Source organism: Odocoileus virginianus, chromosome 32 (assembly GCF_023699985.2).
Source record: "Odocoileus virginianus isolate 20LAN1187 ecotype Illinois chromosome 32, Ovbor_1.2, whole genome shotgun sequence".
Lineage (NCBI taxonomy): Eukaryota > Metazoa > Chordata > Mammalia > Artiodactyla > Cervidae > Odocoileus > Odocoileus virginianus.
In genome coordinates this window covers 24,712,245-24,856,423 of record NC_069705.1, presented here as the reverse complement: position 1 = coordinate 24,856,423, position 144,179 = coordinate 24,712,245, and the positions used below count along the sequence as shown (strand labels likewise).

The 144,179-nt window shown below is 41.1% G+C and overlaps 2 protein-coding genes, 3 non-coding genes and 1 pseudogene across 5 annotated transcripts; all 6 read left to right on the top strand.

Moving 5' to 3' along the window:
- The first annotated feature begins 62,705 nt into the window (after window positions 1–62,705).
- LOC139032666 (U6 spliceosomal RNA) lies at window positions 62,706–62,811 on the top strand. The gene has a single exon (XR_011485245.1). It is a non-coding gene; the product is annotated as a U6 spliceosomal RNA (small nuclear RNA).
- An 8,401-nt stretch (window positions 62,812–71,212) lies between these two features.
- On the top strand, window positions 71,213–87,070 carry FRG1 (FSHD region gene 1). The gene is made up of 9 exons (XM_070460003.1): window positions 71,213–71,628; window positions 75,625–75,695; window positions 78,973–79,098; window positions 80,306–80,363; window positions 80,693–80,807; window positions 82,423–82,527; window positions 84,822–84,913; window positions 85,614–85,724; window positions 86,966–87,070. The coding sequence occupies exons 1-9, from the start codon at window positions 71,567–71,569 to the stop codon at window positions 87,000–87,002; spliced, it is 777 nt and encodes a 258-aa protein (XP_070316104.1). The 5' UTR covers window positions 71,213–71,566; the 3' UTR covers window positions 87,003–87,070.
- LOC139032686 (small nucleolar RNA U2-19) lies at window positions 81,136–81,215 on the top strand. Its single transcript, XR_011485262.1, has one exon. It is a non-coding gene; the product is annotated as a small nucleolar RNA U2-19 (small nucleolar RNA).
- On the top strand, window positions 81,344–81,416 carry LOC139032685 (small nucleolar RNA U2-30). Its single transcript, XR_011485261.1, has one exon. It is a non-coding gene; the product is annotated as a small nucleolar RNA U2-30 (small nucleolar RNA).
- A 395-nt stretch (window positions 87,071–87,465) lies between the features above and the next one.
- On the top strand, window positions 87,466–103,100 carry LOC110138824 (calcyclin-binding protein pseudogene; annotated as a pseudogene).
- A 3,154-nt stretch (window positions 103,101–106,254) lies between these two features.
- Window positions 106,255–143,956, top strand: ASAH1 (N-acylsphingosine amidohydrolase 1). Its single transcript, XM_020896187.2, has 14 exons — window positions 106,255–106,419; window positions 128,646–128,692; window positions 130,603–130,693; window positions 131,429–131,515; window positions 132,201–132,279; window positions 134,074–134,148; window positions 134,982–135,027; window positions 135,753–135,897; window positions 136,433–136,487; window positions 136,615–136,696; window positions 140,661–140,792; window positions 140,898–141,021; window positions 141,438–141,494; window positions 143,400–143,956. Exons 1-14 carry the CDS (start codon window positions 106,342–106,344, stop codon window positions 143,487–143,489), a joined length of 1,188 nt encoding a protein of 395 aa, XP_020751846.1. The 5' UTR covers window positions 106,255–106,341; the 3' UTR covers window positions 143,490–143,956.
- The last annotated feature ends 223 nt before the right edge of the window (window positions 143,957–144,179 follow it).

The following is a 144,179-nucleotide window of genomic DNA, read 5'->3' as shown; positions in this document are numbered from 1 at the left end:
TCTACTTACTCTACTTAGTCCCATTTAAATACATGTTTTAAGAATAATTCTTTCCTGAAAATGGATCTTTGAATCCATCACCCTTGCACCTTTTAGCTGTCCAAACACCGGTCTTGTGTTTCCCCTAAGTTCTCCTCATCTGCCAGTCACTATAAATTAGCATGTCAGAAACTCACATTTAGACAGCACAATATCACATTCATAACATAGTTTGTACCTGCAATGAAAGAGTTATACTTCAAAGGCAGACATCATTAGCAATTGGTGGAATTTCATTACATGGCTAAAATGACTTTTTGCCAATAAAAGTAAAACATATTAATAATACTTCAGAGCTGGTCTTAACCTCTTATAAAATACAACAGATAAAGCAGACAAGGAGGAAAAGATGCTTCTAATCTGTGTGAAATCTATTCCCACTGTTGAGTAAATCGCTTTTCTTTAGATATATAAGAGTTTTCTCATAAATGCATGACACAGCTTTTGAGTAATTGCTGCCAAATAAATAGCTCTAACTTTCTCCATGTTTTATTAGCGAGGCACAAAACCCTCAGCAAATATCTTCATTTGTAGATGGTAGTTGTTCTCAGCATGAGGCTGTGAGGGTATGGCGTGGTACAAGATCAGAGCTAAATTAATGTGGCAGACATCTGCAGCAACATGAATGGACCTAAAGACTGCCACACCAAGTGAAGTAAGTCAGACAGGGAAGGAGAAGTATCGTATGACATCCCTTATATGTGGGATCTAAAAAGAAATGACACAAGTGAACTTATCTACAAAACAGAAACAGATTCATAGCCTTAGAGAACAAACTTACGGTTGCCAGGGGGAAGGATGGGAGGGATGGATAGTTAAGGAGCTGGGGATCAACATGTACACACAGCTTTATTCTAAATGGATAACTAACAAGGATATATTGTATAGCACAGAGAACTCTGCTCAATGTTATGTGGCAGCCTGGATGAGAGGGAAGTTTGGGGGAGAATGGATACGTGAATATGTATGGCTGAGTCCCTTCAACATTCACCTGAAACTATCACAACACTGTTAATCAGCTATATTCCAATGTAAAATAAACAGTTTAATATCTTTAAAAAAAAGAACTGAATTAATATGTCCAAGACCCTGTGGGCTGGGTCTGGTCTAATGCCAGATGATGCACCAAGGAAAGGAAAAACTCCTATGAAGCAATCTTCTCTTCAGTGAAAGGAATTATCCTCAAGTATCAGCATGCTGGTCACCTACAGCTCAGATGCCCAGAGAAAAATCTGATGTCATTTACTACTTTAAGCAACATCTGCTTGGGTCACCAGACACAACAAACTAACTATAAAAGGTGATTTCAAAATTCCAGAGTTAAGAGGATGATAGTGGGACTGCCCTGGCAGTCCACTGATTAGAACTCTGTGCCTCCCTTGCAGGGGGCCAGTTCCATCCCTGGCCAGGGAACTAAGATCCCCACAAGCCATGCAGCATGACCCCCCCAAAAATTTTTTTTTTAAAAAGAGGTTGATAGCAGCTACAAAAGAGGATTTTCTTATCAAGAGACAAAATGGAAAAAGAGTTGCAGAAAAAATTATATATATATATATACACACACACACACATATATATATATATGTACACACACACATATACAGAGAGATAGTGTTAAGTGTGATTAACATATTCTTAATAATAATTTTCAACAACATAACTGGACATTATGTATGTTGATAGGTACTCTATCTTGTTTATCCCTCATGTGTCTCACTCTTTAAAATAAGTCTGCCTTTGTGTACTAATTTTATTTTTTAAACACTTTCCCCAAGAAGCCCTGAGAGGATATCAGGGCACTGATTATTAACTTCTTCGAATTAGGCCACTAAAATAAATTGCTGTTGGAACTTCCCCATAAAGGATCTAAGCAATTTCAGCAAGAAGGAGAATTTACATGCATACTGAACTTGATTTTTCATTATGTTTTATTATACACTCAAAATAAAAAGACATCTTGGAACAAATTAAAATATATTTGCCTCATGTGGACACTGGGAATTAGATTTAAGATTTAAGAAGAAAATAGTATCTTCTAAAAGGAATATTATAATCATTGAAAAGTACAAGGTGTCATCACTACTGTTAAAAGCCCTTTGTGAGACAAAATGTCCTAACAGACATCAAGAAAGAATTAATTGCCTACTTCTAAGTGATAAGGAAACAATTACATTTGATGATAAGATTAAATGAGGTAACTTAATCATTAATTTGATTAAAAATGCTGGCATCACAGTTTGGGTAATGTATTTTTAGAGGAGGATAATGCACTTTTAATTTCTAAATTAATCTTTACAAAGAACCCAGAGCCTCCTGTGGTGTGCAACTTGGATTTATACTAATGATATAAAGGACAGCTGCCACCAGCCAACTGCCTGCAAATACAGAGAAGGAAAAAGATCTGAGATTATCAGTATGATGTATCCACAGGGTGCAAAATTGATTGATTTTGCTTGAGTTGAGGCAATCTGAATATACCAGCAGGATCCAAAAAATGGCTTAAAATATGGTCTCCCTGAAAAGATCCAGTTTTGCCCGCAAAGTGGAAATGAATTCATCAGGTTTGTGTTGCAATCACCACACAGTGTGAAAACAGAGCGCACACTTAACTTACATCATCATTTCATGGACTTAACTTTTGTGTTTTTGAACCCAGCTTTTATAGCCTCTAACAGACATTTTATATTTTACTTATCACTCCTTATTCTCTAAAAGCAGGGGAGCAAGTTTGTGAAAAGTAGCAAAATTATGAGAATAAGCTGGAAGAGATGTTTTGGATAAAATGCTGATAACATTTGCCAATCGCTCTGGTATGAATTCAACCCTGTACGGGTGCCTTCTCATGGATCACAGAGTAGATGGTGGATGAAGTTGATGGGATATTGATTGCAGCAGGAAAATAGGGGCTATAAAACAAAAGATGATTAACATGAAATCGTTGAGTGAAGCAAAGTCTTAATAGACTGGGAGTTGTTAAATAAAACAGAGAGTGGATAAAAGAACTGAACTCTCAGATCACTTACAACAGAATTCCTTTTTATTATATATTAAAATTCTCCTGTGCACTTTTACTTCCCTGTGTATTATCAATCCATATTCACCCAGTGGAAAACATCTGAAATTAACATGTGGGGAAAAGTAACCAAATCTGAGACACATCATCAATCAGAAAGAAGGCAACTCAGAAAAAAAGCAATGGCAACCAGGGCCTTAAAAACCTATAAATACTGTCAGAAAATAAAGCTTTTCTTGATTTCTTTCTTTTCACTAAGTCCCACTTACGTTTCACTACTTATACCAGGAGCAACTTTTTTTTTAAATAAATATTGCTGCAATGCAGTTTTACAAGTTGGTTTGTTGCTTAAAATATGTACTACTCAATGAACAGATATATTTCTAAAATATCCTTCAAGTAAACTTCCAGAGACAAGTAGTTTTTCTGTCAAAATCACTCTAGGAAAGAAATACACACCCATTTCAGCCATCTCTCCAGATACACACACACACAGAGACACAGACCACCACCACGACCAGGATTCCAGCTAAGATATTATTAACAAAGAAGCTTCCTTTGCCCAGAAAATCAGGCACTTATGAAATATTCGTGGTTTCATTCTATTAAAAAGAGGTTGCTTTTCTGAATCAGAGTCAAAGTGATTAGGGGAATAACTCCAGAACTCAGCGTGTGCAGTCCACCACTGCGGATCACAACCTTGGCTCCCTGCATGCCAGCCTTCAAAAGCAGAAATGCTGATCGCAATTCAGAAAGTCCGTGTCCCTGCTGATGGAAGGACTTTTTCCCCAGAAAACCTCAAGGTCCCTGCAGTACATTTAATGAAAATATTAAAACAAGGTTTACACTGCATCTCTTGCCTGGGTAGAGCTGCAGCTGAACTACTGATAAAAGTAATATAACCTTTGTAAAGCGTCTAATCATTTCCACACTACACAAAATATCAATGACTGAAAACACTACTTGGTGTCAGCAAGATTTGAAGGAAAGCGTAGTTATACAAAACGAGTAGATCTAAGCACTCAGTAGAGTTGCCCCAAGGTTTCTTTTTTTTCATTTGTTTTCCTTTGGCTGATTGATGAGCAAGTGGTGTGAAATAGCAAACTCAAGTTTCAGCCTTTATACGCAAGCCTCTCTGATTTAATTAGGGCTGCTGGATACAGCAAATAAAAATACAGAATGCTAGGTAAATTTGCATTTTGAAAAGCAAGCAATAATATTTTAGTATAAGTACATCCCCTGAAATATTTGATACATATGTAAATTTTCTTAAATTATTCACTGTTTACTTGAAATCCATATTTAACTGGGTTCCCTGTATTTTATCTGGCAACCTTACTTCATATGCCCTTTACAATTTACACTATATTTTAGAACTTACTCCATCATTAAGGAAATAAGAGAGCTATCAGAGATAGAAAAGCTGAAAAAGTCCCAAGTTCTGGCTGAGAAAATGTACATGAAAGCCCTTTATAACTTTATAAAGTGTAATACCAGTAGTTCTCAATGGATTGTGGAAGGGAAGAGAGAAGGAAGAACTGGAATCATTGAGAAATATTTTCCCCCAGATTGAAACCACTGCACTGTATAAATATTGTGTAGTACTTTCCCATTTTTATTTTCATCTTAGAGGCAGTAGTTAATAAGAACAGCTTTGGAGTGAGGCTGACCTACGTTTGAACCACAGCTCTATCACTTACTGGCTGTTTGATTCTGGACCAGATACTAAGCCTCCCAAAGCCTCCTCTTTTTCATATTCAAAATTAAAGCTACGACACCCCCTTGTATGGCAAGGGTAAGCACTGAAAGAGTTACATCCTCGTTTTTAAAGCACTTAGAACATTACCTGACACACAGGAAGCCCTTGCTAATTGAATGTTATTATTTTTATCACTTTGCACAAATTGTTTTTACCATACCCATTAATTAAAGATAAAGGTCCCTGGCAATCACAGTCCCCAAAGATCTTCTGTACTGGGTTATCTACAAACAACAGAGTTTGCTGGGGGAGTGAGAAGAGCCAGCAGTCACTTGTAATCTGCAGAATATCTGGCTCGGCATGAAAACTGAATGTGAAAAAAGTCTGGAGCCTAGGGAAAGTCAAGTTCCTCTCAGAGCTATTTCTCTTTCCTTTACGTTGGCTCTTTCAGAAGTTCTCTGGGCTGAATTCCTTCCCCACTCCAGTGACTGAAGCAAAGAGTCCATCTGGTTTCCACAAACAGTTGCCCCTCAACCCTTCGTGTCCATGGAGGATTGTTTCCAGAGCCCCTTTGGAAACCAAAATCCAAGGATCCTCCAAGTTCCTTACATAAACGGCATAGTATCTGCATTTAATCTATGCACATTGTACCATATACTTTAAATCACCCCGAGATTACTTAGAATACCTAATGCAATATAAACTCCACGTAAATAGCTGTAAATAAAATGTAAATGTTATACAAATAATTGCCAGTGTGCAACAAGTTCAAGTTTTGTTTTTTGGAATTTTGGGGAAGACTTTTTTCAAATATTCTCAGTTCAAGGTTGGTTTGACTCCGCAGTTATGGAACCCATGGACCCTGACTGTCGATTATACAGAGCTTCTTCTATAATTCCATTCTAGAACTTGCTCCCTTTTGCAGAAATAAGTATTTTTTAATTAATATATTAGTATTTGGACTGAGCTGAGTCTTCATTTCTGTGCACAGGCTTTCTCTAGTTGCAGTGAGTAGGGGCTACTCTCTAGGCGTGGTGCCCCGGGCTTCGCACTGCAGGGGCTTGTCTTGTTTCAGAGCACAAGCTCAGAGCATGCGAGCTTCAGTGGATGTGGAGCACAGGCTTAGTTGCCCTGTGGCATGTGGAATCTTCCCAGACCAGGGATTGAACTCACGTCCCCTGCATTGGCAGGTGGATTCTTGGTCACTGAGCCACCAGTGAAAGTGAAAGTCACTCAGTCGTGTCCCACTCTTTGCGACCCCATGGACTATACAGTCCATGGAATTCTCCAGGCCAGAATACTGGAGTGGGTAGCCTTTCCCTTCTCCAGGGGATCTTCCCAACCCAGGGATCGAACCCAGGTCTCCCTCATTGCAGGCAGATTCTTTCCCAGCTGAGCCACAGGGGGGAAGTTGAGAAATAAGTAATTGAATATGACATTCCTGCAGATTCTAAAATGGTTCTCTGAAGTCTGGTTCTGTGGTTAGAAATCAACATTCTTACAGCTGGTCTGTATAACAATGAATATATATAATGAAATATATAATGAATATGAATGAAATAATGAATATATATATATATATATAACAAACATAACAACAGAATTGGCCGGGGCCCGCTGTCCACCACAGTGAAGGAGCTAATAAAGGGAGGAGTCATCACAGGGCTCCCACTCCAGACTCTCTCATCACATACCCTGAAGGCTTACGGTGCATTCTTAGGCTTATTACCTTATTAGAGGAAATAGGATGGCTGCTTACCTGAAAGAAGTGATGGGAAAGCCCAAACTGTGAAATGTGTTCCACTTCAAAGTCTGTGGCTTACCAGCAACAAGGAGTTAGCAGAAGCAATTTATAATACATTTTCAAACTCCCCCTAAATACGGAGTCTCTCTTAGGTATTTCTACCTTTCTAGCATACTTGGAGAAGTGAAGGACTGCTTGTAAAAGTCTTTGCTACCCACAGAGACAGCAGATGCGGGCACTGTTAGAATTGATAGAGACTGCAAATGCCTTGCTCCCTGGTGCCTTGACACCACATGGATATTTTGCACCTGATCGGGTTTTAAACCTTTAAATAGACACCTAGAATTATGCCACTGAAGGTAAGTGCACAGCCTCTTGAGTTTTCTTACAGAAAGAGAAAATGATTTTGTAGGACTCAGGATTCTGTTTTTGCAAAAGCACTCCCATCTGCCAAACTAATTAGCAGAGAACATTCCCATGTGGACCAGATGCACATCCTTTGTTTGCGTCACATTCCTAAGATGTTCTTTCAGACACCAAGCTTTCCCCTGATGCTTAGGCTAAGGAGATAAACAACTAGATGGTAGACAAGTTGTGAGGCTTCCCAGGTGGTACAGTGGTAAAGAACCTGCCTGCTAATGCAGGAGATGCAGGAGACCTAGGTTCGATCCCTGGGTCAGGAAGATCCCCTGGAGAAGGAAAGGCAACCCACTCCAGTAATCTTGCCTGGGAAATCCTATGGACCGAGGAGCCTGGTGGGCTACAATCCATGGGGTCACAAAGAGTTGGACATGACAGAGTGACTGAGCATGCACACACAGACAAGTCACACCACACCTAAATGGTTATGTGTCCTGTCATCTTTCACATTCCTCTTGGAAATGCTGACTCCCCAGACCTTCCTCTGGCCCCACATCCAATAAGGAAAAGGGGGATAACTAGTGGTGATAGCAATTCTTATCCTCTCGATTCTGTCCTCTTGTTTTTTCCTCAAAGCATCCAACAGCCCTGCTTACAACATCACAGTGTCTAGGGGCATAATCCATCACTCCAAAGGACACACAGTAGGAGTAGATAATAGTAAATTTATCAGTTTATTAATTACCCATTTTTAATTTTTTAGATTTTTTTAAATTTTTAACCAGAGGACAATTGCTTTACAACTTGTGTTAGTTTCTGCCTTATATCAACATGACTCAGCCCTAAGTATACATATGTCCCCTCCCTCTTAAACCTCCCTCCCACCTCCCACCCCAATCCACCCTTCTAGGCTGTCGCAGAGCACCAGGCTTGAGCTCACTGTGTTACATAGCAAATTCCAGCTGGCTGTCTCTTTCACATATGGTAATGTGTGTGTTTCAATGTTACTCTTTCAATTCGTCCCTCCCTCCTTCCCCTGCTGTGTCCACAAGCCTGTTCACTATGTCTGCATCCCCACTGCTGCCCTGCAAATAGGTCCATCAGTACCATCTTTCTAGATTTCATATATATTTGGTAATATATGATATTTGTCTTCTTCTTTCTGACTTACTTCACTCTGTATAATAGGCTCTAGATTCATCCACCTCATTAGAACTGACTCAAATGTGTTCCTTTTTTTGCCTGAGTAATATATTCCATTGTATATATGTACCACAACTTCTTTATCCAGTCATCTATCGATGGACATCTATGTTGCTTCCATGTACTAGCTATTATAGATGAGGTATCACCTCATACCAGTCAGAATGGCCATCATCAAAAAATCTACAAACAATAAATGCTGGAGAGGATATGGAAAAAGGGAACCCTCTTGCACTGTTGGTGAGGGTATATTAAATTGACACAACCACTATGAAGAACATTATGGTGATTCCTTTAAAAACTAGGAATAAAGCTACCATATGACCAACAATCCCACTACTGGGCATATACCCTAAGGAAACCGTAATTGAAAAAGATACACGTACCCCAATGTTCACTACAGCATTTTTACTAGTTATTATCCTCAGAAATCAAGATCAAAGCTTTTTAATACAAAAATGATTTCAGAACTCTGAGAAGTCAGTCAACAAATGATGAATTTCTAGTATTTTCCAGGCACAGTCCTAGCAGTCGGTGTAAGCTATAAGCAAGACGATCAGAGTCCCTGCTCATAGTCTAAATGTCTGAATTTTCAGATGTGCAGATGTTTAAGCAAATCAATCATTTTTCACATAACTAAGATTCAAATATTCTTGGTATTTGAGAATATTCTGTTATTTCCTTTTATTTAATGTATCAGGCCTTTTAAATCAATACTGAAATTTAGTAAGAGAACACTTTCTCACCAGATATGAACAGTGAGCCATCCTGGGTGATAGAATCTTTAGATAGGATGGTTCACTAGATATTCTATCACTAGAACATTCTGAGATACTCTAGTGATAGAATATGCCTGAAATTGGCTGTGATAATAATCAGAAGTGACATGAACAATCGTCCCTAACCTCTCTGATAAAAAATACAGGTCTAGTTCTTAAAAGGGTGGGGGGAGGAGGGAGATGGTAAAATCTCTAGGAAGAAGGCACCCACAGAGGACTGCCTTGTTACAGACTTAGGAGTGCTGCAGCACATATTATGGGGTCAGGCTCAAAATAGAAATTGTAGGCATGGCACAGACATCTAACATAGCTAACTATAATCACATGGCTGCCGGGGTCTTTGAGCTCTACATTTGATGGTATTAAAGAAGGAAAATACCCTTCCAAAGATGACACTGTCTGGAAGGTAGATACTTCAGAGCCTCCTCATAGCTGACTCTCTTTAAAAGCAAATGGGGAGTTTACCAACCTTTAGCACTCTAGCTACCTCAAAACAGAGAGCCTGCATCTGAGCTTATCAGTAACGAACAAGCTACATCAGAATACAAAAATGCAGGGAGCTGGATCTCCGCACTTAACCTAGGATGAACAATATGGAACCTGGGACCTCAAATATTACCTGGGATTGTTACCCCCCATTAACAACATTCATTTTGTTTTTCAGAAAATATCTAAGCTCCTAACATGTGCCAGTCTGGGCACAGGGAACACAGTACCCAAGAAGACACAGGTATTCCAGCTCCCTGCCCTACTTGGCACACCAAGAATTACAGGAGGGCCAGAGTGGAGAAGTATGACGAATTATAACTTGGTAGACCCAATCAGTCAGAAAAATATTGTTCAGTATTATTGCTGTTCAGTCACTCAGTCGTGTCTGACTCTTTGAGACCCAGTGGACTGCAGTGTTGAGCCTGCCTTAAATACTAGCTGAATTCCCTGATAGCTCAGTTGGTAAAGAATCTGCCTGCAATCCAGGAGACCCTGGTTCAATTCCTAGGTTGGGAAGATCTGCTGGAGAAGGGATAGGCTACCCAACTCCAGTATTCTTGGGCTTCCCTTGTGGCTCAGCTGGTAAAGAATCTGCCTGCAATGTGGGAGACCTGGGTTCAATCCCTGGGTTGGGACGATCCCCTGAAGAAGAAAAAGGCTACCCACTCCATTATTCTGGCCTGGAGAATTGCATTGGACTGTATAGTCTATGGGGTTGCAAAGAGTCAGACACGACTGAGCGACTTTCACTTTGACTAAACACTAGCACAGTGGGTAGTGGCCAGATTCATCTGTTCATTGCTCACATACCACCGAGTGCCTACTGGGTGCCATGTCCTAGATAACATGATCAGAGGGGCAGCTAGACGGCCTCCCTGGGTGGCCTGAAACAGGTGAGCTTGCAAACCCTCTGCCCAGCCCCAGCGGCAAGAAGCCCTCTCCCAGCGGTTGGGCCCTCTTAGCCACATCCAGTCACATGCCCACCAGCCTCATAGACCCAGCCACCTGCAAATCAGAAAAACAGTGTTCTAACTCAGTCCCCCCAAAACAATCTAAAAGCTGCCTGCATTGGTCTCCAGCATCTACCCCAATCAAATTGCCAAGTAGGCAACACGGACTGCTCTTCTTTATGTTTTCCTTTCTCCAGCAGCCTGCCTGGGTCCAGCTGTCCTCGCTCCTCCTGAGCTGGCTGCCCAGGCCCCTCCCTGCGTGTCTGCAGCCCACGCTCTCGCCTTTTTTTATTTTTTAAGTTCTTTTCCTCACTCAGCTCCTTTCTGTCATCTGTTCCCTCAGAAACCCGGCCACCGTAAGAGCTACTTCCTTTAGAGGAGATTAAAGAATCTTGCTTGGCTTCTCTGGGTCTCAAGGTTGTACCTGTCACACGCATTTCCAGAAAGCACACCTTACACGGAGTTCCATCGGGGTTGCCCGTTTCAGCAGACCGCAGGCAGTGAGAATTTTGTGTGGGAGCTGGAAGAGAAACTGTGTGGGAGGAGGCGTGGGGCTCGCGATCAGGGACGCCCGCTCTGGGAGCAGGCCATGTGGGCCAGCATCTCTGCTCCCTGCGGCCTCGTTTTCCTTATTTATCCCCTCTGGCCTCCGTTTCTCCCATATGATGTGGGAACCGTAACACCGAACTCCGAGGGTTGTGATAAATATTAAATGCGCTGATACACATGAGAAAGTTAAAACAGTGCCTGGTACACAGTGCGAATGCAATAAATGTCAGCTCTCATGTTACTGTCAGCAAGAATGGCGCTGTGATTTGTGGGACCTGGTGCAAAATGAAAATGCAGAATCCTTGTTCAAAAATTATTAAGAGTTTCAGGACCTTGACAGCAGACCTCTAAATCAAGTGCAGGATGCTTCTGAGCACAGGGTCCTAAGCAAGGGTACAGAGCAGATCCTCACTGGGTCAGACCCGACTTAGGTCTAGGTCCAGGGCAAAACCGCCTTCCTGATCCTTGATTGAGAGACTGCTTTGGATGATAATTGTGAAAAATCCCTGTAAACCCATCCTTTATTTGCTTCTGGGAGAGGAGACACAGGCAAGAAAAAATAGCCAGCACATCAAAAATACAAATAAAATATACTAATATAAAAAAAAACCTCAAAGGTTTTGTAAGTGATAATCACTTAAACAACTCAGTGGTGGTGGATCTGGGGCAAAAATAACATCTTCTGATATTTCATTAAAGCTGTTCTTCAGTGACAAAATCTTACAATAAATCCATGTTGTTCACCCTCTATAAGCACTTGCAAACAAAAGTTTTTATTAAATAAAAGGAACATTGGAACAACGAAGTACATTATAAGAAATTTGGATTTCTTCTGAGATTTAAAGTCATTTGTTTTTAAAGCCCTATCCCTTACTGTTTAATTTTGTAGTTTAAATTGCCTGTCACACGGTAAGAAAATAAGAGTCTAGACCCAGAGCTGAGTAGGCCAGTTTTACTTCTACATGCAAATATATTTTTTCAATATCTTTCACCAGTTCATTCTCAACATCTTTTTTTATCACTTGTAATCAATTCTTTGTAATTTACTATACAAATGTTATCAAATGCCTTCCATTTATTTTAAACATCTAAATTCTGATGAAATAAGACTGTATGATCAATGCAAATAGCATTCTTTATCCACTCCCAGGGGAATTCTCTGGTCGCTCAGTTGGTAAAGAATCTGCCTACAGCGCAGGAAGATCGGGAAGATCCCCTGGAGAAGGAAATGGCAACCCACTCCAGTATTCTTGCCTGGAGAATCCCATGGACAGAGGAGCCTGGCGGGGTACTGTCCATGGGGTCGCAACTTAGTGACTAAACCACACCACCGGCTATAAATCATGATATGATAGTATCTATCTGAAGGCCAAATCACCATGACTAGTCCACCTTGTTTAGGACCACATCACAAAATCTTCATAAATCATATTCTCTTTCCCTTTTTCTTCCACTCCACATCTCAGTGAAAACACATTTGTTTTCCAAATGTTTTCATCATTTCCAAAAGTGTTCATTTTCAACCTTAACTTCCTAGCCAATCTATTCATCCATATGCCTTTTTTGGAGGTAGCATTTGTCTGAATGCACTGCATTAGACCCAGAAATTTTTTTAGAGCTCTTCTTATCTGCTATACAACCTTTGAGAAAAGGTTAATATATCCCTATATATCCTTAAGTTCCAAATCTCTCCCTATTCCGGGAGCTTAAAATCATATTAAGGTAACTTCAAATCACTTGAACTATGGCCCTCTGCTCTGCCCCTTAAATGCCTCCTGTTTTAGTTGACAGTGATAGTGTTATATTAATTTGGGGGCCACAGAAATAAAAGTGGCATACTTAAATTTTTTAACATACTTTTCTACAATTTCCAAAACTATGCTTTTAAAAATCTACTTCTGGGAGAAAATTATTTAAAACTTTAATTTTGAAATGAACTCTTCATACAATGAGTTCAGAAATTTCATGTCCTATGGTCTTGGAAAATCCTCTTAGCAAGCTATTTTTCTTAACAGACTATTTTGACTAATAACAGGAGGCACACACACACACACACACTTAACTTCTGGGGCACTATTCTTTTGGGTGAATAAAGAAGTAATAATTAGGAGACGGTTTTTAAATCTTCGCAAGTACACCATCATGTCCTTGATTTGTCCACATAACTTTGAATGGTGGTGACAGAACAGGTTTCTAGGGTCGATTAGAAGTGGGACTGACTTCTTATTTACACATAACTCCCTCATTTCCTTTTCATGCAGTGGTATCACAATGACTGTGAGAGGGTTCACACTCTTGGATTCCAAGTCACAACTGAAAACAAAGTGAACAGTATCCCACACCCATGCAGTGAGAAACACATGACATGGAGCAGTACTGGCCATATGAATAACTGAGCGATGAGGACCCACAAGTCCCCTCGCTTTCCCAAACACACAGCAGGGACCTGAAGAAGAAGAGAAAAGATTGTCTGTGAACTAGAACTGTTGTCTGAAGGAAGGTCCCCCACCACTCTCTGGACTCACTGAGAACAAGGATCATGTCTTACTCACCACAGCTCCTAGGAGTGCTAGGCACATGACTGCATCCCACAATTAAGAAGCAGTTGATTAGCCCATCAACTAATGGGAGCTAGTTGAAATGGGAGCTAGCTGAGAGCAGCGCTGGGTGAAATGAGACCCTGAAGACCAGGGATCTGTTGGCAGGGAAACAAGTGGAAGACAGGCCTACGTGGGAATGGCAGCAGGAGACTGCTGGGGCACGAGAGTGATGCAGATGACACGGGAAAGAGAGGAACCATGCAGTCATTGGGAAAGCACCAAAGCCTGATTTCTCCTGCTTTGCAGTTTTCACCAGAGATCTCCCTAAGCAGACCCAAGGTAATCAAGTTGGAAAAAAGAGACCTGGTTGCTGCCAGCATTACAAACAGCCGCGAAATGTGGAGCATTAAAAGTTCAGAGTCACAGTCATGGGGGTATTGGACCATCATATATGGGGAGTGCCGGTACATTTTCTGGTGGAGAATCTTTTTTCAGTTGAGAATTGACCTGGACCTCTGGACTTTCCACTCCAATCAACAACCCACAGAGCTGCAACAGACTGTCAGAAGATGATTAGAGAGGAGACCAAGCCGAGAGCCTTGTTTGAGGTATTTTCAAGATAAAATGGTAAACTGGTATTTTGTATGATACAATAGGTAAAATCATCCTTCTTAAAAATATTTAATAAAATATGCAATTTTTTTCACGCTGAGCAAAAGAAGCCTGACACAAATGTATGAATATTGTATGATTCTATGTATACAAAGTTCAAGAAGAAGCAAAGTTAACCTATAGTGACAGGAAGTAGATCAGTGGTTGCCTGGGGCTGGGAGACGACTGGGGAAGGGAGGTTGACAAGGGAAGAGAGGGAATTTCTGGGGTGACATAAGTGTTCTACATGCTGGTGATGTCACATGCACTTATCCAACTACATCTAAGCTACCTCTAAAATGTATACTTTTTATTATATATAAATAATATCTCCATTAAGTTGATTAAAAAATAAAAACCTGTCTTTATGCTCCTAGTGTTTGGTTACTTTCTTCAATAACCTTAAGACTTACTTATTGCAACTTCCCTGGTGGCACAGTGGATAAGAATCCATCTGCCAGTGCAGAGGACACGGGTTCAATCCCTGGTCCGGGAAGATTCCACATGTCTCAGAACTACTAAGCCCATGAGCCACAAGTACTGAAGCCTGCATGCTCTAGGGTCTGTGAGCCAGAACTAATGAGCCCGTGTGTCGCAACTACTGAAGTCCACGTGCCTAGACCCTGTGCAACAAGAGAAGCCACCACAAGTCCATGCACCACAACTAGAGAGCAGCCTCAGTTCTCCACAATGAGAGAGAAGCCCGTGCAGCAGTGAAGACCCAGCACAGCCAAAAATAAACAAACAAACAAATAAAACAGTCTGTACATGTCAAAAAACTCTAAAAAATAAAATGGACTTACTGACTGAGGCCAGCCAGAGCAGACTGTTCTTTAATGGAGTAACTGGGGCTGGCCATGGTAGCCGTCCCTTCAGTTGTATTTTCTCAGAATTCCTTGGGCCACACTTATTTGTGATATATTTCGACTTACAGAACTGTGCCCTCCGTAATTTAACTGTCTCAGGGCACAAGTACAGAGAAAACACTCAGGAAACATACATCATTTTAAAGGTGAGTTCACAGCCTGCTCCAAGGGTCAGTGAGCTGGCATTCTGCCAAACCAAGGCAGGTGGAGAATTCTGTCATGTGGGCTTAACAAGCCACATTCTAGAAAGAATTTTGAGAACTGTTATAAAGAAAATCTTGGGTAATCCTAGATATTGCCTAGATATTGTAATTAAGCACAGAATGACAAGTTTACATGAAAGTACACAAGTTTTAGAGAAAGCACACATTTTATGCCATCTTCACTGAGTGTTTCTGCTATCTTGGAATAGAGTACTGAGTTTGAATACTGGACCAACTTAGTTTAAATATCTAAATGGTATCTACTGTAAGCAACCAGTGAAAATACTAATTATACTAATATATGGCATTTCAAATATATTTCAAAATACGACTCTGGTGCATGAAGAGTAGTTGCTCTTTTACTATGATGGCATTAATAATTAACCTGTCAGAATAGCTACATAAGTAAAAATGATTGAAATGGCTTAACTATACTCTGGCCATAATGAAGAAAATTTGAAAAATGGATATTTTTCTCTTTGTATACATCCATCTAATTATAAGCTTTAAAATGTGCTTTAATTCACTCAAAAATACTTATTGCATACTAGTCATGATGCTGGTAGCTAGGGAAACACAGAAGAGTAAAACAAATACAGTTGCTGCCTAATGGAGCATACAGTCTAGCGGGAAAGACAGACATTAAAAAAAAATCATACAAATAATATATGTATTTTAGTCACAATCCATGATAAATGCTAGGAAGCAGGGGTGGGGAGTGCATGAGAAGATGTAACTAACGAACCTAATTCAGATGGGGGGAAAATATTATGGGAGAGGTCTTTGAGGAATGACATTTTACCAGACATAAATGATGAGTAACAGTCATCCAACCAGAACATAGGAAAAGACTTTTCTAGGCAGAGAGATAGGCATATACAAAATCCCTGAGTCAGACAAGAGCTTAACTTATTCAAGGAAACATAAGAGGCCACTGACAGCAGCAGAAGCAACATGAAGTTAGAAAACTAAAGCAGGAAAGATCAAAAAGGCATAACAGAGCATACTGAGGCGCTTTCATTTTACACTAATTATAGGAGGAAGAGTGTTCATTCTGCAGTGCCGGTCAGCTTGCTTCCAGGCTTCACTTCTGAAAACACTTGTTTTCAGCTTTCTCTGGTCTGCTCTATTTGTTTTCACTGGTCCATCTGTTGACCAGTGTGTTCTTTTCCTAGGGTTACTATAACTACCATAGAGTGGGTGACTTAAGACAATAGAAATTTGTTTCTCTCACACGTTTGGAGGCCAGAAGTCTGGACTCAAGTTGATCACATCGTTGGCTCCTACAAAGAGGCTCACAGGGAAGAACTATTGTAAGTCCCTTTCCCAACCCCTGGGGGCTGCCTGCAATCCTTGGCATTCCTTGGCTTGTGGCAACAAAACTCCCAGCACCACAAGGCCTCTCCCTGGGTGTTCATCTGTCTTCAAAATTCTCTTTTACTAAAGACGACAATCCAAGGATTAGGGCCTGCCATAATCCAGTATATGGCTCAGCAGTAAAGAATCTGCCTGCCAATGCAGGAGACAAGGGTTTGATCCCTGGGTTGGGAAGATCCCCTAGAAAATGAAATGGCAATCCACTCCAGTATTCTTGCCTGGAGAATCCCATGGACAGAAGAGCCTGGGGGGCTATGGTCCATGGGAATGCAAAAGATGAACACCACTTAGCGACTAAACAACAACATAATCCAGTATGATCTCATTTTACCTTGATTACATCTGCAAAGGTCCTATTTCCAGATAAGGTCACAGTCACAGACACCAGAAAGGTTCAGCCCACAACAAGGAAGCTACTAGAGCTACTTAACCATGGAAGTGACACAATCATATTTGCATTTTAACATCACATTGCCTATAATGCAGAAAATGGATTGGAAAGAGGCTAAAGCAGAGGGGAAAACCAATTAAAAGGGTATTGTGTGCTCCATGTTTAATAATATTGTAGAATAAATGTTCTAAAAAATTCTCATCATATAGACATAGAGAATACTAAAGAATATTTTTAGATTCTTTTAAATATATTACTGAGCTAGAAATAATAATATAATTAACTTTAAAGGGGGTAGAAATTTTCAAAGGCCAAAAAATGAAATGAGAACTTCAATCCAGAATGGTAAGCTGTCACTGCAGTGAGAGGTGTAATCAGGTATTTGCAACAACCTCTGGGGCTGGAAGCATGAGCTTTGTATGCTTTAGACGAGAAAGTAGGCAAAGCAGTTCACTTATATGCAGAGTACATCATGCGAAATGCTAGGCTGCATGAATTACAAGCTATAATCAAGATGGCCAGGAGAAATATCAACAACCTCAGATATGCAGATGATACCACCCTCATGACAGAAAGGGAAGAGGAACTAAAGAGCCCCTTGATGAAGGTGAAAGAGGAAAGTGAAAAAGTTGGCTTCAAACTCAACATTTAGAAAACTAAGATCATGGCATATGGTCCCATCAGTTCATGGCAAATAGATGGGGAAACAATGGAAATAGTGCCATATTTTATTTTCTTGGGCTTCAAAACCACTGCAGATGGTGAGGTGAGCGCAGCCATGAAATTGAAAGACAATTGTTCCTTGGAAGAAAAGCTATGACCAACCTAGACAGCATATTAAAAAGCAGAAACATTACTTTGCCAACAAAGGTATAGTCAAAGCTATGGTTTTTCCAGTAGTCATGTACGGATATGAGAGTTGGCCCATCAAGAAGGCTGAGTGCCAAAGAACCAATGCTTTCGAACAGTGGTGTTAGAGAAGACTCTTGAGAGTCCCTCGGACTGCAAGATCAAACCAGGCAATACTAAGGGAAATCAACCCTGAATATTCATTGGAAGGACTGATGCTGAAGCTGAAGCTCCAATTCTTTGGCTACCTGATGTGAAGAGCCTGATGCTGAGAAATATTGAGGGCAGGAGGAAAGGGGGGGTGACAGCATTGCTGGCTCAGTTGACATGAATCTGAGCAAATTCTGGGAGACAGCGAAAGACAGGGGAGCCTGGCATGCTGCAGTCCATGGGGTCGCAAAGAGTCAGACATGAGTTACCGACTGAAAAATAACAACAATAAGCTTGATGTAGCATGTATCTAAATCCATAATGGAAAAAACTATAGTTGTATGATGTTTCTGTTCCAGTATTTGATAGTATTTGACTCTATATTATTAACAAGGCTTAATTTGGGGGGATATAAATTATTAAGGTAATATATACATCTATCATGGATATGTATGGCTGAGTCCTCTTTCTGTCCACCTGAAACTATCATATTGTTAATTGGCTATACTCCAACATAAAACTAACAGTTTTTCTTTAATTATTAAGGTAATACAAAATGTAAGCATTTATTTAAAATAAGCATGTGTAGTTTGATCCTGGGTTTATAAAGTTTTATTTTTTGCCTGTCTCTAACCAATTGGCTAGCTGTCCTTGCCCTCTCTGTGTGTATGTGTATGTCGTGTGTAGGTGTGTCTGTGAGTGTATATGTGAAAGAGAGAGAGCAGTGCTGGCGTGGTGTTCATCTAATTTGCTATTACTTTGAAGTCGTAAGATTTTAGGTGATAATATATTCTCATCTTACTGCTGCTGTTCAGTCGCTCAGTCCATCCGACTCTTGCAAACCCATGGACTGTAGCCCACCAGGCTCCTCTGTCCTTGGGATTCTCCAGGCAAGAACAGAGAAGTGGGTTGCGTGCCCTCCTCCAGGGGATCTTTCTGACACAGGGATCAAACTCACATCTCCTGTGTCTCCTGTATTGCAGGCGGATTCTTGACCCAATGAGCCATTGGGGAAGCATCATATATTCTCATCTCAACCTTTCTGTATTGCTTGAAATTTTTTAAATAAGAATGAATCTTAAAATATTTTAAAGGTAATTCATGCTTATTGTAGAACTTTTAGAAAATACTTAAAAGTATGAGAGAAAATTAAGGTACAGTCTTAATTCTACCCACGCGTTAACATTTTGGTGTGTTTCCACAACAATTTATTTGAATAGTCATTTGGAACTTTGCTTTTCTACATAGAAACCATAAAGTGTTTCCTGCGTCATGAACTATCACAGTACATTGGGAGAGGGTTCTATTTGAGTAGATCATTTAATGAAAAGAGATGATGATCTGGACTGGTGTGACAGTAAGTGCAATTAAAACAAATGAGAAAATAGAATTATTTAGAGACAACTAACAGAATAAAGTGATGAATTTGATGTGTGTTTTAAAATAACTTTGGGGAGGAGCCAAGATGGCAGAGGAATAGGACGGTGAGACCAATTTCTCCCCCACAAATTCATCAAAAGAACATTTGAACACTGAGCAAATTTCACAAAACAACTTCTGATCACTAGCAGAGGACATCAGGCGCCCAGAAAAGCAGCCCATTGTCTTCGAAGGGAGGTAGGACAAAATATAAAAGATAAAAAGGGAGTCAAAAGAGCTACGGACGGAGACCCGTCCCGGGAAGGGAGTCTTAATAGAGGAAGTTTCCAATCACCAGGAAACCCTCGCACTGGTGGGACTGGGGGAAGTTTTCGGCAATCTAACTGGGAGGAAAAATTAAACAAGGCCCACAGATTACGTGCCTAAAAGCAACTCCCAGCAGAAAAGTATCCCAGATGCCCGTACCCGCCAGCATAAGTGGGGGCGGAACGGAGAGGAGCGGGCGGCATTGCTTAGGGTAAGGACCGGCCCTAAGACCCTGAGAGCAATCGGAGGGAGCTTTTTTAAACTGTGGGATAGCAAGGGACAAAATTAACCGGCCCAAACACACTGCCGGCGGTTCGCAAAACAAAGGGACTGAGAAACTCCAGAGAAGAGCCGGCCCATCCCCACTGGAGGTAGGAGGCAGGGGGAAGGGGAAAAGGGAAAACTCAGCCCCTGAGAAGCCACCCCCTCCCACTGCAAACAGGCCCCCGGTTCCTATCTAAAGACTTCCTGAGACCCGATTGGCGGCGCGCGCTGGGGCCGTGGAGGGGAAAAGCACGCCGTACCCGGGGAGAGTGCGCCCAAGCCACTGGCTGCCTGGGCCGCTCGACGCGGAGGGAAAAGGCGCGCCGCACCCGGGGAGAGTACGCCCAGCCTCTGGCTGCCTGAGCCGCTCACCGCGGAGGGAAAAGGCGCACCGCAACCGGGGAGAGTACGCCCAAGCCTCTGGGTGCCTGGGCCGCTAGACGAGGAGGGAAAAGGCGCGCCGCACCCGGGGAGAGTACGCCCAAGCCCCTGGCTGCCTGAACCGCTCAGGCCGGGGAAGGCACAAAACGCAGGCACAACTGAATCCGCACTTTTGTGGAGTACCCGAAAACTGGAACCGCACTCAACGCAGGGCCCGCTCCATATAGAGCAGCCGGGAGCCTGAGCAGTGTAGACGGCGAAAGCACTGACACCCGTGAGCGGGGCAAACCCAGTGTGGCCGGAACACGGTGAGCGCTATCCACCCAGAGCGGTATCTGTCTGCAGCGCCCCGCCCTCCCCGTAGCAGGACTGAACTGAACTAGCGAACCTAAATAAGAGCTCACCTCTGCCCGCCTGTGTCAGGGCGGAAATTAGACACCAAAGAGACGGCAAAATAAACAAAGGGAACCGCTTCAGAAAGGACCGGTGCAACAGATTAAAATCCCCGAAGGTAACACCAACTACACCGGAAGGGGCCTATAGATATCGAGAAGTGTAAGCTGGAAAGAGGAGCTATCTGAAATTGAACTGAACCGACACTGACCGCAACAACTCCAGAGAAATTCCTAGATATATATGTATATATTTTTTTAATTTAAAAAAAAATTTTTTTTCTTTCCTTTTTTTTAAATTTTTTATTTTTTCTCTTTTATTTTCTTTTAAAATTCCCTATTACTCCCCCATTACTCCTCAACTTTCATTTTCATATATTTTTACGATTTTTTTAATTAGGGAAAAAAATTTTTTTTTTTTTTTCTTTTTCTTGTTTTTCTCTCCTATTTCCTTTTAAAGTTCTCTAATACTCCTCTATTATTGCTTAATTTTCATTTTCATTTCACTATAACCTTGCCAAAAAAAAGAGAGAGAAACCCTATTTTTAAACCGAACTTCATATACATATCTAAAATTTTTTGTGTGTTTTTGTTTTTGTTTTTAAATAATGTATTTCAAAGAGTCTAACCTCTACACTAGATTTTTAATCTTTGTTTTTCAGTATGTGAAATAAATTTTGGACATTTAAGAATCCAATATTCAGTTCCCATTTCTATTCAGGAGTGTGGTGATTACTCTCCCACTTTTGACTCTCTGTTTTCTACCTCAGAACACCTCTATTTCCTCCTTTCCCCTTCTCTTCCCAATCCAACTCTGTGAATCTTTGTGGGTGTCTGGGCTACAGAGAACACTTTGGGAAGAGATAACTGTGTAGATCTGTCTCTGTCCTCTTGAGTCCCCTTTTTCTCCTCCTGCTCACCTCTATCTCCTTCCTCCCTCTCCTATTCTTCATGTAACTCTGTGAACCTCTCTGGTTGTCTCTCACAGTGGAGAATCTTTTCACCATTAACCTAGAAGTTTTATTATCAGTGCTGTATAGTTGGAGAAGTCTTGAGACTATTGGAAGAATAAAACTGAAATCCAGAGGCAGGAGACTTAAGCCCAAAACCTGAGAAAACCAGAAAACTCCTGACTACACAGAACATTAAGGAATAAGAGACCATCCAAAAGCCTCCATACCTACACCAAAACCAACCACCACCCAAGAGCCAATAAGCTCCAGTACAAGACATACCACGCAAATTCTTTAGCAACGCAGGAACATAGACCTGAGTGTCAACATACAGGCTGCCCAAAGTCACACCTAACACATAGACCCATCGCAAAACTCATTCCTGGACACTCCATTGCACTCCAGAGAGAAGAAATCCAATTCCATGCACCAGAACGCTGACACAAGCTTCCCTAACCAGGAAACCTTGACAAACCAATCGTCCAACCCCACCCACTGGGTGAAACCTCCGCAATAAAAAGGAACCACAGACCACAAGAATACAGAAAGCCCACTCCAGACACAGCAATCTAAACAAGATGAAAAGGCAGAGAAATACCCAACAGGTAAAGGAACATGAAAAAAGCCCACCAAGTAAAACAAAAGAGGAGGAAATAGGGAATCTACCTGAAAAAGAATTTAGAATAATGATAATAAAAATGATCCAAAATCTTGAAAACAAAATGGAGTTACAAATAAATAGCCTGGAGACAAAGATTGAGAAGATGCAAGAAATGTGTAACAAGGACCTAGAAGAAATAAAAAAAAGTCAATTAAAAATTAATAATGAAATAAATGAGATCAAAAACACTCTGGAGGGAACCATGAGTAGAATAACAGAGACAGAAGATAGGATAAATGAGTTAGAAGATAAAATGGTGGAAATAAATGAAGCAGAGAGGAAAAAAGAAAAAAGAATCAAAAGAAATGAGGACAACCTCAGGGACCTCTGGGACAATGTGAAACACCCCAACATTCGAATCATAGGAGTCCCAGAAGAAGAAGACAAAAAGAAAGGCCATGAGAAGTTACTCGAGGAGATAATAGCTGAAAACTTCCCTGAAATGGGGAAGGAAATAGCCACCCAAGTCCAAGAAACCCAGAGAGTCCCAAACAGGATAAACCCAAGGCAAAACACCCCAAGACACATATTAATCAAATTAACAAAGATCAAACACAAAGAACAAATATTAAAAGCAGCAAGGGAGAAACAACAAATAACACACAAAGGGATTCCCATAAGGATAACAGCTGATCTATCAATAGAAACCCTTCAGGCCAGAAGGGAATGGCAGGACATACTTAAAGTAATGAAAGAGAATAACCTACAACCTAGATTACTCTACCCAGCAAGGATCTCATTCAGATATGAAGGAGAACTCAAAAGCTTTACAGACAAGCAAAAGCTGAGAGAATTCAGCACCACCAAACCAGCTCTTCAACAAATACTAAAGGATCTTCTCTAGACAGGAAACACAGAAAGGTGGTATAAACGTGAACCCCAAACAACAAAATAAATGGCAACGGGATCATACCTATCAATAATCACCTTAAATGTAAATGGGTTGAATGCCCCAACCAAAAGACAAAGTCTGGCTGAATGGATAAAAAAGCAAGACCCCTATATATGCTGTCTACAAGAGACCCACCTCAAAGCAAGGGACACATACAGACTAAAAGTGAAGGGCTGGAAAAAAATATTCCACGCAAACAGAGACCAAAAGAAAGCAGGAGTCGCAATACTCATATCAGATAAAATAGACTTTCAAATAAAGGCTGTGGAAAGAGACAAAGATGGACACTACATAATGATCAAAGGATCAATCCAAGAAGAAGATATAACAATTATAAATATATATGCACCCAACATAGCACCGCAATATGTAAGGCAAATGCTAACGAGTATGAAAGAGGAAATTAATAGTAACACAATAATAGTAGGAGACTTTAATACCCCACTCACAACTATGGATAGATCAACTAAACAGAAAATGAACAAGGAAACACAAACTTTAAAGGACACAATGGACCAGCTAGACCTAATTGACATCTATAGGACGTTTCACACCAAAACAATCAACTTCACCTTTTTCTCAAGTGCACATGGAACCTTCTCTAGAATAGATCACATCCTGGGCCATAAATCTAGTCTTGGTAAATTCAAAAAAATTGAAATCATTCCAGTCATCTTTTCTGACCAGAGTGCAGTAAGATTAGATCTCAATTACAGGAAAAAAAATTATTAAAAATTCAAACATATGGAGGCTAAACAACACGCTTCTGAATAACCAACAAATCATAGAAGAAATCAAAAAAGAAATCAAAATATGCATAGAAATGAATGAAAATGAAAACACAACAACCCAAAACCTATGGGACACTGTAAAAGCAGTGCTAAGGGGAAGATTCATAGCATTACAGGCCTACCTCAAGAAACAAGAAAAAAGTCAAATAAATAACCTAACTCTACACCTAAAGCAACTAGAGGAGGAAGAAATGAAGAACCCCAGGGTTAGTAGAAGGAAAGAAATCTTAAAAATTAGGGCAGAAATAAATGCAAAAGAAACTAAAGAGACCATAGCAAAAATCAACAAAGCTAAAAGCTGGTTTTTTGAAAAAATAAACAAAATTGACAAACCACTAGCAAGACTCATTAAGAAACAAAGGGAGAAGAACCAAACTAACAAAATTAGAAATGAAAATGGAGAGATCACAACAGACAACACTGAAATACAAAGGATCATAAGAGACAACTACCAGCAGCTCTATGCCAATAAAATGGACAACTTGGAAGAAATGGACAAGTTCTTAGAGAAGTAAAACTTTCCAAAACTGAACCAGGAAGAAATAGAAGATCTTAACAAACCCATCACAAGCAAGGAAATCGAAACTGTAATCAGAAATCTTCCAGCAAACAAAAGCCCAGGACCAGATGGCTTCACAGCTGAATTCTACCAAAAATTTAGAGAAGAGCTAACACCTATCTTACTCAAACTCTTCCAGAAAATTGCAGAAGAAGGTAAACTTCCAAACTCATTCTATGAGGCCACCATCACCCTAATTCCAAAACCAGACAAAGATGCCACAAAAAAAGAAAACTACAGGCCAATATCACTGATGAACATAGATGCAAAAATCCTTAACAAAATTCTAGCAAACAGAATCCAACAACATATTAAAAAAAATCATACACCATGACCAAGTGGGCTTTATCCCAGGAATGCAAGGATTCTTTAATATCTGCAAATCAATCAATGTAATACACCACACTAACAAATTGAAAGATAAAAACCATATGATTATCTCAATAGATGCAGAAAAAGCCTTTGACAAAATTCAACATCCATTTATGATTAAAACTCTCCAGAAAGCAGGAACAGAAGGAACATACCTCAACATAATAAAAGCTATATATGACAAACCCACAGCAAGCATCACCCTCAATGGTGAAAAATTGAAAGCATTTCCCCTGAAATCAGGAACAAGACAAGGGTGCCCACTCTCACCACTACTATTCAACATAGTTTTGGAAGTGTTGGCCACAGCAATCAGGGCAGAAAAAGAAGTAAAAGGAATCCAGATAGGAAAAAAAGAAGTGAAACTCTCGCTGTTTGCAGATGACATGATCCTCTACACAGAAAACCCTAAAGACTCTACCAGAAAATTACTAGAGCTAATCAACGAATACAGTCAAGTTGCAGGATATAAAATTAACACACAGAAATCTCTTGCATTCCTGTACACTAACAATGAGAAAACAGAAAGAGAAATTAAGGAAACAATACCATTCACCATTGCAACAAAAAGAATAAAATACTTAGGAGTATATCTACCTAAAGAAACAAAAGACCTATACATAGAAAACTATAAAACACTGATGAAAGAAATCAAAGAGGACAAAAACAGATGGAGAAATATACTGTGTTCATGGATTGGAAGAATCAATATTGTCAAAATGGCTATACTACCCAAAGCAATCTATAGATTCAATGCAATCCCTATCAAGCTACCAACGGTATTTTTCACAGAACTAGAACAAATAATTTCACAATTTGTATGGAAATACAAAAAACCTCGAATAGCCAAAGTAACCTTGAGAAAGAAGAATGGAACTGGAGGAATCAACCTGCCTGACTTCAGACTATACTACAAAGCCACAGTCATCAAGACAGTATGGTACTGGCACAAAGACAGAGATATAGATCAATGGAACAGAATAGAAAGCCCAGAGATAAATCCACGAACCTATGGTCACCTTATCTTTGACAAAGGAGGCAAGGATATACAATGGAAAAAAAGACAACCTCTTTAACAAGTGGTGCTGGGAAAACTGGTCAACCACCTGTAAAAGAATGAAACTAGAACACTTTCTAACACCATACACAAAAATAAACTCAAAATGGATTAAAGATCTAAATGTAAGACCAGAAACTATCAAACTCCTAGAGGAGAACATAGGCAAAACACTCTCTGACATAAATCACAGCAGGATCCTCTATGACCCACATCCCAGAATTTTAGAAACAAAAGCAAAAATAAACAAATGGGACCTAATGAAACTTAAAAGCTTTTGCACAACAAAGGAAACTATAAGCAAGGTGAAAAGACAGCCCTCAGATTGGGAGAAAATAATAGCAAACGAAGCAACAGACAAAGGATTAATCTCAAAAATATACAAGCAACTCTGGCAGCTCAATTCCAGAAAAATTAATGACCCAATCAAAAAATGGGCCAAAGAACTAAACAGACATTTCTCCAAGGAAGACATACAGATGGCACAAAAACACACGAAAAGATGCTCAACATCACTCATTATCAGAGAAATGCAAATCAAAACCACAATGAGGTACCATTACACGCCAGTCAGAATGGCTGCTATCCAAAAGTCTACAAGCAATAAATGCTGGAGAGGGTGTGGAGAAAAGGGAACCCTCTTACACTGTTGGTGGGAATGCAAACTAGTACAGCCACTATGGAAAACAGTGTGGAGATTTCTTAAAAAGCTGGAAATAGAACTGCCATATGACCCAGCAATCCCACTTCTGGGCATACACACCGAGGAAACCAGATCTGAAAGAGACACATGCACCCCAATGTTCATCGCAGCACTGTTTATAATAGCCAGGACATGGAAGCAACCTAGATGCCCATCAGCAGACGAATGGATGAGGAAGCTGTGGTACATACACACCATGGAATATTACTCAGCCATTAAAAAGAATTCATTTGAATCAGTTCTAATGAGATGGATGAAACTGGAGCCCATTATACAGAGCGAAGTAAGCCAGAAAGATAAAGACCATTACAGTATACTAACACATATATATGGAATTTAGAAAGATGGTAACGATGACCCTATATGCAAAACAGAAAAAGAGACTCAGATGTATAGAACAGACTTGTGGACTCTGTGGGAGAAGGCGAGGGTGGGATGTTTCAAGAGAACAGCATCGAAACATGTATATTATCTAGGGTGAAACAGATTACCAGCCCAGGTTGGATGCATGAGACAAGTGCTCGGGCCTGGTGCACTGGGAAGACCCAGAGGGATCGGGTAGAGAGGGAGGTGGGAGGGGGGACCAGGATGGGAATACATGTAAATCCATGGCTAATTCACTTCAATGTATGACAAAAACCACTGCAATGTTGTAAAGTAATTAGCCTCCAACTAATAAAAATAAATGGAAAAAAAAAAATAAAATAACTTTCAAGTTACATTGAAATATATTTTGACAAATATAAAGGTCTCACATAATTTGATGATAAATCAAGCAAAGAACACCAGTGCAATAATACCTTCATTGGAAGTACATGGAAATTTCTTACAAAGTCATAATTTGAAATTTAGAATTCATGTGCCAACATATTTATCTAAAAAGTCAAGAGAGTAGGTTTATGGGAATTATCTTTTCTAATGTGCAAAGTCACTCAGTCATGTCCAACTCTTTATGATCCCATGGACTGTAACCCGCCAGGCTCCTCTGTCCACGGGGATTCTCCAGACAAGAATTCTGGAGTGGGTTTCTATGCCCTCCCCTCCAGGGGACCTTCCCAACCCAGGGATCAAACCCAGGTCTCCCACATTGCAGGTAGATTCTTTATTGTCTGAGCCAAATTTTACCCAACAGTATAAATGCATATGCTCCCTTCTGTGGAAAGAAACAAAAGGCTCTAAAATTAAAGAAAAGAAAGTGTCTTGGCACTTAACCAGAGACTTCTATGGCACAATTCTGTCTTCACTACGTAACAGTGAAGTCTATTAAAATCCAAAAATGAAGTTAACTCAACTCCTCATGCTGCTTTAATAACTGTTCTGAGGGTCTTTGCTACATATCTGAAATGTACTACATTTTCAAAGCTAACTGACTGATTTATGAGGAAACACACATGTGTTTTTTGCCTCACAAAAGCAACCAAAAGCACATTTGGATATTATTAAACTGAAAAGATAAAATATTGCACAGGTCTGAGGAATTAATTTTAAAATGTTTCTTTAAGATAAATAGTGCATCAACTATATCTCAAATGTCATCACTTTGAATGACCAACTAAGCAGATTTACAGAAAACTGCATAGCTAAAAAGGAATTATTTTGGTCTGTCTGTCAAAAGCCATTATGTCCAAAGACATGGGTATTATCTCCACTCACCCTGTAAGTAGTGGAACCCCCACTGATAACAAGGGAGATATACTCCATGTCAAGCATAATTCTTCAAAGTATTTTCTCATCTTAAGATTGGCTCAAAAGTGGCCTGTTTCAGGGAGGAATAAAATCCTAGCGGTCACAAGAAGGAACTGTCAGCATTCCATCCTTCAGACTGTAATTCAGCTGTTATATGTCACATGCTGGTCTTATCAGAAATCTGCTTTCTTAGCTTTTCTTTACACATTCCAACCTATCTTCACATACTTTGGGTTTTTTATGATGAAATAAGAACTCTAAACTAGAATCATTGGTTGCTGGTTTATACTTTATTAACCAGGTCTACGGCATGCATTTGACAAGTCGGAGAGAGGCTTCCACACCTAGCCAGCACCCAGCCCAGCCTGCCATGTGGCCCTGGAACAGTCCATCTGTTGATGGGCATCTCTCTACAAGATTGATGAAGCCACTCTGAGGGCTTTCAAATTCTCAACTACGGCCCCTTAGAGCTGCAGAGTTTGGCCACAGAGTTCTGCTTCCTCAGGTACCAAGCTTGGAAGAAGGTGGCAAGCTTTTCTTAGGATAAAGGAGAAACAATACATTGGTGCAACTCGTTGATAACATTTCTCCATATATCAAGGTCACTGGAAATCAAGCTCCAACAGACCCGCATCCCACAGGTTTTTTTAAGGATTCATTCATCCATTCCACAAATATTTACTGAGGGTCCACTACATGCCAAGCACTGTTCAAGCAATCAGGATGGAACATCAAACAAAAGAGACAAAAATCTCCTTCCTTATGGAAACTACATTCCATATTTTGGAAGTTGATCCCTGGGTCGGGAAGATCCCCAGGAGAAGGGATTGATTACCCACTCCAGTATTCTTGCCTGGAGAATTCCATGGTCAGAGAAGCCTTGGGGGGCTACAGACCATGTACTCGCCAAGAGAAAGTGGGACAGGACTGAGCGACTAACACTTTCACTTTCACTTCTACTGCCAAAGGGGAGATTCTCACCTTCCACAGCATCCAGGGGAAAAAACCGCCACACCCTTTACAACAGATAGACCCAAGAGAGAAAATTGGAGCTCCTTATTATAAATAATAGCTAATACCCCAATTAAAAGGCTATAGCAGCTGAAATGCTACATTCCTTCTCCAAAGCTGAATTTCTCTAGTATTTATAACATACAGCTGTAGTTTTCTTAGGGGGGAAAAAAATGTATTTTAGAGGATGAGTGATTTGAACCACTTGAAGCTAAGTGTAAACAATCTGGTACTTATACTTAACTATTTCTATTTCTTAAGAGAAGTTAACTGTGTTTGCTACCTTTGAGGAGGGGGGAAAGAACTATCACAGATGTTGGGAAAGTATTGTATTAGTAATAAAAAAAAAAAAAACCACAGTAACGTGAGGAATCATTCTCAGAAAGACTTTAAATCCTCTCTCACCTTCTAGCACATGGAAGGCCTAGGGATCTTTAAAAATACCTTGGAGGACAATGGATAATATCTCTTAGCACCTTGACTCCCCCAGGAACTCGAGATAAAAGCACAATGCTGGGGCCCCATCTTTCAGCAGTTTCTACTCACAGAACAATTCTTGCTTTCTTATGTAAAGAATAAAGCTTGTGACCACTATGACTGAATTAATCTTGACATTTAATGAGGTATGGGAGTTACAGATGCAAATTTTGAAAGAAACAGTATTTTATTTAATAAAAAATTTGATAAGTATTCATGTTAAGTCCAAAAATAAGATTACTCAACCAAAAAGTAGCAAGGGAGGATCCATTTTTAGTTTTTTCCTAATCATAAGGCTCAACAGGATAATAATAATAGGGAAAATTTTATCATGCAACTGGATCCCACAAAACCTAAGATAAAGGAAAAAAAAATTGAAAAATACAAGTTATTCCAATTCTCCTTTTTCTGGATTCCCCTCTCCTTTTTAACACAACTCGCTGTCTACATTATGTATTCTCACACTCTAAAAGTGAGCCTTCCTATTGTGATATCTGTAACCCAAATATTTCTGTTAGGAATTTTTCTATATATGCATTGTTTTACATTGATATAATGTTTATTTTTAAAGTCTGTGGAACTCAATAGGTCATTAAATTAAAATTTTAGATGACCTACTTGAGATGGCAAATAAGTCATTCTTCCACAGGTAAACAAGCAGATTAAAATCACTTTGCATCCTTCATCAAAGATATCAACATTCAAAAACAAGGCTGACTGGGGGAGCAACATAGATATTCTATAACTTGATCACAGTCCTCAATTTGTGGGCTCAGAGTGGAACCTTTGAGTAACTCACAGGCCCCAACGTAATGAAGGTTTCATTCCTGTTTACACAGAGTCTACAGGTTTCATTCTCAAGCCCAACACTTAACACCTGGAGAATTCCCTGATTTTTTGACCTTGGACTAGAACTGTACTCAACCACAGGGAACACAGTACTGGCTTGGGCACCCTCAGAGGAGAAATAGGGGAGCATTACCTTCCTAGGGGAAAGGACTCACGAAGAGCTTCTCAGCTCGCTCTGGGAACAAGGAATCTTCCCAGACTGTTGACAGCAAGAGCCCTCACAAGTTCTTTACGTCCGCTCATCCTAGGAGGCCACAGGATGCCTTCTGCTCAGTAACAAGGGCTCCTCCCACGCAGCAGCTCTGGCCCACAAGGATGCGCTTTCACACACACCTGCTAAGTACTCTGTGCTGGGTACACGGAATGCAGTAATCACCAACCTCTCAATAAAATTGGTCAATAGTAGCTGGTCTCTCCATGAGTAATTATGTGTGCTGCATCACTTCAGTTGTGTCCGACTCTGAGTGACCCTATAGACTGTAGCCCACCAGGCTCCCCTGTCCATGGGACTCTCTAGGCAGGAAAACTGGAGTGGGGTGCCAATCCCTCTTCCAGGGGACCTTCTTGACCCAGGGATCAAACCCGTGTCTCTTAGGACTCCTCCATTGGCAGGCGGGGTCTTTACCACTAGTGCCACCTGGAAAGCCCATTAAGTATAGGAAGTAAACAAAAAATATGGAATGGGATTGTTTCATGGGGTTGAAAATATACCTAGTACTCTTTTTCTCAATTCCTTCATCATTTGGAATATAGAAAGGTATTCAGAAAATATGTCTTTGTTGGTTGGTCTATATACCCAGAGAATCAAATCATTTTATGCATCAGACTTGCCCACAGAGTCATAAAACTCCGGCTCTATAATAAACATATGTAAATGAGTGTCCTAAAGCTTCCCCCTTTGAGCTCTAAACATTTCTTGCTTTTTTCAGAACCAATAAATAAACCACATAAGAAAAGTAAATGCATTGCTTTATAGTAACTCCTTGTTTTTGACCCAAGAGAATATGATTCAATCTCATCTACCACTTTATTCACCAGACTTAACTTTGTAAATGTTGACTATTTCACTCTCCTCAAAAAGCAAACACTCCTTCCCCTGATGATATCCAAATTAATGTGTCATAAAGTCCAAAAGCATTTTTTTTCCATTTATTTTTATTAGTTGGAGGCTAATTACTTTACATCATTACAGTAGTTTTTTTCATACATTGAAATGAATTAGCCATGGATTTACATGTATTCCCCATCCCGGTCCCCCCTCCCACCTCCCTCTCCACCCGATCCCTCTGGGTCTTCCCAGTGCACCAGGCCCGAGCACTTGTCTCATGCACCCAACCTGGGCTGGTGATCTGTTTCACCCTAGATAATATACATGTTTCGATGCTGTTCTCTTGAAACATCCCACCCTTGCCTTCTCCCAGAGTCCACAAGTCTGTTCTATACATCTGAGTCTCTTTTTCTGTTTTGCATATAGGGTTATCGTTACCATCTTTCTAAATTCCATATATATGTGTTAGTATACTGTAATGGTCTTTATCTTTCTGGCTTACTTCGCTCTGTATAATGGGCTCCAGTTTCATCCATCTCATTAGAACTGATTCAAATGAATTCTTTTTAATGGCTGAGTAATATTCCATTGTGTATATGTACCACAGCTTCCTCATCCATTCGTCTGCTGATGGGCATCTAGGTTGCTTCCATGTCCTGGCTATTATAAACAGTGCTGCGATGAACATTGGGGTGTACGTGTCTCTTTCAGATCTGGTTTCCTTGATGTGTATGCCCAGAAGTGGGATTGCTGGGTCATATGGCAGTTCTATTTCCAGCTTTTTAAGAAATCGCCACACTGTTCTCCATAGTGGCTGTACTAATTTGCATTCCCACCAACAGTGGAAGAGGGTTCCCTTTTCTCCACACCCTCTCCAGCATTTATTGCTTGTAGACTTTTGGATAGCAGCCATCCTGACTGGCGTGTAATGGTACCTCATTGTGGTTTTGATTTGCATTTCTCTGATAATGAGTGATGTTGAGCATCTTTTCATGTGTTTGTTAGCCATCTGTATGTCTTCCTTGGAGAAATGTCTGTTGAGTTCTTTGGCCCATTTTTTGATTGGGTCATTTATTTTTCTGGAGTTGAGCTGGAGGAGTTGCTTGTATATTTTTGAGATTAATCCTTTGTCTGTTGCTTCGTTTGCTATTATTTTTCTCCCAATCTGAGGGCTGTCTTTTCACCTTGCTTATAGTTTCCTTTGTTGTGCAAAAGCCAAAAGCATTTTTAGAAAGTTCAGAGAAAGCTTTGAGTAAGAGAACAGCTGGACTAAATATTTGGTCTCCTGAGGTCATAAACACACAGACTCTCAAATGGCAGACAATGACCTGGAATGGTAAACTTAGTGTTTTTACTACTTATTACTTGATTTTATATGTAGAGATTACATTCTGGATGTGCTGGGAAAGAACTCATCTTTTACAGATTGTGAAACAGTGAATACAGGCTCTGATCGCTAAATAATTGTGTAATTATATTTAACTGAATTTAAATCCTCACATATGAAAATGCATATCACATTATTTACAAATTCCCTGAAAGTGAAACTTCATGTGTTATTTCAAAATTGCTTATATGACTCTGAAACTTCTAAATTTTACCTCCTTTGGAGAAGCTGTTAGATTAAGATATCATCCTTCTTCTAAGCAAATGAGTTAGCTAAAATTTTCAGAAATGGTTTTCCTTTGGAACTATATCCTTACACCCTAATTTTTAAAGGAATTTGCTCTGACTTATTTTTCAGAGGCAAAATCATCATGATATAATACTGAAACCAGACATATTTCACTGCAAGTCTTTTTTTAATCAAAATGTTTATCAAGATAATTATAAAGTCATACATAGTTAAAAGAAATAATACAGAGATCTTCTATATACTTTTCCCAGTTTATTCCAATGGTAACATTTCACAAAACTACAATATAATATCACAACCAGAAAATTGACCTTGTACAATCTAGTAATCTTATTCAGATTTCCTTAGCTGTATTTGTCCTCATTTGTGTGTGAGTGTGTTTATCAGGTTTTGAGTGCGTGCTAAGTTGCTGCAGTCATGTCTGACTCTTTGCAACCCTATGAACTGTAGCCCGCAGGCTCCTTTGTCCATGGGATTCTTCAGGCAAGAAATACTGGAGTGGGTTGCCATGTCTTTCTCCAAGGGATCTTCCTGACCCAGGGATCGAACCCATATCTCTTACATCCCTTGCATGGGCAGGTGGCATCTTTACCACTAGTGCCACCTGGGAAGCCCCCTTATCAGGTTTGGTACAATTTTATTGCCAGAGTAGGTTTCTATATCTATCACCACAGTCAAGGTACTAGACAGTGGCATTGCCACAAAAACCCCTTGTTGATTTAATATTTTTCACTTGGCAGACAGCTGCGCTGTCGTAAATGAAAGCCACCAAAGTCTTGCCTGGTTTCCATGTATTTGGTTTTCACCCAAATGTGACTTTTCATAACAGGTGTCCATTTTCCAAATTCGTTTTTCATAATCTGCTATCTCAGCAGGATCCAGATTACAGCTGCAATTTTTTTATCAAGTCTTATTTTCAGCAGACATACTTGCTGCACATCATTGTCAGAACACAGAGAACAGAAACACTTTTAAGATGGCAGAAGCCATCATAGTCCCAAGACCGATAAACATTAAAGTCCCCAGCAAACTGGATGACCACCGCCCACATGCTCCTTTGCCCTTGGCCCTGCTGCTGTCTCCCTCTATTTCCATAACCTGTGTTATTCTATTCCCATCTTTACTTACTTTTAAGGAGATATTGACAAGTAAAGAAAGTTGTGAAAGAAAGGAAATTTTTCTATTTTGAACTCCTAATATCAGAAGAATTTGAAGTCAAAACCAGCAGTTGATTGAGTGGAAGATTGTTGTTATTGTTGTTAAGTTGCTCAGTTGTATCCAACTCTTTTGTGACCCCATGGACTCTAGCCAGCCAGGCTCTTCTGTTCATGGGATTTCCCAGGCAAGTACTGGAATGGGTTGCCATTTCCTTCTTCAGGTGATCTTTCCAACCCGGGGACTGAACCCACGGCTACTGCATTGGAAGGTGGATTCTTTATCACTGAGCCACCAAGGAAGCCCAGAGTAGAAGATACAGGTAATCAAAAAGAGCAGAAGACAGGAGGATAAAGTGCAGTGTTGTAAGTAGCCCTCCAAGTGATTCCATCTTCATGCAGCCATGAAGATTCTGGCAGGGCAGCAAATCTTAAAATTAAGAACATGTCAAAAACAGAACAGAACCAAACAGGAATGGAAAATATAATTGAAGAACATGAAGACATTCATGTGTTGGAGACTACATCTAAGATTCTCAAGCTGACCGTCGCAGAGGGCTCGGCTCCTCTAGGCAAAGCTGAGTTCAGAGCTGCACTGTTTTCTTTGCACGGAGAGCATTTCTACATTTTCAAGGCCAGGATAGTCGTGTCAGGACAGTCACATGACCTTCTTTATCTCAGATGGTGCCCTTCCTCGAAGCAAAGCCATCTTTGAGTGCTTCAGGATTTCATAATAGACTCTATTCCTGGGATTCATCAAAATTTAAGGTACTTTCTGAAGTCCACTTCAGAGAGAGAACTATTTCCCTGTAGGGAACAGGCTGGCTGGTCCCACCAGAGACTCCCTGAGTTGAACCTCATATAGGGTGCAATCCTCCTCTTAGCTCCTCCTTCTCAGTAATTAAAAATCACCCAGGTGAAGTTTGCCCTCTGACGTAGTCATTCCTAATTGAAGTTGCCACTAATTCTACCCACTCTGGGAGACCCGGGTTCGATCCCTGGGTTGGAAAGATCCCCTGGAGAAGGGAAAGGCTACCCACTCCAGTAATCTGGACTAGAGAATTCCATGGACTGTATAGTCCATGGGGTCACAAAGAGTCAGACATGACTGAGTGACTTTCACTTTCACTTTCACTTTCTTTGTCCCCTCTGCATCTCCTTAATTCTATTCATCAACTAAATGAACATCTACTGAGTACTTAATAGTTGTGCTGTGAAGAGTAATCAGTGAAAAATGTTCAATAGTATTCTTCATATTGCATGGCACTGATACATATTCTTATTACATTTTTAGAATTGTATAGTATAGCCTATGTGCTTTCAACAGCTTTACTAACAATTTCCCATATCTCTTTCTCCACTGGCCTTACAAATTATTTTTATGCTAATTAATACAATTAAATTATTAGTCAATGCTAACTCACCCAAATAAATAAGTATTCTAGGGCTCCCCTGGTGGTCCAGTGGTTAAGAATCCAGCTGTCAATGCAGAGGACACAGGTTCGATCTCTGGTCCAGGAAGATCCCAGAGGCTGCAGGGCAACCAACCTCATGCGTCAGAACTACCAATGCCTGAACTCCCTAGAGCCTGTGCTCTGCAACAAAAGAAACCACCGCACTTGAAAGCCTGCACACCGCAGCTAGAGAGGAGTCCTCACACAGCAACAAAGACCCAGTGCAGCCAAAAGTAAATAAATAAAAAATTTTAAAAATAAGTATTCTACGTTGATTCATCCAACTTTTTTATTCCACTCCAGTTCCATTGGAACTGCTAACAGTTTCAAAATTGAGATGTCTCCATTTTCAATTAGTTTTTAAAAGGGTAGGTTCTCCCCCAATGAATTTCTACAGCACCTTGAACTTCCTGGGTAAGAGCACTGTCCTAAAATGGTCTTTAACCTTGTCAGCTAACCCCAGTATAACATGTCAACAAAGTATCGAATTGTTGTTATTTAGTTGCTCAGTCACATCTGACTCTGCAACCCCACAGACTGTAACCCACCAAGCTACTCTGTCCATGAGATTTCCCAGGCAAGAATACTGGAGTGGGTTGCCATTTCCTTCTCCAGGGGATCTTTCCAATCCAGGGACCCAACCTGCATCTCCTGCATTGCAGGCAGATTCTTTACCACTGAGCCACCTAGGAAGCCCAAAGTAAGGAATGCATGCTACATGCTAAGTTGCTTCAGTCACGTCTGACTCCTTGACCATATGTACTGCGGCCCACCAGGTTCCCCATCCATGGGGATTCCCCAGGCAAGAATACTGCAGTGGGTTGCCATGTCCTCCTTTTCGTCCCTCTTATCCATCACTGCCATCCCAGTGTCAGGGCTAGGTAATCACTTGTTAAATGAAGGACCATAAGTCACTTTTTGTTTGCCCTTTCTGCGTGTTGTCTGGTTCAGACTGCTGACACCAGTATAAGCTGAACACAAAATTACTCCCACCAATCTGTTGGAAAGAAACTCAGCTATGCCTTAACACACTTTGACCCTTTTCAATATCCTTTCCCAGCTGCTGTTTTCTACTCCTTGAAAGCATAACAAATCAAAGGGCTTCTCTTTTTCAGTAAATTCTGAAAAATAATCACCTTACAAATCATGCCAGGTGAATCTCATTAAGCTCTTTTGATGCTGTTAATACTAATTCATAAAAGAAAATGTCCTAAATCCTGACTCTAACAATGACAAAAGTTCAGGGACTCATCTAATTTAACTCACAAAATTGGGCTGCATTTCTTTTGCCATGAGCACAGCAGAAGGGAAATCACCTGACTGAAGGAAAACAAAAGGGAGGGTTAAGTAATGGCATATTAAATTCGTCTGGGGGTGGGGGAAAGTTTTTAATGCTGTAACACAGGGATTTTTTTTTTTTTTTGACCTGACTTTCCCCATCTTTATTAATGACTTTGGGGAGGAGAAGCAAATAGCATCTTAATAACCTCTGCAAGCAAATCACAACATCCATCTGTGCAGTGTTGTTAACATTCAGAGCTGAGAAATGAAACCAAGTAATACAGTCAGATTAGAAATGGAGGCAGGCAATAAAAATAAGATCTAGCCTAGTAAGGTAATATCTCTGTAGGGAATGTTATAAAACACCTTTCTGTAATGGAAGGAAGGTCCTTGTAAAAGTATAATAATAGAAGAGACATAGAACTGTTATAAGAAACTAAAACAGGATTTACTGTGAGTGATGACAGCTTTAAAAAAAAAAACAGGGACTGAGATGTGGGTGGTACTCATACAGGCATCTGAGAAGTGATACGGGAGTTTCGAAAAGGACCTAGTGGATCAGTGTCAATGTTATGCTTAGTTCCTGGGACTTGGTGAGAAAAATACAGAATAATACCGAAAATTTAGGAGATAGAAAATAATATAAATCTGGGATTTCCCTGGTGGTCCAGTGGTTGGGGCTTTACCTTCCAATGCAGGGTATGGGTTCAATCCCTAGGGATGACCTAAGATCCCACACGACTCGTGGCCAAAAAACGAAAACATAAAACTGAAGCAATATTGTAACAAATGCAATACGACTTTAAAAATGGTCCACATCAAAAAAAATCTTTAAAGAAAATAAGAAGAATTAAACACCTTAGTGAATTATTTATGTGAAAAGATTTGAAAGGTCAGATCTGTATGGTTTACCTAAATAATGACTTTGGAGAGATACAACTACCTATAGAAAGCTACAGAAAACATGAAAATAAGGAGGTTAAAACAAAATTGAGGGGAAAAAATTATAATGTCTTACTGGGATGTGGTGATGGTCTTTCAATAGACATCAAGCAAACTCCACCATGGGCCAAATCAAAAGTCTTACATTACATGATTGGGGGATATTTTATGGAACAAAAGAAAACTATATATTCTTTGCTTTTGCATAAATAATTGAGGTCACATTTTCCCCATCCTTCTTGTACTAAACACCTGTGTTACCTAATGTGTATGGAAAATGTGTGGAAAATGCTTAAACCTCCATTCACATTCTTACAATGGAATATTCAACACTCCTGCCTAAATATTTGTCAGTTGGGACCTATTCAAGTGTTGATACCAAGGATGGTGTTGATATTATTACAATAACCTTCCAATAAGCTAGGGGTTTATTCTGTCATATATAGAATTTACTGTACAGAACAAAGGACACCCAGAGTATGGGGTACAGGTGCTATTTTCCAGGTTTTTTTCTTTGAATTCTCTTTTACCCTAACCTTTGGACACAAAGTCACACAATGTACAATATGCCTTACTCTTTAATCATTTGTATGTATTGACAATGTAACTAACATGAATTCCAATGAAACAGGTTCAATCTGTATATTAAAATCTCATTTTGTACCTAATACAAGTTTAGAATCCAGTCCCCACCCTCAAGAAATTTATAGTCTTCTTTTTTTTTCTTTTTTTTTTTAATTTATTTTTATTAGTTGGAGGCGAATTACTTTACAATATTGTAGTGGTTTTTGTCATACATTGACATGAATCAGCCATGGATATAGTCTTCTTAAAAAGAGTGGATATGTATGTAAAATTAACTCACCAATACAAGGTAGAAAACAATCAACTAAATGGAACAGAGACACAGTGAGTCATTAGGAGTAAAGAAACTGAGAGATTTAGGAGTACTAAACTAGCCCAAAGATTGAGGAAAAATATTCAGAAAAGATTTGAGCTCTTTATCGTTTGCTTGTTTGTCTTTTCTACAAATAAATACTCAGCACCTAGCCTATTGAGACAACCTTTAAAATAGTTTAACTGTACCTCTTAAATACATTCATTCAAGTGTGCAATACTTACCTGCATACCTACCATATACCAAGTACTATTTTTAAAACTGGCGATACAGCAAAAAATAAAAACAAAATTAAGTCCTTGATCTCGTGGGGATCACATTAGAGAGAGGGGGAGCTATCAGGAAAGACATTTTTTAAAGTGTATATAAAACATGTCAGGTTGTAAGAAGTGCTACGGAGAAGAATAAAGTAAAATAAGGGACTATAGCCGACTCATTAGAAAAGACCCTGAAGCTGGGAAAAACTGAAGGCAAAAGGAGAAGAGGGCGGCAGAGGATGAGATAGTTGAAAGGCATCACCAATTCAATGGACATGATTTGAGCAACTCTGAGAGATAGTGAAGGAAAGGGAAGCCTGGCGTGCTACAGTCCATGGGGTCACAAAGAGTCAGACATGACTTAGCAATTGAACAGCAACAACAACAAAGGGACTAGAGGATGGTGAAGATACCGTTTTAAATGAAGGAGTCAGAAAAAACTCCTCTGAAGATAGGGTAATATTAAGCAGAGGCTTGGATAAAGAGAGAGAAAGTGAGCTATGGTGATATTTGGCCCTTTTTTATGGGAAAGGAATTTTTTAATTTATTTGGCATGCAGATCTTCGATCTTCACTGCAGCATGCAGGAGCCACAACTCTTAGTTGTGGAATGTGGGATCTAGGTCCCTGACCAGGGATTGAATCCAGGCCCCATGCAATGGGAACAGAGTTTTAGCCACTGGACCACCAGGGAAGTCCCAGAGCCATGGGTGATACTTGGTGGAAGAGTTTTTTGGGCAAAGGGTCCCACAAGTGCAAAGGCCCTAAGGCAGAAGAAGCAATCTGCCTGGCATCTTAGAGGATTACCATGGAAGACTTGATTGGGGACTTGATTGGACTTGAGATCAGGGAAGAGTCAGGGAACGAGATGATCCAAAGCCTTGTTCACTGTGGCAAGTTAGTGACTTTTACTTTGATCTGAAAAATGATTGCAAGTTTTTAAGCATATGAAAATATTATCTGTCAAAAAAATATATTATCTGTCTCAGAGAAACATCCCATGATATCCCTTATTGTGAAATCTAAAAAGAAATGATACAAATGAACTTACTTTCAAAACACAAAGAGACTCACAAACTTAGAAAACAGAACTTATGGTTGCTGCGGGAAAGGAATAGTTAAGGACTTTGGGAAGCTCATGTACATACTGCTATATTTTAAATGGATAATCAACAAAGACTTATTGTATAGCACATGGAACTCTGCTCAATGTTATGTACCAGCCTGGATGGGAGGGGAGTTTGGGGGAGAATGGATGCGTGTACATGTATGGCTAAGTCCCTTCACTTTCACCTGAAACTATCACAACATTGTTAATCAGCTATACCTCAATAAAAAAATGTTTTGGGTATTAAAAATTAAAATAAAATTTAAAGAAAGAAAATATTATCTGTCTCATGTTTCAAAAGGCAGATGAGTGAAGAAATAAAATGCAGGGGACAAGAGTGAATATATGAGAAATGAGTTAAGAGACTGTTTAATGACCCAGGAAAATGATGTACGGAGGAAAGTAGAGTGAACTCAATAGATGTGGTGAGAAAAGTGAGGTTCGAATATAGTTCAACAGTGTTTGCTGGTTGGGGTGTACAAAGTAAAGAGGAGTCAAGGTGAGCTTTTTTGCCCAGCAACGGGTAGCATGGAGTGGCCACTTGCCGAGATGGGGAAGATCAAGGTCAGAGCAGGTATAGGGGCCCAAGGATGTCAGCAAGGGAGCAAGAATCTTCCTGTGCATATGCGGTGTTTGACTTGTCTATGACTCTTACAAGAGGCAAGAATTAGCAGGCAGTTAGAGATATGAGCCTGGAGCTTAGGATGCAGTTGAAAATAGAGATACACATTTGTGTGTCTTCAGCGTGTAGATGATGTTTAATACCACTGGACTTCTTTGGGGATGAGTCTAGATAGAAAGAGGCTAAGGACTGAAACCTGATATACTCTTGGCTTAAAAGATGAAGGTTTCTTTTACATTTTGAACCTACAGAAATGATGATACAATAGTCAAATGCTGAAATGCTGCTCAGTTCATAGTAACACAAAATTCCTATTTATCAGGCCACCAAGTGGCACTGAAAATTCAGAATTCTAGCAGGGATCACAAACAGGAAAGAGAAGTTAAAGTCTAAACTCAGATCAGTGGCCAAAACCCCGCCTTCCTTTCATGTATATGTATGGCTGAGTCCTTTAACTTTTTACCTAAATCTATCACAACATTGTTAATTGGCTACACACCAATACAAAATGTTTTTGGTGTTAAAAAAAATAAATTAAAATAAACAAAACCCTGCCTTCCTTGACCCTCCCATTAGAAAATAACATCAGTAATAACACAAATATTTATTTAAGGATCACAAGGTAAAGTCATAATACACTCAAAGATCCATTTATCTACTGTACCATTATCATGGACCTATAGCAACAAAATAATTTGATTAAAAATACACTTCCATGGAGAAGGAAATGGCAACCACCCAGGATTCCTGCCTGGGAAACCGCAGGGACAGAGGAGCCTGGCAGGCTATGGTCCATGGGGTCCCAAAGGGTCAGACATGATTTGGCAACTAAACAACAACTATATAATATATATGTATAACTTATACACACATATTGTTTTATATATATACTTGTTTTATATATATATGTGTGTGTGTGTGTGTATAACTGAGGCACTTTGCTGCATAGCAGAAATCAATACATTGTAAATCAACTGTTTTTTCAATTAAAAATTATTTCTCCTCTTCTCAAAAATAAATAATACACTGCCACTCTCAAGCCAACAGCAGTTTATAGATACAAGACAAGGAGCCTGGTCTAGGGAGGCTAAAAAATAATTGAGAGAACAAGTAGACATGAAACTTAAAAGGAACATAATCAACCAGAATCAGGCAGATAAGCCAGAGACTGTACAAGTGACAAACAAAGCCAGGTAGAAAGACAAAATCCAGGTGTGTACACATAACAGAAAACACAACAGGTGGGGCGTACAAAGTTCAATAAAACCGTCAGGCACCAGCTAACCCATCAAAGTTTAAACAAGAGGGAGGTGGCCTAGAGGGAGAGGGAAAGGGGTGGAGGTCTGCAACAGAAGACAAGAGGATGCAAAATAGGATGCAAAATCTACTTGATTACTTGGCAGAATCAGATGCTCAGAAAATAACTGAGAGTCAGAACTTGGAAGACTATCTAAACATATTAAAGAGTTGGTGTTTGTGTCAGGGACCCGTGCAAAGTTTCTTAGTGAGGGACTGACAACACTATCACCTCACATCACATTTATGAAGAATATAAGTTGGGGAGGGGCAGGAGGAATCTCTTACAATAAATGAAAAGAGTCTAAACACGCAGCAACCGTGGAAATGGAAATAAAGTGGACGTAAGAGATTTCTAGAAGGCAGAATAAACAGAAACTAGAAGGGAGAATACAGGAGGGGGTGTGGTGTAAGGAGACTTACAACTTCCCAACCTGAACAAGGTGGAAATAATAGAGACTACAGAAGTAAAAGGAATGGTCCCAGGGGTTGGAAGTAGAAGGATAAATTAGGTTCCATTTTTTACAGGAGGAGGAGGAGAAAATTCAAGTAATTCATTTTGATTGTTTAAACCAAGAAAAAAACTGAAGCTAAACATTATAGAAGTGTCAAGAGTGTTTTATGATGTTGAGACACAGAAAGCAGATCCAAGAAAGCAAAACATTTCACATTTCTCTTCTGGTTAAAACAGAAGAAGAAGAATTTTTCTGTTAAGGTTTATGATAACATACTGTTTCAATTAATCAAAGGTAGGCAGGATAAATTTGGCTATAAGTAAAAATACAAAAAAATTAGTTGCCTCTCTGGAAAAGGTAAGTCAGTATTTCCTATGGTCTTAAATCATTCTTCAAAATGATGGAACAATTGTGATCCTATTTATTTTTCTAGCCTTTTCCTTGATAGATTAAAGATTTATACAAAAATATTACTACATCTCAAGGACAATAATACACTTCATTGCTAATCTACACAATGCTAAAAGTATAAATCAAAGGAATTTGAAAACCAGACACAGTGTTTAAAGGGAAAGCATTCCAAAATGCTTCTGCATGCTCTAGAATAATTTCACAATTAAAAGATCTCTGTACTTTCTAAAATCAGCCAATATTTTAATAACATGTATCTCTAATAATAAAAATATTAGAACTTAACAATTTATAAAGCATTTTCATTACCTCCCTACATCTAAGAAAATTCCTATGGCTCAGTATATTCATGCATGTTAGAAAAATAACAGTTTTTGGAAGACAGCATTTATAAGTGCAAATCACAAAGTTTAAATAATTTCTGATCCCTGCTACTGGTTTAAGCCCAGGAATTACAATTGTTTATCATTTGGTCTGTAAATAAATCACAGAAGGCAGACCATCCCCACTGGGAGCCTTGGGTAGCATAAGGCTCCTGGGGCAGAGGCTAAGGGTTATAATTTAGTTCAATCATGCATTTGTTATGAGAGCTCTGACAGGCTTCAGCTCTACGAGTAAGCTTGGCAACACAAAGAAATTCTATGAAAAGTACTGCACACAAAGAATCTATCCTCTCTTCTTATGCCGAGAAACAAAATGTGAGTTTTGTATCTCTAAAGATCCAGTGAAATAGAAATTCCAAACAGGGGCTAAAGTAGGACATGTAACTAACAAAATACCCCTCGTATCTGTTGTACAACAGCCTACTCGTTCTTCCGGACTAACTCAAACAGTGCGGTCTCCATGAAAGCGTCTCTGTTTCTCTTACCAGACGTACTTGCTGACTGCATCCTCTCACCCAAAGCATGAAGTACTTTCTCTGAGGTTACCAGCCTTTAGATGGTAACTGAGTGCCTATGGTCAAGGACTTTGCAGTTCATTCTGTGACTCCCGTTACAGTTGTCCTGCAGCAGGCGCACAGAGCATACTCACCAATGCTGGTTGAACACTTTGAAACCTTGGAACGCTGCACAGTAACTGCAACATGGGTAGTCATTTTTAAAACCATTTTGCAAGCTCTTTCGGTGTCGATCTTTTTAGATGTTTTAATACTTCCAGTGATAGCAGCTCTTGCCCTTCCAAGTTAAATCTTATTTTAATTCAGAAACTGTCAAAAGTCATACAAAATCAGGCTTAAATATATGAACAGTCTCTCTTCTTTCCCCCTTGATGCTAAGGAAAGGCCCTTTCTTTCCAGGCCAACTGCTTCATGAATAACTCTGTTGAATGAACGAACAAGTGAATATGTGAAGAAAGTGAGAGATGAAATTGTATACAGGTTTATTTATTCAGAAATGAGGGATATGACTGCCATACTGCTATCACTAGGCTCTGTCCTTACCTTGGAAACCCCTGGCTTTGACAATGAAGAACAAAGAGCATAGAGCCCCTACCAACCCCAGGTGCACCAAGACTTTTCCATTTGCCTTAAGAAGATGCCCTTGAAGATGAGACATAATGGAGAAACAGAGACCTGATCAGGAGGAAGTTTAATTGCCCATTAATTTGACTAGGACAGAAGAGAGAGCTGAACTTAAAGCCTCCAGAATCTTGACAAGGCAATAACTACCATCCATCTCTAACATCTGCCATGACCTCAGGATTCAAATGCAAGGGCTTCCCTGGCGGTTCAGATGGTAAAGAATCCTCCTGCAATGTGGGAAACCTGGGTTCGATCCCTGGATTGGGAAGATCCCCTGGAGAAGGGAACTGCTACTCACTCCAGTATTCTGGCCTGGAGAATTCCATGGACAGAGGAGCCTGGCAGGCTCCATGCAGTCACAAAGAGTCAGACATGGCCTCAGGCTTTCTAGTATTCGCCACAACCTCAGGTTTCAAATAACTCAGCACTAATAATGCCTTAACCAGAGATGCCAGGGACTGTCCAGGGAGCCTTCAGAGCATCACTTCCCACTCTCCTGACCTGCCTCACTTTCCTTGTAGGACTTGCAGGGCCCTCTAGCGTCACAGATACCATTCCCCAGTGTCCTAACATCCAAGTCTAGCTTCTCATCTTTTAGCAAGCACCAAGCTTGATTGTGTATATAACCTCTCAGAAGTCAACCTCAGAGTAAGCCTGGATGGAAAAATAGGGGCAAGGAAAACAGAAGGAGGGAAAGAAGGCACAGTATTACACACGTGACCACATTTCATCCACATACTGACCCATAAGGTATGTGTTGCTGCAACCAGAAAATGAGGTTCAAAGAGCTTAAATAACTTGCCTAAGACTTCACATGTCTACTGAGACAGAGCCTGGAATCTGAAGTTATGAGACTTCAAAATCCATGTTAGTTCCACTGTATATGACCCTAAAAGGCAGCTTAAATCAGTAAGACTGACTTCATCACACATCTTATCACCAGCTCTGAAGACCAAGCCAACAGCAGAATCTTCAAAATGCTTTATAAGCAATAGTAGCATCCTAGGAATAAGTTGATAAATGTGCACAGTTAGTACCTGTGACTCACTTGAGCTTCTTCTCTAAACATGAAGTCAGAGCAAGGAAAAAGAATCTAAAGAGGAAGGGTTGAGATGGGTGGCAGTGAAGGTCAATAATGCTGAGCCACATACAAGTCAACCCGACAGATAATTTGGGGATTTTTCTTCCTTTTCTCCAGATAAATCCAATAAAGATGTCTGTATCTACTATCTAAATTTGAAAGGTCCCCCTCACCCTTCCCATCTTAAGTGACTTTATAGCGAGCACATAATTCAACTTTAGTTCCTATATCAAAGTTATTTCTTTCAATATTTTTATAGTATCATTCAAAGCAAGTTTTTTTGTGTGTTATCCTTGGCAACCATAAGCAGAATGTCAACAATGCTCAACATATTAGCTCTATTAGAGAGAAACTACCATGAAACTCTAAAGACTTTGCTTATTGGGCAATGAAAAATTCATGCCCTGCTCTGGTGGAGCAAAGTTTTGGCAGTGTTAGTGACACAACGTCAAAGTACAAATGAAGTTTCCAACCTGCTGTTTCAGATAAACGGCTTTCATTTTACTGTTTGCTTGTGTTTAATAAGGTTACCAATCGATTCAAGTTGTACACAATTCCTTGAAGGCAAAGGATGTCATAGCAAGCAGCATCCTCACAACTCACTAATGCTTTTCTAGAAGGAAGGCTCTTGTCATAATACCTGAGAAGGCACTGAAAATACTCTGCTTTTCATCATATATTAACTTTGCTCTGGAAGGAAAGTCAAAGCGCTATTTGCTCAGTCGTGTCTGACTCTTTGTGACCCCATGGACTGTAGCCTCCCAGGTTCCTCTGTCCATGGGATTCTCCAGACAAGAATACTGCAGTGGGTTGCCATTTCCTTCTCCAAGGGATCTTCCCAATCCAGGGATGAAACCCCGGTCTCCTGCATTGCAGGCAGATTCTTTACTATCTGAGCCACCATTCTATTCCCTTGTTCTGGATAAATAAAATGTAACTACCAGAAATGCTCAGTGAGGATTTCATGCTAATCCTTAAGTGTGTTGGTTAATCTGTAAGCAGACCGCAGGAAGATCCATGGTACCGAGTCTCAGACCACAGCAGGACAAGTATGAAAACATCCATTCTTAACTTGGAGCTGAAAATGCTAGTAAGAATTCTATTTTCTCCATAAGTATTGTTACAGTCTCAATGTCTGTGCCCCCTCCACCAAAATTTTTGTGTTCAAAACATAATTCCTGAGACTTCCCTGGTGGCTCAGTGGTAAAGAATCCATCTTATAGCACAGGGAACGCAGGTTCGATCCCGGGTCAGGGAACTAAGATCCCACATGCCTTGGAGCATCTAAGCCTTTGTGCTACAACTAGAGAGTCCATGCATCACATCAAAATAAAATCCCACATGACACAACAAAGATCCCAAATACTGTAACTAAGACCCAACACAGACAAAAAAAAAGAAAAGTCCTAATGCGATGAAACTTTGAGGTGGGGCCTTTCCCAGATGGCTAGGTCATGAAGGTGGAGCCCTCATGAACAGAGTGAGTGCCGTTATGAAAGAGGCCCCAGACAGAACTCTCAGCCCTTCTGCCCCGTGAGGTTATGGTGTCCATCTATGAGGAAGCAGGGCTTCATCAGACACTGAATCTGCCAGCACCATAATTACAGACTTCCTAGCCCCCAGAAATGTGAGAAATAAATACGTGTTGTTTATAAGCCACTCAATTTATGGCAGTTTTGTTCTAGTAGCCTATAGCTTAAACAAATTGGGCTTCCCTGGTTGGCTCAGCGGTGAAAACCCTGCCTACAATGCAGAAGATGCAGGTTTGATCCCTGGGTCTGGAGAAGGAAACGGCAACCCACTCCAGTATTCTTGCCTGGGAAATCCCATGAACAGAGGAGCCTATGGGATTACAGTCCACGGGGTTACAAAAGTGTCGAACACAATTTAGCAACTAATTACAGCAACCACAAAACAGATTAAGATGAGTATCAAGAAAAACATCTCAACATCTTAAAATATAGATCATTGAAAAGCAAATCCTTCTACCCTTCACACTGACAAATTGAAATGTTTGAAGTGAAACTTAGCTCTTATACCATCACCCCACCTTTATCCAGAGTTAACAGAAATGTTTATAGTAGTACTTGAAGTTTGTGGCTTTGATGGATTTAGTTATTGACATCTACACTTGTTGTTTCACACATATCAACCAAAGAAATCTCACATGGAAAAACCATTTCTGAAGGTATATTCTAGATTTCAAATTTCAACTTTCTTATTATTGTGCCCAAGCTAGGAAGCTATACTTACCACACAAAGAAGTTTTTTTCTAAGAGCAAATGCCTCACAGCTCCCCCAACACCTGCCCTCCAAAAACCCACAAATAATTGAGACATTGGTCCTCTTCTCCCTTTAAACTGATAAACAAAAGGTAAAAAATCAGAAAAGGAAATATTAGGCACCCACATACCCAATATCTAACACTATGCAAACAGAGTAGAAAAATTATAGAACAAACAAGGAGGAAAATGTTTTCTTTTTCCTTCAGGGGTTTATAATCTAGAGTCTGAAACTAATACAAAATATTTGAGAATATTCCAGAGAAAGAGCAAGCACAAACATGAGAGAAAAGATGAGAAACCAGAATTTGGGCAAGTATTTCAATGGAGACAAAGCAGTTCTGACTTGGGAGATCTCTGGAGGTACTCAGCTTCCTCTAGAAGGTCAACCACGTGGACTTTTTTCATCACTGGATGAACTACCCCGCACCACCCCCCATCAAGTCACATCAGTTTCTTTACCCAAAGTCTTGTACCTATTTCATTTAAACAAATATATCTGTGTATGTGTATAAAATACTCACTATGAGTTTGGCACTGTTAATAAGCAGTGAAAATGTAGCAATGACATAAAACAAAAATATTTACCCTTGTTCAGATTACATTCGAGTGGGTGAAGGCAGAGCATGAACAAAATAAACATGCAAGATATATAATGTTCTAGCAGGTAATAATGTGTACAAAGGAAAATTAAGCAAGAAAAAGATATAAGGAATTCTGACAGAGAGAAGGTACAAAGTTAAGTAGGATGGACAAGGAAGGCACAGTAGCAGAATAATGATGCCCAAACATATCCATGTCCTCACAGGGCCAAAGGGCTATGCAGACGCAATTAAGGACCATGGGATGGGGAGATCAGCGTGTGTTATCCAGGTGGGCCCAGTGTGATCGCAAGGGTCCTTACAAGGGAAAGAGGCAGGTGGCAGAAACAGAGGCAGGAGGTGTAAGGACAGAGGCTGGAGCGATAAACTGCTGCCTGGAAGGGAGCCATGAGACACAGAACGTGAGCCTCTTCTAGAAGCTGGGAAAGTAAGGAAACAGATCCTTACTGGGAGAGAATGTGTGTTCTTTTAAGCCACTGAATTTGTATTAACTGGCCACAGCAGTAATAAAAAACGAATACAGATGATCTCACTGAGAAGGTGGAAAGGGAAGCCTGGCATGCTGCAGTCCATGCAGTCACGAAGAGTCAAACATGACTGAGTGACTGAAAAACATCAGCAGCCCCGAGCAGGTGACATTTGAGCAAAGGTTTGCAGGAGTTGAGGAACCAGGTCAGCAGGTATCTGAGGAAAGGGTGTTCCAGAAAAAAGGCAAACTGCCGGGACAATGCTCTGATGAGTAAAGGGCCTCTCCACATGGAGAAGCAGAACAGTCCTGGGAGTGGGGCGAACAGGATGAGGCAGGTTAGAGAGCGGGGTGCATCCACTCGTTTAGGGCTTTACTGGCCACTGTAGATGCTTTGGCTTATTCTAAGTGAGACAGGGAGTGTAGGAAGAGCTAGGAATATTCATAGGAATTCTGAGTGTTTACAAGAAGAATAAAAGTGGTGTCCTGGTAAATCATGGTAGGGTGGGGGTGAGGAGAGTCTGGGTTTTGTAGCATTTGCTGATTTCCATGGACAGAGGCACCTGGTGGGCTACAGTCCATGGGATCACAAAGAGTCGGACATGACTGAGAGTGACTAAAGATACATGCATGCATGGTGTAGATACTCCCATCATGGTTGACTTCAAGCTCCCAGGAGTCTAATAACCAACCCACAAAAATTCCTGAATATTTCATTATCAGCCCCAGCAGGCACTGTGATCTTCATTTGCCAGTTCCACACTATATTCCATTTGGAGCAAGTGAGTTAACAGTCAGCTGGTGGAAAAACATACCAGAAAGCCCTCAATAAAAATCAGTCAGAAGACGCCCAAGTTTAATAGATTTGGGATTCTGGAATCTAATTTCTCTTTACCTGATCTACCTTGTATTAAAGGATGAGTTAAAAAGAAGCACTTTTTCTTTCTTATCAGAATGTTCCTATTAAATAAATGGAAGATATATTGAACTATATTCAGTCTTGCCTATTTCTCATTATCCTTGACAGAAACATTATCAGAGACCAGCTACATAAAAAGAGCTATTGGGCTGCTGCTGTTCAGTTGCTCAGTCATGTCCGACTCTTTGAGACCCCATGGACTGCAGCACACCAGGCTTCCCTGTCCTTCACTATCTCCCGGAGTTTGTGCAAACTCATCTCATCCTCTGTCGCCCCCTTCTCCTCATAAAAGATCTATTGGGTAAAAAGTAAATAAATAAATAAGTTTTAATATACATCAGATCCATCAGAGGGGAAAAAGTAGATGAAAGGAAGAAGGCAGGCTTGGCCAAGCCAAAGAACGACACTAGACTTAGCAGGCACCAGGAGAAAAAAGAACTCTGCTGATTGTTTAGTCTAGCTCTGTATTTTTCACTAGAGGAAAGTGAAATGTATATCCAGAAATAAGACCCAAATTCAAGACAGCTTGGATAGACATCATGTCTATATAATGTGCAAGGAAAAACATAATCAGGATGGCACACAGTGACTTTTGCATAAAAGAGAAGAGCACCCACACCCTTTCTCTGGTTGTTAGAAGCCAGTATGGAACTCCTCAAGATTCCTGAACTGGTGCAATTTAATGCAGTTCAGCAGCCTCATTTAAACCATGCTCCTTCACTCAAAGGGGTGGAGGGAGATGATTAGGACTAAGGATGGCTCAGGACTCGGACCCCAGGGAAAGCCACAGGGGGCAACAGGGAGAAACAGAGTAGTAGAAGCCAAGAAAGGATGTGAAGCATTGATTTCCCTCACTGCTCCCAGCCCCTGGGGTGAGGGGCCTCTGGAGTAGCTTCAGGCTCTGTTCATTACTCTTTCCCCATCCCCAGCTTTAGCAAACACAGAAATATTTTTGACTGACAAATACCTGATGACTGGTGAGATTTTAGGGGTCCTCTCATCTCTAGGGAGTCATATGGGTCAATAACCAATAATCTTGGACATTATTGTTGTTGCTCAGTTGCTCAGCTGTGTCCAATTCTTTGCTACCCCATGGACTGTAGCCTGCCAGGCTCCTCTGTCTATGGGATTCTCCGGGCAAGAATACTACAGTGAGTTGCCCTAACCTCCTCCAGAGGATCTTCCTGACCCAAGGATCGAACTCACATCTCCTGCCTTGCAGGCACATTCTTTACTGCTGAGCCACCGAGGAAGCCCATAAATAGCATAAAATTTAACATTTTAACCGCTTGTAATGAACAATTCAGTGGCATTAAGTGCATTCAAATGCTTAGCAACCATCACCACCATCCATCTTCAGAACTTTTCCATCATTCCAAATAGAAACCCTACCCCACTAAACAATAACTTCCCATCCCCACATTTCCCCAGCCCCTGGTAACCTTCTTTATACTTACTGTCTCTATGAATTTACCTATTCTAGACACCTCATGTAAGTGGAATCACAATATTTGTGTTTTGTGTCTGGCTTACTTCACTTAGCATGTTTCCATATCCATGTTGTAGCAAGTATCAGAATTTCATTTGTTTTTATGTCTGAATAATATTCCATTATATGTATACACCACTTTTGTTTATTCATTTATCCATAAATGGACTTTGGGGTTATTTCTACCTTTGGATATTGTGAATAATGCAGTTATGAACATGGATATACACGTCTCTGAGTCCTGCTTTCAGTTATTTTGGATATATACCAATCTATGAATGTGATTGGGCTTCCTTGGTGGCTCAGATGATAAAGAATCTGCCTGCAATGCAGGAGACCCGAGTTCAATCTTTGGGTCAGGAAGATCCCCTGGAGAAGGGAATGGCAACCCACTCCAGTACTCTTGCCTGGAGAATTCCATGGACAGAGGAGCCTGGGAGGCTACAGTCCACGGGGTTGCAAAGAGTCAGACACGACTGAGCAACTAATACAACTACTACTACAAGTGTGATCACCGGCTCATACGATTATTCCGTTTAAATTTTTGAGGAACCAGCATACTGTTTCCCACAGCACCTACACCACTTTACATTCCCACCAGCCATGCATGAGGGTTCTAACTTCGCCTCATCCTCACCAACACTTGTTATTTTCTATTATCTAAGAATAGCCATCCTAACAAGTGTACAATGTGGTTTTTTTAATGCTACTCCTATGATTTTAACGTGTAACCAAGAGTTAAAAAAAAAAAAGCATGCGTGTGAGGCTCAATTTTTCACTTGAGTAAAATGGAATAACTGAATCCCCTCTTAAAGGGTGGATGTGATGAGTAAATGAGTACCCCATAAAAGGCAGGGCTTCCCCTCAGCAGTGAAGAATCCATCTGCAATCCAGAAGCCCCAGGAGACATTGAGCTCAATCCCTGGGTGGGGAAGATCCCCTGGAGGAGGAAATGGCAGTCCACTCCAGTATTCTTGCCTGGAGAATCCCATGGACAGAGAAGCCTGGAGGGCATAGTCTATGGGGTCACAAAGAGTTGGACACGACTGAAGCGACTTAGCAGCCAGCAGCCGCAGCATGGAAGACAATCAACGCATGTTGGTCCCTCTCTCATCCCCTTAGATTTCTACTAAACTTCCTCCCTCAATGTCCAAAAAAGCTCTGCAAAGTTTTAAACTATGTAGATTTGACACAGGGCTGATTATAACTTCTTCTTGCTTTACCTATAGATCATGCAAAAGATGTCAAATGTGTCCTCCATCACCCTTAAATGGCACTACACCTGCACCCCACTTTCCTCTCCAATTGGGCATTCATGAGCTCTATTCTTAAACAAACAAGGAGCAGCTGTAATGCTGAAAGATTGCGTGGGATTGTACTTTAAAATGACAGCTCTGCCAACACTTTTAGTTTGTTGAAAAACTCCAACAAATTGTCTAGTTAAATTAATAAACATTTTGGGACCATAAAATCTTGAAACACTTGGCAATAGAAGCAACAAAATATTTTACAAGTAAAGTATACAACACTATAGAAATGTTTTCAGAAATTCTGGGATGTGGGTCATAGAGGATCCTGCTGTGATTTATGTCGGAGAGTGTTTTGCCTATGTTCTCCTCTAGGAGTTTTATAGTTTCTGGTCTTACATTTAGTCTTTAATCCATTTTGAGTTTATTTTTGTGTATGGTGTTAGAAAGTGTTCTAGTTTCATTCTTTTACAGGTGGTTGACCAGTTTTCCCTGCACCACTTGTTAAAGAGGTTATCTTTTTTCCATTGTATATCCTTGCCTCCTTTGTCGAAGATAAGGTGACCATAGGTTCATGGATTTATCTCTGGGCTTTCTATTCTGTTCCATTGATCTATATTTCTGTCTTTGTGCCAGTACCATACTGTCTTGATGACTGTGGCTTTGTAGTAGAGTCTGAAGTCAGGCAGATTGATTCCTCCAGTTCCATTTTTCTTTCTCAGGATTACTTTGGCTATTCAAGGTTTTTTGTATTTCCATACAAATTGTGAAATTATTTGTTCTAGTTCTGTGAAAAATACTGTTGGTAGTTTGATAGGGATTGCATTGAATCTATAGATTACTTTGGGTAGTATAGCCATTTTGACAATATTGATTCTTCCAATCCATGAACACGGTATATTTCTCCATCTGTTTGTGTCCTCTTTGATTTCTTTCATCAGTGTTTTATAGTTTTCTATGTATAGGTCTTTTGTTTCTTTAGGTAGATATACTCCTAAGTATTTTATTCTTTTTGTTGCAATGGTGAATGGTATTGTTTCCTTAATTTCTCTTTCTGTTTTCTCATTGTTAGTGTATAGGAATGCAAGAGATTTCTGTGTGTTAATTTTATATCCTGCAACTTTACTGTATTCGTTGATTAGCTCTAGTAATTTTCTGGTAGAGTCTTTAGGGTTTTCTATGTAGAGGATCATGTCATCTGCAAACAGAGAGAGTTTCACTTCTTCTTTTCCTATCTGGATTCCTTTTACTTCTTTTTCTGCCCTGATTGCTGTGGCCAAGATTTCCAAAACTATGTTGAATAGAAGTGGTGAGAGTGGGCACCCTTTTCTTGTTCCTGATTTCAGGGGAAATGCTTTCAATTTTTCACCATTGAGGGTGATGCTTGCTGTGGGTTTGTCATATATAGCTTTTATTATGTTGAGGTATGTTCCTTCTATTCCTGTTTTCTGGAGAGTTTTAATCATAAATGGATGTTGAATTTTGTCAAAGGCTTTTTCTGCATCTATTGAGATAATCATATGGTTTTTATCTTTCAATTTGTTAATGTGGTGTATTACATTGATTGATTTGCGGATATTAAAGAATCCTTGCATTCCTGGGATCAAAGCCCACTTGTCTTGATGAATGATTTTTTATGAAGTGTGTTGGATGCTGTTTGTTAAAATTTAGTTAAGGATTTTTGCAACTAATAATTCTATCAATTTGATAGCCGGTATAGTTTTCCTTTAATTTTTGAGGCCACTTTGTTGATATTTAATTAAGCGTGATGGGGGCTAATATGCTCATTAGCAAATTTTACTTTTATTATTAACTAGCCATCTAACAAATGAAATGTGTTTAATGCTATCTATGATTTAATGAGACAGGATTATAAAAAACAAAGCTCGGTGAGCCAATTATTCACGAGTAGTAAATGGAATAATGAATCCTTAAAGTATTATAATGATACCACATAAAAGGCAGCTTCTCAGAAAGTGATAAACAATAATCCTAATGCCAAAACAGGAGACTCATGATAAATCCAGATGTGTGGAACTCTGGGAGAAGGCAGCCACTCCAGTATTTTGGCTGATGAATCCAAAGAGAACGCATGAAGCATGAGTCTATATCTAAGGTTGGAACAGATGAAGCCGCCGCAGCATGGAAGGCAATCAATCCAGTGGCCCTCTCACCCTAAGAAACCCAATGAAAGTGAAGTTCGAGTGATGACGGGTGATTTAATGTGTATGCTTGGACTATCAGTGTAGAAATGTTTTCAGCGGTAAGTTACAATGGTGTTTAATTTTAATTACTGTGTTTTCGTTCGTCTCTCCGTCACAAACCATGGCTTCATTCATTGGTTGAACACTCATTGCATGTCCTTTCTAACGTGCTGGAGATCTGCAATAATGTTATTTTGAGGCTTCTTACAGAATCTACCGAAGGCCCCAGGAACCACAAATCAATCGGTCAGCGATGTAACATCTAAAGTATTTGCAACAAAACACTGAACAATTGACTTTCACCAAAGCTGGCATCCAATCACATTAAAGAAAAGGTGCCTAGCCAGATTTTCTACAATGCACAGCCATGGATCAGTGAAATATTGGAAAACCCAGAGTGATTGTGACTCACTGCTGAGCATTTATCCCGTGGTGTCATAGAGTGACAAATCAACACAAAACAACTACATCAAGAGGTTTCCAGGGTGGACTCAAAACTCTGTTAACACAAAGCTTCTTGCAACTTTCTGTTTGCTCAAATCAATTCATACTATTCACAGATATCACAGGTTCCTCTGTGTAATCCAAAACTTTTTTCTGTGTTGAATTTTTATTTCAATTTCCATTGTGGATTTTTAAAATTAACTTATTTATTTTAATTAGAGGATAATTACTTTACAATCCTGTGATGGTATTTGCTATACATCAACATGAATTGGCCATAGATATACATGTGTCCCCTCCATCCTGAAACCCGCCGCCCACCTCCCTCCTCACTCTATCCTTCCAGGTTGTCACGGAACACCGGCTTTGGGTGCCCTACTTCATGCATCAAATGCACACTGGTTATCTGTTTTACATATGGTAATGTATATGCTTCAGTGCTATTCTCTCAAACCATCCCAGCCTCTCCTTCTCCCACTGAGTCACAACCCAGCAATCCCATTACTGGGCATATACTCCAAGGGAACCAGAAGTTGAATAAGACACTTGTACCCCGATGTTCACTGCAGCACTATTTACAATAGCTAGGACTTGGAAGCAACCCAGATGTCCACTGGCAGATGAATGGATAAGGAAGTTGTAGTACATATACAATGGAATAGTACTCAGCTATGAAAAGGAACACATGTAAGTCAGTTCTAAAGAGGTGGAGGAACCTAGAGTCTATTACACAGAGTGAAGTCAGGAAGAGAAAGACAAATACCTTATATTAACGCATATATATGGAATCTAGAAAGATGGTACCAACAATCCCACGTACAGGGCAGCAGAGGAGACTCAGACATAAATCCGAAACTTTTGAAAGGTCAGACTTAGTTAAAAGTTTAACAGCTTCTGATTGGCAGGCTTCACCTCCCCTGCCTTCCTCCCCCGCGTCTCGCTTCCTTTCCCTTCTGGGCGTCACAGATGCGATGAGTGAATCCACTACTCGGGCGAACTTATACTGGTCATTTGGGAAAGGTCTCTCTAACAACTAACGCTTAGGCTGAGGCCACACTTTCACGTGCACGTGAATCACTGAGGACTTTGGTAAAGTGTGGGTTCTGCTCCATTATGTCTAGGGTGGGGCCTGAGTCCTAACAAGCTTCCAGGATGCCCAGGCTTCTGATCACGGACACCGCTTAGTGTATCCAGTCCACCAGAGAATCCAGCCAAAGGGAGAGTGGGTGCACCACAGCCCAGGCAGCCTGGACCAGGCCAGCGACAGGTCTGAAGAAGAGCAGTGACCAAGACAGGTGAGTACTGGCATGAAAGATGAGGCTGAAAAGGTAGACGAGAGCTGGGTCACTGTGTCAGGTGCCTATTAGGTATTAATACAAGGCACTGGGCTAGTCTCTGTCTGTCTGCTTGTGCCCAGTTACAGCTGACTTTTTGGGACCCCATGGACTGTAACTCACCAGGCTCCTCTGTTCATGGAATTTTCCAGGCAAAAATACTGAAGTGGGTTGCCATTTCCTCCTCCAGGGGATCTTCCCAACTCAGGAATCAAACCCATGTCTCCTGCATCTCCTGTATTGGCAGGTGGATTCTTTACCACTGAGCCATAGGGAAGCCCAGGCTAAGCTCTGGGGAAACAGAAATAAACAAAGCAAACTTATTTTTTCTTTTTTTTTGCAATTCAGGCAAATTATTTAATCTATATTTGGTTTTTGTTTGTAAAAATAGAATAGTAATACATAAGTCTTTGTTATTAGGATTAAATACGCTGTGGCTTGTAAATTTACCTGATACACATTAAGCCTTACAAAAGGACTGTCATGTATATATGCCAAAGACAGTTGCCCATTATGTCAATTTAAACTCATGTTAACAACTGTAAGCAGAATTTCATTGGCAATGATAAGGTAGCAGCACTTTACATTTAAAGAAAAAAAAATACTAAATGAAACCAAATGAAAAGTATCTTGGCAAGATCTATTTCCAAAAGGATATAGCAGGCTTAGAGCTTGCAATCTAGCAGAATTATCTTGTGGGTGGGAAACCGTTAATGATCTTTAAACAGAGAATAAATAAGATCTAACTGAAATCTTTAAAGGATCTCCCTGGATGCTCTGTAGAGAATGAACTGGAGGGGCACAGAGTTGGAAGGAGGAGTTCTGTTTACTTACTGGGTGAGAGGTACTCATGCGGATGGAAGGAGATTGCTATCAGGACATGTTTTTGAAGGAGAGTAACAGGACTTGATTGCAAGTGGTCCTATAGAGGTGTGACAAGAGAAAGAAGCATCAAGGATTAGTCCTCATTTCTGGCAGAAGCAAGTGGGTAAATGAAAGTTATTTCTATGAAGAACAAGAAGGCTGGATAAGAAGCAAACTAACAGGAAGGAACAGATTTAGGAAGAGGCATAACATTTGGGGATAGATTTCAAGGTTTCTGAGTTCTGATTTTAGGAATGACTGCGAAAATCCAAGTGGAAACTAAAAAACAAAAAGAAACAACAACAGCTGGACCTGGTGTTCTGGCACTTAGCAAGAAAGGTCTGTAGTACAGATTTACATCTGAGAGTCATACGTGTTCAAATGATATTTAAGGCATAGGAATTATTAAAATCTTAAAGTCTTTATCAAGTGAGAAGAGAAGAGGACCCAGAATGAAGTCCCGAGGAATTCTAGCACTTAGGGTTTGGAGGTAAGGAAAGGAGATGGCAGGGAGGAGGGGGAGGATCTGAGCCAAAGAGAGGGGAAGAAAATCATCCAAGTATAGAATCAAAGGAGCACACCCACCCCACCCACCCACCCCCCTGCTAAGAAAAGAGGAAGAGGTTTAATACTGAAAATTCCTCAGATCCCACTGAACTGAAAAATAAGAAGGCTATTGATGACTGTTATGTCTCAACTGTGTTCATCCAAAATGTATGTGTTGAAGTCCTATCCCCAAAACCTCACAATGTGACTATTTGGAGATAAGTCCTTTCAAAAGGTTATTGTTTAATTGTTAAGTCATCTCTGACTCTTTGCAACCCCGTGGACTATATCCACCAGTCTCCTCTGTCCATGGGATTTCCCAGGAAAGAATACTGGAGTGGGTTGCCATTTCCTCCTCCAGGGGATCTTTCTGAACCAGGGATCGAACCCCTGTCTCCTGGCGGAGTCGGTACCATTGAGCCACCAGGGAAGCCCTAAGAATTACACAGCTCTGGATCAGATAGTTGGAGAAAGCTCAGGGGAACCTTATTTTGAAGGGATGAGGGTAAACCCAGCACAACAGGTGAATGAAGTTCTAATTAAGTGAGAGATGATGAAATTCAAAATGAGAGGCTTTCACTCAGGAATCTGAGATTTGGTAGGGGGAGTGGGGAAAACCTAAAGATACAAAAATCAGAAGCCTTCTAGGGGTGGAAGAGATTATGAAAGGCATCAATTAGAACAGCTTTTTTCCAATTCAAATGGACTATTGGAACTCTCAGATCGCTAGGACTGAACTCTGATTGGGAAAAACTCTGGAGGAACTGCTGTCCAACTCCCAGGAGATCCCAAACATCATTTAGGTAAAAAGCTTTTAGTTTTACGGCTGGGGAAGGTAGCAGGAAAAGAAAATGAACTTCCTGCCAGTGATTCTTTCTCAAGTTCTGCCAATTTTCATGTCTGGGGAAACTATAAAGAGTGTCCAACCTCGCACTGTAAGAGTGGCCACTGATCTCCAGCCTACCTGCACTGGAGCATCCCAGCATCGTAAGGCTGCTGGACGCCCAGCCTGGGATGGGGAGGAAGAACCCTTAGCTGCCGTTCACCCTCCGCTGCACGACCTGTATGCCTGCCCAACAGGGCCATCAGCAGTAGGTGCCGGAGAGACACAGACCACTGGAGCAAGCAGCTGATGAAAAGCAGAATCTTTTTCTCTTTGGCAGTTACACCAATACCTGAAGCACGTCTCCTTCAGAGCTTTTCAAACCACTTCAAAAGCATGCTTTCTGGCATGGGTTAAGAAAGCCAGGCAAATAGTCCCCACATGCATAGCCATCAGCCAAGATATTGATGAGGGGAGGCAGCCCAGGACCCACGCTCAGGCCGTGGAGTGGTCCTTCTCAGAGCTCTCTTAGCTCCAGCAGACCTGCGCAGCATCTGAGGGAAGCGGAGTGGGGTTTTGTGATGTGCCTCCAGCCCAAAGGCGGCCAGTGTCCTAGACAACCAGCGCCACACTTCCCTGGACCCTGCCTGCTTCCTGGTGGCCTGCTCAGGCCTCCTGACCCCAGATTTGCCTGTGTCTCTGCCAAAACCAAGCATCTGGGACTTCCCTGGTGGCTCAGTTCAATTCAGTTCAGTTTAGTCTTTCAGTCGTGTCTGACTCTTTGAGAGCCCATTAACCGCAGCACAGCAGGCCTCCCTGTCCATCACCAACTCCCAGAGTTTACCCAAACTCATGTCCATTGAGTCAGTGATGCCATCCAGCCATCTCATCCTCTGTCGTCCCCCTCTCCTCCTGCCCTCAATCCCTCCCAGCATCAGGGTCTTTTCCAATGAGTCAATTCTTTGCATTAGGTGGCCAAAGTGTTGGAGTTTCAGCTTCAACATCAGTCCTTCCAATGACTATCAGGACTGATCTCCTTTAGGATGGACTGGTTGGATCTCCTTGCAGTTCAAGGGACTCTCAAGAGTCTTCTCCAACAACACAGTTCAAAAGCATCAATTCTTTGGTGCTCAGCTTTCTTTATATAGCCTTGACTAGATGGAACAAAGTAATGTCTCTGCTTTTTAATATGCTGTCTGGGTTGGTCATAACTTTCCTTCCAAGGAGTAAGCATCTTTTCATTTCATGGCTGCAATCACCATTTGCAGTGAGATTTTGGAGCCCAAAAAAGTAAAATTCAGTGGTAATGAATCCACCTGCCAATGCAAGAGACACAGGTTCAACCCCAGATCCAGGAGATCCCACATGCCAAAGAGCAACCACACCCATGAGCCGCTATTGCGCCTATGCTCGAGAGCCCGGGAGCTGCAAGCACTGAGCCCACATGGCCTGGAGCCCGTGCTCCACAGCAAGAGAAGCCAGCACAATGCCTGCGCACCACAACAAAAGGTAGCCCCCACTCACCACAACTAGGGGGAGAAAAAGAACATCAGAGTATTGTCGTGAGGGCTGAACATGAAGATGTTCAAAATTATTTAACACGTCCAGTGCTTAACATAGGGTTGAGCATACAGCAGGTAATCCATAAATATTTACAACCTTCCCAGCTCACGCACATCTCCAAATAATGGAATTTCTGATTGAGACAAGAGATAGTTCCCAGCAGTCTTATGGGAGGCAGTCAAGTTTACTGCTAACCAATCAGGAAGTTTGCTGCAGATCAAAACATCCCTTTTATCACCAAGCCTAGAACTTGGTGAGCAAGGGGGGAAACAATCAATATCCCTAAGAAGACACGAAAAGATTGACATCGTAACATAATTGGGTCACTGTACTTGTTCGCTCAATCTCCATTTAGATTTCAGTTCCACAAGGGTGGACAAGTCGTCATAATGGCAGTGATTCAGATGGTATTTGGCCAAAGAACCCATCTCCACATGATGTCCCTAAGGAAGATATATATGTACAGACAACAAAGCACAGGAAAATAACCGTTTATTACTACCTGGAGATTTTCCCCAAATACACAGAGAGGTCACTGCGCTGAGTTGAACGCTGGAAGGACTCTGTTTCGTGTGTGTGTGTGTGTGTGTGTGTGATCTGTTCAGTCATGTCCAATTCTTTGCAACCCCGACCTCCAGGCTCCTCTGTCCACCAGATTTTTCAGGCAAGAATACTGGAATGGGTTGCCATTCCCTTCTGAAGGGGACCTTCCCAACCCATGGATCAAACCCAGGTCTCCCGCATTGCAGGCAGATTCTTTACCATCTGAACCACCAGGGAAGTCCTTGGTCAAATGCCAAAGCAAGCCAGAGACTCCTCCCGCCTACTTCTCCCAAAGGTCAGACCCAAGTCTTAGATCTGGACACTCTCTTAGGAGAAAGGGATGGAACGCCTGTCAAGAGGAGGATGAGGACAGCAACCAGACAGAGAGTGGTCTTGAGGATGCCTGGGAAGCTTGCCTAGGTTTCATTTTATTCTTTCTTATTTGTTTTTGGTTGTGTGTTCAGTGAAAGAGAGCGGATCCCCTGCTGACAAGAATTAGAAAGCAGATGCATTTTGTCCAGCATCTGAGGGAACGAAGGGGATTCAAAGAAAGAAATGATTAAACTTTTTCCCAAAAGGAGTAGTCACAAGCTACATTAACTCTTCTGCTTGCCCATAAATCTTTACCTAGTCTCTAGAGGGACTTCCTTGGTGGTCCAATGGCTAAGAATCTGCGCTCCCAATGCAGGGGGCCCGGGTTCAATCCCTGGTCAAGGAACTAGATCCCACATGCCATAACTAAGACTCAGTGCAGCCAAATAAAACAAATAACTTTTTTTTTTTAATCTTTACCTAGATCTGGGAAAGATCAATGTCTACCCAGGGGCTCATAAAAGATCCTTAAACTTGACCAAGTATAAAAAGTCCTTTGGAGATGAAGTAAAAGGGAAGGGAAGGGTCCGAGCTGTGGGCTTTCTTTCCTATACAGGCCAATAGTAACATCTCTACTTCTTACTGAACTGGTGCACAGAGAGCCTTCAAGAGGTGCTCTCCCACTGACGATCCCACAGGACTGTTCCTCACCACAAACACTGAAGATTTCAAAGCACTTTTTTCGTCTGTATTATGGTTCCCTCTTCACAGATTAAGTTGCTACCCAGAAGGAAGTGAGATTTCAAAAGGAAAAATGTTAGCATTATCCAGGTCTTTAAAAAGCAGTGTTGGACAAAGGTAAATAGGTCCTGGACTCAGAGAGACTTAGGATACAAACTTCAGCTCTACCACTTATTAATTGTGTGATCTTGGGCAAGTCTCTCAAATTTAGTTCCTCAGCAAAATTGGACCAGTAACAGGAGCCAACAGGAGGGTTTTGTGTGGATTTGTTTACAAATTCTATGGTGTGATTTCAAAGCATATGCTTTACCTGTAATGTTTTAAAGCCTCCTATGATACATTAAGCTATTAGAAGTCTCATGGATGTAATTCTGTAAAAATTCTGTAACTATAATGGGGCATAGATGAATGAATCTTTCAAGGAAATAGTCAACTATGCTTTGTTTTTAAGAAATCCAGACAGACAGTTTGGACAAGAATCAAGTCATAATTTTACATCATTTTTAGGGACTAGATCTTATCAGATGAGGTGCTGTGGTCTACATGTTTGTGATTTCTCAAAATTCATATGTTACAGTGCTCATTTTGGCAGCACATATACTAAAATTGGAATGATACAGAGAAGATTAGCATGGCCCCTGCACAGGATGACATGCAAATTCGTGAAGCGTTGCATATTTTTCTGGTCAACCACTTGTAAAAGAATGAAACTAGAACACTTTCTAACACCATACACAAAAATAAACTCAAAATTGATTAAAGATCTAAATGTAAGGCCAGAAACTATAAAACTCCTAGAGGACAACATAGGCAAAACACTCTCCGACATAAATCACAGCAGGATCCTCTATGACCCACCTCCCAGAATATTGGAAATAAAAGCAAAAATAAACAAATGGGACCTAATGAAACTTACAGGCTTTTGCACAACAAAGGAAACTATAAGCAAGGTGAAAAGACAGCCTTCAGAATGGGAGAAAATAATAGCAAACGAAGCAACAGACAAAGGATTAATCTCAAAAATATACAAGCAACTCTGGCAGCTCAATTCCAGAAAAATAAATGACCCAATCAAAAAATGGGCCAAAGAACTAAACAGACATTTCTCCAAAGAAGACATACAGATGGCTAATAAACACATGAAAAGATGCTCAACATCACTCATTACCAGAGAAATGCAAATCAAAACCACAATGAGGTACCACTACACACCAGTCAGAATGGCTGCTATCCAAAAGTCTACAAGCAATAAATGCTGGAGAGGGTGTGGAGAAAAGGGAACCCTCTTCCACTGTTGGTGGGAATGCAAACTAGTACAGCCACTATGGAGAACAGTGTGGAGATTCCTTAAAAAACTGGAAATAGAACTGCCATATGACCCAGCAATCCCACTTCTGGGCATACACACCAAGGAAACCAGATCTGAAAGAGACACGTGTACCCCAATGTTCATCGCAGCACTGCTTATAATAGCCAGGACATGGAAGCAACCTAGATGCCCATCAGCAGATGAATGGATAAGAAAGCTATGGTACATATACACAATGGAATATTACTCAGCCATTAAAAAGAATACATTTGAATCAGTTCTAATGAGATGGATGAAACTGGAGCCCATTATACAGAGTGAAGTAAGCCAGAAAGATAAAGACCAATACAGTATACTAACACATATATATGGAATTTAAAAAGATGGTAACAATAACCTTATATACAGGACAGAAAAAGAGACACAGATGCATAGAACAGACTTTTGGACTCTGTGGGAGAAGGCAAGGGTGAGGTGATCTGAGAGAATAGCATTGAAACATGTATATTATCAAGTGTGAAACAGATCGCCAGCCCAGGTTGGATGCATGAGACAAGTGCTCAGGGCTGGTGCACTGGGAAGACCCAGATGGGATAGGATGGGGAGGGAGGTGGGAGGGGGGATCAGGATGGGGAACACATGTAAATCCATGGCTGATTCATGTCAATGTATGGCAAAAACCACTACAATATTGTAAAGTAATTAGCCTCCAACTAATAAAAATAAATGAAAAAAAAAGGAAGAAAGAAAAATTCATATGTTACAGCTCTAACCTACAATGGGATGGCATTACAAACTTTCCTTCTGGGAGGTGATTTAGTTTAGGTAAGGTCATGATGGTGAGGAACTCATAATGGGATTTCTGTTCTTGTTGGAACAGGAAGCGAATTCTCTCAGCATGTGAGGACAGGCGCCATCTGCAGATCAGAAAGCAGATCCTGACCAGACATAGAATTTGCCTTCATCTTGGACTTCCCAGACCCTACAACTGAGAGAAATAAGCAGTTTCATGTTTACGATAATATGTTATAGCAGCCCAAGCAGATTAAGACATAAGAATTCGCTTTAAAAAAAAAATCCAGTTTAGGGCTTCCCTGGTGGCACAGTGGATAGGAACCCACCTGCCAATGCCGGGTACATGGGTTCGATCCCTGGTTCGGGAAGTTTCCACATGGCATGCGGGAGCTAAGCCCACACACCGCCAACTATGGAAGCCCGTGGGCCCTAGAGCCCGAGAGAAGCCTGCGCACCGCAGCCAGAGCGCAGCCCCCACTCACTGCAACTAGAAAAAGCCCGTGCAGCAACGAAGACCCCGTGCAGCCAAAACTAAATAATAATTTTTTTTAAATCCAGCTTAAACACAATCACCTATCATCGTGAGATGCTTCCTCCTCCCTCCTCCCTTGAACTATGAGCTCTAGGGCTACGGCTCCAAGGAGCCAAACCTCTGCCTACATCTGAAGAGCATGGCCCTGCTTCTGAAGGATGTTTCTATCAAACAGCCTCGCAAAGAGCCTCTACCAAGCGGAACGAAGCATCCCCGTGCTGCTCGCCAGCCAGCATCTGCGGAGCACACCTCTGTGGGTTGTGCTGCGTCTCCAAGATGACTGAATCCTCCCGCCAGACTGGAGTCTCAGCTGCAGCTGAGACACCTACATGCTGGTGTCAGATTTGCCACTAACGCCTGCTTAGCTTTGAGCTTTTTCTTTTTTTGAGGTTTTCCAGTAGTCAGGTATGGACAGTTGGACTGCAAAGAGAGCTGAACACTTTAGAAATGATGTTTTTGAACTGTGGTGTTAGAGAAGACTCTTGAGAGTCCCTTGGACTGCAAGGAGATCCAACCAGTCCATCCTGAAGGAGGTTAAGTCCTGAATATTCATTGGAAGGACCGATGCTGAAGCTGAAAAACTCCAGTACTTTGGCCACCTGATGCAAAGAACTGACTCATTTGAAAAGACTCTGATGCTGAGAAAGATTGAAGGCAGGAGGAGAAGGGGATGACAGAGGATGAGATGGTTGGATGGCATCACCGACTCAATGGACATGAGTTTGAGCAAGCTCTGGGAGCTGGTGATGGAGAGGGAGGCCTGGCGTGCTGCAGTCCATGGGGTCGCAAAGAGTCGGACACGACTGAGGGACTGAACTGAGTTAGCTTTGAGCACCAGACTCTGAACACATGGCCATGACCACGTGTTCTGGCCAGTGGCTTCTCTCCCAGTTCTAATGCCAGTCAACCTGATGCCCCATCAGCCTTGGCCTTCATTGAATAGCAGATCAAGTCAAGTCCGTCCAAGTCAGAACAAGATGACCTGCTGGCTCCCCATCCAGGGTTTTCCCTCCAATCCATCAGCATATATACTAAGTATATATATGAAACAACCAGGCTTGCTTTATTTTCATTTTCACATTTTGCCACTTCCTAGAATTCTCTTTTTTGAGAATCGTGACCTCCCAACATTCCATAATCCTCTTGAAAGGGACACAGTAAATATGCTGTCTGCACAGTGCAAACAGAAGCTGATTTCATTTTTCCATCATCTGAAAAGCACAGAAGGTAATTTCTAAGCCAGCAGTAAAATCTATTTATAAAGAAAGCTGATTTGTTTTCAGCACTTTCCAGCACAGAGGTTCAATTTATTTCCTTACCATAAAAAGAACCATTACTTTTGTTAAGCAACTGTAGTTGGTACATTTTAAAAATGTTTTAATTTCAAAAAAAAAAAAAACAACAAAAAAACCCAATTTGCAGATTAGAGTGTAAATAGCTTTCTTAAAATGGCCCATTTCAGACCCAGTTTGGTGATTGATGATTTCACTGTGCTTCAAGGCAAATGATTTCACAGTCATTGGGTGTATAATATAATGATGTTTTTATGAAGCCATTATATCACTAAAAATATAATTATTATAAATGAAATTATAAGGGAAAAAGAGAAATCTTCACTCTGACAATGCCAAATTTTGTACTAAATCATAAATTATGCTTCTGTAAGAAAAACTACACATTTCTTCTATGGGACAAACCTAAATGCACCCTGAAAACCTAATAATAATGGAAAAGGACCCACAGTGATATCCTGAGTCCCTTGTGTTCCTGGGAGCGGCTACCTTGTGTTATTGGTAGGGAAACACCACCACCTTGTGGACAAATAGGAAAATGGCTACATTTTGCTCAAGTAACATCAGATGGTGTTAAAAAAAAAACACACACACCAGTTCTTTCAAGTTTCTGAAGCGCTTTCTACATTAATAGTGTTATATTTGTATTTCGAGGACAGCATAGTATTGCTGATAGAGATTTATAAGTGATCTTAAAGCGCATTCAGGGAAACACATCCTCTAAATACAGCTTCAAGGATGCTTTCTAAATTCCAAATTTGGTTATGGGTACTTTTTTTAAGCAACACTTAACTTTATTGCACATTTGCCCAACACATGCCTGCCTTTTGTAGTAATAATCTTTTAGGCTTCTATTGAATTTAGTAGATATCAAAGTGCTTTCACATCTATTATCATTTTTTTATACTTTTTATTTGGCATTGGGGTATAGTTTATCAACAATGCTGTGACAGTTTCAGGAGAACAGTGAAGGGACTCAGCCACACACATACACACACCCGTTCTCCCCCAAACTCCCCTCCCATCCAGGCGTCCACGTAACATTGAGCAGAGTTCCATGTGCTATACAGTAGGTCCTTGCTGGCTATTCGTTTTAAATACAGTGGTGTGTACATGTCCATCCCAAACTCCCTAACTATCCCTTTCCTCTGGCAACCGTTAAGTTCCTTCTCTAAGTCTGCGAATGTCTGTTTTGCAAGTAAGTTCGTTTGGGTATGGGAACCCACTCCAGTACCCTTGCCTGGAAAATCCCATGGACGGAGCAGCCTGGTAGGCTACATTCCATGGGGTCGCAAAGAGTCGGACACGACTGAGCGACTTTACTTACTTACTTACTTGCTTACATACTTAGTTACAAGACAACCAGAAGCTACTTGAACAAAATGCAGCCATTTTCTTAGTTGTCCACAAGGTGGTGCTGTTAGTTGGAACTAAGCTTTCTTGATAGCTCAGACTGGATATTTTTTAACACACCCTGATGCTGCTTGACAGAGGAAGAGATGATTGGATGGCATCACCGATTCGATGGACACGAGTTTGAGTAAGCTCCGGGAGTTGGTGATGGACAGGGAGGCCTGGCGTGCTGCAGTCCATGGGGTCGCAAAGACTCGGACACGACTGAGCGACTGAGTTGAACTGATGCTGCTGCTGCTAAGTCGCTTCAGTCGTGTCCGACTCTGTGCGACCCCATAGATGGCAGCCCACCAGGCTCAACCATCCCTGGGATTCTTCAGGCAAGAACACTGGAGTGGGTTGCCATTTCCTTCTCCAATGCATGAAAGGAAAAGTGAAAGTGAAGTCGCTCAGCTGTGTCCGACTCTTAGCGACCCCATGGACTGCAGCCTACCAGGCTCCTCCGTCCGTGGAATTTTCCAGACGAGAGTAGTGGCGTGGGGTGCCATTGCCTTCTCCAGAATTGACGCTACTTGAGCAAAATGTAGCCATTTTCTTATTTGTCCACAAAGTGGTGCTGATGGCTGGGACTACAACATACTTTTTAAAAAGTTGCTCACAGTAAGAGAAACCATCAAAAATAAAAGGGCAATCTACAGAAATGGAGAAAATATTTGCAAATCATACATCTGATAAGGGATTAATATTCAAAATATATAAGAAATTCAATAGAAAAAACTATTTTAAATGGACAAAAGAACTCAATAGATATCTTTCTAAAGGGCAACAGGTACATGAAAAGACACTCAATGTCACTAATTATTCAGTTCAGTTCAGTTCAGTCGCTCAGTCGTGTCTGACTCTTTGCGACCCCATGAATCGCAACACGCCAGGCCTCCCTGTCCATCATCAACTCCTGGAGTTTACTCAAACTCATGTCCATCGAGTCGGTGATGCCATCCAGCCATCTCATCCTCTGTCGTCCCCTTCTCCTCCTGCCCCCAATCCCTCCCAGCATCAGGGTCTTTTCCAATGAGTTAACTCTTCACATGAGGTGGCCAAAGTATTGGAGTTTCAGCTTCAGATTATTATTAGGGAAATGCAAATCAAACCACAATGAAATATCACCTCAGACCTCGAAGACAAGAGACAATAGCTTGCTACAACATTTCGCTTATATCTTTCTCAGGGCACTTTGATAGCTAATAATAATAGCTAATATTTATGATGCACAATTTATCAGAAATTTAAAAAGTCTTTTTCTATATTAACTCTCAATATTCATCATTACCCTAGGAGATATCCCATTTTACCGCTGAAGAAACACAGTTATGTGGAGGTTATACAACTTACAAGTGAGGGAGACCTGGGTCCGATCCCTGGGTAGGGAAGACAACCTGGAGGAGGGCATGGCAACCCACTCCAGTCTTCTTGCTGGAGAATCCCGTGGACAGAGGAGCCTGGAGGACTGCAGTCCATGGGGTCTCAGAGTGGGACACGACTGACTTTCACACACAGACACTCACACATAACTTTACCAAGTCATCAGACTCAGAGACAGCAAGGTTTGTCCACCGCAGCAGCGTCTCCAGCAGCCACGCTCTTAGTTTTCACTTTTCTGGCTGTGCAGGCTCTTCGCTGCTGCACACGGGCTTTCTCTGGTTGCAGCGAGTAGGGGCTCCTCTCGGTTGCAGTTTGAGGGCTTCTCACCGCGGTGGCTTCTCTTGTTGCAGAACTCAGGCTCTAGAGCGCAGGCCCAGTAGTTGTGGTACATGGCTTAGCCGCTCCGCACGCAGATGTGGGATCTTCCCGGACCAGAGATCGAACCCATGTCTCCTGCATTGGCAGGTGGATTCTTTACCACTGAGTCACCAGGGAAGCCCTAAACTCTTAGTCATATGTTATATCACATCTCACTGCACATTATTTATTTAGATAAAGGCCCTTAGGATCAGGCCCTGAGTCAAAACGTCTTTTGTATTTTCCTGTCACCGAGTGGTGTAGGAGACAAGGCGCTGCCGTCCAAAGGCCTGCGGTTCCTTCTCACCCAGCATGTCTGCTTCTGTCTTTCTGTCACAGCGGAACCTCGTCAAGTCACACTGTTCCGCTCCCTCCATTATCATACACCAGGCTTTAGAATCTTAATATTTTAACTGACGTTTAGGCAAGGTCTAATGTGAAGCAGGCATTGGATGTGGATGTAAAGGAGACAAGGATAAATAAGCACATGGTTCCTGTGCTTTAAAAAGCACACAGTTAAGCTTTAGGATGAGAAATGAAGGCTCTTTGGGGAAACACAGGAAGTCATTCAAAGACGGCTTTTTGAAGGAAATGAAGGTAGGTAAGCAGCTAGGGCAGCATTCTAGGCAGGACAAGTAAAGGCAGAGCTTTCAAGCATTTCCAGTCAGTCTGTGAGGCTGGGATTATGGCAGCATGGGTTCCGTGGTGGGAAAGAGGCCAAGATCACCAGTTCACTAAGTGCACTAGAATTCTCCCTCCTGAAAGCAGGAGGCCTCCCTTTAATAGACTTCAGGGATAATGACTTTTCATACTGCGCATGGGGTTCTCCAGGCAAGAATACCAGAGTGCATTGCCATTTCCTTCCCCAGTGCAAAACAGAAGGCGGAAAAGGGGGAAGCAGTGACAGATTTTATTTTCTTGGGCTCCAAAGTCACTACAGATGGTGACTGTAGCCACGAAATTACAAGACCCTTGCTCCTTGGAAGAAAAGCTATGAAAAATCTAGACAGCATATTAAAAAAGCAGAGATATTTGTCAGACTTTGCTGACAAATGTCTGTAGTCATGCATGGATGTGAGAGTTGGACCATAAAGGTTGAAGGCTGAAGAACCATGGTGTTGGAGAAGACTCTTGAGAGTCCCTTGGGCAGTAAGGAAATCAAACAAGTCAATCCTAAAGGAAATCAACCCTGGATATTCATTGGAAGGACTGTTGCTGAAGCTGGAGCCTCAATATATTGGCCACCTGTTGCAAAGAGCCGACTCACTAGAAAAGCCGACTCACTGAAGCTGGAAAAGATTGAGGGCAAGAGGAGAAGGGGACAATACAGGATGAGATGGTTAGATAGCACAATGACTCAATGGACATGAATTTGAGCAAACTTCGGGAGACAGTGGAGGACAGAGGAGCCCTTGGCGCCACAGTACATGGGATCACAGAGTGGGATAGGACTTAGAGATTCAACAACAAAAACAGGGAGGATAACGATCAGCTGTTTCTTTAGGGAGATCACTTGGCACTACAGTAGATGGTATGGAAGGAAGAGACGATGGGATCAGGGAAGTAGATTGTAAAACTGTTGAAGAGATGGGAGCAGGGACTGAAGCTGTGAAAGCCTCTTAAGACCCACCCTATATGGAGAAAGACCTCTGAATGCATTAGCTTTCCCTGTCTCCCGCCTGCCCATCTCCACCCAAAATCCTGCAACGCTAGTGAAATCTTCCGCCCAAACGTTGACATTTAATTGTCTTTTATTTTATTCCGTTTGTTTCCTTTGCATTACTCAAGTCTCCGTAAGTACGAACAGTACAATAAACGTGTACGGAATTGAGACGGCTTGTGAAGTCGCCCAAAGCCAAACAACGCGCCCTGTGTTACTCAACGGCCCCGCCGCCCCGCCGCACACGCGGGCCCAGCCCTTGGCTGCGGAGCAGTCAGGACCAGTCCACCGAGCCGCTTCCGGAGGGTAGATTGAGTCATCGCATCCCTAATCTAATTATCGCCACCTCCCAAGATCTCGCAGGCGGACTCTCTCCAGACCGGCTCCAGACTCCCAGCTCGGCTGCGAGACCCGCCGCGTCCACCAGAGGGCGCGTCTCCCTGGCTTCCGCATTCGGAAAAGCCGCTTCTCAGGGCGCAGCCAGAAAAAAAAAACAACTCGGATTTATTTCGGCCCTCTGCGGATGCCGTACCCAGGCTGTAAACAGGAAGTGGAATTCTATTTGGGAGTTGACGTTGGGGTGAAAAAAAGGCCAGGGACAGGGGGGAGACGCGCCCACTCCGCTGGTGAGTACGTTTTCGGGGAGCTCGGGCCCAGTCTCCACTTTTGTGCCTCCCTCGCCCGCTCCTGCGCCGGTTCACGTGTTTTGCCACGACCATGGCCGAATACTCCTATGTGAAGTCCACCAAACTCGTGCTCAAGGGAACCAAGGCCAAAAGGTAAGGACGCGGGTTTGCGTGGGAGATTCTCGCCCTCTTTCTCGACTCCCCTCAGCCTTCCCCTCCCTGGGGCGAGTATCCTGGGGCCGCTGGTAGCTATCATTCAGGCTCCCAGTCCTTGGGCCTGGCCTCCTGCCGGAATGCACAGATGTTGCGCGCACCTGGGGGACCAGGAGCCACAAAGTCGGATTTCCCTCGATGAACCCCCACCTCCAGATCTATGCTTCGTAGGACTGTGTTAGTCTGGTCGTGTGGGTTATAACAGTAACTCCCTTTATTAGGGATAACTCTTTTCAACATGGCTTCACTGCCACCTTTTAAAAAAATTAATTTTAATGCAATATGCAGATACGGATTTTGAAAAGGCTATGGGTTCAAACCTGGACTCCACCAATTACTAATCTTGTGGCAGGTTCGTCAGTATCATTGAGCTTCCTCTTGGGAGGGGATTAGTGATACTCCAGAAGGGTTGTTTTGAGGATTAAACGAGGTGATGTGTACAGTAAATAAGTAGAGCCAAATGCAAGGAAGAAGTTACCCTGGTGATTTATGAGTATGAGATTTTTTAGGAAAAGATATCTGCTCACTCATACCTACACCTCTTTTTTAACTGGTAGATTCGCTCAGGGTTGATCAATTTACACAAATGCTGAGTATTTCATCCTGGTCCCAGTGATAAGAGTTTTCCGGTACTTTTAGATGGGATGGAAGGAAAGTGTCAAGAAGCAAGCTGAAGCCACTACTCTTAAGAACTCTGCCTAGGGGTCTGGGATTAAGAATTTATCCTGAATACATGCGAAACTGTTACTGCCTGAATTCATAGGAGGGAGGAGAGAGTTAGCTTCTGAAAGCTTATTTTGTGATGAAAATGCAAACAAGTGTGTCTTATAATCATTATAACTATCAATATAATTAACACATGTAGCATTTCATATGTGCCAAAAACTGCTGTAAGCAATGCCTATTAACTTTTTTTAAAGTCACTCGGGTTTTTTATTGTTGAGATATACTACATATACTATAAAGTTCGCCCTTTTAAAGTAGAATTCACTGGATGTTAGTGTATTCACAAGGCTCAACACTGTTGAGTTGCTGAACGTTTGCATCCTCTTAGGAGGAAGCCCACCATCATTAGCAGTCACTCCACATTCTGCTCATCCCCTAATCCCTGGCAACCACTAATCCACCTTTTGTCTGTATCAGTTTGCCTCATAAACATTCCATATAAATGGAATCATACAATATGCAGGGTCAGACACGACTGAACGGCTGAACGATACAATATGCAGCCTTTTGTATCTGGCTTCTTTTACCTAGGATAACATTCTCAACATTCATCTATGTTGTATCAGTACTCATTCCTTTTATGGCTGAATAATATTCCATTAAGGGCTTCCCAGGTTGGGAAAGACTAGAGATCTTTTCAAGAAAATTAAGAGATACCAGGGGAACATTTCATGCAAAGATGGGCTCAATAAAGGACAGAATGGTATGGACCTAACAGAAGCAGAAGATGTTAAGAAGAGGTGGCAAGAATACGCCAAAGAACTGTACAAAGAAGATCTTCACGACCCAGATAATCATGATGGTGTGATCACTCACCTAGAGCCAGACGTCCTGGAATGTGAAGTCAAGTGGGCCTTAGGAAGCATCACGATGAACAAAGCTAGTGGAGGTGATGGAATTCCAGTTGGGCTATTTCAAATCCTGAAAGATGATGCTGTGAAAGTGCTGCACTCAATTTGGAAATTTGCTCCAAATTTGCTCCAAATTTGCTCAGCAAATTTGGAAAACTCAGCAGTGGTCACAGGATTGGAAAAGGTCAGTTTTCATTCCAATCCCAAAGAAAGGCAATCCCAAAGAATGCTCAAAGTACTGCACAATTGCACTCATCTCACACGCTAGTAAAGTAATGCTCAAAATTCTCCAAGCCAGGCTTCAGCAATATGTGAACCGTGAACTTCCAGATGTTCAAGCTGGTTTTAGAAAAGGCAGAGGAACCAGAGATCAAATGGCGAACATCCGCTGGATCATCGAAAAAGCGAAAGAGTTGCAGAAAAACATCTATTTCTGCTTTATTGACTATGCCAAAGCCTTTGACTGTGTGGATCACAATAAACTGTGGAAAATTCTGAAAGAGATGGGAATACCAGACCACCTGACCTGCCTCTTGAGAAACCTGTATGCAGGTCCGGAAGCAACAGTTGGAAGTGGACATGGAACAACAGACTGGTTCCAAATAGGAAAAGGAGTACATCAAGGTTATATATTGTCACCCTGCTTATTTAACTTATATGCAGAGTACATCATGAGAAACACTGGGCTGGATGAAGCACAAGTTGGAATCAAGATTGCCGGGAGAAATATCACTAACCTCAGATGTGCAGATGACACCACCTTTATGGCAGAAAGTGAAGAGGAACTAAAGAGCCTCTTGATGAAAGTGAAAGAGGAGAGTGAGAAAGTTGGCTTAAAGCTCAACATTCAGAAAACTAAGATCATGGCATCTGGTCCCATCACTTCAAGGCAAATAGATGGGGAAACAGTGTCAGACTTTATTCTTTTGGGCTCCAAAATCACTGCAGATGGTGATTGCAGTCATGAAATTGAAAGACGCTTACTCCTTGGAAGGAAAGTTATGACCAACCTAGACAGCATATTAAAAAAACAGAGACATCACTTTGTCAACAAAGGTTTGTCTAGTCAAGGCTATGGTTTTCCTAGTAGTCATGTATGGATGTGCGAGTTGGACTATAAAGACAGCTGAGCACTGCAGAATTGATGCTTTTGAACTATGGTGTTGGAGAAGACTCTTGAGAGTCCCTTGGACTGCAGGGAGATCCAATCAGTCCATCCTAAGGGAGATCAGTCCTGAATATTCATTGGAAGGACTGATGTTGAAGCTGCAACTCCAAAACTTTGGCCACCTGATGTGAAGAGCTGACTCATTGGAAAAGACCCTGATGCTGGGAGGGATTGAGGGCAGGAGGAGAAGGGGACAACAGAGGATGAGATGGTTGCATGGCATCACTGACTCGATGGACATGGGTTTGGGTAAAGTCCATGAGTTGGTGATGGACAGTGAGGCCCGGCATGCTGTGGTTCATGGCATCGCAAAGAGTCGGACACTGAGTGACTGAACTGAACTGAACTGAAGGTGGCTCAGTGGTAAAGAATCCCCCTGCCAATGCAGGAGACGCAGGTTTGATCTCTGGGTGAGGAAGGTCCTCTGGAGAAGGAAATGGCAGCCCACTCCAGTATTCTTACCTGGGAAATCCCATGGACAGAGGAGCCTGGTGGGCCACAGTCCATGGGGTTGCACATAGTCAGACACGACTGAGTGGCTAAACCACCACCAGTGCTCCATTATATGGATATAACACATTTTGTTTATCCATACATCAGTTGATGGACATTTGGGTTTCCATTTTGGAGACATGAATAATGCTGCTATGAATATTCTTATGCAAGTTTCTGTGCGGACCTATGTTTTCATTTCTCTTGGGTGTCAACCTAGGAGGAGAATCGTTAGATCCAATGGTTTCATAAACCTAATTCCATACTTTTTAAGAACTCCAAACTCTTCTGGTTGCATCATTTTACATTTTCACAAGTAATGTATGAAGATTATGCCTTAACTCCTAATCCTCACAGTAAGAGTTGGGTTAAATTGTTATCCTCATTTGTATAGGTGGGGAAATTGACAAATTAAGTAAATTCTCCAAACAAATCACAGAGCTAAGAAATGACAGAATCAGGATTCTAAAAGGCAGTCTGGCTCCAGAGTCTGTTCTCTTTAACCGCAACACAATATGAACAGGATCAGAAGTAACTTCTCTGTATTAGAAGTAAAAGGGTATATCAAGGAATATTGTTATATATCAGTAATTTATGTACCAGTGTACATCTTAGAAGAGTCCTCTGAGATTCCATCGGATGATATTTAGTATGCAAATCAATATATCTAAACTCATCTATATAAATTATCCCCTGTAGTAAGAAGAAAAAGAGCAAAGAGAAGAAGAGAAAAAGAGAAGAAGATGAAGAAACTCAGCTTGATATTGTTGGTGAGTCAATTTTCTATTACTTCATTCTGAGAAAAGTTAGCATTGGTTGAGATCCCCTTAAAAATATTTTCCTAGTAGAGATAAGTAGTAAAAAGAAAGTAGAAGGAATTTATGGCCGACTCACATTTGTCTTAAAATGCTCAAATATTAGAGTTATAGGCTGCTTTTATGTTCTAGCACGGTTGATGTTTGATGCCTTTTCTTCATCGTCAAAGCACAGGAGAGAGGAAACACAGGTCTCTGACTTCATAGGTGCCACCGTTGGACTACCTAATAGCCCAGAGATTCTGATCATTTTAAAGGGCTGATACCTATAAATATCATTTAACCAAATATAGTATACAAATTATTTTCTCTCTTTTCATCATATTGATATCCAGATATCATACTGATAGACTTCCTTTCTCAACAAAGTGCTTTGGTGTCTTTGTCAAAAATCAGTTGACTTTATGTATGTCAGTCTATTTATGGACTCTGTTCCTGCAGTTTGTTGTTCTTTGATATATTTGTCTTGATTACTGTCATTTCATAAAGTCTTGAAATCAGGTGGTGTGAATCTCCCAGCTTTATGCTTCTGTACTTCTTTATAGTCTTGTAGATCCTTTGTTCAGTTCAGTTCAGTCACTCAGTTGTGTCCGATTCCTTGCGACCCCATGAATCGCAGCACACCAGGCCTCCCTGTCCATCATCAACTCCCAGAGTTTACTCAGACTCATGTCCATCGAGTCATTGATGCCATCTAGCCATCTCATCCTCTGTCGTCCCCTTCTCCTCCTGCCCTCAATCCTTCCCAGCATCAGGGTCTTTTCCAGAGTCAACTCTTCAACTCTTCACATGAGGTGGCCAAAGTGTTGGAGTTTCAGCTTCAGCATCAGTCCTTCCAATGAACACCCAGGGCTGATCTCCTTTGGGATGGTTGGATCTCCTTGCAGTCCAAGGGACTTTCAAGAGTCTTCTCCAATACCACAATTCAAAAGCATCAATTCTGCAGCACTTAGTTTTCTTCACAGTCCAGCTCTCACATCCATACATGACCACTGGAAAAACCATAGCCTTGACTAGACAAACCTTTGTTGACAAAGTAATGTCTCTGCTTTTTAATATGCTATCTAGGTTGGTCATAACTTTCCTTCCAAGGAGTAAGCGTCTTTCAATTTCATGACTGCAATCACCATCTGCAGTGATTTTGGAGCCCAAAAGAATAAAGTCTGACACTGTTTCCCCATCTATTTGCCTTGAAGTGATGGGACCAGATGCCATGATCTTAGTTTTCTGAATGTTGAGCTTTAAGCCAACTTTCTCACTCCTCTTTCACTTTCATCAAGAGGCTCTTTAGTTCCTCTTCACTTTCTGCCATAAGGGTGGTGTCATCTGCATATCTGAGGTTAGTGATATTTCTCCTGGCAATCTTGATTCCAACTTGTGCTTCATCCAGCCCAGTGTTTCTCATGATGTACTCTGCATATAAGTTAAATAAGCAGGGTGACAATATATAACCTTGATGTACTCCTTTTCCTATTTGGAACCAGTCTGTTGTTCCATGTCCACTTCCAACTGTTGCTTCCGGACCTGCATACAGGTTTCTCAAGAGGCAGGTCAGGTGGTCTGGTATTCCCATCTCTTTCAGAATTTTCCACAGTTTATTGTGAACCACACAGTCAAAGGCTTTGGCATAGTCAATAAAGCAGAAATAGATGTTTTTCTGGAACTCTCTTGCTTTTTCGATGATCCAGCAGATGTTGGCCATTTGATCTCTGGTTCCTCTGCCTTTTCTAAAACCAGCTTGAACATCTGGAAGTTCACGGTTCACGTATTGCTGAAGCCTGGCTTGGAGAACTTTGAGCATTACTTTACTAGCGTGTGAGATGAGTGCAATTGTGCAGTACTTTGAGCATTCTTTGGGATTGCCTTTCTTTGGGATTGGAATGAAAACTGACCTTTTCCAATCCTGTGACCACTGCTGAGTTTTCCAAATTTGCTGGCATATTGAGTGCAGCACTTTCACAGCATCATCTTTCAGGATTTGAAATAGCCCAACTGGAATTCCATCACCTCCACTAGCTTTGCTCATAGTGATGCTTCCTAAGGCCCACTTGACTTCACATTCCAGGACGTCTGGCTCTAGGTGAGTGATCACACCATCATGATTATCTGGGTCGTGAAGATCTTCTTTGTACAGTTCTTTGGCGTATTCTTGCCACCTCTTCTTAATATCTTCTGCTTCTGTTAGATCCGTACCATTTCTGTCCTTTATTGAGCCCATCTTTGCATGAAATGTTCCCATGGTATCTCTGATTTTCTTGAAGAGATCTCTAGTCTTTCCCATTCTGTTGTTTTCCTCTGTTTCTTTGCATTGATCGCTGAGGAAGGCTTTCTTATCTCTCCTTGCTATTCTTTGGAACTCTGCATTCACCTGGGAATATCTTTCCTTTTCTCCTTTGCTTTTCGCTTCTCTTCTTTTCACAGCTATTTGTAAGACCTCCTCAGACAGCCATTTGCTTTTTTGCATTTCTTTTCCATGGGGATGGTCTTGATCCCTGTCTCCTGTACAATGTCACAAACCTCCGTCCATAGTTCTTCAGGCACTCTTATCAGATCTGGTCCCTTAAATCTATTTCCTTTGTATTTCCATATAAATTTTACAATCAATGTATTTCTTTCTACAATAAATCCTGTTGGATTTTCCAGGAGAACTGTATTGAATCTAGAATCTAGGTCATTTGGGGAGAGTCAACATGAAGTGTACTTGGTCAGTATAGCACAGAACATATAAAATACAAATAATTTTATTTCTCTAACTACTACATTTTTAAGAAAGAATTAATGATCATAGGATGTTGATAATGATTCTGAGTAAAGCTTTTTTTTTACTGACAACAATTATTACTGTAAGTCAGAAATAACTCAAATTATCATGCAAACCTCTCACTAAATTACCTGAATTGTAGTAAAACACACTTAATATGAACCCTTTTTTAGTGTACAGTTCAGTGTCATTAAGTGCTACTGTGCAGCCATTACCACCATCCGTCTTCAATTCAAGATGAATTTTTTTTTCATCTTACAAAAATGAAACTTTACACCCATTAAACTATAAATGCCCATACCTCCCTCTCCTCTAGTCCCTAGGAACCACCATCCTGTTTTTGATCTCTCTGAATCCAACTACTCTAGAACTGCAAAATTTAAAAAAAAGTTATACTGACAACAGCAGCAAGTAAGAACCTTCTGTCACAAATACAAAATGTAAATTTAAATGATTGATTTTATCTTTTAGGAATCTGGTGGACAGTAACGAACTTTGGTGAGATTTCAGGAACCATAGCAATTGAAATGGATAAAGGAACCTACATACATGCACTTGACAATGGACTTTTTACACTGGGAGCTCCGCATAAAGAAGGTTTGTGTCTGGTAGAGGCAATGGGATGGAAAAGGTCACTTGAAGCTAATATTTTATGGCGTTCATTCACTTACACCAAATCCTAACTAATTGCAAATACATGCCAAAGGAATGAATCCATTGATTTGACTCTTCCACTTTTTCCTTCCTCACTATTTACCAGTTATTGGCAACTCCCACTTTGCAGTGTAAGCATTTGAAAACATTCTGTGTAATTCCAAAAGGGTATCCATGGCAATCAAAACTATTGTAAATAATTGAAATAATAAAAGGAAAGAAAAAGAAAACCTAGATGAATCAAAAGTTTTAATTCCTTTACTCTTTATACCTTTTGCCACAGCTAACCCGGGGCACTGTTAATCTGAAGTTTTCTCTTTTCTTTTAGCCCATGGGAAGAAGCACTAATGAGACACAAAGTAATTAGAAAATTACAAAGAGCTTTTTATCCAAATGGTCATCCCTTGAATAAATTAAAGCATTTTAGTTTTTTAAACATTAAGTGCTTATTTGTCTATGTGCCGACTGCATTTTAAAATGCAAGGAGATAGTATCTTGGAAGTAACTAAATAAATAAGCATCATGCTGACCTATCTCATTAGATATGTAAAACTAAACTTTAGTTTTTTTGTTTTTTTTTAACATATGCTTCTCATTGACTATTAGAGACTTTTTAAATAAAGTTTAGTTTTACATACAGAAGATAAAGTATTCTCTTTTTTGGGGGGGGGGCTTAAAATAACACAAATTTATCACACAATTCTAGAGGTCAGAAGTCCAAAGTGAGTCTCGATGATCTAGAATCAAGATGTTAACAGAGCTGCATTTGAAGATAAAGTAACTCTTGATACTATGAATACTATATCGTGTGTTAAGTTGCTCAGGCATGTCTGACTCTTTGTGACCCTGTGGACTGTAGCCCGCCAGGCTCCTCTGTCCATGGGATTCTGCAGGCAAGAATACTAGAGTGGGTTGCCTTTTCCTACTCCAAGGGATCTTCCCAACCCAGGGATTGAACCCACGTCTCCTGTGTTGGCAGATGGGTTCTTCACTGTCTGAACCACCAGGGAAGCCCATATACCGTATTATAATTACATAATATAATAGTCTTACATTTGGTTTTAAAAGAAAACTACTTTTTTTTAAGCCAAAGAGTATTTTTACATGTATAAGAAATGTCAAATTTACCTCAAAATGTTTTCTCTTGTAGTTGATGAGGGCCCTAGTCCTCCAGAGCAGTTTACAGCTGTCAAATTGTCTGATTCCAGGTAAGCTTGAGTTGAACTATAATTAATACATTGTAATACAAGATGGTACGTTATAATAGGATATATCCATTAAAAGTGGTGTTTTTGAAGAATAATGAATTTGGAAAAATATTTGCTGCATAAAATAAGGTATTATATAGTACTTGTATTTAAAAAGTAGAATATTAAACTGTATACACAGAACCACTTGTCCAGTATGGTAGCCACTTGCCACACATGGCTTTTAAACATTGGAACTGTGGTTAATCTAAATTTTATACACACGTTTTTATGTTCCATATTTAATTTTCTCTCAGTTTTTAACATTTAACTACTTTATTAATCTGAAGAATTGCCCTGAAATCTGGCTATGGAAAATACCTTGGTATAAATTCAGATGGACTTGTTGTTGGGCGTTCAGATGCAATTGGACCTAGAGAGCAGTGGGAACCCGTCTTTCAAGATGTAAGTACTATTATTTTTTTTTACAAGCTCTTTCTCAGCATAGGAGAAAGTCTCTAACAGTCAACAAGAGCATATATTCAGACAAAACAAAAAATGTAGTGCAATAATATAATGCATTAAATTTTTACAAATTAACATGAATTCATAACCTTCAGAAGATCTCAAAAAATAGTGCAACACAGGAAAAAAAACACAACAATCAACAGAGTGAAAAGACATGCTGTAGACTGGGAAAAAGTACTTATAAGCTAGATATCTGTTAAAGGGTTAATGTCCAAAATATATAAGAAACTCATTCAGTTTTCTGAGATCTGCTCTTACTGAAGTGGATCAATGATGAAAATAGCCAAATCTGAGCATCAGAAGACCTTTTAGACTACCTGATACATGATCTCTGTAGTTCTGAGAAGCTAAAGAATTTAAAATAAAGTGTGTGTGTGTTTGTGTGTGAGTAAAGGTGACAGTAGATTACTGAGAACTTTATTGATGGGTGAGTGTATATGTGTGTGTGTGTGTATGAAAGGCTGATCAGTTCTGAGCAATGATGAAAAGGTTTTATTACTATGGACCTTTATAACTGTGAAGGTTTCTACACTTGATCTGAGCTCAGAATTAAAAAAAAGAAAAGAAAAGAAACATTCAATAGCAAAAACAAAACATTTTTTTTTAATTGGCAAAGAAACCGAATAGCTATTTCTCATTATATCAACAGAAGAGGCCAGCATATCATAAGGCAATATGATGAGTCAGATACTACCAGTCATACAGAACTTTAGGGATTTTCATTTCACTTTATTTTGGGGGAAGACACTACGTTTTAAAATCTTAAAGAAAGACTTAGAAGTCCCTGGTTTAACAAGTAAAACTTTAACACAGAAAAGGGACTCAGCGGAAAAATCAGCCACACAGATTTAAATCACCTTGGACTAAATCACAGCCACATCCCAGCTCACCAAGAGGCATGCAGATGACAGAAAATTCAATCCTCACTTCCTCAAATAAGAAATTAAATCAAACCCATATTATTAGCACTTTGGTCAATGGGTATGACAGATTAAATTCTTCCTACACCCACAAGTCCCTCAGACATTGATTCTTAAAAGGGCTGAGCAATAAATTCAAAGGCATCAAAGGCTAGCTTTTCTGTTTTTTTCCTGCATTTCTTTCTTTTTTTAATGTTATGGAAGTATAGTTGGTTATACTTCAACTGTGATTTTTTTTTATGTTTTCTAATTATGGAGGAAAATCTTAAAATATTGCTATTTGAGTAAAATACATTATAATTTCTTTTCTTTAAAGCTAATTAAAACAAACTGACTAAATCAGTTATATCCCAATAAATCTTTGCAGCCAAAGGAAATAATTCTAGCCCATATAGTTAGAATTTAGTCCTACTAAATCTAATAGAATATACTAAAAGTACTTAATGTGATTATCTTTGAGTAGTAAGATTATAAATGATTTTGATTTATTTTTCTATGTTTTTTTATCTTCCAGGTTTTCTTCACATTCTTTTTCCTGATTCCTTTTAGATTTGGGAAGGAATCAGTTTAATCTCAAGACTTAAGAATTCTCTTGCAGATATTCTTATAACTTATTATTTTGTTTTATTTAGGGGAAAATGGCTTTACTGGCCTCCAATAGCTGTTTTATTAGATGCAATGAAGCAGGTGATATAGAAGCAAAAAGTAAAACAGCAGGAGAAGAAGAAATGATAAAGGTAATCATGAGCGTTTTCTATAGACTAGCACACGTCACATATATGATGTGACTACATCTCTTTAAAATGTTGCAGTCTGTTCCACACTCACCAGGTGTAATGCATTGGTGAGGGCCATGGTGGAAGGCACAAAGAAATGAAAAAAAGCCTCTTTTAAAGTGGCCTAATCCTTATAAATAAAGCATAAAAATCCATGTTACCTTTTCTCTACTATCAGCATAACTTAAACATGTCTGTCAAGTATGTGTATACATTTTGTTTTAAATTCTGTCATATATTTTTTACTTTTTAAATATTTTCAGTTTTCATAATCTTCAGTTTTACAGTCTTACACTATTCTTTCTAACCTCGAAAAATATCACTAATCTTTTAAAACAAGAATGTTAATACCAGTAACTCTTCATTTCATCGTTTGGAGTTGACTGATAGGAGAAAGAAATACCATTCTAGATAGCTCAGGAATTAGAAGTTTTAGTATATCTTCCATGGTTTTCTCAAAAGCCATTTTCACTGCTAAAAATGTCCAAAAAAAATTAAATCTAAAACCTAGATTTTCTTTTGTTGTAATTTTTAAAAGTGTTAGTCATAATGTTTTTCAGTTATTCAATACATAAAACTAAAGCAAGTAGCTTCAGGAGCATGCGAGATTGTCTTTAGCATTCCCCTAAGGTAGTTACTGTTACCTTTTAACTGTCCAGGGGAGGAACAGCCTCTAACCCTCCTTAAATCCTCAGTGTTTTGATCAGTCACTGCAGGAAGTCGCACAGCTAAAGTGGAGACAGAATGTGTACCCAGGCCCAACTGACCCTAGAAGTTACATTCCACAGCACATTGCTTCTCCAAAAGCAAGTCACTAGAAAAATGCTGGTGGAGCATTCTCTGGTGGTCCGGTGGTTAAGACTCCAAGCTTCCACTGCAGGGTCACGGGTTCTATCCCTGGTCAGGGAACTAAGATCACACTCACCTATTTATTTCGTTTGTAATTATATTTAATTTTTTGTGTCATGTTTAAATTGTTTATTTGGATTACATTATAAAAGTATGATTTTTGAAGACAAACAGTGCAACTCTATGAGCAGTACCTTGCACATCTACAGAAGAAAAAAAAAAATTATGCTGTATTTTATCAACAGTTGCAGCTGTTTTTATATGAAGTACCTGTCAGGTTTCCCTAACCTGTTTGGTTAGGCAGGTACCTGGAACCTCTGAGCAGTGATAATCCAGGACTGTGTCCACCCTCCCTTCCACACTGCAGGCTCTGCTTGTCTGTGTCAGCGTCCACCTTCATACACTGGCCTTATCTACCAGAACACATCCCTTCCTGCCAAGGGTGGTATAGTGTCACAGGCCTGGCCCAGAATTTCCACAGTTCTTTGAGGACTCCTCCAGCCAGAGTGGTTGCACACATATTAATTGCACATGCCTTATTATTGCCCACAACTTTTGAAGCAATCTTGGAACGTGCTCTAAGCCACAGAGATCACTTTCAAGATGTCGATCCTTTGGGTTGCAGATTGCCAGTTCCTTGGCCCTGAATTCCATCCCCTTCCTGCCCCACTCCATTCTCCAGGCAAGACTACTGGAGTGGGTAGCCATCTCCTTCTCCAGGGGGTCTTCCCCACCCAGGGACCAAACCCCAGGCCCCCGCTGCAGGCGGAGTCTTTACTGTTTAAGCCGCCAGGGAAGCCCTGTGCCCTACTCAGTTGATCTTGATTGCTGTATCTGTGCCAGGTAATCTATGGCAGGTGATAGTATTTGTCAAAACTTACGAAGGTAAAAGGATGTAAAAGGGATAAATTCCAATTAGGTGAAAACAAATTGTGTTATGTTAGAAGATTTGAAGCATTTGGTAATAGCCTGTGCATAGTAAAACGGCTAACACTATGTTCAGTGTTATAAAGTGAACACTAAATAGCAGGATAATTTGATTCTACTGTATTTACTTATGGAGCCAAAATTAAACTAGTTAAATTATTGCCTAATTGGCATAGTAATATCTGATCTGTAAAATGCTTTTCAAGTAATTTTCTCTTTAGTTTTTCTAATGTAAGGGCTCTAAGGAAACATATAATAGCAATTATTTATGTAAATTACATGTATATATATATATATATATATAAGCATACCTAGAACTTATTTTTTTCTGAATCTAACTACCAAGTTGTTTTCTTCTTTGGTATAAGAAATCATCTAGAAAAAAAAAAGAAATCATCTAGAATATTCTTTTGTAATAAGTAAGGTGGGAGAGGGGAAGATAAATGTGTAACCTCTGTATTCTCATCTCCAATATATAGATCAGATCCTGCGCCGAAAGAGAAACTAAGAAAAAAGATGATATTCCAGAAGAAGACAAAGGAAATGTCAAACAGTGTGAAATCAATTATGTGTAGGTATTTTTTTTTTCTTTTAGAACAATAGGTTTGGCAATGACATGCTTCTCAAGACACCTAAAATAAAAGACCTGAAAGATAAGAAAAGACAGCACAATGTAGACTCTAGGATAGGGCACTGAGCTGAATGCCTCTGGTAAGGGTTCAGGTTTCAACATTCCCGTCACCTGTATCGGTTTGTTCTCCCTGCTCAAGGCTTCCCCAGTGGCTCGGTGGTAAAGAATCCATCTGTCAAGCAGGAGATGCAGGCTCAGTCCCTGGATCAGGAAGATCCCCTGGAGGAGGGCATGGCAACCCACTCCAGTATTCCTGCCTGGAGAATCCCATGGACAGAGGAGCCTGGCAGGCTACCATCCATGGAGTCGCAAAGAGTCAGACACAACTTAGCGACTAAACAACAACAGCCCTGCTCTGTAGAGTTACTGTCACTGTCAGTACACAAAGCCTGTCAAACGTTGCCAGGACGCAGGAGACTCCAGCCAACACTCCCAAGTGTTAATTAAGTTTGTAGAGCTACCCAGGCAACTGCCTTCTTGATGGTGGGATAGAAAGGTCATTTTTGTTGTTGAAAAGTTGTAAGTTATTTGAGAAAAAGTGTTTTTAAGTAAATGAAAAACTTAAATATTTGTAAGCTTGTTAGTAAACATGTATAATCAAAGTTTGAGACATTTTTCAAGAAAGGCATTTTCTTAATAGAAAGAAATTCCAGAGCTTCCAAGACCACAAGCTTAAAATAAGTAAAGAAGACAGTAAAATTCTGAAAAAGGCCCGGAAAGATGGATTCTTGCATGAAACACTTCTGGACAGGTAAGTAAATTTTTATTCATTTCCAGCTATTTTCAGTAGCCAATAGAAGTGGTGTATAAGCACATGTTCTTTTCTTAATTACTGTAAAATTACTGTAAAATTACTTAATTTTACTTAATTACTGTAAAATTTTTGTCTTTATTTCTAAGTTTTGAATGTGGCGGTATTACCTTAAAAGGGATATTTTAAGTCTGGGAAAAGATCACCAAGAAAAAGTATTTGGAAATAGCCAGGTCCCAAGTGCTTATATATTTTGTTACAAGCAATTCAGGTTTGACTGAAACTACTTCATAAATTCATTTACCATTGACTCTTTTATAACTGTTAAAACCAGGGCTAGAAAGATGTAGTTTGACTAATTTTAAAATTCAGTGGGTCTGTTAAAAGTAGTACAGGTTTCAAAAAATAAGATAAAAATCAGTTAAAAAATTTCTAAGTATAAAACTGAAGCACTTTGTTGAGTTCATACATGTGCAATATATTCAACACAGCAAATTATTAATATTTATTTATTAGTATTCCTATTTAAGAAAGTAGTGGCCTAGATTTCCAACATTAGTAAAATGGTTGGAGAGGCTTAGCTATGAGCTTGCGAGTATAAATCAAGTAAGCACCATACCAGAAGAGAATTTGGTAATCTGCCACTTTTCAAGTCTTACGTTGCAAAGTTAGCTTTAAGATATTTCTTTAGATTACTTGGTAACAGTTCTTTATCAGGTGTTTCCTGTTAACCAGTTGATCAAGTGACTACTTGAAGACAGCAAATGATGTAATGATTATTTCCAGCTGAGCATATTAACATACCTATTTTTAGGAAATCAAGAATAGGCAATAAAAGTAATCAGGATATGGACTTAAACAGAATAAGGTCTGTGTCCTGTAACCCTTATCACTTACGATAATACAACACTCCCACCTTATTAAATAGAAGTTTAGGGCATGCTTAAATTCAGAGGCTATTAAAATTGCTGTTCTGGATTTTAAAAGCCTTTAGGCAACATGAGTTAAAGATTAGGAAAAGTTTTTTTCGGAAGAATAAAATCCCATGTATTATGAAACATTCAATTGAGAAGTAAACATTTTAATTAAAATATTTTAATATAAGCGGTGTGGTAAGATAATAACTAAAACTGAAGACACAGTTGCCGAACACATGTTTACGATTTTAGTAGCAGGTGACTATTACATGACATATTTTTACATAGATTAATTTTTTTATTATTTGCTTTTTGTTTAAACAGGAGAGCCAAATTGAAAGCTGATAGATACTGCAAATGACCAAGATTTTTACTTCTGTCTTCTCCTTTTGTTTTTTTATGAATAATAAAATCAGTGTTTTTACAGAATTATTGGGTTGTTTTGTAATTATAGCTGAACCAGCAGCTAGATTTAACTAAGATTAATCAAGTTTAATTGAGCTTCTCCATGGAGATACTTTAGTTAACCGCAGTGTTTCACATGGAAATGAAACTTCAAAAGTGGCACGAAATTTTTTTTTTTCTTTTCTGGATTTCCTGTCAAAAGGATAAAGTTCTACTCTATGAAACTAATGTTTACTGTGCAGTTTGTGGAAGCTGTCTTACTGCTTTACAGTCTTACTTTCCATTTCTTAATACATAGGTGTCTGATCAGTACCTTTAAAAGGAAGTTAGAAACTCCCAAGTCCATCAGCAAGACTTTGATTCTACCTCTGAAACTGCCCGATCACACACAAGCCAAGCAAATATCAGCATGAGGGCGCTGGACAGAGAGAAAGAAATTGTATTAAGCAGTGGGGTGAAAACAGGAAACATCACAAAAGAGCAAGTAGGTTCAGAACAGAGGCTAAGAGTAAAATTGGGGAAATCCCCTACTTAGGATCCTCTAGCCATAACAGATATGTATATAATGCTTTCATCCTCACTTGTGGGATGGAAAGGGAGCTATTAAAGAGGTTCAGACACTAAGCATTGCTGAGGACTGCTTTGCCCAGGCAGTTTTATGCCCAGCCTGTCTCCTTCTGGGCTGAAAGAAACGCTGGGCTGGATGAAGCACAAGCTGGAATCAAGATTGCTGGGAGAAATATCTATAACCTCAGAAATGCAGATGACACCACCCTTATGGCAGAAAGCAAAGAACTGTAGAGCCTATTGATGAAAATGAAAGAGGAGAGTGAAAAAGTTGGCTTAAAGCTCAACATTCAGAAAACTAAGATCATGGCATCTGGTCCCATCACTTCATGGCAGATAGTGGCAACAGTGGCTGACTTTATTTTTCTGGGCTCCAAAATAACTGCAGGTGGTGACTGCAGCCATGAAATTAAAAGACACTTACTCCACGGAAGAAAAGCTATGACCAACCTAGATAGCATATTTAAAAGCAGAGACATTATTTTGCCAACAAAGGTCCATCTGGTCAAGGCTATGGTTTTTCCAGTGGTCATGTATGGATGTGAGAGTTGGACTGTAAAGAAAGCTGAGTGCCGAAGAACTGATGCTTTTGACCTGTGGTGTTAGAGAAGACTTGAGAGTCCCTTGGACTGCAAGGAGATCCAACCAGTCCATCCTAAAGGAGATCAGTCCTGAATATTCATTGGAAGCACTGATGTTGAAGCTGAAACTCCAATACTTTGGCCACCTGATACGAAGAACTGACTCATTTGAAAAGACCCTGATGCTGGGAAAGATTGAAGGCAGGAGAAGGGGACGACAGAGGATGAGATGGCTGGATGGCATCACCGACTCAATGGACATGAGTTTGAGTAAACTCCGGGAGTTGGTGATAGACAGGGAGGCCTGGCGTGCTGCAGTTGATAGGGTCCCAGAGTCGGACATGACTGAGCGACTGAACTGAACTGTCTCCTGAGTTCCTGAACACAGTACTCAGGATGTCATCTAACCCTGTGAGTGTTCCTGAATCCAGGTTGTGTACCAAGTACCTGGACTTCACTGGATATTCCGCTTCAGTAGAGCTAAGACTGGCTGATGCATTTTTATGTTTTTACAATTCCATGTTGATTCCAGCGCACAGCCATGACCAAAACCTGGTGTGACACCCTGTCTAGTTCTCAGCCTCTATATTCCATCTGTCACCAACTCTAGACTCCCATGGCCCCTCTACAAAAAATTTGCTAAGCCACCAACACGACAAGCCTTGTAGAGGAACTCTTGTAGCTCTCACCCTAACATGGCATCCCAGTTCCAATAGCTGGACATTCTCCAGTGTTGCTTTCTCCTCCTTCTGATCCCCCAAAGCAGTGGTTCTCAAGCAGGGCCAGTTTTGCCCACGGGACATTTTGGAATGTCTGGAGACATTTTTGGTTGTTACAACTGGAGAGGAAGGGGTAATCTGAGATCTAGAGGATTAGAAACTAGGGATACTGCTAAACATCCTACAGTCCATAGGACAGCACTGCACCACCCCCCCCCCCCCCCCGATAATTCAACAAAGAATTATCCAATCAAATTGCCAGTGGTGCCAAGATTGTGAAACCTGCCCTAGGACTTAGTCTATTCCTTGCTTTTGTGAGCTCCCCAACCCCTAAAAATAAATTTATATACATAAGAATTGTCTAGGATACCTGTAGATTTCCAAGACCCATCCTTAGAGATGCAGGCTTAACAAATCTATGATTAGCCCCCCAATTTTTAACAAGCGCTCCAGGTCATTCTGAAGCAGGCCTCTGAGCCACACCTGGAGAAACACTACCCTCAAGAGACTGAGATTCCCTGGTGGCTCAGCTGGTAAAGAATCCACCTGTAATGCGGGAGACCTAGGTTCAATCCCTGGGTTGGGAAGATGTCCTGGAGGAGGGCATGGCAACCCACTCCAGTATTCTCTGTCCATAGGAGAATCCCCTTTGTCCCGCAGAGTTGGACATGACTGAGCAACTAAGCACACGAGCTGCTGCTGCTAAGTCGCTTCAGTCGTGTCTGACTCTGTGCGACCCCACAGACGGCAGCCCACCAGGCTCCCCCATCCCTGGGATTCTCCAGGCAAGAACACTGGAGTGGGTTGCCATTTTCTTCTCCAATGCGTGAAAGTGAAAAGTGAAAGTGAAATTGCTCAGTCATGTCCGACTCTTCACAACCCCATGGACTGCAGCCTACCAGGCTCCTCCGCCCATGGGATTTTCTGGGCAAGAGTACTGGAGTGGGGTGCCATTGCCTTCTCCGAGCACACAAGAGACTTAAGTCTTATTTCCAGCACCAGTTTGGCACCAGGGACCCGCTGCCAGCTGACCGATTTCCCTGAAACAAACATTCTGTTAACCTGAATTTCTGAATGTAATACATTCCTGGATTTCTTGTCACCATGCTCACCTTCATGTTAACCCAGTTTCTGCCCCTGTTCAAGACAGCAGGAGTTAATTTCAGGTCTTGGCAACTAGGAGGATACAGATAGGCACTTCCTGCCTTCATGGAGTTTATATACTAGTGAAGGAGGATAACAAGTAAGTAAAAAATCGCAGGTAACAGATGAGTGTTCCTTCCCTGTTTCAAGCACTGCATTTTATACAACCCCCATTATAGCACTGAAGTCAGTCTAGGAGAGTGGCAGAGATCAAGAATGAATGTACAGAGCGCCATGTGGTCCACATTTTTCTATCTTGTACATGAGCATATCTTGAGAAATTTTGTTTAAAGCACTGTCAAAATCAAGATACGTTCTGGGCTTCCCTGTTAGCTCAGTGGTAAAGAATCCACCTGCCGATGCAGGAGACACAGGTTAAATCTCTGACCTGGGAAGATCCCACATGCGGCAGAGCAACTAAGCCCCTACTCTACAACTGTTGAGCCTGTGCTCTAGAGTTGGGAGCTGCAACTGCTGAATCCACATGCCCGAGAGCCTGTGCTCTGCGACAAGAGAAGCTGCCACAATGAGAAGCCAGTGCTTGGCAACTAGAATAGCCCCTGCTTGCTGCAACTAGAGGGAAGTCCACGCAGGAACGAAGACCCAGTGCAGACAAAAACAAAATTTTTTTAAAGATGCGTTCTCATCAAACATTCCCCTGACTTACTAGTCTAGTAAATTTATGAAAAGATAGGTTATATACAATAAAAGTACAAATAAAGAAAAAGCTCCCCACACCCGATTTTGACTGCTCACACATTTTCAGATTAGATCATCTTGAAGATTTTTCTATCTTCATGTTCACAGACACTGACTCTCTTATCATCTTCAAACTGCTGTTAAACCCATCACTTTTTTTTGGATGGGTTTTTGTTAAACCCATCAGACACTATTCTTCACTTCTAGAATCCATTTGATCCTCCTGTGGCTTTTGCTCTGTTGTTAAAATTTCTGTTTCTCTGCTGAAATTTCCTATGCATTCATTAAAAGTCTTTTTTGGTGTTTTTGTTTTTAGGCAGTTCTAATGGCTCCCTTAAAAATCCTTGTCTACTAATTCCAACATCTGGGTCAGTCACCACTGCGTTTCCTTTTTAGTATGTTCTTCATATGTCTGATTTAATTAGACTATATCCTGGATGTTGTGAATAATACATTATAGAAACTGGATTCTGTTTTGTCCCTCTGAAGAATTTTTGTTGATATTATTTAGTAGTAGTTTGTTGATATTGTTTAATTTGGTTGATCTCAAGCTCCAAATTCTGTCTTCCCCACACCGAGCCGCAACTGAAATCTCCCTTTCATTCTTTTAGTTTCAGCTGGGCTGTGTGAAGTCTGCCCCATGGATGTGGAGTTCTGAGATTAGTGAGAGATTTGAGCTGTGTGGCTACCCTCTGTAACTTTCTCCTTTTTTTCAAGATTTCCACCTCATTTCTACACTGTTTAGTTGCTCTGAACTCTGTCCTCAGATTCCTCAAGTAAGATTTAAGTTTTAGTAACAGTAAGGTTTCTGTATGAGTGTTAATGACTCTTAGTTGCACTGCCTGGGGCTTGCCCTAAGTTGAAAAAAAATGTTAAGAATGTGATTTTACCAGAATTTAGTTCAGTCGCTCAGTCATGTCCAGCTCTTTGCGACCCCATGAATCACAGCACACCAGGCCTCCCTGTCCATTACCAACTCCCGGAGTTTACTCAAACTCATGTCCATCGAGTCGGTGATGCCATCCAGTCCCCTCTGTTGTCCCCTTCTCCTCCTGCTCCCAATCCCTCCCAGCATCAGGGTCTTTTCCAGTGAGTCAACTCTTCACATGAGGTGGCCAAAGTATTGGAGTTTCAGCTTCAGCATCAGTCCTTCCAACTAGAATTAACTCCCCTCAAGTTGCTACATACTTTTGGTCACTCTCCATTACCTTTAGATAGTTTTTACTATTTTGTCCAAAGTTTAATTTCTGTCGTATGAGAGGGTTAGTCTAGTCAAGCTGCTCCACCATGACTTACTCAAACTCTTACTCCCTGCCCACTCTTCCCCAGATTAAGGACCTGCCTGGACTTTCCTAGATACAGATACAAAACTCAACATCTTACAGAGAGAATAGTTAAAATATTCAAATATCAAAATAGGACTGAAGTCCTAAAATGGACTCAGCGTACCAGATGGCCCAATATCCACCCAAATGCTGTGGAGTTCCTGGGTCAACTCTAGTGGAGACACTAATCAATCCATAGCTTCAACTCTTTTTTGCAGTAATTATATTTACTCAATTGCTCCAAACTCTTATGATGCAGAAGAATTATTAAAATATACTAGCTTAACATCATATTTTATTAACTAAATTATTATGGCATGATAGCTTTTGTAACAGGTGAAAAACATCACCTTTTCAAGATATTGTTCTTCTATGGTATTATTATTATCAACATTAGCCTAAAGGGTTTAATTCAGGTAACCTCTGATAATTTTTTCAGACTCACTCATCTTGAAATCCATTTCATTTAATTAAAAGATTAGTAAGAATGAAAAAAGAATAATTTCATGCCTTTCTGTTTTTCCTCATCCACCTATTAGTTTACAATGAGTTTACGTGGGTGTTGTTTTGATTTTATTTTTTCACTTCAACAAGAGACATTTATTTATCACAGTTCCAGAGACTGGTAAGTCCAAGAACAAGGTGCTGGCTGATTCAGTTCCTGGTGAGAGTCTCTTCATGGTTTGCTGGACACCTTGCTGTGTCCTCACACCAGAGAGAGAGGTGGAGAAAATCTTTGAATAATTTTAGATTTACAGAAAAGTTCCAAAAATAGTACAGATTTCCTTTATACTCTTCACTACAGATCCCCTAATATTAACATCTTATACAGGTGTTTTTTATGCATATTTCATTAAGGGAAATGGTGTTAAGGCAAGTTTTATTTTACGACATTTCCTATGTATTAACACTTCACCCCTAGGAAAATCTCTGGCGCTATTTGATCTATTTCTGTTTAATATTTTGCCACTGGGCTACTTCTCTCAATCCATTACCGAGGCTTATTTTCCATGATGGAGAAACAATAAGCATTCTTTTCACTTGGCCTTGTGTTTCAGCCCTGCCTTTGTATTGCATTAAGAAAAAAAAAAAACCCTAGATTTTCTTTTCAGAGTGTACAGCGAGGACTTGTAAATTAAAATCTGTAGGTGTTCTCTCAGTGTTCTGCAAACCTGATGAGGTTTTGCAATCCTGTTGTGAGTGCTGCTAGTAGAGAAAAAAAGAGTGTAGCACTACTAATTAGTGTTTATTTTTCCATCATGCTATTTCTTAATCCTGGTCCTCAGATACTAAGTGGAATTGTAGGAGAGAGAATACAGAAAATAAAGCATGTCTCTTTACCCCTTTAGAAAGGTGGAAACTTAAAGAAAAGTAGACTCCAAGGTAAGGAATCAAGTCATGGTTTCTAATCTTAGTTCCCTAACTAACTGTACCACCTGGAAATTTAAGTTGTACATGTGCATGCTCAGTCGCTTCAGTCATGTCTGACTCTTTATGACCCCATGGACTGTAGCCCACCAGGCTCCTCTGTCCATGGGATTTCCCAGACAAGAATATTGGAGAAAGCTGCCATTTCCTAGTATAGGTCACCTTTAAAGCAGAGCAGCAGGAATTATGCATGTGTATCACTTCTATTATTTGGAAAATAATTTATTCCCCAATTCCTACAGAAAGCTTCTTGTATGCCCCCTTGTTTTTCATTTTTAGTCCAAAACTGATCTCTGGGAGACCTTCTATATGTCCATCACAGACTCTTCAACCTCTCCCCCCTGCCAACCTATAATTACCAACTTTTCTTTTTCCATGTTCCTTTTACTGCCTTTTTCATTCCTCACTGGTATGCTCTTTCCATAATACAGAAAAATGGACAAAGACTTAAGCATTTAGCAGAGGTGTAAACCAAAATTTCTAATAGACAAATTTCCTCTTGACTCTCCCATGAAAATGCCCCTCCTGACTCTTCTCAAGCTGAATTCAGCTTGCATGCCTGTGCACCCAGAGTCAGAGAATCCTGCACCACAGCCCAAGTACCAGTTTTGAAGCTTCTCATTATCCCCACCCATCAGCTCAGGCCTTGAAGCACATACCATCCACACCCATTACCTCTGCAGTACCACACTGCTCTTCATCAGCATACTCAACCCTCCAGGAACTTGGCTCTCAGTCTCTCTCTTCACGGAGCCTCCCATCCTCAGTTTCATCAACTTCAGCACTGACAGTATCCTGACCATTCAATGAACTGTCTTAAAGCAGTTAAAGCTTAGCTTAACTAAGTTAAAGCTACCTTAAAGCTCAGCTGATCTTTCGCTCCACCTTAAATTACAGGCCAGTGAGGTTAAGCATTGTGCTTCAGATACCTCCTTCCTAGATTGGAAATCCTTATCTCTAACATCGAATGACCCTTCAGGAGCATTACCACTCATTCTTTTAACAAGAACACCTCTCATTTTTAAACATTTTGAAATATACCTTCTCAGTTCCAAGCCCTCTCTATTATTAGATTTAAGTAGTGTTTTATTTCTTGTGTGTGCGTGCATGTGTGCTCAGTCATGTCCAAGTCTTTGCAACCCCATTGACTGTGTAGCCCGCCAGGTTCTTCTGTCTATGGAATTTTCCAGGCAAGAATACTGAGTAGGTTGCCATTTCCTCCTCCAGGGAACATTCCCTACCCAGGGATTGAATCCATGTCTCTTTATATGTTTTAATCACTTTGACTGAATAGATGCATATCCTACAATTCAAAGATACTACTCCTTCAGATTTGAGATACAGGTGCAATATTAACATCCAGGAATAGACCCCATCTTTTCCTACGTGATCCTGATAAAATGAAGTATAGAACTATGCATCTTGTATCTTTAATAGAACAATAAGATGACCCCTAAAATTTTATTTTAGAGTCTGGAGAGCAGAAAGAAAGCTTATTTCAAAGATATTCTGAGATAAAAGCCCAATACCCAAGGTGTATCTCCCCAGGTCCTTGATCCAGTCTTACTTCAAGAATTCACACTTTTTCCAATGCCCATCACAAACTGCAGACTTTCTACAAGAAGCCTGGAAACCACGAATACCACAGACAGAAAGAGTGAAAGCAGTGTGGTTGAAGGAACAGGAGAAAAGGATAGGCTTGTAGAACTCCAGTTAGAATTTGAAGTGTGCTCCCCACAAAGTTTCGTTACTTAGAGAAGTTAGGATCCTGAGCTCTGTAAATAATCAGTCATTTAATCATACATTTATTATACACCATCATTATGTCAGGCATTGCACCAGACATTACAGATACAATAATTACAACACAGACGTGACCCCTGTCTTGAGAGGATTTACAGATTAAGGAAGGCAGACTTCAAACAAATAATATATAACTGAACAATTATATGTACAAACAACTGACAAGGAGAAGTACAGGATAGCTGAGAACTGAATAACAGGGACCAAACTTGGTTTAAACAGTTTTAAGTCAGGGAAGGCTTCTCTAAGGAGGACATAAATTAAGCTGAACTCTCAGGAGTTACATATGTAAGGACAAGCATGAGAAAGAGCATTCCATGTATTGGAAGCCAGTGAGGAGGAACACCGAGGCAGAAAAAAGTGTGGCATTTTGGAGGAACTGCTTTAAAGGGAATGATTGAGGGGGTATGATAAGCAATAATGCCTTCCAGAGAGAAAAATCAGAAGCAATCTGGTTTCTAAGCAGAGCCTTCTGAGCGATGGTTGAGAATTCTGGACTTGACTGTAGGAATAATGGGAAATCACTGAAAAGATACTAAGCAGGGAAGCGAGAGCATAGGTAAAGAAAAAAAGAAATCTGAAGACCAGATTCTGGGGCACCCCACAGATAGAGGTCAGTTGAGAAATAGAAACCAACAGAGGATATTGAATACACTTGTCCAGTGAGAAATACAAGAATCAAAAAAGAGTGGTATTCCAGAAATAAAATGAAGTGCTCCAATGCTGAAGACATGACAATGGAATTGGGCATTTGAGGTAAAAAAAAAGAGAGAGAGAGAGAGAGAAGAGGTCATTGCAAGAGAAGAGGTCAAAAAACCATGAAAAACCAGAATATTGGAAAAATTGTTTTTGCGAACATTGCAATCAGTAAGAATACTGACAGGAATCATGTTTAAAAGAGTGATAGTGAGCTAGATGTGGAAAATCTTCAAAGAGTGAGGAAAATCAGGAGCCATCAGGGTCTACAGATGATCTTGAGTGATCGCCCCGGCTTCCAAGTCAAGTCAAATAATTGTGAATGTTTGGGGTGTCAGTAACACGAGGTTGACCATATAGAAGTGTTGGCAGTCAACTACACATTAACCTACAAACATTGCAGGCAGATTCTTTACCAACTGAGCCACCAGGGAAGCCCATATAAAATTGCCAATTCTGCAATTTCATATGATGCAATCCAATATAACTGAATATATATAATATACATGGTAGAATATATACATGAATTGTGGTTGACCTCATAAGATGGTAGCTATTTATGTTAGTAGTATTTTCTTTTTCAGTTGTAAACTACCTTTGATTAGGAATTCCTATTTTTACTGCATGTGTATCTTTTGCTTTTAATTGGAGGGTAATTCCTTTACAATGTTGTGTTGGTTTCTGCCATACAACAACGTGAATCAGCCATAAATATACACATATCCCCTTCCCTCTTGAGCTTCTCTCCCATCCCCAATCCCCATCCCAGTCCTCTAGGTCATCACAAAGCACTGGGCTGAGCTTCCTGTGTTACACAGCAACTTCCCACTAGGTATCTATTTTACACATGGTAATATATATATATTTCGATGCTACTCTCTCATGTCATCCCACCCTCTCCTTCCCCCCACTTCTGTCCACAAGTCCATTCTCTATATCTATGCCTCTATTTCTGCCCTGCATGCATGTATATCTGTAACGACTCATACTGATCTTCTCGGTACTTTTAGTAGGTCATTTAGTACTTCTTATACATATGTTCCTATAATTGCTACTGCTGACTTATGTTGTCATTTCAGGGTGAGAATCATTCTCCTCACCTTTCCTGGTTGGGAAATGATTGAGAAATACACACAGGCATCAGGTGAGAATCGACATCAACTTTACTACTGATTAAGCTGGAAAAGAGAAGACAGCTGGGACCTGAGGCCAAGATGGGGCACCAACTCCTTCTCCTCTGGAATGAATTTATGCACTCAGTCATTTGACAAATGCAAACTGCTTCCCAGGGGCACAATTTTTAACATGACAGGGAGTAAACCAAGGGCAGGGTAGGCTAGGTTGGGGGGCAGAAGATGCAAGTATGTACAAAAGCCTCCATTTTTAAATTACTTTCTCTCAGTGTCTCCCAGAGCCACCCTTTCATGATGCTTTCCTCAGACTCTTCACAGCCATTGTGTCAACACTATACTTTTAAAAAATTGTTGGATAGGTGGCAATTTTGGAAGACAAAGTCAAAGGCAGCAACTACTTTTCCTTCTGCTTTTGTCAGCAGGGCTGACCACTATGGGCAGACAGATCTGAATGAGAGAGCTAGAGAAGTCAGGCCACACACATACAGTGACCCATCCAGCTGTCTACCAGTTAGGTAAGTTACCCTTCCCCTAGGGAAACATGTTAAAGGGATGGGGGAGAAAGGTGAAAATTTTCTCTTCCAAAATAACTAATGGTTTTGTAAGGTCTAAAGCTTATACAATTTGGAAGGTCCCTTTAAGGAAATATGTCCAAAATTACAAGTGTAAAATTAGGTAGAAAGTTTGGAAGATGCCTGAGTAAGTGGAGACCTTGAAACCTGTGTTATAGCTCTGTAAATATATAGCTTCATAAATTCTCCTCTGCTCTTGAGAAGGTAAACAGACCTATTTCTATGTGTACAGCCGTTAAGATGCTATCAGGTACAACAATTCAACTTGCAAGCAAACCAACCTGAAATGGCTTAAATGATAAACAAGAGTAGTGGCTCACAGTAACAAAGAGTCCAGTTGCCGGACAGGCTTTGTGGTTGGTTGATCTAGTCGCTAAACAATGTCATAATGACCCAGTTTCTTTCCATCTCTTCTCTGCTGTCCACAGTATCTATTCATCCGTAAACGGCTCATTTCAAGTTTAGAGCATGAATGCCAGTAACAGTGGAGACTAACAGCTTACTCTTTCCTGTTAGAAGAAAAAAGACAACTGCCTCAATCATAGAGCAAAAGCCCTGAGATTCAAACCACGGCCTATTGAATTCAGGAGTCTGAGTGACTTAGACCAAAACCGAGCATGGGGCAAGGGGGCTCGGATAACCCTAAAATATCAGGCCAACAAGGGCCTACCTCGAGACGGGACTAAGGATGAGGCTATGGCTCACCCGAGCCACACAGCTGCTGCAAAATGGAGGAGTGGAACTGAGGTTGGTGAAACAGCCACTAGATTCAACCAGAGGGTGGAGCATGGAATAAGCAAAATCTACTGTTGTTGTTTTACAAGACAGTCACTGGGTTTAACTTTTCCCTTTCATCTTCACTTTTCCTCTCTGATAAGACTGAATTCCTCTCCCACAAGACAGGGCAGGAATCATTTTTTTGCTAGTCACCCAGCATGTCGAGTAAGTGCTTAGTGTTTATTGACAGAATAAATGAATTTACCACAAACTTACGAGAAACAACTGGTTGGAAGCATTGAACAGGAAATTAGAATGGTTTACTTTGGCTACCTGATGGGAAGAACTGATTCATTTGCAAAAACCCTGATGCTGGGAAAGAGTGAAGACAGGAGGAGAAGGGGACGACAAGAGGATGAGATGGTTGGATGACATCACTGACTTGATGGACATGAGTTTGAGTAAACTCCGGGAGTTGGTGATGGACAGGGAGGCCTGGCGTGCTGCAGTCCATGGGGTCACAAAGAGTCGGACATAACTGAGCCACTGAACTGAACTGATATAAAATGGAACTATGTAGGAATATGAAATCAGAACAACAAAAGATGTATTTAGCGATTATTGATTTGAACTCAATTGACAATTTTCACGTCAGAAGGACTTTCCCAGTGTAAGAATATGCCTTCCAGAGCAGGAGATGCAGGTTGGATCCCTGGTCTGGGAGCAAAGATCCTGCATGCCTCGGGGCAACTACACCCATGAGCCACAAATACTGAGCCAGTGGGGTCCGGAGCATGCAAGTTGCAACTAGAAGATCCCACGTGCCACATCTAAGACGCAACACAGCCAAATAAATAACTAAAAATGATAATAATAATTCTCAGGTCAGAACCGTATGTCTTATCAAAGAAAGAAGAAAGAGACAGAAGGACTTTTTTATAAAGTGACTCTTCAGACTCGCACATGCCTGTGGTGTCAGGGGTTCAACAAGACATCAAAAACATTTCACAAAGAAACAGAAAGGTAACTGCAAAGTGAGGGATAATTAAGATAACTATTTGACTTTAACATCATATGTGGGGACAATTAGATTAAATGGGAGTACTTATAGTTTTGTAATAGAATAAAATATCATTATACCTTGAGTCAAAGGTAACAATTTGACACGTTTTTCTATATAAAAGCAAAACATATAAAGCAAGTAATCTTATTTAGTGTGATAAAGAAAACTGCTGGAGGGAAAGAACCATTTAACAGTTTTGCAAGACTTCTGATTTCCATCTGTTTTATCTTTCTCTAGATTTCTTCCTGAAAATATGGACAAAAATCAAAGCTTTGAAACTCAGATTACATTTTAGATATACTGTCTTTTTTTTTTTTAATTAATTAAGCAACTCATCGGTAAATACTTCTGGTAAGATTTTTTTTTAATGGATTGTTATTTCCATTTTCTTGCTTTTTTAGTGCAAACCTCTGAATATACAGCTTTATTAAATCAAGTCATACCTGTTCTGGGTAATATGTTATGTGCGATAGATTTCATTCAGGATTGGGCGGTTAAGCTGCAATGATTTTAAATCAAGTCTCCATCTCAGGAACCCAGTAATGTTAGGTAGGAGATTAGAAGAAGTCCACAGCTTGCCAAGAACTTCAGCTATTCTGATAAACAATTTGATTAATGATGCCGACTCTTCATACTAAACAGGTTATCCAAGTCTTATCCTTGATGCTTACTGTGTAGATAATACTTGAACCACCCTTTCCAACATAATCACTTGTACACTTAAATACCATTTCTATGAATATGTCAGTGTGCCATAAAGCACAGTGAAGTTTCATATGGCTGCACAATTTGCCTTGGTCTTCCTTCTGTACATTTCTAGTACCAAAAAATTGAGTAGGTTAAGAAAAAAGATGTAGGTAAAATTTTTTTAAAAATGCATAAAATGGCATAATTTTAAGGAACTTGATTTAAATTTTGTCTGAAAACAGAATCAAAGATATAGAGTATTGAAAGTTAAATGCAAAGGTATACGAAAATCATGTCTAAGAATATTATGCCAATTGACAAATCTTCTGCATAAAGATTCTGATTTTGCCAGACCATCTAACGGGCAATTAACATCCTCTTGTAGGGAAAAAAGAAATGTGTTTGGTGATGTGTTGTGTTTTTTTTGGTGATGTGTTTTTTTAAATAGTTATTTATTTGGCTGCATTGGGTCTTAGTTGCATCATGTGAGATCTTTCATTGTCACACAGTCTTAGTTGCTTCATGGCACGTGGGATCTTAGTTCCCCATATTGCAGGGCAGATTCTTAACTACTGGACCACCAGGGAAGTCCCTGGTAACATGTTTAAAGTGCTCTCAGATAAATGATCTTGAAGGATGTGGAGAAAAGGAAACCCTTGTACACTGTTTGTGGGGATGTAAATTGTTGAAGCCACTGTGGAAACCAGTATGGCAGTTTCTCCAAAAACTAAAAATAGAGTAGCTCTATTTTTAGGTCACTACTATATGACCTAGTTTTAAAGAGCCTCTTGATGAAAGTGAAAGAGGGGAGTGAAAAAGTTGATTTAAAAGTCAACATTCCGAAAACTAAGATCATGGCACCTGGTCCCATGACTTCATGGCAAATAGATGGGGAAACAGTGACAGACTTTATTTTCTTAGGCTCCAAAATCACTGCAGATGGTGATTGTAGCCATGAAATTAAAAGATGCTTGCTCCTTGGAAAAAAAGCTGCAACCAACCTAGATAGCATATTAAAAGCAACATTATTTTGTCAGAGACATTATTTTGTCAACAAAGTTTCCTCTAATCAAAGCTATGATTTTTCCAGAAGTCATGTATGGATGGGAGAGCTGGACTATAAAGAAAGCTGAGCAGCGAAGAATTGATGCTTTTGAACTGTGGTGTTGGAGAAGACTTTTAAAGAGTCTCTTGGACTGCAAGGAGATCCAACCAGTCCATCCTAAGGGAAATTAGTCCTGAATATTCATTGGAAGGACTGATGCTGAAGCTGAAACTCCAATACTTTGGCCACCTGATGGGAAGAACTGACTCATTTGAAAAGACCCTGATGCTGGGAAAGATTGAAGGCAGGAGGAGAAGGGGACGACAGAGGATGAGATGGTTAGATGGCATCACCGCCTCAGTGGACATGAGTTTGAGTAAACTCCAGGAGTTGGCAATGGACAGGGAGGCTTCGCGTGCTACAGTCCATGGGGTCGCAAAGAGTCAGACACAACTGAGCGACTGAACTGAATTGATATAACCTAGAAATTTCACTTCTGGGTATATATCCAAAAAACAGTAATGGAAAAGATACATGCACTCCTATCTTTATAGCATCATCATTTATAATGACCAAGGTATGGAAGAAACCTAAGTGTCTACCAGGATGAATGGATAAAGAAGTACTGCTATATAAATATATACAATGGAATACTACTCAGCCATATAAAAGAAGGAAATTTTGCCATTTGTAGTAAAATGGATGGACTTGGAAAGCATAATGCTTAGTGAAATAATATAAATACAAAATACTGTATGCTATCACTCATGTTGTGGAATCTGAAAAATAAAACAAACTAGTTAATAAACAAAAAAGAAGCAGACTCAAAGATACTGAAAATAAATTAGTGGTTACCAGTTGGGGAGAAGTGAAAGGTGAGGGGCAATAATGCAATTATATGAAATCATGTGTGTATAATTTTTGAAAGTTATAAAGCATCACAGAATTTAAAAAATCTTTTATTTGATAAATTTTTTTTTTCAAAAAGATGACTGATCAATGCCAGAACAGTCTGCTCTGGGGGTGAGCATGTTCAGGGTGGCATTTCCTGTTCTCGGCCCTGTGCCGCTGCAGCCAGGGCCTTGCCTGCCGCAGCCCAACCATGGCTTCAATTAGGAATAGCTACAGAAAGATATAGAAGAGCTTAAAGTGCCACTGGGAAAAGCCACCAGAAAAAGAGTATCTGATCCCCTCACAGCTGAAAAATCCAAGATTGAGACAGAAATCAAAAACAAGATGCAGCAGAAATCACAGAGGAAAGCAAAACTTTTAGAAAACAAAAAGCTAGCTGCTGTGGTTGCTCTTATTAAAACAGCATATACAGTGAAATTCAGTAATTATGGATGGGATCATCCAGACAAGTGTATGAAAATCTACATTAACTTCACTGCAGTTCATCAAGTGCTCACTGAGAACGTGCAGGTACATTTCACAGAGAAGTTATTTGATCTTTTGGTAAAGAATTTAAATGGGAAGAGTTACTCCATGATTATGAACAATCTCTTGAAACCCATCTCTGTGGAAGGCAGTTCAAGAAAGGTCAAGACAGATACAGTTATCTACATAAAGAAAGCAGAAAACACACAGTGGAACTACCTGACTCAGGTTGAAAAAAATGCAAAGAGAAAGATTAGACTTCCTATGATATTGAAACAGATCCTAGCGAGGAATTAATGAACATTCTAAAGAAAGTTTACAAAGATGGAGATGATACAAAGTGAACCTTTAATAAAGCCTGAGTGGAATCAAGAGAGAAGGAAGCCAAAGGAGATACAGAATTCTGAAACCTGAAAGTCTTTTTGGGAACTGTGATGTGGAAAATGTTTCCAATAAGGAAATGCTGGTGAGCAGCACAAATAAACGTGACATGTAACTACTTACACAGCCTTCTAAGTAAGGGCGATGAATTCTCCATTTCCTACTAGGGGAGTTATTTAAATAGTGGTTTAGTCGCTAAGTCATGTCCAACTCTTGCAACCCCATGGACTGTAGGCTGCCAGGCTCCTCTGTCCATGGGATTCTCCAGGTGAGAATACACGTATGGGTTGCCACTTCCTTCTCCAGAGGATCTTCCCGACCCGGGAATTGAACCCAGGTCTCCTGCAATACAGGCAGATTCTTTACCGACTGAGCTAAGAGGTAAGCCCCTGATTTAAATAAAATACGCTTATTAAACACTTCCTCCAAAGATGGTTTCTTTAGTAACTGGGTCATTTTATTCAAGAAAAGAGTAATGTATTCTAATGTGAAATGTAGAAAGTCTTGCCTAATGAAAATGCCACATTATGTGTATTATTATCCAGCTAGGAGGTAGAAAACAAAGGTTACTACTGCTTGCCTTTCAGTTCCTGACATCAGCTCCCACCAAGAATAAGTAAAAATAAAACCTGAATTTTTGCATAAAATGCAAAAAGAGAGATGATTTCAAATCAAATAGCCATTTATATAAAAGATGGGAATCCTCTACTTTTTTTCTCTTTTTTTGTAGATTTATTCTAAGGTCCAAGATAAATCAACCTATTTACATAATTGCATAGAACGAAGCCCAGGTCTTCGCAATAGCTCCTTATGACATGTATAACCTGCCCTACCCCCCCAGACCTCTCAGACTTCACCCACTTTTTTAATCCCTCTTCCTTCTGCTCCACCCACACTGACTTCCTTGCTGTAGCCAAACATACCAGGCACATTCTGCTAACCCTTTGCTCCGGCTGCTCCCTCTGTCTGAAATACTCTTCCCCTAGTCATCCACAAAACTCCTCACCTCCTTCAAATCTCTGCTCAAATATCACTTTCTCAATAATGCTTTTCCTGTCCCTGTATGCTATGTCACTTCAGTCCTGTCAGTCTCTGTGCAACCCTATGGACTGTAGACCACCAGGCTCCTATGTTCAGGGAATTTTCCAGGCAAGAATACTGAATTCGGTTGCCATTTCCTACTCAAGAGAACTTCCTAACGCAGGGATCAAAGCTGTGCCTCTTAAGGCCTCCTGCACTGGCAGGTGGATTCTTTACCACTAGCACCACCTGGGAAGCCCCTGTCCTGTCCATTCTACTTAAATTGTGACTCTTCCTACTCTCAACCCCCTCCCTCTCCACCACTCTGCCTTTTCTCTGTGATGTTTATTACCCTCTAACATTCTATGTAAGGGCTTCCCAGGTGGCTCAGTGGTAAAGAATCCACCTGCCAATGCAGGAGAGGTGGGTTCAATCCCTGGGTCAGGAAGATCCCCTGGAGAAGGAAATGGCAACCCACTCCAGTATTCTTGTCTGGGATATCCCATAGACAGAGAAGCCTGGTGGGCTGTAACCCACAGGGTCACAAAGAGCCGGACATGACTCAGCAACTGAACAAAAACAACATTCTAAGTAAATTTCCTTGGGTTTGATGTTTATTGTCCATTTCTCATCTAGAATGTAAGCCTTATGAGAGAGGAGCCTTCTGTCTTTTTTGTTCTCAGCTTATCTTCAGTGTCTGGAGAAATGATTGGCACACTGCAGGTGGACAGTAAAATACTGTTTGAATTAATGAACATTTCTATTATCTTCTTGCTCACTTTTGAATCAGGAACTACTTTAATCATGTGATATGTTTCAAAAATCAAACTTCCCTCATCAGAGAGAGGAATCCTGTCATCTACCACAAAAAAAAAAGAAAAACTTGAATAAATATTCCCAGATATCAAATTCTCATTTCCCAGTCTCCAGCAAAAACACTGATTTTTTTTCTAACAAAGTGATACAAACGGGTAAGTTTGAAACCGCAATTTCAAACTTACATAAGAAAAAAATATATATATATGAAGATTTTAGTGACGGTATTCAGATTTTACTGAAGCATTTTTTTTAAAAAGCCAGTTGGAAGTCAAAAAGGTTCAATCAGAAAGTGGAACGGAGAGCTCAGGATTTTCTATTGTACTTATATGGCTAAGATGGTAAAGAATCTGCCTGCAATAGGGGAGACCTGGGTTCCAACCCTGGGTCGGGAAGATCCCCTGGAGGAGAGCATGGCAATCCACTGTGGCATTCTTGCCTGGAAAATTCCACGGATAGATGAGCCTCGCAGACTATAGTCCACGGGGTCGCAAAGAGTCGTACACGACTGAGGGACTAACACATTTTATCTGACTAGGGCAACAGTGTCCAACACCGCACGCATGCCAAGCAAACACACCTGTAAAGTTGTTTTCCAGGTGCAGACTAAAACAGACTGCCCGCCTACCCTGCTCCCAGGTTCACCTGGGTTTTGCCAACATGCGTCCTCTCACTGCAGCAGGTGAAGGTACACAGGTGCTTCACTCCACGTAAGGAAGCTTCTCGGTCCTACCTGGGCATTCCACTTGTTGTCTCAGTGCGAGTAAACCGAAGCCTAAATTCTGTGGCTTGTCAGTTCGGAGGCGAAAGCCTAAATGGGTAAATTCACAGCTTGGAGCATCCGTGAGAATTAACTTTGCCCCGCTCCTGGCCCCTGACAGCCGTCGGGTGACTCCACGGTCAGGACAGAAAACCTCCCTCACTTCGGGCCCTGCTCTCCTCAGAGGGCAAAGACCTGTCGCTGTCGCGGGCTACGCTGCGTTTTGAGACTCTCGTGACTTATGCCCATCTCATGGACATTTGGTACCGAGCGGCCGAGGGCAGACTCGCCCTGGGCCGTACGGGGACGGTGCGCGGCGGCGCGGACCGGGAAAGCGGAGGTGATCCCCACCCTGAGTCTCTGAGGAGGGCGCGGCCCTCTGTGAGGGACTTCGCGGGAAGGAAAGTTCCACAGCCGCACCCGCCGGGGCGGGGCTTGGGGCTGGAGCTCGGGCTGGGCGCAACCACTACCTGCGGTGCAGGGGGTGGGGCGAACACCACGGTCCTTACTCGAGCGCTCACTCTCCATCTTGCGGGTTTGTTCTTCCTCTCGGAAGGCTCCCTCGTCCCGCCGCGTCACTGAAAAGCCAGGGCCTCTCTTTGCCGCCCTCACCCCGGCGCCCATCTACCCCCGCCCACGCCTCGCGTGGTGCGGTCCGGCTGTCGGGTCACGTGGCGGCGGGGGGCGTGACCTGCTCGGCGCTCAGGTGGTGCCTAGAGCGGCCTCCTCAGGAGTCTTTTGCAGCGCGTTGGTGGGTGGAAGGATGCTAGGCTGGCGTCGTCTAATCTTCATCTTGCTGAGCGGGACCGTCACCTGCTTGGTTGCGCAGCAGGTGCCACCGGTGGGTGAGCTGGAACCGAGGACGCGGAGAGGGGCGCGCCGGAGCATTGCGGGGGGTGGGGGACGCGCAGATGCGGGGCAGACGGGGCTTGATCGACCCCTGGCAGTATCTTTACAGGGATTCGTGTGTCTCTGAGCAGAGGCGTGGGTGCAGAGCGGGCTGGCGAGCCTCACCCCGGGTCGATTCGGTACAAGCTGGAACAAAGAAACTTTGAGGGGAAATCCTCATCTCTGCACACTGGCGGTTGTGTTTGCACACCCTCACATTGGATTGAGTGTACTTTTCCCACGCGCCTATAGAATTACTGGAGGAAGAGTCCCAGTTGATCTGCGTACATAATTAAGTTACGAACTGTTTGAGGACTTCGGCTTTCTCTGCCTTGTGACGAGGTGCTGAAGGAGAGGTAGTAACTAAGGATCTGAAGGGCCCTCGGAAAGGACGAGGCATCCCTGGTTAGGGCGATGGGAGTAGTCCAGGCCCACCCGAGTCAAGTGACCACCAGACCTGTGGCTCTTTACCCTTCAGGGAAGTAGCAGGAACACAGACTTGATATTGCAAGAGCAAATGTGGGACCAGTTTCATTCTTTGCAAGGGAGGAAGTAGTCGCCGAGTGAGTCAATGACTAGCCAGAGGTCACACATTTGTTTTCTGATGCGTGACAACCCAAGCCTCTGGACACCCAGTCTGGTGCTTTTGCATAATTCTCTTCTCGAAAAACCGTGAGACTGCATTTTTCTTTGTCGACAGATGGGATAAGTAGGAACTTGGGTGCATGTGACTTAAGACTGTCTAGATAAGGCTGCTCTTGACGGCTTAAGTAGGATATTGATATTGCAAGCAAGGTGTGCATTCGCTTCCTTTATTCTTTTATTTCTCTACGGAGAAGTGCTTTAAGAATAAAATCATAGTGGGGTAGTATTCAGCCATTCAAAAGTGACACAAAATAAAGCAAGTAAAAGCAGAAAACAAAATGGTATGCACAGTGATTTCCGTAAGAGAAAAATACACAGTGGGCATGGGTTGGAAGGATATAAGGAAAAATAAAATTAGTCTGCTTTAATATGGGTAGGGAATTTATTTGCTATAAAGTGGTGGGGATTATGATAATTTTTTTAAAAATGTATACTTTGATACTGTCAATGCTTTCAGCCAAAGACCCAAGGAAACAACGCCTATAGTTGAAAAACCTTGGTTTTGTTATTCCACGGTGAATGAGAATGCACGCCATGGGCAACTCTGGGGCCTCTCAGAAAAGGGCGTTAGGAGAAACCTGTTTTATAATTTGGACTTCGTGTGTTTCAGGGTCAGGTCTAAGGAATCAGGGGTTTGCTCTGGATCAGATGCTTTTAGAAAGTGAGGAGAACTATGATTGAGTGAAGAACGTCATTTGTTAGCAGTAGAAGAGGGTCTTTCATGTTTTGTGAGTTGCAAGGTACCCCCTTTTTTTTTTGTCTGAGCTTAGATAGGGTCACAAGTGGGCTTACTTTGTATCATTCTATCATGCCTCAGCTTAACCTTCGCTGAGGTAGGTATTGTGAGGTCAATTATATCTAACAGGAGAACAGAAATGGCCTGTCTTTTGAGTGTCAAATCAGCAAGTGCTAATACTGACAGGTCTAGTTGTGGACCTCGGAACAGTTTCAAATGTCAGAGAATGCTTTTTATTTTCTTTTTCAGTACTTAAGCAAAAGTACTTAATAAAAGATATTTTTAGAACAAGAAAATCAACAGCCCCTCCATGAATCTGGGCTTCCCAGGTGGCTCACTAGTAAAGAATTCACCTGCCAGTGCAGGAGACGTGGATTTGACTCCTGGGTTGGGAAGATTCCCTGGAGAAGGAAATAGCAACCCACTCCAGTATTCTTACCTAGAAAATCCCACGGACAGAGGATCCTGGTGGGCTACAGTCGGTGGGGTGTCACAAAGAGTCGGACATGTTTGAGCATGCACACATGCTCCATGAACTTAGTAGTTTTTATCGGAAACAGAGGTTATCAAAGTCTAGTTCAGCCTCTGGTGTCAGTTGGGGAAACTGCTTTCACAAATCTTTAATGAAATGAGAAAAAATAGGCCATAAAATTATTAAATTAGAATCTTAGCTTTTATTCTGTTTGCAGGTGTTCAGTTTTTATTAAAATGTTCTTTCTTTTATGTGTGTGAATTTTTTGTTGTTGTTTTGATATCTTCACTTTGGAGAATAAATTGGGACTCCCTTGTGCTGGGCCCCTCTCAGTTTCTTAACTGATCTAGAAAATCTGGGAGCCACTGGCCGAGAGGATTTGGAGAACTTCACAAAAGTTCAGTGACTCATCTTTTGACAGAATAAGCAGGTTTTCATTTTGAATCACTCCACACACACATGAATCACATTTTGATAAACTGTTGCATCAGAACTACAAAATATATCTCAGAACTGCTTTTGATAAATATGATAGTGGGAACTACAAGCCAAAACAGAACTCATTGAATTTGGAACATCTCTAAATTTTGTTCCATTTTTTGAGGCTTTTCAGAGTATGGTGTATTCTAAGATCTTCTTGAGTTATTCTTTGATTGTATTAAGAGATAATGGTGGAGGAAAACAGAAGCAGAACACTCTATGGCATAAATCACAGGGAGATTGTTTATGACTCACCTCCTAGAATAATGGAAATAAAAACAAAAATAAACAAGTGGGACCTAATTAAACTCAAAAGCTTTTGCACAGCAAAGGAAACCATAAACAAGGTGAAAAGACAACCCTTAGAATGTAGAAAATAGTAGCAAATGAAACAACTGATAAAGGATTAACTTCCAAAATATACAAGCAGCTTATGCATCTCAATAACAGAAAAACAAACAACCCAATCCAAAGGTGGGCAGAAGACCTAAACAGACATTTCTCCAAAGGAGACATAAAGATGGCTAATAAACACATGAAAAGATGCTCAGCATCACTAATTAATTATGGTCCAACTCTCACATCCCTACATGACTACTGGAAAAACCATTATTAGAGAAATGCAAATCAAAATTCACTCATTATTAGAGAAATACAAATCAAAACTACAATGAAATATCACTTCACAATGGAATGGCCATCATAAAAAATCCTACAAATGATTAATGCTGGAGAGGATGTGGAGAAAAGGGGACTCTTTTACACTGTTGGTGGGAATGGAAATTGATACAGCCACCATGGAAGACAGTATGGAGATTCCTTTAAAAACTAGAAATAAAACTATCATATGATGCAATGATCCCAGTACCAGGCTCATAGCCTGAGAAGACCATAATTGAAAAAGACACATGTACCCCAGTGTTCATTGCAGAACTATTTACAAATGGTAGGATGTGAAAGCAACCTAGATGTCCTAGATGAATAAATAAAGAAGCTGTAGCACATATATACAATGAAATATTATTCAGCCATTAAAAGAAACACACTTGAGTTAGTGCTAATGAGGTGGGTTAATCTAGAACCTATTATGCAGAGTGAAGGAAGTCAGAGAAAAACAAATATCGTATGTTAGCACATATATAAGGAATCTGGAAAGACAGTACTATGAGCCTATTTGCAGGGCAGTAGTGGAGACGCTGACATAGAGAACAGACTCACGGACATGGCAGGTGCAGGTAGGAAAGAGAGGAAGGGACGAATGGAGAGAGTAGCCTGGAAACGTACACACTAACATATGTAAAATAGCCGGTGGGAATTTGCTATACGACTCAGGGAACTCAAACCTGGAGTCTCTGACAACCTAGAGGCGTGGGATGGGCTGGGAGATGGGAGGGAGGCTCAAGAAGGAGGGGACACGTATGCCTGTGGCTGATCCATGTGGATGTGTGGCAGAAACCAAAGGATTGAAATTATCCTTCAATTAAAAATAAACTTTAAAAAAGGAAGACAGTCACAAAAAGTTAAAAAAAAAAGATGATGGTGACAAACTATCCCATCTATAGGTGTTTATCCAAAGAAAGTGAAAACACTAATTCAAAAAGATACTTGCACTCCTATATTCATTGAAGCATTATTTACAATGCCAAGATACAGGAACAATGAGTGCCCATTAATGGATGAATGGATAAAAATCTCTCCCCCTCTCCCTTTCTCTCTTACACACACACACTTGTGTGCACACACACATGGTGGAATACTACTCAGCCATGAAAAGATGAAATCCTGCCATGTGTGATAATGTGTATGAACTTGAAGTTCTGCTGAATGAAATAAATCAGAGGACAGGTCTCATATGATTAATTCACATATGAGATATAAAAACAAACAAAAGAACAAACCAAACAAAACTAAGCACGTAGATGCAGACAACAGAGTAGGGGTTACCAGAGGAGAAAAAGGGCAGAGGGAAGGTGACCTGGATAAAGGGGATCAACCCTCTGGTGATGGATTGAAACTAAAACTTTGGTGATATATGCAGAAGTAAGGGCTTCCCTGGTGGCTCAGTGGTAAAGAATCTGCCTGCCAGTGCCAGAGACGTGGGTTCAATCCCTGGGTCGGGAAGATCCCCTGGAAAAGGAAATGGCAACCCACTCCAGGATTCTTGCCTGGGAAATTCCATGGACAGAGGAGCCTGATGGGCTACAGACCATGGGGTCACAAAGAGTCGGACACAACAACAACGTTCAGGAGTAGATGTATAATATTATACACTGGTAATTTACATAATTTTATAAACCAGTATTATCTCAGCAAAAATTAAAAATATATATATTTAAAAAGAGATAGTGGTGACAGAAATGGTACAAGAAAAGTCTAGAGGGTGAGATGGAGATGACATCATCAGGGCTTCATAGACCTTACTGAGGATTTTGGAATTTATCCTAAAAAGCACAAGAAGCTGTTGACTGGTTTTAAACAAGATGTGGTAAGTTTCTCACTTTCAAAAGATCAGTTTGGATTGGAAGGGAGTAAGTAGGGTAGCTGTGAGGAGACTAAGGGAGAAAACTGAGTGACTTGCAGGGGGGTTGTGCCAGTGGGAAAAGGAAGAAGTGGATGGTTCCAGAGAAGATTTCGGAGGTAGAAAGAGCAGAAGGAAGGGTCGGATGGGGTGAGGGACAGGCACCTTTCCAGTGCTCAGCTGGGTGAACGGTGGCATCGCTACCAGGGAACAGGGGGACGGAAGAATGAAGATAATTTTCACTCTGGTTACGTCGAATTTCAGATGACACTGAGCTTTCCAGCAGGCATTTGGGACTGGAGCTCAGGAGAGGGTATGGGGAGTCGTAGGCATATTAATTGAAACCCACTGAAGCAGGTGAACATTGAGCAGAGAGGAGAGGAGAAAAGAAGAGGCCCAGGGACATGTATATGTCAGGTAGAGAAGAACAGGCGAAGTGAGAGCAGCGGCCAGCACTGAAGAGCAAGTGTTAGGGGAGCTCAGGGAGAGAGCAGGACAGACCAGCTGCGTTAAAGGCCAGGAAGATGACTAGTGTCCGTTGTCCTTGGCACTGAGAGGTCTTTGGCCACCTTGGCTGGGGAGCAGTGTTGGGAGCAGAAAATAGATTGCAGTAGCCTCTGGAGTAATCAGAATGAAAGGACTCAGACTCTGTGTGTGCTAAGTCACTTCAGTTGGTTCGCAACCCCGTGGACTCTAGCCCGCCAGGCTCCTCTCCATGGCATTCTCCAGGCCGGGATACTGGAGCGTGGGTTGCCACGCCCTCCTCCAGGGGATCTTCTCGACCCAGGGATTGAACCCCTTGTCTCGTGTCTCCTGTGTTGGCAGATGGGTTCTCAGTAATAAATCTAAGCAGATTCCTAAAACTATGTGAAAATTAACCACACTGGCTCCATAGTGAATTGCTGAATCGAGCTTGCTTTTATGCGTCAGCTTCTGAAGTGAGTAACAAATACTGTGAATGTTAGCCACTACATCAGCTCTTAGCATTGATTTTCAGAGTCTCCCCAAATTACATAAACCCTCTCTGGTCCGGCCAGCTTTATTGCGCTGCATTTACCTTTACCCCCGTACTTTAAAGGAAGAGATACACAGGCACCATCTGTTTGCTTAGTCAACAGATACGACACACCTACTCTGTGCCAGATTGTGATCTGGACACTGGAGGTCTCTGCCCTTATGAAGAGTTTGTTCACACTCTTTTTGTCTAAATATCCACAGTTTAATAAGGTACCATCCCATCAAAGGTCAGAAAACAAGTGAAAAATTTTGTATGCTCATTTGAGTTTGTTACATATGCAAGAAGCAGGCCTTTTCTTGTTCAAGAATGTCTTGAATGTGTCTGCACTGTCGTACATAGAGAACATCTTAAGAGACAATTCTTATTTAGAAAATAGTTGTTGGCGAATTAAAGAATTGAATTGAAATTGCCTTGTTGGAATTGTTCAGCTTCTTTTCCTAAGGTAAGAACTCTGGTGTGTGCTATATAATTTCTTTTCATTGCCTTTTTCTGATTATGTGAATAAGACAAGCACTTGAGGGCTTTCTGAATTCTTTAATACAATCTTAGAGGCACGCATTTCATTGAGGTTCTCATCTGGCAGGACTCACATTTTAGGGAGCTGGACTAGGTGTCATTTCTTTTAGGCATGGGGCAGTTGTGTTACTAATGGAAGAATTTTCAGTTTATATGTTATTTTCCTAAATATACTTATGTAAGTAGTATATATATATTTTTTAAGTGAGTGAGGAGGACATTACGACTGAGTAATTTCAAAGATTCTCAAGTTCTTATCAAATAACCAGAATAATTAGAGAATTTGCTGACCCAGGAAGTATTTACAAAATATTTTACAGACATTTTCACTACTTCCTTTGGCTTTAGGAAACAAAAATGAGAGAGCGAGCACACAGGTGAGAGAGACTGAGGTTTTAAATTAGTTGTGTTTTTTAACCCTTTGACAAAGTAGCACAGTATACCACGCAGACTACCTAATCTCTCTCCCTATCATCTAGTTACATTCTTTACCTATCATCTGTTTAAGTTTTTGCCTACCCTAATAAAGTTGTCTGTTATTAAAATCTTCTATAGTTAAATTTGGAGATAGTAAGAATCTGTAAATAACAAATGAGCTCACTGTAATTTTATTTCAAGTCTACACACAGATTTTGAAGCCGTCATTCTTTGTAGAAGTTTCCCTTGACAGTGAGAATGTAACTGTCTTCATTCTACCCCAAATCTAATTTTTTTTGTTTAAAATGACTGTTGTTAGTGGGTATCATGCTTAGTGAAATAAGTCAGAGAGAGAAAAATACCATAGATTATTGCTTATACAGAATTAAAAAATAAATAAATGAATATAGCAAAACAGAAACAGGTTCACAGATACAGAGCAAACTAGTAGTTGCCAGTGGAGAGAGAGAAAGAGGTGGGCAAATTGGAAGTAGGAAGTTAAGAGATACAAACTACTGTATGTAAGTTAAATAAGCTACAGGGACATAGTGTACAGTTCAAGGAATAAAGTGAATATTTTATAATTTTAAATCTAATATAATCGATAAAAATTTGAATCATTATGCTGTATACCTGAAACTAATATAATAATGTAAAATCAACTACTTCAATTAAAAAAAATTAAAAATTTAAAAATGACTTTGCTGACAGCACTTGATGTCCACCTGAAATACCCTGATCTGGTGGCTGTACCTTTAAAAATTACAGTCACATTTACCCTTTACTCTTAATAGTCAAATTCCATGCAGATTTCATGCCTATATATTTCAGTGTTTATTTATCGCTACCAGGGTTATCATGGTACAGTGGCTTATCAGCCTCAGGTTCCTGCATGTGTGATGACTAGGTTACTGTCTTAACCTCTGGGACAGGTTGAACTCTTTCATATTTGACAGAGAGCCATTGCCTTCTTGTTTATTGGCTTTGGAACCCATATCATGCAGATATAATTACTAGGAAAAATGAGCCTCCTTACACTTCATTTACTCACTGAGTTGAAAAAGCCCTGAAGGAAATACAGATTGTTCCCTATTAGGAAATAAATTGAGACTTTATTCTTATCTCTGTGGGAAGCTGAGAGAGTAAGCAAGGGAAGCTTGGACTGGGACTGTCACTGGGACTCGGTCAGTCCCTGACCAAGCTGGGCCTTGCATCCAGCACATGACCCTAAAGTTCCTGAAAACTTGAAATGTAGTAAAAGGGCCATAAATTTGATTTCTGTGAATCAGATCACATTTTATACTCACCTGAAGGTCTGATATTTAGAAGAATCTTATGAGTAAGTTAGGATGAGGTAAGAGTTGCATTTCTGAAGTTAACACCTGCCCTTCTTTTTAAGTGATGTGTTTGGAAAATTTGCCGTTTGAGTTCTTAAGTAGAGTGCTGCTTTTCGGAGTCCATTTTCAAGGATGCTAAACATTTCACTAAACAAGGATTTAGAGGACCCTGCATTCCATTGCAGTCATCACTATTTTAAAATAATTTTAGATAAAAGAGGTTGTCTTTTTTCCATTGTATATCCTTGCCTCCTAGATAATGACAGTTAAAAATACTTAAAATCACGTCAGGGAATCAGTCTCAAAATCCTCCACATAATATAGCTGAAATCATGCAGGTTTTTAATTTGATATTTTAAAATGTGTATCAAGAGTGTACGTAGTTAAAGGAAATCGAATAATACAGAGAGCTTTATGTGAAAAGCAGCCATCTCTGGCTCATTCCTTCTACGCCATCCCTCTTCTCTGGAAGCAAGCTTTTTGTTGTTGTGTTTTCTGTTCTTTTGAAGTACAATTGATTTACAGTATTATGTTTTTAGGTGTACAGCAAAGTGATTCAGTTATACATGTATTTTTTTTCAATTATTTTCCATTACAGGTTATTATAGATATTGAATATAATTCTCTATATTATATAATAAATCCTTGTTGTTTATTTTAAATATAGTAGCTTGTATCTATTAATCCTGTACTCCTAACTTATCCTTCCCTACACCCTTCCCTTTTCCCTTTTGTAACTATAATTTTTTTTCTTTGTCTGTGAGTCTGTTTCTGTTTTGTAAGTAGATTCGTTTGTATTATTCTTTATAGTCTACATATAAGTGATACCATGATATTTGTCTTTGTCTTTCTGACTGACTTCACTTAGTATGATTATTTCTGGGTCCATCAGTGTTGCTGCAGATGGAAGTAATTTCATTCCTTTTTTCTAGCTGAGTAATATTCCATATCTTATCTTCTTTATCCATTCTCCTGTTAATGGACACTTAGGTTGCTTCCACGTCTTGCCTGTTGTAAATGTGCTGCTGTCAACCTTAAGGCACATGTATCTTTTTGAACTAGAATTTCCATCTCAGAAGCAAACACTTCTGTGGGATCTTTCGTTGCTGTGCACAGACTCTCTAGTTGTGGCTCGCAGGCTCAGCAGTTGTGGCTTGTGGGATCTTTGTTCCCCAACCAGGGTTGGAACCCGCATCCCCAGCATTGCAATGTGGATTCTTAACCGTTGGACCACCAGGGAAGTCCCAATATCCTTTACATTTTGAAATATCTCAGTGATGTGTCTGACTGAAGGCCCTTGTGTTCAGTCATTATTTCAAATAATCAGTAGGCCTTTTCATTTTCGAAACTCATCTCCTTTCAGCTGTAGACATTTTTCTTAATTATCTCTTTCATCACTTTCTTCTCTTTATTATCTCTGCTCTGTTTCTGGAAATCCAGTTAATCAATGTTGGACTCCATGCATTGATTCTCTAAATCTCTTTTTTTTTTTTCCCCTCTTCTGTTTTCTGTATAATTTTTTCTCTCTATTCTGGGAAAAAGTTTCTCACCTTTATTTTCCTATCCTTTTTATTTCCGCAGTTGTGATTTTATTGAAGTATAGTTGATGATCAGTATTATTTAAGTTACAGGTGTGTAATATCATGATTTACAATTTTTAAAAGTTATACTCCATTTATAGTCATTATAAAACATTATTTGCCTCATATAGTTTATTATCGTGGCTTATTTTATGCCTAATAGTTTGTAACTCTTAGTCTCCTACCCCTATATTGCCCTCCCGCCTTCCTTCCCCACTGGTAACCACTAGTTTATTCTCATGGCTGAGTTAAGTATTCCATTCTGTATATATACCAAGGAAAACCCTTGCAGGAGTTTTGACTGATGAAAAAAGTAGACAAAGGTGTTTTGAGGAAAGGAGATCCCAGAGAGGTTCCTGGCTCGGAGTAACATTTATTCTAGAGAATAGAATAACGAAGATGATAGGAGAGTTCAGTTGAGGGGCCAGTAAACAGACGACACCCCCCTTCCCAACCTCTGCATCCAGACTTGCACGTGGCACTGCAGCTGGGCAAAGCAGTAAACCCATACCCTGTCTCTCCCTCTTCTGCCTCTTTTTCCCACAAACATGCCACCTTCCCTGGTGGCTCAGAAGGTGACGCATCAGCCTGCAGTGGGGGAGACCCAGGTTTATCCTTGGGTCTGGAAGATCCCCTGGAGAAGGGCTGGCAAGGCACTCCAGTATTCTTGCCTGGAGAATTCCATGGACAGAGGAGCCTGGAGAGCTGCAGTCCATGGGGTTGCAAAGAGTCAGACACGACTGAGCGACTGACACTTTCATACCACCTCAGAGGGTTTGCCTTGACTGAAACCGAAGAAATCATCTAGCAGGAACAGCTTGTTTGGATGTCAGTACCGTGAGTGGTGGTCGGCAAACTACGGGCTGGCACCTGTTTTTGTAAGGTCTGCGAGCTTGGGGTATTTTTATGTCCTTCAAAAGCTAGGGGGAGGGTGAAAGGGAAAGTGTTGGTCGTTCAGTCTTATCCGACTCTGCAACCCCATAGACTGTAGCCCACCAGGTTTCTCTGTCCATGGGGTTCTCCAGGCAAGAATACCGGAGTGGGTAGCCATTCCCTTCTCCAGAGGATCTTCCCACCCCAGGGACTGAACCCAGGTCTCCTCCGTCGCCGGCAGATTTTTCCACCATCTGAGCCACCGGGGAAGCCCTAGGGGAGAATTGATACATGTATATGTATGGTTGAGTCCCTTTGCGGCCCACCTGAGACTATCACAGTGTTGTTCGTCGACTATACTCCAGTATAAAATAAGTTAAAAAGCAAAATAAAATTTAAAAGGGTACAAATGGAAAAAAAAGTTGGGAGGGAATCAGAAGATTAATCTTTCATGACGTGTCAAAGTTTCATGAAGTTCGCACGTCAGGGTCCATAAGCTCAGCTTTCTTGGCCCACAGGTGCTCTTGTTTGCGTTTTGGCTGTGGCTGCTTCAGCACGGGAGCAGTTGGCTTGTTCTTGAAAAGCCTGAGTGCCGTGGGCTCCTGGCTTTCAGTGCTGTTCCCTGCGTTTCGAATGACACTAATGCATCATTCGAAATGATGCTAATGCAGTTACAACTCGGCTGCATTTAAGTGCCACATGAATTGATGCATCACATTATTTTAATCTTTAAGAAAATTACGAGGCTAAGCCTGCCACATCGTAACAAGGAAAATGGACTTCAGATGTGCCCTTGAGACCAAGCAGAGTAGGGGTTTTCTAGATAATTAGCTGGCAGAGCATTGTGTTGATTACACAGTGATGCTAGAGTTGTATCCAAAGAAAACAGTGTATGTTGACATTGCAAGACCACGCAGACATCAGTGTTCCCAATTCCTAGGGAAAAAAGTGATCAGAAAAACAACATGTAGAGTAGTATCTCATCACTGCAGAGTTTATTGACAAATATTAAAAAGTAAAATGAGGCTGCAACCAAAGTAAGTCTCTAGGTAGCTTATTTATAAGCAAAGCAAGGAAAGCCATTTACTAAAGGTGAGTTGGTGAAATCACATTTGATGGCAGAAGTAGAAGAAATGTGTCCTGAGAAAATTTGTTTCACATTATTTTAGCCTTCAGCCGAAGACTGCTGCTGCCTGGGGCTTCAGCAGCAGTGTCGAGATCAATTACGGAACAAGGCAAATGATTCCCAGTTATCTTGACTCTTGACACTGATCGCTTATCAGCATCCGATGCCAAGTTTGAGACTAAAGAATTAGTCTTTTTGAATAGTCTGCATAAAGCAATAGCAGGCCAAGGGTGTTTTCAGAGAACTTGGGTATTTAGTAGTTCACTAAAACCTGAAGTGGAATCTGCTATGATATGTAACAGTTAATAGTGGTGGAGCAGAAAAAAGGCTTAGTTGGACAAATGTACAAAACTTCTGAAAATGCCAGATGTTTAAAGCTTGTGGTTATTCATTTTATTGTTGATTTGGCAGGTACTTTGTGGAACATACTTAAATCTATCATGTTGTTGTTATTCAACCATGAACTTCTTTTGCTCTCACAGATTTTTCACTTGTGTGAATTTTATAAGAAACAGATGCTTTGCATCCTGACTATCCTGCCCCTGGTGGCAGCAGTGCAGTTTTACTACAACTTCTGAACTCAGGACTGAGACTGAAATTTTTCTGAATAAGAAGAACCACCCTCAGTCAGTCTTACTGAACACTGATTGGTTCTGAAAATTAGCTTGTGCTAATTTGATACTGAACTGTCAAATTGATACTATTTAATATCTAATATTTTATATTCCAGTCATGTGAAATGGAACTTAAGTTCTAATGATAGCCTTTGAAAATTTAAGTTTACACTTAATGCTGTTTCTTAATGAGTTCAACCAAAAATTGTAAACAAAATGGTATTTATATGAGAAACACATTGACATTTTGACAGTATTTTGTGGTATTTTGACAATTAATGTTTGAATATCAGGTAACGTCAGCCTACCTTATACACTTCCCAGGAGATCAAAACTTAAAACAGGATGTGAGATTTCCATTCCCACACAAATTTGCTGCAGATATATTTTCTGAGCTTAAACTACAGTGCTAGTAGTTTCCTTTCCTACTTCACCTTCTTCTTCCTGTGAATTTATGCTTCTTTAAAACAATTTATTTTTTCTCTTGCAATATTGGGTCTCCAGCAAAAAGATGAATGCATCTTGGCATCTTGAGACTAGTAATAAAAGAATGATAAATCAGTGTGGATTTTTTTAAATCATTTTATACTGAGAACCGTTGCTGTTTTGCTGCTAAGACTAAACCGTGTTCCCTAAAAACAGTCTCGTTCCTTCATTATCTCAGCAGTGGCCTTCTCGCTGGGGCTCTGCACACACCTCAAGAACACAGTCTGGTCATGAAGAGACAGAGGATTACAGTGCACATCAGAAGGCTGGCAAGGGAGATGTGTGCTGAGGGAGTGGAGAGGGGAGGGTGGCTGTGCTCCCAGGGCAGTAGATGAAGACATCACCAAACAGACATCTGAGCTGGATCTTAGAAGTTGGAGCCAAAAGCTTACAAGGTGGAGAGTGGGCTTTGTAGGCAGAAGGCAAAGCGAGTGCTTGCACAGGCATGAACAGTGAGAGAGCCCGGCGTGTGGTTGCATGTGGCTGTGCAGGGAGGCTGGGGTGCTGAAGGGCCAGAGTATGCAGGTGTCACGCGAGTGTGTGTATGCGCCTCGGTTCTTTGTCTCGTCACAACAAAAATTTGGAGTGACGGACATTAAAGTCCCCTCAGCGGGTCACAGCTCTCAGAGCACAGGCCATGTTATAGCTCTTAAATAAATCAGTGTGACGGCTCAGTGTTACAGCTCTATTTATTTAGATGATAGCAGGAAAATCCATCTTCGAGGCATGAGGGCTCGTCGATCCAAAGACGCGAAGAGAAGAGCGCCCCATCGCGTGGGGGAGAGAGAGAGAGAGGAGGGAAGAGGGCTTTGGCTCCTCGTTTCCTGTTTCTCTGCCCCTGGGCCTGTCTTATGTAAATTGGGCCTAGGCAGGAGCATTGTTTGTTTTACCTGAGGTTCTCACTCAGGTTCTCGGACCTTCCGTTGTTCTATTTTCGCTGGCTTTCCCCTTCCAGGTCTTTCAGCCACCGCCATTTTGGACTCTTTTTCCCTATTCTAACTACCTAACATTCCCCCCTCAAGAGATGGGAGGCCCAATTCTTTGGGAATAGGGCGTCGAGGTCTCTCTGGCTACTTCCTGCTGAACTGGGATGGTGAGGGCATTGGGCCTCCCCTTCTTGCTAGTCTCAGGCCTCAGAGTCCTTATAGCGGTGTCCATCTAAGGGTGACTGATGTTTTCCATGGTTGGCTGTAGTTTTATATCTTTGTTGAACTGGCGCTGCATGTCGTAGCTTGACCTGGGCAGAGACAAAACAGGTTAGACAATTGACAGTACATGGAACAATCATTAGCAGCGTCAGTATGGCATAACAAGGACTAGTAGGGGCATTAGCCAATTTAAATTTACATCGCCCTTATGGCTCAAGTCTCTCCTTGTTCAGAGATCAGAAGAACTATCTGCTGTCTGTTTTGGGGTATTATTTCTGCCAAGCTGTGTTGGCTCTTTAGAGCTGTCTTGAGAAATCTTATCCCCAGAGACCAGATTTTGGGGTTGTTCATTAGAATGCCACTCATTTGTAGTTCTGAATAGGTATCTGAGATCTCCCAGGGGCTCACAGGTGTATTGAGTATCCTCTTCTGTTTTCTTCCACGGCTTGACTCGTGAGTAGTGAATCTGGGAGTCATGTCCTGGCACCTTGACTGCTGTGGGAGTAGAAAGTATTACAGGATAGGGGCCCTTCCATGTGGGCTGGAGTTGAGCCTTTGGGGAACCCGTCCTTCCAGACTTTAATTAGGACTTGAGTCCCTGGAGCATATAGTGGCGAGTCCTTAGAGTCTTTTGGGTCCTGGTTCATACCCCACAAGCATATATCCTGTTGGAATTGCCCAGTGGCCATGGTATAAGACTGTAGGGTCTGAGCCTCTGGATCTAGGGAGAGGTCACTGACATAAAGAAAAGGTCTCCTGTATAGCATCTCATAAGGACTAAAACCAACCTGTTCCTTAGGGGCAATGCAGGTGCGGAGGAGAGCTATTGGGAAAGCCTCCTTCCATCCCAGGGAGGTCTCCTGGGTTATCTTTTTTATCATTGATTTTAAGAATTGGTTGACTCTTTCTACTTTTCCTGAAAACTGAGGCCTCCAGGCACAATGGAGTTAGTAAGTAATGCCCAATGCTTTAGGGACTCCTTGGGTGATCTTAGAAGTAAATGACGTCCCATTGTCACTTTGTAATGACCTGGGCAGACCAAACCTTGGAATGATTTCAAGGAGCAGTTTTTTTACTACCTCCTCAGCCTTATCAGTCCAGGTGGGAAAGCCTTCAATCCATCCTGTGAATGTATCTATCATGACTAATAGGTATTTATACCCTTGAGAAACTGGCGTGAAGTCCATCTGCCAGTCCTCTCCTGGATAGGCCCCACGTCATTGGGCGGGCTGGGCCAGCTGGGGTCTTCGAGCTCCTTGGGGGTTGTTTAATTGGCAAGTGGGACAAGAGGAGACCACTTGTCTTATAGTTGTTTGGAAGCCTGTTCCTCTGAAAGACCTTTCTAGTAATCTTTGGAGGGCCTTTTTTCCTAAACAAGTGGTGGCATGTAAGGAGTTAACCAACTTCCATTGGAGGTTCCCAGGCAGAAAAAGGAGCCCCTCCTTTTGGAACCACCCCATATGATCTTCTTGAAAGCCCTCACTCTTAGCTCTAAGAGTCTCACCTTCAGTATATGAAGGAGTTTCTGGCAAGTTAGTCTGTGGAACTAAGGTGGCAGCCCCTATTAGGTCATGGTTCTGTAACGCTGCTCTCTTAGCTTCCTGATCGGCTGCTTGTTTCCCTCGAGCCACTTCTGTGCTCACTTTCTGGTGTCCTTTACAACGGGAGACTGAAATCTCAGCAGGCAGATGGACTGCCTCCAAGAGCCTAAGGATTTGATCACCATATTTGATTGGGGGCCCTCGGGTGGTCAAATGGCCCCTTTCTTTCCAAATAGCTGCATGTGCATGTAGCACCAGAAAGGCATACTTGGAGTCAGTATAAATGGCTATTTTTTTCCTTTTCCCAGCTCTAAAGTTCGAGTCAGGGCTATGAGCTCAGCTAATTGGGCTGAAGTACCTGGTGGCAGAGGCTTAACCTCTATGATCTCAAAACTGGAGACTACTGCATATCTGGCTCTTCTTTTTCCACCCAAGATAAAGCTGCTTCTGTCAGTGTACCAGATTTCCTCAGGATTGGTCAGAGGATCTTCTGACAATCCCTCTCGGGGTTTTGTCCAGTGGTCCAAAGTTTCTAGACAGGAGTGAAAGGGGAGAGAGCCCTCGGGGGTGGGCAGGAGGGTGGCTGGGTTAAGAACCTCACAAGGGGATATAGTGAGGCCTGGATTTTCCATCAGTATTACTTGATATCTGAGGATTCTTTGATCAGACATCCATAAATGGCCTCTCCCATTTAGGAGTTGTTTTACTTGGTGGCTGGTAAAAATAGTTAGTTTGCCCCCAAAGGAGAGTTTTAAAACATCTTCTATCATAATTGCAATAGCTGCAAGATTTTGAAGGCAGTGGGGCCAGCCCTGGGTGGTTGGATCAAGTCTCTTAAATAAGTAAGCTACAGACTGGGGCTCAGATCCCAACCTTTGAGTTAACACTCTCAAGGCTATTCCCTCTCTTTCATGGACATAAATTTGGAATGCTTTTTTTGGATCTGGCAACCTCAAGGCAGGTGCCTGAGTTAAGGCCTGTTTTAGTGTAGCCTCTGCCTTCTTTTGAGGAGTTCCCCACATCAGTGGGATTGAATCATCTCATCCCTTTAAGCTTTTATATAAGGGGTGGGCAATTAGACCATAGTTGGGTATCCAGATTCTACAGTACCCAGTTAGCCCCAGGAAAGCTCACAATTGTTTTTGAGTCGTGGGGAAGGGCAACTGGAGGATTCCTTGTACCCGATCAGAGGACAGCCTCCTGGACCCATGTGTAACCTGAACTCCCAGGTAAGTGACCTTTGTCTCGACCATCTGTGCCTTAGCACCGGAGACTTTATATCCCCTTTCTGCCAAAAAGTTTAGAACCTGAATTGCATGTTGTTGGGCACTTTTCTCATCTGGAGAGCAGATTAGTAGGTCATCTACATATTGTAATATTTTCCCATTAGGTCCCAGGTCCAGATCTAGGAGATCCCGGCTAAGGGCCTGTCCAAACAAGTGGGGGCTATCTCTGAACCCTTGAGGTAATACTGTCCAAGTCATCTGTTGGTGTTTTTCTCCTGGGGCCTCCCACTCCAAGGCAAAAAGATATTGGGATTCTTTAGCCAGTGGTATGCAAAAAAATGCATCTTTGAGATCCAAGACTGTAAACCACTTGGCACCGGGTGGGATTTCTCCCAAGATTACATAGGGATTGGGTACTGTGGGATGGAGGGGGACTACAGCTTCACTTATGATCCAGAGATCTTGAACCATTCGCCTTTTTCTTTACTGAGAGGATTGGGGTGTTACATGGTGAACTGGTGGGGACCAATAGCCCACAAGCAAGGAATTTATTTACTAAAGGCTGTAGTCCCTCCCGAGCCTCTCTGTTGAGAGGATATTGTTTTCCGGTTAGGAAACCGAGTGGGATCTCGGAGGACAGTGATGACCAGTTCGGCTTGGTGGGCTCGTCCAGGAATCACCTGGTCCCACACCTGGGGGTTAATTTTGTCCTCCCATAGTCTTTGTTCTCTCTCTGTTGGAGGTGTAATGGGTTCCTCTGTAGTAACCAGAAGCTGTAGGGCCCTAGGGGCTGAAAAGCTTCCCATCACAAGGGTGGTCCTCAGTTTAGTGAGTATGTCTCTTCCCATTAAGGGAGTAGGACACTCAGGGACCACCAGGAACTGGTGGGAAAATATCTGTCCATCCCAGCAACAAAGAAGTGCTTGGGTGAATCTTCTAGTAGTTGCTTTTCCTGTAGCACCCAAAATGGTACAGGTTTGAGAGGAGACGGCTCCGGAGTAGGAGATCAAGACAGAGTAGGTAGTCCCTGTGTCAACCAAGAAATTCTCGGACCTACCTGCCACATCCAGTTGCACCCTAGGCTCCAGCCCCGTGATGGTTATCTGTGACAGGCGGGCTGGCTGGAGCAGGCCGCTTCAGTCCTCTTGAACCATCGTGAGGAAAGGCTTGGCGCTTGACCTTGAGGCTCTTGGGTCCCGAGGGCAGAGTGCCACCCAGTGTCCCAGTTGATGGCATTTGTGGCAAGCTGTTCTAGGAGACTTGTCAAAGAGTGTTAGGACACTCTTCAGCCCAATGCCCCGCCTGTCTACAGATTAGGCATTTGCCTCGTGCCTTGTCATTCAAGGACTCGGGGTGTGCCATAGGGCTTCCCTGGAGGGCGGCCAGCATCTGGGCATGCCTTGTCTCTTTCCTTCTCTCCCTCTCCTGGGCCTTGGCCTTCTGTTCTTCGTTATAGAAGGTATTGGTGGCTGTCTGGATCATCTCATCTAGAGAGGCAGCAGAGTTCTGCTGCTGTAGCTGTTGTAACTTAATTCTGATATCTGATGCACATTGGGACAGGAATTTGTCCTTTAAAATCACCTGTCCTTTGTAAGAGTCTTAAGTCCAAATTGGTAAACTTTTGGAGGGCCTCTTTTAGCGTTTCTAGAAAGGCAACGGGGTTCTCATTGGGCTCCTGAGTTATTGCTGAGACCCGAGCATAACTGATTACTTTTTGCTGGGCTGCTTTCAGACCTGCCTTTATACAGATTAGAAAATGATCCCTTTCCCAGATGTGCTCAGGGTCATTATAATTCCAGTTAGGATCGGAGGAGGGAACTGCAGTTTTTCCCCTACTGGGTATCTATCATTTGACATGTGAAGCTCTGTTGCATACCTCCGGACTTCCTTTAAGACCCTAGTATGTTCAGGGTTGGATAAAGTTTGACTAAATATGACCATGATGTCCTTCCATGTCAAGTCAAAGACCAAGGTAATATGTTGGAACGTATCTATATATTTGCCTGGGTCATCTGTATAGCTTCCCAGGTCTTGTTTGATCTGTCTTAGTTCTAAGAGGGAGAAGGGTTTATGGACACAAGTTGGTCCGAATTCTCCTCCAATTTCAACTAAGGGACATACTCAAGCTGGCTTTTGTGGAGGGGGCGCTCCTGGGTATGGGGACACGCTTGGATACAAGGAAGAAGCACCCGGCAACTCGGGAGCTGTGGGAGGTGAGCCTGCATGGGGGGGTTCCTTCTCTTGGTTGCCTGTGCCTAACACCATTTGCCTAGTGGGCTCAGTTTTAGGGCGTACAACAGTCCCATACTTAAGACAGAGTTCCTTCATATCTCTCAGTCTGAAGAAAATTTGGGCATAGGGGATCTCTGTCCATTTCCCTTGTCTTTTGCAGAATAATACTAATTGCAGGATGGCATTGTAATTTAAACTCCTATCCTCGGGCCAGTGTTCCTTGTCCCCCAGTGGATACCGTGGCCACGCAGTGACACAAAAGAATTTTAAATGACTCCTCCTCAGAGTTAGAGGATCGAACAGCTTCCAGTTATCAAGGATGCATCTCAAGGGAGTCTGCCGGGAAGTGGATTGGTTATTTCCCATCTGAAAAACAGTCATGTTAGGGAGGAAAAGGAAAAGAAAAAACTAATAGGCTTTTTGAAGCTTATCCTACCCAGTACTGTCGCAACCTGAGAGCCAGGCGTCCCCGGGTCAGGATGCAGATCTCCAGGCAGGCTGAGGCGTGACAGCCTCCTAGAGATCGAATCCCCGGGCAGGTCGAGGCGTGACGACCTCCTGGGACCCTTGGGACTAGAGGATCCCCGAAAGGTTGAGACATGACAACCTTTCGAGGACCAGATCCCTAGGCAGGTCAAGGCGTGATGACCTCCTGGGACCCCCGGGCTGGAGTTTGGGTGTCCCCAAGGTCTCCAGCGTGACCAGTGCTGGGTAGAATTAAGGGGTTGTAACTCATTGCTAGTTTGTCCACTGTGGATGGGAAGATACCATGATGTAAGCTCATCCTACCTAGTACTGTCGCAACCTGAGAGCCAGGCGTCCCCGGGTCAGGATGCAGACCTCCAGGCAGACTGAGTTTGGGTGTCCCCAAGGTCTCCAGTGTGACCAATGCTAGGTAGGACTAAGGGATTGGATATTATACAGTTCTTCTCTCCCAAGGCCAGCTATTTTTTTGTTATCCCTCTAGAAGATTGTAGAGGCAACATTGCGGGCCCGGATGGGGCTGAGGAAAGGAGCATGAAACAGGAGGGAAAGGGGGGCAGAGCACAACCTTAGAAAGAGTGACATAGCACAAGGGCATAACATAAACCGATCAAAATCAGTTGGGTCCAACAGGACAAGTCAAATTCGAGCAAACCTTAATCCCCAATCTGTGAGCCAAAAGACACACCCAGAGGTGGCAGAACAGCTCCAAGGCACTGTCAACCGAGGGAGGAGTGGGTGGTTTCCCCAATGGCTGGGATGATCCTCCTGCTCATTAGTATATGCATTCACCCCGCTCACAAAACTTAGTTAGGCCACATTCCATGGCCAGTACCCTGTAGAACGGGCGCTTCTCTCTGGATTTTTAGCAGATCCCCCTCCCACTTATCGCTTTGTCTCTCACTGAATTTTTGCAATAAGATCTCAGAGCCTGAGCCGGGCATCCTGGGTTTTGGTCGGGCTCGAGTCCCGGGAGAAAGAGCTGAAGGAAAAGAGGAAAAAGCAGTGGGAAAAACGTGCCAAGGAATCCCCTTCATAGCCTACTGGAAAATTTGCTAGATATCTGACCGGTGCTCACAGTTTTCATTGGCCTGATTTTTGGCACAAGGAGTAAGGACAGAGGAACCCCCACCGGCTTGGGTAACAGCTACTGGGGCCCAGCAGATAGCGCCTTTGGACATACCGAAAAGTAGCCTCTCCAGAGGCCCTCAGTTGCGCCCACTGCCGCCCGCCTGTTCGCGGGGGTTCGAGGAAACAAGAAAAGAGAGATTCTAAAGGAGTTAAGATTTTGTTAGGCATGTCCCTCCAGCCATAGGAGCTAGGACCTCCTACCTTAACCGGAGGTCTGTTGGAATCTGAGGCTGAGCCACGTGGGCTTTCTGCTGAGTTCCTGTTTCGCTGTCCCAGTTTCCAGCACGATGGGCCTTCCCCTGCGCTGGGTTTTCTTCGCGTTCCGCTTCTACCGCGGGAGCTCCGCTGAGTTGGGCTCCTTCTGCGCCTGGCCTCTTCCGCGTGGAGGTTGTTTCGGCCAGGTTATATCCGAGTCACGACACCAGAGATGGCAGGCGAGTGTATGCTTCTCGCTTCTTTGTCTCGTCACAACAAAAATTTAGAGTGACATTGAAGCCCCCTCGGCGGGTCGCAGCTCTCGGAGGACAGACCGTGTTATAGCTCTTAAATAAATCAGTGTTACAGCTCAGTGTCACAGCTCTATTTATTTAGATAATAGCAGGAAAATTCATCTTTGAGGCATGAGGGCATGTCGATCCAAAGATGCAAAGAGATCGCCCCATCGCTCAGGAGAGAGAGAGGAGGGAAGAGGGCTTGGCTCCTTTTTTTATATGTTTCTCTGTCCCTAGGCCTGTCTTATGTAAATTGGGCCTAGGCAGGAGCGTTGTTTGTTTTACCTGAGGTTCTCACTCTGGTCCTCGGACCGTCCTTTGTTCTATTTTCGCTGGCTTTCCCCTTCCAGGTCTTTTAGCCACCGCCGTTTTGGACTCTTTTTCCCTATTCTGACTACCTAACAAAGGGGCCTGGCCCCGTGCCCTGAAAGTCTGGTTTAGGATGCAGATTTCTTGCAGTAGAGTTACCTCATAAGTAATATCAGATCCTGGCAAGGGATAAATCAACCTGGGTGTCATAAACATTTTTCTAGTTTCTTCTTCCTTTGGCTGCACCACGGGGCATTTGGGATCTCAATTCCCCCACCAGGGATTGAACCTGGGCCACAGCACTGAAAGCCCAAAATCCTAACCACGAGGCTACCAGGGAACTCCCCCATCTGCATTTTTTTTTTTTTAATTTTTTAAAAATTGACATATGGTTGATTTACAATGCTGCATTAGTTCCAGATGTAGCAGAGTGACTCAGCTCTACATCCATTTATGTGGGATCTTAGTTCCCCGACCAGGGATCAAACCTGCACCCCCGGCATTAAAAGTGCAGTCTTAACTACTGGACCACCAAGGAAGTCCCCATCTGTTTCATATTTCCACTTAACTCAGTGTATTTGCAGTCGAAAAGCCAAATTAGAATACTGGCAAATAGTGCAAATTGAAGAGACTGAAAACGCAGTTAGGTTTGAGATTTTAGAAGTTTTCATGGGAGGAAAAGACTTTTAAGAAGCATTGCAGTGATCTAAAATGACAAATCACGCTTGATTTTGTTTTTGCCAGCTATCTTTGCAGATTGCCTACTCTGTTTTTCTGAAACTTTTGTCTTTGTTTTTTAGTGGACCGAAGACTGCAGAAAATCAACCTATCCTCCTTCTGGGCCCACGTGAGTAAACCGTCAGACGAGCAGGATTTATTACTCTTACCTTCCTGGAGATTTCTCTCCATGTTAAGTGTGATCTCATAGAAGTAACGAGATCATGTTACTTAAGTCATGTCTTCTATCCTAAGATGATTTTGTTTCCCCTGAGGTTTGTGTGGTATGCATTTGGCTAAGACTTTGAACAAATGTGAAGAAAATACCCCATGATGAAATGTCCCATTTTGAGCCCATCAAAATCAGGGAGAAAAAAAGGATTAGCATTCTCCACTAAATTCTTCTATCTTCCCCTAAGTATTTTTCTCATGCTGACAAATGCAGAGGTGACCTGTGATTTTCTGTGATGCCTGAGTATAAACCACCCCATCATGCTGAAACAAAGGAGTGCAGCATCTCACATGAAACTTTAAAAAAAAAAATAAACCCTGCCCATGATCATCAAAACTATTGAGGCCAAAACAGGATTGGAAAACATAGGAATAGCCAATAACATGTTTTAGTGTGTTGAACATTAATGTTTTTAGTTTAGGGTTTTGGCCTTTTCAAATCCTACATGGCTAAATAGGGAAAAACCTAAGAATGGCTCACTACCCCAGCAGGTACAGAATGTGAAAAAGAAGGAAGAGGTGTCAGGAAGCGTCACCATTTTCTCCCTGCTCTTCCCTTGTGCTGAAAGTAGCCTGCCGCAGAGAAAGGAAGACAGAAGGCATACAGCTTTAACCAGAGGCTTATTCCTGTTCTTGACTACAGAAGTATAAGTAGGACGCCAATTCTGTGACTTGTAGGAACTAACACATCCCCTCTTCACCCACCCCCACCGTGGAAATCAGTCTGGATTTGTGTTTGTAAAAGAGCCTGGTAACGTTGCAGCACCCACCGGGCTGCACCTTTTGCTTCTCCGGAGCAGGGCAGTGAAGGAGCAGATGCTGGCTGGCTTTGGGCAGCATTAAGCTTGTCAGTCACCCAGTGGAACACCTGTAAGAGGCCCTTTCAGTCCAGTAACAGGTGCCAGGAGGTCATGCTTCCGTGGTGACAGGATAGTTGCAGAGTTCATCCATCAGGGTTTCAGCCCTGGCTCCACTGATCAGGTAGCAGATGCTGCTACTGTCCTCACAGTAGCAATGGCTGTGTGTAAATTGAAGAGTAGGACTTCGGGGAATGGATATGATGAACAGTGACTTGGCTTGGACTTACTAAGAAGAATGAGGAGAGAGGATGTGGGGACTTCCCTGGTGGTCCAGTGGTAAGACTGTGCTTTCATGCAAGGGGTCTGGGTTTGACCCCTGGTTGGGGAATTAAGATCCCATATGCTGCACAGCATAGCAAAAAAACGAACAAAAATGGAGAAGAGAGGAAGTGTAGTAGGAAGTGTAGCATGGCTGAGTCAGTAGTGAGGTTCTTGAAGAAAATGGTGGGAAGCTCATATACTGTGATGCCATTCTGGGGGCTTAAAAGTGACCTTACTGAAGCCAGCTCTAGAGTCAATGATTTGACAACAGTGTTGAGACTGTCTGAGGGAATTCTGAGACTGGGAAACCAATTGGAGAAGTGCCCAGAGCCTAGACTCAATTTTTTTAGAGATTTAGGATAGGAAAAGGCATATATTTTCTGGCAGTGATATTCAGGTTACGTACAGCTATTGAGCCAAAATTGATTATTTTACCTATCACCATTATGTGTTAACCTTCCTATAATGCTGTAATTCCATTTTAGGATTTCTAAAATGGCATTGTATAAATGACCTAGGACAGAAGCGCTGAGTGGAAAATGAGCTTTTTTGCAAATTTTGGTTTGAGAACCAACTTCTCTGTTGTTATTAAGAATATGTCTGTAACATACCTATAATGGTGTAACTATCTAACCATCATCAAGAAACTGATTTTAAAAATTTCAAGATGATACACCTCTCATTGCAGTTACCGGGGTCCGGTTCCATGGTTCACCATAAATCTCGATTTACCACCGTACAAAAGATGGCATGAATTGATGGTGGTCAAAGCACCAGCGGTAGGGTGTGATTCTTAAATCTTTTATTTCTGACTTGACTGAATATAATTGTATTTAAAAGAACACATCATGATACTATGTACCACGTACTTTTAAGAATCTGCTTTCCATGGTTCTCTGCCATTTATAATAAATGACAGTAGAGAAAAGAGGATGTCATTTCTCTGTAGCTTCTCGATTTTTACTAGCCTCTGCCTTTGTTTCTTTATCTCATATCATATATTATCATCTAAAGTTAATCACATGTCATGTTAAAGATATGTCTTGTTTACATATGTTTTGAAATAGTACTCTTATTTAGCTACATGTTAGATAAGTCAAAAGTCTTTATCTGTCTTTTGTTACACAAAAATTAATCTTTTTTAACGGTTAAAAAGCATTCAGCTTTTTATTAATATATATATATTCATTGCACACATAGTCAAAATAAAACCTTCTATAATTCATTGTGTGGTTCTTGATTAAAATACAGATTATAGGCTTTCAGAAAATTTGTATTGGGGTATGGTATACATACAGTAAAGTGCACAGTTCTTAGGTATACAGAGCAGTGTTATATAATGACAATTATGATTACTGTGATTTACAAAACAGGGCTAATCATTTAGTAAACATGGATGTACATTAATTACAAGCTTTTTCTGAAATAGTCTTCAAATACTTTCTATGTCAAGATTAATGTTAAATGTCAACACTTCCTTATGTTTCTTATCAATTTTTAAATTTATTTTTCAGCTGAAAGTTATAGTGAATTCCATGAAGAATATAATAAATGCATTTGTGCCAAGTGGAAAAATTGTACAGTTAGTGGATCAAAAGTTGGTAAGAAATATTATTTCCTACAATAAATGTTAAAGACACACATGGACACATATACACACGATTCAGCGAAGGCTCTGTACCTATTTAAAGGCGTAATTTGACAGCCTCTTCTAAAGAGCTTGGACAGATTTGCTTTTATTTCAGACTACTGTTAAAACCTCAGAGGGACTTAAAATTCTGGTGCTTGGTAGTGTTACAAGACATAAAATAGCATGGTAAATTTCGGCAGTTTGTTGCTCTTTAATGTATTTATAAAAGAAGTGGTTTGTGGATGAACATGCCATGGGGCAACTAAACCTGCAGGCCACAGCTACTCCAGCTACTGCTCCAACGACTGCCCCATTTACTACTCCATCTGCTCCAACCGCTACTCTAACCCTCACACCTAGAGTCCGTGCTTCGAAACGAGAGAAGCCACCGCAAGGAGAAACCCTCGCACCGCACAGAGAGAGTAGCCCTGCTTGCCGCAACTAGAGGAAAGCCCGAGCTCAGCAAGGAAGACCCAGCAGCGCCAAAAATTAATCAATTAATTTTTAAAAACACAGGGGTTTTAACCCCTTAGGCAAAAAAAATAAGCTCTGATCACCTATTGTGGCAACAATGGCTAGTACAGAGTATATGTAAAAGAACCAAATCTCAAAGCCACACTTGAGGTTGAATGATTGTTAATGTGTTTGTTTTTCAGCCTGGTCTGCTTGGCAACTTGCCTGGCCCTTTCGAGGAGGAATTAAAGGGAATTGCAGCTGTTACTGAAATCCCTTTAGGTAAAGTTCACTTTGCAGTTTTACAAAATTTAATAAATTACCCCCAATTTTTTATTTGGATATGGTAATGCATACAGTGAAGTACACAGATTTTAGGAATACAGATCAATAGAATTTTTAAAATCTAGGAGTGTGTGTGTCTCAGTCATGTCCAACTCTTTGTGACCCCATGGACTGTATGTAGCCTGCCAGGCTCCTCTGTCCATGGGATTTTCCAGGCAAGGATACTGGAGTGGGTTGCCATTTCCTACTCCAGGGGAGCTTCTTAACCCAGAGATCAAACCCATATCTCCTGCATTGGCAGGTAGATTCTTTACCCCTGCACCACCTGGGACTCCCCATGCATACTTGCATTTAATCACAACTCAGAACAAGATACAGAAACAATTTACAGCAATCCAGCCTGCTCCATTCTGCACAATTCTGAACCTCTTGGTAACCACTATTTGGACTTCAGCTTAGGTTAGTTTTGCCTCTTAAATGTCATCCAAATAGAGCCAAACAATATGAACTGTTGTCCGGTTTCTTGCACATACCATTATAGGTAGTAGGCTATTGTATGACTAGGATATTTGTCATTTCCACATTTGAGTTGTGAACATTCTTGTTCATGTATTTTTATGGGCATGTACACTCATTTCTCTGGGATATGACCTGGGTTATAGGGTAGCTGAGTAATTTAGCCTTGGAGTCTCTGCCAACCAGCTTTTCAAAGTGATTGTAACCATTGACAGTTAACATAGTATTGATACAAGACTTTTTTCCACTTGCTGATTCTCCGTGTAATAGTGTCACTCTCTTTTATTTGGGCATTTTGTTGAGTGTGTTACTTTCACTCATTATGGTTTAATTGGGGCTTCCCTGATAGCTCAAGTTGGTAAAGAAAGTGAAAGTGAAAGTCACTCAGTCATATCCGACTCTTTGCGACCCCATGGACTGTACAGTCCATGAAATTCTCTAGGCTGGAATACTGGAGTGGGTAGCCTTTCACTTCTCCAGGGGATCTTCCCAACCCAGGGATTGAACTCAGGGCTCCCACATTGCAGGCGGATTCCTTACCAGCTGAGCCACAGTGTTTCAGTCGGTAAAGAATCCGCCTGCAGTGCAGGAGACCCCAGTTGGTTCAATTCCTGGGTTGGGAAGATCTGCTGAAGGAGGGATGGGCTACCCACTCCAGTATTCTTGGGCTTCCCCTGTGGCTCAGCTGGTGAAGAATCAGCCTGATTCTCCCAGCCTGATGCGGGAGACCTGGGTTTGATCCTGGGTTAAGATCCCCTGGAGAAGGGATAACCTACCCACTCCAGTATTCTTGCCTGGAGAATTCCATAGACAGAGGCATTTGGCGGGCTGTAGTCCACTGGACCGCAAAGAGTCAGACATGACTGAGCGACTCACATAAGTGATCTTTGTGTGCCCCCAAAACATAATTCTTGTGTGTTTTTCTTCTCTATGACTTTTGTTTACTTTTTACATATAGGCCCATGGTGTATCTTGAATTAACTTGCATATGGTATTGGTTAGGGATCAAAGTTCAAGTTCTTTCCAGTTGACTGTACTATTTACTAAAAAGGCTACCCTTCCCTCAGTGAATTCCCACAGTGCCTTTGACAGAGAGAGAGAGACCCCTACCCCACCAGCCGTGCAGGCTCACTCAGATTACCTGCAGACACTTAATGTTTGCCCAAGCAAAAACTCACATGATGACAATACTTACACCTTTTCTTAGAAAAGGATTTTCTAACAATGTCATGCTTCTGTGTATTGACCAGAAAATTTCCTTTTTTTTCCTCATAGGAGAGATTATTTTATTCAATATTTTCTATGAATTTTTTACCATTTGTACTTCAATAATAACAGAAGACAAAGAAGGTAAATGAATGTGTACTGGGGGAGGGTGGGTGGTACAAAGAAACAAAATGGAAGAAAAATACTGAAATGAAATTAAAACTTGTAAAACACAGGTTTGCTATGCATATATGTGCATGTTGCATAGGGTTTTATAGATCTTGATTCAGTTTTTGAAAGTGAATTGAAAACTGTTCTTATTTTAAGATCACTGTAACGGTTATTAAAGTTTAATTTAGGCATGCACACCTCTTGCACGAATTGTTTCAGGACTGAAAACATTCTTACTTTCCCTCATAGGCTACTTACACCCCTATTTATAATTTGATCTAAGTACTCACAGAGCAGAACAGAGATTCTCCCATCATTTTCCGGCTAAGGGACCCTGTGTAGACCAGCTTCACTTTTCCATATTTTTCCTGGCAAGTCCTTAGATTATAAGGCCCAGGGTGATGTACCCTGATTCACTGTTATTTTTTGACCTATACTCTGGGTATAGCTGTAGGTGACAATCCCTGAAGGGAAGCGTGTTGGTAAGTCATATTAGGTGAGGCCGAGATAGCTTCGTCTGAGGAGGACCGTGTCACGGTGAACCAAAAATCATGGCTGCTGATCTTTCCCCATCTTCTAACCTTACCTGGAGCCCTGTGCTCTCAGCTACTGAGGGGGAATCTTGCCAGTGTGACAGGGACAGCCTTTTCATTTGTTAAAGCTTGTGATATTAGGTGTTACTTAATTCTTACTGTTGAACAGTTAGGAATATCACTTAACCAAAATTAAGTGTCCAGCTTTGGTTTAGAATCAATCATCCTGTCATAATTGCTGTTACATGTCTCTTCTGCTTGCTTTCAATTTAGGTCATCTACTACATGGGCGAAACATGGATTTTGGATTATTTCTTGGGTAACTAAAAAAAAAATGTGGTATGTCTCAATCCCTAAGAAGAGTAGGTAGTATTACATTGATAAAAAAGTTAAGTACCAAGTCATTCCCAGAATATGACCAGAAAGGAGGACCCTAGATTCTTTAGTTTTTAGACCAGATTAAGCATGCTCCTATTCAGTTGAGAGTAAAAGAATAGCATTCTATTTCATGTGTCTTCTTTACCTTCCTGAAAAAAAATATGACAGTGCTTTGTAATTGGAGACCTAAATATTATCTGGGATTTGCTATTTATAGGCTGTGTCATGTTGGGGGAGTTACTTAACTTCTCTGATCCTGTTTTATCTTATGGAAAATGGAAGATAAAGCTTAACTATATTGGAAAATCTTTGTGAATATTGATCATTGGGGATTAGGTCGGTAAAGCATCTGGCATAATATCTGACCAGGCTTCCCTGGTGGCTCAGATAGTAAAGAATCCACCTGCAATGTGGGAGACCTGGGTTTAGTCCCTGGATTGGGAAGATCTGCTGGAAGAGGGCATGGCAACCCACTCCAGTATTCTTGCCTGGAGAATTCCCCTGGACAGAGGGGCCTGGTGGGCTACAGTCCTTGGGGTTGCAAAGAGTCAGACACGACTGCACGACTATGCCCAGCACACAGCACAGCATCATGCCTGACCGTTGTCATCATGCTCATCCTTACAGTCACTGTTATTAAATGTCACTGAAATTTGTCTTTTGTAGGTGGAATATAAATAATGATACTTGGGTCGTAACTGAGGAACTAAAACCTTTAACAGTGAATTTGGACTTCCAAAGGAGCAATAAAACTCTCTTCAAGGCAACAGCCTTTGCTGGCTATGTGGGCATGTTAACAGGATTCAAACCAGTAAGGAATCTGTTGTTACCAGATTTTACAGGGAGCTCTGTGTGCATGATGGAGTCTAAGGAAATGAGAACCTGAAAAGAATGTGAAGCCCCAGTTCGTCCCATTGTACTTCTTGTTACCTTTAGCTCACAAGGTAGAGAAGAGTAGGAGGAAGTGAAGATTTTTGAGCCTTTTATGGAGATAAAGCCCATGGTAGGTCTCTAGGCCTGTGAGTGTAAACCTTGGAATCTGGCCATGGCTTTGCCCCTCAGGCAAGTTAGTCATTAAGTCCCTGCACTTCAGTTTCCTTGTTGGAAAAGTGTGGCCAATAACATCCATCTACTTATCTCACACACTAGATGTGAAAAATGCTTTGACCTTCTAAAAAAAGCTGTTAACAGAAGGTGAGAGTATCATGCCTTGATTTTTTTTCTCTCCCCCACACGCCAAAGCCCCCAATCTAGGCCCTGATATAACAGGATTAAAAGAGCCCTGTGAGAGGGCCTTACACAGGATGGTGCATGTTTCTGACCTCACTGCTTTGTTTTCTTTTCAGGGATTGTTTAGTGTTACACTCAATGAACGCTTCAGTATGGATGGTGGTTTTATGGGTGAGTAGAGAGTTCTTAAATGGGAATTTCATAGCTGTTTTAAGAAGAAGGTTCGGCTGTGCTTTCTGATTTAATAGTTTAATCTCTTCTAGGTCCTGTGACACTGTGTGTGTTTTATCTCTTCCAGGTGTCATAGAATGGATTTTGGGAAAGAAAGATGCCCAGTGGATAGGGTTTATCATTAGATCAGTTCTAGAAAATAGCACAAGGTAATCTGTTTGGTTGCTTTATTATCAGATTTTTTTATTTTTTTAATTTTTCCTTGAGGTGTAATTGACATGTTAGTATAAGATGTACTACAAAATGTTTAGATATTTATTTATATGGCATAATGATCACAATAAGTCTAGTTAACATCTGTCACCACCCAGTTAGGGTTTTTTTCCTTGTGATGAGAACTTTTAAGATTTATTCTCTATGAAACTTTCAAATATTCAGTACAGTATTATTAACTATAGTCACTGTGATGTACATGACATCGTCAGGACTTATTTTATAACTGGAATTTTGTACCTTTTGACCCTCTTCACCCATTTCACCCACCTCTCACCACCCTGCCCCCACCTCTGTCAGCCACCAGTTTGTTCTCTGTACCTGTGAATTTTTTTTTATTTTTTGTTTTTAGATTCCACTTCTAAGTGTGATCACATGGTATTTGTCTTTGTCTAATTTATTTCATTTAGCAAAATGCTCTCAAGGCCCATCCGTTTCGTCACAAATGGCAAAATTTCATTCTTTTTTGTGGTTAAATAATATTCTGTTGTATATATACCACATTTTCTTTATCCATTCATCCTTAGATACTTAGGTTGTTTCCATAACTTGGCTTATTGTAAATAATGCTGCAGTTAATGTGGGGGTGTGAATATCTTTTGGAGTTAGTGTTTTCATGTCCTCAGATCATTACTTAGAAGTGGGATTGCTTAGGTCGTGTGGTAGTTTTAGTTTTTTGAGGAACCTGCATACTGGTGGTTCCGTAGTGACTGCACCAGTTTACATTCCATCCAATTCCACCTGGTTCCCTTTTCTCCACATCTTGGTCAACACTTATCTCTTGTCTTTTTGATAATAGCCAGTCTGACAGATGTGAGATGATCCTTATCGTTGCTTTGGTTCTCATTTCCCAACTTCTTGTGTACCTGTTAGCCACCTGTATCTCATCTCTGAAAAAATGTTCAGACCCTTTGTCCATTTTTAAATCAGATTGTCTGTTTTTTGCTATTGAGTTGTGTCGGTTCTATATACATTTTGGAAAATAGATCCTTACCAGATGTATGAATTACAGCTATTTTATCCAGTTGAGTAGGTTACATTTTCATTTTGTTGAAGGTTTTATTTGCTGTGCAGAAGTTCTTTAATTTGACGTTGTCCTACTTGTTTATTTTCGTCTTTGTTACTTTGTCTTGGTGGCAGGTCTAAAAATTATTGCCAAGCCGTGTCAAGGAGTGTATCACCTGTTTTCCTTTAAGAGTTTTATGATTTCAAGTGTTAGGTTTAAATCTTTAACACATTTTGATTTTTGTGTATGGTGTGAGATGGTGGTTTGGTTTCATCCTTTTGCGTGTAGCTGTCCAGTTTCCCAAACACCATCTTTTGCAGAGACTGTTCTTCCCCAGTGTGTATTCTTGGTTCCTTTTTCATAAATTAATTATGGGCTGTCCATTCTTTTTCACTGATCAATGTGGTGTTATGCCAGCAGCATGGTTTTGATTACTGTAGCTTTGTAATACAGTTTGAAATATAGATATTCTTCTTTTTCAAGATTGCTTTGGCTATTCATGACGTTTGTTATTCCATACAGATTTTAGGATTGTTTGTTCTATTTCTGTGAAAAATGCCCTTAGAATTTTGATAGAGGTTGCAATGAATCTGTGTAGATTTCTTTGGGGTAGTGTGGACATTTTAACATTAATTCTTCCAATCCATGACCGTGGAATATCTTTATTTGCGTCTTCTACTTCTTTCATCAGTGTCTTATAGTTTCCAGTGTACAGGTCTTTCACCTCTTTGGTTAAATTTTTTCCCATGTATTTTATTCTTTTGAATGTGATTGTAAATGGGACTATTTTCTTAATTTCTCTTTCTGATCCTGTTACTAGTGTATGGAACCACAACTGATATTTGTATACTGATTTCATATCCTGAAACTTTACTGAATTTATTATTCCTAAAAGTTTTTTTTTTTGGTGGAGAGTCTTTATTATAGTATTATGTCATCTGCAGATAGTGACAATTTCACTTCTTCCTTTCTGATTTGGATACCTTTTATTTCTTTTTTTTTTTTTGCCTTATTCTGGCTAATACTGCCAATACTATATTGAATAAAAATGGTGAGAGTGGACAAGTTTGTCTTGTTCCTAATCTTAGAGGAAAAACTTCTAACTTTTCATTATTGAGTATAATGTTAACTGTGGGTTTCTCTTATATGGCCTTTAACTATGTTAAGGTATGTTCCCTCTGCACACACTTTTTTGAGATGTTGAATTTTGTCAAATGCATCTGTTAAGATGATATTTTTATCCTTCATTTTTTTATTCTTTAATTGGAAGAAAATTGGTTTATAGTGTGTTGTTTTCTGCCATACAACAATGCAATTCATCTTAATTATACACATATCATCTCCCTCTTGGGAGAAGGCAATGGCACCCCACTCCAGCACTCTTGCCTGGAAAATCCCACAGACGGAGGAGCCTGGTAGGCTGCAGTCCATGGGGTCGCGAAGAGTCGGACACGACTGAGCAGCTTCACTTTCACTTTTCACTCTCATGCATTGAAGAAGGAAATGGCAACCCACTGCAGTGTTCTTGCCTGGAGAATCCCAGGGACGGCAGAGCCTGGTGGGCTGCCGTCTGTGGGGTCGCACAGAGTCAGACATGACTGAAGTGACTTAGCAGCAGCAGCAGCATCTCCCTCTTGAACCTCCCTCTCCACTCCCATCTAAGTCATCACAGCACCACACTGGGCTCCGTGTTATAGAGCAGCTTCTCACCGGCTTCTGCTTTACAGGTGGTAGTGTGTGTGTGTCGATGCTGCTTTCTCCACCTGTCCCACTTTCTCCTTCCCTCACTGTGTCCACAGGTTCATTTTCTGTATCTGTGTCTTCCTTCCTTCCCCGCAGATGTTCATCAGTGCCATCTTTCTAGATTCCATATATATATGTATTAATACACAGTATTTGTTTTTCTCTTGCTGACCTACTTCACTCTGTATAACAGGCTGTAGGTTCATCCACCTCACTCTCACTCAAATTAATTCTTTTTTATGGCTGAATAATATTCCATTGTATATATGTACCACAACTTCTTCATCCATTCATCTGTCCTTCATTGTTTTAATGGTTGCATCAAATTGATTAGTTTGTGGATGTTGAAACCATCTTTGCATCTTGATACATGAACCTTTTAATGTAGTTTCTTTTAAATTACTAATATTAAAATACTTCTGAGCTTTACCTTCCATTGAGAAATTATTTCAGAATTTCTTAGGTGAACCTTTTTGACACTCACATGGAATTCTTCATGTTTGTGTGTGTGTGTTTACAGCAAGAAAATTACTTATTTAAAACATGCTAGGGATAGTGTATCTGTGAAGGGCATCTGTGAAGTTTTCTTGTTATACAAACAATCCCCCATCTATACAGAAAAGAATTTTATATAAAAAATCTTCACTTAATTCATAATACCTGTTAATCTAGAAGTTATATTCTGTGCTGGTATAGAAATCTGGGAGTAGCAAAACTGCCTTTAGCCAGTACTACCATCCAAATGACCTAGAGGAAATGTGGGCATGAGTCCTATTTTTAATGATTTCCAGGGCATACAATTTAGTAGTCTTCTTTGAAATCCATTTCCATTTTTGATAGCTCTGATTTTCAAGTAATAAAATATGTTATATTATTTTCCCTAGTCCTGTTGTTGAGTGAAAGGTAAATAGACTGTAAGAGTAGATGATGATCTCCTGAGGATGTTTCATTCGTCCTTCACATTTGAGGGAACATTTCAGATCTCACTGTTTCACTGCAGAGGAGTGAGGGACTGTTTCTCCCTGAGCCATTGTTCACTATCCTTGTTAGAAAAATGTTCCTCAGATGTCTTCCCTTAGTTTCCACAGCTAAAAATTTCCATTTCAGGTCAACTAAAAGTGTTTTCCTTTGTTCTAAATGTTTCTTTGTAGTTATGAAGAAACCAAGAATATATTGACCAAAACCAAGATATTGGCCCCAGCATACTTTATCCTGGGAGGCAACCAGTCTGGGGAGGGCTGTGTGATTACACGAGACAGAACACAGTCCCTGGATGTATATGAGTAAGTACATTCACTCAAGCACAACAAGCAGAAACTAAAGCATGGACGGACATATGTGTGGGTTTAAGGCGTGAAGCCTAGAGAAATCTCTTTCTTTGTATCTAGACTCGACCCCAAGCAGGGTAGATGGTATGTGGTACAAACAAATTATGACCGATGGAAAAACCCCTTCTTCCTTGATGATCGCAGAACACCTGCAAAGATGTGTCTGAACCAGACAACCCAAGAGGTACATTCCCAGTGTCATACATATGAGAGAAATGGTGACTACAGAAGATTATCTCCATTCTAACATTTTTCACTGGCCTTTAAAGAATTTATAAACCTCCTAACAGTCATTGTCTCTGGACAGTTTCCACTGAGTTTTTGTTTTTAATGTAAAGAGCAAAATTTTGCCATGCTTTTCCCTTGTTAATGGTGGCTACCACTCTGTGGGGCTGAATGTCAGCAATTCAAGAGGGGAGGAGGAGAAAGCAAGCGTGTTACATCAGAATCATCACCTGCAACAGTGACCCCAGGGGAATTCTTTTATGAGGGTAGGGGGAGGTTGATTGAAGAATATCTTGGTCTAATGACCCATTTGTGTGGATAAAGCTGCCAACATCCATATTTAATGTACTGAGAATAACTATTTTTGTGTTTTAGAATATCTCATTTTCAACCATGTATGATGTCTTGTCAACAAAACCTGTCCTCAACAAGGTATTTTTAAAAATATTTATATGTGTGTGTGTGTGTATTTGATTTTAGGAAAAGAATTTGATCCCATGTTTTATCTTTCCCCTTTGTCTTGGATCAATGAGAGCTAGAATTCCAAGTCATGTTCGGCTTAAGGCTGCTTTTTAAAATGTTTTGTGTGACCAAAACTGAAACTCTTGGAGTGTAACAAAGAAGTTGGTTACTGCAGCTTGATATCCAATTTGGTCAGAGTATTATTTCCAGTATTACTTACATGGCATTTGGATTGAATTTAGCATGTTATTAGTGACTTCTCCGTCCATGAGGAATTGAATGCTGTATGCTGCAACTAACACCTAATACTAGACAAAACGAAGTCTGAAGTTATTTTCAGATAGCTTTCTGTCTTAGTGGATTAGGTTTTTTTCTTGAATGTTATTATAGCCTTTTCCCTTTTCCCTGCTCTTCAGCTAAAATATGCAAAAGTCTTCTGATCATCCAGTTTGCTAATAGCCCCCCTCTTGCGTGTTTCTGATCCCTCTGATTTTTCCCATTTGTTCCTTGCCTTCTTTTGCTGAACCCTAAGATGAGTATGCCTCCATGTGTCCTGCCCATTAGCATTTTGATGAGAACCTGGCTTCTGAGGGAAGCTTCCCCTCTGCCCATTAACCCTAACATTTCATTTTGCCCACGCCATCTTTGCTTGAGTTCACAGTTGGGTTACTTACAGATTCTTGTGTGAGTTGGGTGTGTACCTTCTAACCTGCATGTTTGCAGTGTTTCCCTGACTGCATGAGAAATGCTTCCAGGATAAGGAAAGCCAAAGCTACGCTTTTTATACTCCACAGTACACCGCTGGTCTTTGCAAAGTATGCATTGAGGAGCGTTCAGTTGAGTTCAGTTCAGTTGCTCAGTCGTGTCCGACTCTTTGCGACCCCATGAATTGCAGCACGCCAGGCCTCCCTATCCATCACCAACTTCCAGAGTCTGCTCAAACCTATGTCCATTGAGTCGGTGATGCCATCCAACCATCTCATCCTGTCATCCCCTTCTCCTGCCCCCAATCCCTCCAAGCATCAGGGTCTTGTCCAATGAGTCAGCTCTTCGCATGAAGTGGCCAAAGTATTGGAGTTTCAGCTTCAGCATCAGTCGTTCCAATGAACATCCAGGACTGATCTCCTTTAGGATGGACTGCTTGGATCTCCTTGCAGTCCAAGGGACTCTCAAGAGTCTTCTCTAACACCACACAGTTCAAAAGCATCAATTTTTCGGCACTCAGCTTTCTTCACAGTCCAACTCTCACATCCATACATGACTACTGGAAAAACCATAGCCTTGACCAGACGGACCTCTGTTGGCAAAGTAATGTCTCTGCTTTTTAATATGCTGTCTAGGTTGGTCATAACTTTCCTTCCAAGGAGTAAGCGTCTTTTAATTTCATGGCTGCAGTCACCATCTGCAGTGATTTGGAGCCCAAAAAAATTCAGTCTGACACTGACACTGTTTCCACTGTCTCCCCATCTATTTCCCATGAGGAGCGTTAAGTGAGCCTTAAAACATTGTTTGTGAAGCAGTATACTGCACAGAATTAAGACCTTGTAAAGAACTGAACATTATCTGCCACACCTGTTTGTATTTATGACATGGTAATGGTTCTGTTGAAGTCAGTTGTTTTCATTATTATTGACCTATTATGTTGATCTTTATATTTGTTGTGTCTTTACACACACACACACACACATCCATTATGGGAAGCCTGGCGTGCTGCAGTCCATGGGGTCACAAAGAGTAGGACACAACTCAGCGATAGGGCAACAGTAAATTTAATGTTTAGTAACTTTATAAGCAGTTCCATAAGAGATGCTAATACAAGTAGAGTCATCTTAAAACTGAAAACATCCTTAAAATAAAAGTTGACTTTTCTTTCAGCTGACGGTATACACAGTCTTGATAGATGTTACTAAAGGTCAGTTTGAGACGTACCTGCGGGACTGCCCAGACCCCTGCATCGGGTGGTGAGCACACACCTGGCCTACAGGACGCGGCTCTGTGACGTCGGGACGGGAGCTCATGTGGGGCTGAGTGGAGCGGCCGTCCGGTCTCCTTCCAGAGAGTCAGGGCAGTTTCTCTTTGAGGCGTGAGCTTGTCCTGCTGAGTATGTTTATAGTTCACAGGCTGTTTTTGCCATAATGTGGGTGATTGCTATGTAACAGATAACTTCTTTCAGTGAAGTACAGCAGTCAGCCAGAATTTACCGTGATTCATTTTGGTCTGACCTTTGGGGGCAGGGATAGGCAACTAAAACTGGGGGGGGACCCTCCTCCATGGAATGAAGCCAAGATTCCCTGTGAGCACTGAGTCCTGTACCTCCGTGTAAGTTAAATAGCCCCCGTTACTCATTTTTTCACTTTTATCTACGTATTTGTTGTATGTTTTTGTCTTTTCCTCCTGGCTCTAACTACTATTAAAGTCAAAACACCATTGTCTCTGCTGTGACAGCTGTGTATTTCACTAATTTTGATTGGTTGGAGATGAGACAGGCATACAGCTGTGTTTCTCCTCATGAACATCACACTGATTCTGAATAGAAGGTGGCACTAGTAGTAAAGAACGACCTGCCAATGCAGGAGACGTTGAGATGCGGGTTCAATCCCTGGGTCGGGAAGGTCCCCTGACGGAGGGCGTGGCAGCCCATTTCAGTATTCCTGC

Coding starts and splice junctions, on each gene's coding strand:
- FRG1 (XM_070460003.1), top strand. CDS start 71,567: ATGGCCGAATACTCCTATGTGAAGTCCACCAAACTCGTGCTCAAGGGA. Junction 80,808..82,422: donor GGGAACCCGTCTTTCAAGAT/GTAAGTACTATT, acceptor TGTTTTATTTAG/GGGAAAATGGCTTTACTGGC. Junction 84,914..85,613: donor CAGTGTGAAATCAATTATGT/GTAGGTATTTTT, acceptor TTTTCTTAATAG/AAAGAAATTCCAGAGCTTCC.
- ASAH1 (XM_020896187.2), top strand. CDS start 106,342: ATGCTAGGCTGGCGTCGTCTAATCTTCATCTTGCTGAGCGGGACCGTC. Junction 106,420..128,645: donor TTGCGCAGCAGGTGCCACCG/GTGGGTGAGCTG, acceptor TTTGTTTTTTAG/TGGACCGAAGACTGCAGAAA. Junction 140,793..140,897: donor CAGTCCCTGGATGTATATGA/GTAAGTACATTC, acceptor CTTTGTATCTAG/ACTCGACCCCAAGCAGGGTA.